The 144,179-nt window shown below is 37.3% G+C and overlaps 2 protein-coding genes across 6 annotated transcripts; one reads left to right on the top strand and one right to left on the bottom strand.

The window, feature by feature from the left end:
• Nucleotides 1-14,591: 14,591 nt before the first annotated feature.
• On the bottom strand, nucleotides 14,592-21,586 carry LOC132105557 (interferon-related developmental regulator 1-like). 2 transcript variants are annotated; one of them, XM_059510758.1, is made up of 12 exons: nucleotides 21,368-21,586; nucleotides 19,897-20,001; nucleotides 17,825-17,903; nucleotides 17,581-17,705; nucleotides 17,315-17,472; nucleotides 17,162-17,212; nucleotides 16,451-16,629; nucleotides 16,204-16,312; nucleotides 15,546-15,680; nucleotides 15,321-15,449; nucleotides 15,147-15,242; nucleotides 14,592-15,021 (listed from the first exon to the last, which is right to left on the bottom strand). In XM_059510758.1, the coding sequence occupies exons 1-12, from the start codon at nucleotides 21,396-21,398 to the stop codon at nucleotides 14,935-14,937; spliced, it is 1,284 nt and encodes a 427-aa protein (XP_059366741.1). In that variant the 5' UTR covers nucleotides 21,399-21,586; the 3' UTR covers nucleotides 14,592-14,934. The 2 variants fall into 2 exon arrangements, with proteins under 2 accessions (XP_059366741.1, XP_059366742.1); XM_059510759.1 differs by lacking the exon at nucleotides 21,368-21,586 and adding an exon at nucleotides 21,139-21,299.
• A 15,254-nt stretch (nucleotides 21,587-36,840) lies between these two features.
• LOC132105556 (dedicator of cytokinesis protein 4-like) lies at nucleotides 36,841-135,025 on the top strand. Of its 4 annotated transcripts, XM_059510752.1 has the most exons (53): nucleotides 36,841-37,006; nucleotides 64,986-65,069; nucleotides 67,824-67,864; nucleotides 68,066-68,121; nucleotides 69,256-69,352; nucleotides 69,602-69,750; nucleotides 70,782-70,866; nucleotides 73,622-73,773; nucleotides 77,031-77,112; nucleotides 77,195-77,255; nucleotides 77,358-77,490; nucleotides 78,634-78,722; nucleotides 88,080-88,205; nucleotides 93,174-93,298; nucleotides 93,549-93,711; nucleotides 94,873-94,979; nucleotides 98,537-98,690; nucleotides 98,842-98,939; nucleotides 99,048-99,131; nucleotides 99,219-99,319; nucleotides 101,085-101,166; nucleotides 101,458-101,628; nucleotides 102,819-103,011; nucleotides 103,090-103,217; nucleotides 104,325-104,459; nucleotides 105,528-105,626; nucleotides 105,716-105,810; nucleotides 105,892-105,967; nucleotides 106,060-106,160; nucleotides 107,265-107,323; nucleotides 107,403-107,551; nucleotides 107,647-107,732; nucleotides 108,682-108,708; nucleotides 108,838-108,933; nucleotides 109,936-109,996; nucleotides 110,289-110,382; nucleotides 110,462-110,610; nucleotides 111,541-111,627; nucleotides 111,955-112,059; nucleotides 112,163-112,304; nucleotides 113,471-113,637; nucleotides 115,110-115,196; nucleotides 115,993-116,169; nucleotides 118,923-119,006; nucleotides 124,651-124,770; nucleotides 124,853-124,977; nucleotides 125,455-125,575; nucleotides 125,957-126,038; nucleotides 129,282-129,388; nucleotides 130,412-130,484; nucleotides 130,997-131,092; nucleotides 132,244-132,305; nucleotides 134,562-135,025. In XM_059510752.1, exons 1-53 carry the CDS (start codon nucleotides 36,970-36,972, stop codon nucleotides 134,982-134,984), a joined length of 5,883 nt encoding a protein of 1,960 aa, XP_059366735.1. In that variant the 5' UTR covers nucleotides 36,841-36,969; the 3' UTR covers nucleotides 134,985-135,025. The 4 variants fall into 4 exon arrangements, with proteins under 4 accessions (XP_059366735.1, XP_059366738.1, XP_059366739.1 ...); XM_059510755.1 differs by lacking the exon at nucleotides 108,682-108,708; XM_059510756.1 differs by lacking the exon at nucleotides 130,997-131,092.
• Nucleotides 135,026-144,179: the final 9,154 nt, after the last annotated feature.

Raw genomic sequence — 144,179 nt, 5'->3', positions numbered from 1 at the left:
GCCACTGTAAGTTCCGGTCCTTGCCATTGGCCCTCAAAAGATTTAGTAAGACACAGTCACCTAGACCTTCAAGGCAAGCATCGCAATAATTACAGCACGGCTAGCAAGTGTATGAGATGCTGTCTTGTGTAAGTTTCATTATGGTTGGAGGCAATCCCATATAGTTACTTTCTGTCTGACCTGGTAATGATATTTATGCCCTGCTTGAAATTGCTTTTCATTTCTCCTTTGGTGGGACTGGAAAATGAGCCGTCCGACTGGGATCCTGGGTTTATGCAGGGCTGAGAAAAGGCCAGGAGCCGTGGTCATTGAGCATGCAGGGCTGATATTATAGAATTGATTTATATGTTCAGAAACGTTGCACTCCTCCTAATAGAGGCTCATGACAGCATGATGGACGGCTCTCTGAATAGACTGCATTGGTGCATTTCGCCCTGTTAAAAGCACAAAATTTATAGTAGCTCTGTCGTGATAAATAAAACACACGCACAAAATCTGCATCCAAGGCTTTTCACTCTAATCAACAGCGTTGTAGCACTGCCAGATATGTCACAGCACCGTGAAGCCCTCTCTTCATTTATTGGAGGAATAATGAACACTTTCATGCTTTCCATCCCACGATGTGATGGTTTATTTGCGGCTGTTAACAGATAAAAGTACTTCATTGCACAGAAGAGATCCTGACTGCTCTTTGCAGTAAGAGCAATATGACATTTGAATATGAGTGGATATGAGAGGATTTAATATCTGTTATTTCGACTGTTTCACATTTGATTCAATTGCTTTCTCCAAACCCAAGTTCAGTTCCACCCTCTTCTCCTGCTGGTCTCTATTCACTTCATCATTTTGGTTAGAATTACTACTAGTTTACCACTGAAATTAGCATGATAATCGACTAAAGAATAGGACTGGTATTAATAGACATTTCCTGATTCAATTTGATTATGATTAAATTCTGTTCTATTCTGGATATAGTTTATTTACAATGTCCATTTTATTTACATGAAAGCTATTGCTGATAATTATATAGGAATCTTCTTAATTGGTACAATGCGATTTTTTTAATTTGTAAAATATATTATAACTGTGTGAAATGACTATAAAATTATAATCACCATGAATGAGTAAATAAAACTGAATTAAAGTTAGAAGTAAATTTCTTTGTGTTTTTTTTTTTTCCAGATACATTTGTGATGATTCATTAAAGCGACAGGATTTATGAGAATCGTTTGTTTGTGAATCCTACAGCACTGGTTGTGCTGAATGGTTTTGATTCACCAAAAGGACCTGGTTCATAAGAGTCATTTTTTAGTGGATCATAATACTCTGGGTGCGCTGTATGGTTTTGATTCACTAAAAATAAATAAAGAGTTGTTTGTTTTTTAATCAAACAAGGCTGGTTGCAGATTCACTAAAACGAACCAGTTCATAGGAGTCATTTGTTTGTGAATCATTCAAATCTAAAAAGAACGGTTCTTAAGAATTGTTTGTTAATTGGACTACAGTCAATGCTGTATGTTATTGCTTGTAGAAAGATGTATTTTCTTGCCATTAGTTCTCAGTAAATGACAATTTCATCTCATCTGATTCAAATCAGACTGCACACTTTGGGAAAATGTGTGCACCCCATTGTTTTTTTTTTACATTAATGATGACATGTTCAATGACATATATCAATGGGTTGCAGTAGATGATGCTCGATACTTTCACACAACATGTACACTACCCACTCTATCTCCTTCTTATGGATGTGGGTGGCCAGCTTTATTTATTTCCAAATGAGGATAATCGTCACATTTGTGAACTGAAGTTTGCTATCTTCACAGTTGTAATCCATGATTCCAAGTGTGTGATCCAATCAGCTGTAGCGATTCGCTGCAGCCCCATTCATGAGATTGGAGGAGTCCTTAGCATATCAGAGACTGATTGACCCTTGTGAGTTCTCTGCAAAGTCATCTAAAACTCATTTACCTGCTAAATGACACAGATCTGCTCTAATCACATAAAGTTATGGAGAGGGCTTTTTTGTGATTTTTCAAGTGCCAGGATTTGATTCAGCCATCAAGGACTAATGTGTCTTGAGCCCCGACTCTGCATTTATAAAGCAGAACGCCAGAGCTGTGGAAGCACATGTAAGGACTTCGCAGAAAAACCGAAATGGCTTTAATTAAAAAAGACTAGAACGTACCAGCTGTTCGCGTTGTGTGCCGCTAAATCTAATGAGCTTTTTCCACTGCTGCCAGGCAACTTGACTGGGATGCCCTCATACTGGAAGCTCCTTCCACAGCTCCTATTCAGTTCCACATATAATTTTTGCATATCAAATTGTGTTAAAGAAAATAGGAGGCTTATGCTGCTTAATATTTCGGTGACATGACATTGGAAGGTGTTGTGCCCTATACATGCGTAAATCAGATCCCAGTCCCGTAGGGCCTGGTTCATTTTCTTTCCATGTAGGACTAAGTTTATAAGATGTAGCAGGCAGTCTGTGAGTAGCATTTAAATAAATTGATAGTTTGGAGAGTTAAAATACTTGATTTGGCTATTTGTTAGTAAAATGGTTACCTTGAGCAAAGACACTAATGCATTAAATGAAGTTTAATGTGTTGAATGACAGAAATACAGCCAATAAACAAATGAGACAATAAATATGCCAGACCACCTCATTTTTTTATTTGTATCTATTTATTTATTTTATTTTACTTCTGGATGGATAGATATAATGGATGGATATAATATCTCTGTTTTATAGATTTAGCCATATTATAAATAAATGTTATTTAATTAAAAATGTAAATACTTTATAACTGATTTACTATATATATATTATTTAAATATTATTTTTGCTAAGAGTGTAACATTGTTACGAAGAATTGGTATTTGTCATAAATGTGACTTTATATCTCACAATTGTTTATTTCTCACAATTGCACCTCTTTAAATGTAAAATGCACAATATGACATTATGGCCTTTTTTTCTTTGTTACACAATAACATTTTTATTTTTGGATCCAAGGCTTGCATAAACTCTTGGTGCTATGATGAGTCTGGACATTTACGCATTTAGCAGACGGTTTTATTGCTGGTTTAAAGCTATACTTGCAAAAGAGGTGCAAAAGCAATTTTTTTTTTAAACCAACAGTATTTTTAAAAAACAATGCAAGGTTTAGAATCAGAATGAGCTTTATTGCCAGGTATGTTTACACATACGAGGAATTTGTTTTCGTGACAGAAGCTCCGCAGTACAACAGAATGACAGCGACAGAACATAAAACACATAATAAAAGAATATAAAAATACAAAAAATACAAATAAGTAGATAAGGAATGACAATATACAAATTTACAATTGTAGGCAGGTATATTACAAAAATGCAGTTATGTATGTACATGTATATTATGTGCAAAATGTAAGTGTATACTAAGTATGTGTGTTAGTTAAATTAAGTGTATTAATTAAAGTTTCTCATTAAATTATGAGAAACTTAGATAAAGAAGCAAGCTACAAAGATGTCGATGTTTACTACCTAGACATTTTATGCAACTAAATGTAAGCTACAATAATGAAATGGCTAATGCAGTCCATTTCCTGTTAGACTGAGTTTTTGGTGTATTGCACACTCAGTTATGACCATGAAGCATAGGAGACGGGCATCTCTGGAGCACCAGCGCTCTTGACCTTCACTGCGGTTTTACAGCAGCATCCAAATGGCTCCATTGGGTGTCATTTCTAATAGCCACCCTCTCCCCCTTCTTCAGCCCACTCTCGTCCCGATACCACAGCTCAATGGACTCATTGAGTCAATTACACCGAGCACAGCCGCAGTTGGAGTGCTTTGTGATACCGCTAAGTGAGTGCGGCTCTGTGGCCTGAAACATTTCCTGGGACGGCCAATCGTCTGTTCCTGCTCTCATTGGAACCACTCAGCCAGCCCATTATAACCGCTCCGTATAAAACAGCATTGAGGTGTGTGACGGTCCTATGGAGCAGATGCTGGCCCAGTGATGTTCTGGCTGAGAGCCAGAGCCCTGTGAGATACCGCAAAACTAGTTAAGATGACTTCATCAATTTGCTGAGCGACCTTTAACCAAGATTGTTATCTCGTGTACTCCATGCCTGGATCTGTTGCACTGAAATTATTCATTAGCTGATCGAGCGAGAGCTTCAAGGCTAAGTGTGTGTGTGTTGACGGGCCCTGTGTGCACATGGGGTCACCCGGGAACACGCAATCACGTCGCAAACATGGAGAACTGCAAGCAAAGGCAATCGATGGGTTTCACTCACTTCAGTGGATGAGAATGAAACTCAATTTTAATACGCTGACTGCTGTTTTTTATTAGATGAGATGGTATTGATGATGAAATGAACAGCTTTCTGCATCAATATACATATGGAATATTGGTAATGGTTTTAAAGAGCCGAATGTCAGACATTTGTCCTTTTGTATGCATAAATTGTATTTTTTTTAATGTATTTATTTATTAAATTAATAAATTAATATTATTATTATTATTATTAAAACGTCTTTATTTTGATAGAATTTTTTCCAGTTTATTTTAATTTTATTATATATATATATATATATATATATATATATTTTATTCTATTTTTTGTTGCTACTTGTTTGTCCAAAACATTTTAGTCACTGATTAAAAATACTTATATTTGCCTGAAGCCTTCAGAGTTTCGCATATAAACAGTCCAGAAAGATTCACGAGAGAGCCTCAGACGTGGGTCATGAACATGTTTTTACCCCTTAACAATGTGAAACTCCATTAAGAACGTCGTCACTCAGCCGGGTTCGAGTTTTTGTGTGCGCCTCAAGAAGATGAATGATCAGCTCTGTATTCAGTTTGCTGATTCAATCCACCCACTCCACCTCTTAAAACCATTTGCTTCTTTTATTTTCCCTTCCCCTGCGACAACCATTGTCTCGTTCATTGATTCCAAGTCTGAATCTCTCTGATTTCAAAGTCATGACCTGTGCGTTTACATGTGGCTTCAGCCTGTGTGTGGAGCATTTAAAGAGCAGCAAGCTTTTAAGAAATGCCACTATTGAGTACTTTTTCGTAGAGGATCTGGAGCATTACAATATTAAACCCTCCTGCGGAGCCGGTGCACACAGGAAATGACCTGGATTTAGTAATACATTAACCCCTTAAAGCCCTCATAATGGTCCATCCACTCATATCATCCTCATTCTGTGAGTTATATCCACAGCATTATCCAGCTTTAAATGGCTTCTCAGGACTTTCGATTTGCCTACTTGTCCATTTCCCCCAGCGTATTGTGTTTCAGATCACAGTATTTATTGGGGCTGTAGATAACGTTCCCAGGGTGATAGCAAACAGTAATGTCCCCCTGTGATTTGAATCATCCCCTCCAACATCTTTGTCATCCTGCGAGGTGGCGGATGAGTTACACCCTTGAACCGTCCTGCCGTCCGTGCTCATTTCATCTCTAAATTGCTTCCCAAAAGTCCTGCCATGCAATAACATTAAATCACCGGGTGAGAAAAAAATTATTTTGCAGTTTTTAAAGGGCAAGAGAGCTCAGCCAGTGAATTAAGGTGCGTGGGGTCGTCCCGAACCAAAAGGCCAATCAGAAGACATCAATAATGGGACATCTGAAGACTGGTTTGAGACCTAGAGGTCAAAGCTTAATAGATAAAGGAGCCCAGTGCAATGGAATGAAGTAACTAGAATATCAAGTATTGCTGTGAATAGCATACTGACATACTGCTGTAATAAAATATCTGCTTGTTTAATGCATAAGGATCAAATACAATAAGAGCTGCACGGAAACGGTTTACCTTATAGGAATTTTAAAAGAATTCTTAGGAATATTTTTCATAAAGCACTATTTGAAAAGCACTATGTGTATTGGTGCATTTATTTACCAGCTTCAACCTTGACCAAAGAAGCAAATAATAATGTAAATATAAGCTGTGTTACAAAACCTAGTGAGCTGTCTATGTAGAAAATGAGGGCGCTAGGTTTTGTAACACAGCCGTTGTGATAAATGCTATTCAACAGGTTAAAAATGGAAATATACAAACATTTTCAGGCCAGATTTGGTTAGCAGTGATGTTAACCATGAATTTGTATCGCATCCATTTAATTTAGGAATATTCTGGTGCTCATTTATCAGTTGTGTAGATATAACATCTGGATGCTGTGATGGTATTTGGCAATGCAGAAGATGTTTCTCTTCAGCCTGATTTCCATAATGAGATTATGCATTGTGAGTCACAAGATATTGTCAATGGGGTATGATGTTCTGCTCAGGATGGATGGCAGATAAATTAGATGCAAAATGTCGCTGAATTATTCTCAGCCGTCTGTATCCTGTTCATCTGTGTTAGGTTAAAAGTCAGGGCATATTGGAATATTGCCGCCTTAATACAGAATACAATATTAGGTTATTTATTTATTCATTTGTAATCTATATTATATTAATAACTTTGTGCTTTTATTTATTTATTTGGAAAATGTGTGCTTTTTGCACCACATTACAGCAGACTACTATATTGTAGGCCTTTTTGTATTTATTTATTTATTTTTATTATTATATTATATTATACTGAAATATTGTGTTTTTGTGCTACCTTAATGCGGAATACCATATTGTAGGCCTTTATAGTTATGTATTTATTTATTTTATTTGGGGGTCTTACAAACCATATTGCAGGCTGTTATATTTTTGTGCATTTCTATTTACATAATTATTTATTTTGCATTAGTCATTTGTCCAGAATGGGATCTGAGTTGGACCAATGGAGAATGTTTCTGCCTGATCATGAAAGAGCTCAAATTAGACTCCCTGATGCTATTCCCTGAAGCTATTAGATGATAATGAGCTTCTCGTCACTCAGCAGCAAGAAAGGTCTTTTAATGAAGTAATATCATCAAAATGCTGCTATCACACTCACAAATGCATGCATGCACATGGATGCATGTATAAGGTGTAGTCTGTGACACAAATATTCATGTAACTTGCATGCAAACTAAGAAATGAGAAGGAAAAAGGGTAGATTAGCATTAGATTGGATATTCTGCATAGGTGGGGCAGATTTGATATGCATGGTCTGGCAGGATTCAACTGAAATGTGATTACCATTTTTATGTTTTTGATACCAGCCTTCTGCATTATCTATTAGATTTTCATTTGTTGCTTGTCCATCAAGTGTAAAGAAACGCAGGTTTGCCTGACACGGCCGTTGTCTTGTGCAGCTGTAACTGCTGGTCGTTGCACTGGTTTTTATTACTAATATCACAGTTCACAATTGGCATGGCATTTCCACTGATGGAATAATCAAGTTAAAAAAAGGTTGTTTGTGGAATGATACATGGAAAGGAATTGAGATGGGAGAAGGAAAGAGCAAGATACAGACATCCCGAGAGAAGAAAACATGCAATAGCTGCAGTGAAACATACAGAGGTCTGCCAAGGACACACTTAACACCTGCAGCCCTTCAAAGCAACCCTCACGTTTCAACAACATTTCTTGTGCTGGTATTTGGTAATGCAATATATCATGTTAATGAATATGCACGATATTGTTGGGGCTGATGGGGCTAAACTGCAGAAAATGTCCTTACCCTGGAAACCCCTTAAATAAACCAACTGGACTACTTTCTGAAACATATTTAAATCATTTTGAATAGCCATTTAGATTTGTGTATTTGCTATGATGTTCATCACAGTGCCAAATACTTAAGTATTAAGACTTAATAGGTTATTTTAATCTGGACTACAACGTGCCATAGATATAGTTTGAAAATGTTTAGAATTTTTATTGTTAATTCACTTTACATTAGGGCTTCATTTTTAACATTAGTTAATTCATTGGTTAACATAAACTGCCAATGACAAATTCTTTTTTAAACTAGATTTTAATACCGTGATAATATCGTTTACCATGATAAAAGCATGAGCAATTAATCGCAAAAGGAAAATTTGATACCGGCATTTCCCTAATATATATATATATATATATATATATATATATATATATATATATATATATAATAATGCCCTCATATTTTGAATTTCAGGAGCAGTTTTGTCTCTTTTCACTTTCAACCGTGCTTCACGAGCACAAAAGCAACGTTCCAAGCCTGAGCTGAACTCAGCGGGTCAATAAATAACGTGTTTACTACAGCTGTAAAAGGCTGACGACGGGATACTTTTGAAGCCTCAGTGCATAATAAAACGGACAAGAGATGCATGAAATCATGACTGGCAGTAATTGCAGCTTTGTTTAAGCAATTGTGTTTTAGTTTTTTTCCCGAGAGGTGTTGTAAAGAGGTTATCAGTGATATTTGAATACTTTAAAGGGTGACGGAGTAGAAAATTGTGCAGTGATAATGTTAATCCAAGAATGCTGGTATCTTTGACCTTCCATCATCCCTAAAGCCTCCAAAGTTCTCTCAACCTTGGCTCATACCGATCTTAAAATCACTCTCCGTCTCTGAGTTTTATACCTCTGCAAAACACAGCGTGCATTTTAATGCGGCTTCCATCTAGTCACCGAGACGAAGCCACTTTGGCCTTGACAGTCTCTTTGGAAATGAAAGGCAACCTTCAAAGAAATCAATTAACGTGAAGCGTGGAATTGATTTTTATGGATTTTTGTAAGAGTTGTTGACTAAGATGCTCTCAGGTCAGGTTGCTTGCTGAGTTAATGTGACTAGTTTGGAATCCTCAGTCATTTGAGGCAACCAATCAGCTTGTGTTCTCCTTCAGAGCCCTGGCAACAACCCCCAGAGCACGGGCAAGTGTGCTTTAATCATCCTACTGAGCAGCCAATAGTGGGCACACACACAGGATCACAGGCATTCATATAAACACACACACACACACACACACACATCTCTCAGAAGCCAGCTGGGCGTCTGTGTTGAAGTTCCTGTCCTCTCGCCTTTCTCCCATAATTCCCTGTTCTATTTACTCATGATTGCTCTTATTTAACTGACCACGGATGAACTGAAATCCACTCCCACAGCCCCATAACCTACATTTAATTCAGCTAAACAGCATTTTATCTCTTTTAATTGGACGATCTGAATGATTTTCAGTCCTCTACATATTGTTGCTTGTCTTCCCACACAGATTTCCAGGCTTTACGACACTGCAGACTGATGTAAAAATCTGCTGACAGGGAAAAAATTAGATTAAAAATGAAAAAGACTCTTATACTGTATATTTTACCTGAGATGTTTATGAAAGGTATGTAAGGCACTTTTTGGATAAGTACTGTGGTAATACTATGGTAGACATATACAGTGCTGTTCAAAGATTTGACTCTTATGTTCACCAAGGCTACATTTATTTGATCAATAATACAGTAAAAATAGTAATATTGTGAAATATTAATCCAATTTAAAATCACTGTTTTCTATGTATGTATATATATATATATATATATATATACAATTTTGTCAGGATCCTTTGATAAATATAAGGTTCAAAAGAACAGCATTTATTTGGAATTGTACTTAGTATTATTAATTTCTTTACTCTCACTTTTGATCAGCTTAATGCATCCTTGTTGAACAAAAATATTAATTTCTTAAAACAAAAAAAAGATCCTCAAGTTATCATCATCATAAAAATGTAAATAAAATAAATATATATAAAATAATACGGAAAAAAATAAAAGAACATAGTACAACTTCCAGATAATACCATAATATGTTTTTGTACTTGTTTTTGTACTTTTTGTAATAATAATAATACCATGTTTCAAGAAAAGCATGGTACTACCGTACAGGTCTAAAAAGAAAAAAAAAATACAGTACTAACAAGGAACTTTTGGGTAGTTGATTATAAGGGATATAAATACTATATTTCAATACAGTATTAATTTGATTCTATTTCAAAATACTATGGTATTATTTTAATACCATCACTCCACCACAGTATTTTTAAACAGCTAATAAATAAGAATAGGTTACAAAATGTATAGTACATTATTTGGCATTTCTGATTCACATATATTTTAAAAAGACATGTCTTATGCATCGTTTCCTTTACATTACATACAATTGTCTAATAATAGTTGGATATGATTCTATATTTATCTTTTATAAGCATGAAATAATCTCTTTCACAGTATGTATGAGATATATGCCACAACACGTTCAAAACTATTACTGGCACAGAAGGCAGATCTATAATATCTTGTAATTTCATTGTAACACTTTTGATATCCATCTTTTGTTATCATCAGCGCTCTTGTATAACCTCGTGTGGGCGGGTCTGTGTGAATGGAGCTTTAGCAGCGATCTAATATAGTGATCTGCGCTTGAATAGAGGAGCTAAAGTGGCAAACCTGCTGTGCACGCCGTTCCACTGCCAAGGTTCTGGCTCGCGCTGCTCGTGAACAGGTGCCTTCCCATGAACCCCAGCATTACCCTGCTTGGCACGGCCCAGTAAACAGTTGTCAGACCCTGTGGGCGTCCGAATGTGTCACCGGCCTCCATCACGAGATCGTGTGGCACCGGCTTCCACCGTGACAGTGGGTTTTTGGCCACAGTGAACATAGCGTGTATGTGTTTTTGATGGAGGCTGGCCGCCGACCATAGGAGTGTTTAAAAAGGACTGTTCTGTGTTTATGCGTCACATGTTGGAGGAGTCACCTAACATCTGTGCCTGGCTGAAAAAAACAGCACATGCTGACACGACCACTTTCCAGTTCCAAAAATACATTTAATACACAATTTATCATGATCGTGATATGAAGGCGGCACGTTCTAGCCCTGCATGAGCCTAACGCGGTGAATTTTCCTATTATTATATTATTGCTGATTTAAACCATCACAGAGGGAAAATTACTTGTTGATATAGGTGTTGTGAGCCACTTAATTAGACAACTGCAGTTAAAAATTTTTTTGGAGAGCTCCTATTTTAGTGATATCACTGAGTTAATGGGAATATTTCAAATATAATTAATATGTGTGAATAAAAAAAAAAAAATAAATAAAAAGCTCCTTTAAGTATTAGGTGATCTATCGAGACATAAAGACGTAATTGACACGTCTTAATGGAAATAAGCTGCTGTGTGAAAGTGTTTGTAGGATAATTAATGATGTAACCTCATTAAGATGATGAGTTTAGGGACTTACATTCTCAACAGTGATCAGCTGCCATCTGCTGGACGATTCAGCTACTGCAGGTAACTGTTGAATAAAATGTAGTACACGTTGAACTGTTTTCATGTTTAAAACGCACCACAAACGGTTGGATAATTATTATACGGTTTTTATACGTTTTTTAATTATACTTAAATAAGCCGAAAACAAAGCTAAAAGTATTTAGATAAATCTATCTATCTATCTATCTATCTATCTATCTATCTATCTATCTATCTATCTATCTATCTATCTATCTATCTATCTATCTATCTATCTATCTATCTATCTATCTATCTATCTATCACACACAAAACAACAAAATAGCTAGCCTACACAGTGTTATGATAGGTTCTCCTGTGCTAATTAATGAACTCAAAGTTTCACTGATGTTCTAGCATAAATTGAAATAGAGGTATCAAACATACCTGAAAACACCTGCTGCTCTTGTACAATTTAATATATTTAAAGACTTTAACCAGCTCTTACTGATTGTTAATAATATAAAAACCATTGAAAGATTCTGCTGGATGTATGTACCGTATGTAGTCTGTAATTCTTCAAAACGATTCTTTTAAATTAGTCAATCAAAATGATTCATGTGAGTTGCGGTTTGAATTGGTTCACAAATGATTCCCTCGCGGATTCCCCCGAGTCATTTTTCGATTATGACTGATTCGAATCGAACTAGGAATATGTTTTAGGTTCGCGAGCTTTACATCATCTACAACAGCAGAGCTTTGTTTGAACAAATTAATGATGCATTCAAAAATGTTTTACTATATATTTATTTTTACAAATTTAGTATATGTGGGCAATATGTATAGTAATTAATGCATGTATTTTTTAATTAATTATTCATTATATAAATACATATTATTTTTTACATTCATATTATTTAATATAAATATTGATATAATATGTGGCAATATTAATTAAAAATTAATAATTATTTTTATACTATAACGCTATTATTTATTTTATTAATGTAATGTATAATATTAATTTATAATATTATATTATTGTTTTATATTATAATATTAATTCATAATTTTATAAGAATTTATACGTTCACCTTCAAATATTTTACAAGAAATATTTTTGGTTATAATATATGGCCTGTGAATCTTGTTTTGGGAGTCAAAGATATAAAAAATGTATTTTGATGTCTTCATGGGTATTTTGCTGGTTTGAAGTCAGACATCTAACCTTGGCACGTCGTTGTAAAGATCATTCTCAGTTCAACAGATTCCCACACTGACCCAGAATTCAAACCTCCTGTTGGCTGCTACTTTCTGAGTTTTGAGGCCAAAGGAAGCTAATTATACCACAATGGATGTCGCACATAAACATGAGGACATCAAATATGTGGGTCACAGTAGCTCCCTGAACCTTATTTATTCCAAATCTGGGGGGGGGGGGGGAATCCAAGGAACAAACTTGAATTGAGTGTTTTATAGTATTATGGAGATCAGAGAAGGAAAGTCCAAAGTCTGTGAAGATGCTGTTTCATGTGCAGTGCAGCTCCGTGACAAAATAACTAATCTACAAATGAATTTTTCATGCCGCTTGGTCTGAACCATCAGGATGGTGGCAAGAGGAAGCAGACCGGAGAGGAGGAGTTCTGTCAGGAAACATCAGGTCTGATATATGAAACGTTACAGAGCTCTGCTCCACCAGCTGCTGTATGCTTACTGAACGAGATGCACAGCTTTTTGCTGACATGGGTTATGCTGACATGCATGCCATGACCCTGCTTAACCGAGGTGGATATGATGAAAATTACCAATCCAGCCATGATTAGATGTATCATAATTGTAATATTCTACTGAATAGTTTTCACAATGACATTCGTTAAAGTACAAAATGTGTATATATGTATATGATATAAAGCATATTTACTCAAATGTGCATTCAGTCATGTGACTTGAACTTTTTTGTGAGTGTGAAAAATAAAACACATTGTACAGTACAGAATAGCATACTGTTTTTACTATTAGCATACTACTTTTACTATTTGTTGTATGCAATGTTTATTTAGCAAAATATGTGAATTTTCAACCACGCAACTTCTTACAAAATGTGCAGTGGCTTTATGCAGTGCATGTGCAAATTAAATACAGTATCCCATAATGCACTGTGCTCGCACTCACTTCCATTTTCAGAAAAGTACACAAAATTGGATTAAAAATGCAGAGCAACTTTTTTTTTTTAAATGCCACTCACTTAAACTATTTTGACGGTTTAAACTGTTGTGTCATTGTGTCAAGAAATTTATTTCACGTAAAAAAAAAATAGCATAGTAGTTCTATATAGGCAATAGTGCACAGTATGCAGCAGTGTTAATTTAGTAGACTATAAATAAAGTTTCTTCCATAGTGCTTCTTATTCCGGGACATATCATGACAAGTAGTTTGACCAATAACGTCCAGGCATTGTAAAAATTGACCAATCGTGGCGTGCGAGAAGGCGGAATCTACATGAACGGTCAAATCAATGCATAAAATATAAAGGCTGAGAGATCGTCGATTAGAAAACAAAGCCAAATCCGGGACATAAGGCAAATTAAATACTACGTCTATTCAATATGAAATGATGCGTAAATAAGGAGCAGGCATAAAAATAAAAAGCAAGTCAGCAAGCCAGACAAAACTCGTGCCATTTAACTTAAAATATGAACTGAAATTAAATAACCTAGTTTTATGTTTAATTTCATCAATAATATCGACGTATAATATCATATATAATTATATAAGCATATACATCTCAAATATAAAAAAAAAATATGGAAGGTATTTTCTGCCAATTTTAAATTATTATAAAAATGAAAACCAGATTAAATAAAAACTCTAAACTTAAACTACTAAAAAATTTTAAATACAATAAAAATAACATGCAATTAAGAATATTAACAAAATAGTTTTACTATATGAATGAAACCATATAGTACTGCTTTGACTGTAAAATAGCTTGTTTGTAGTTTCCTTATATTTTAACAAAATTGTTCCCATAATGTGAACATTAGGCCACTTTATGTCACATATTCATGTGCCTTCTAATGGAAGTTATTACAGCGATAAACAGAAAGATAGAGCATTACCCATAATGCAATGAAACAGTAAGGCATGTTTGGAATAGCATATGATCTATAAGAGTCACTTATTTATCATAACCATGGGAGTGAGTGTTTGTGAGATACACTGTGTCCTCATGACCATGTCTACATGTTATATGGTGCAGTTACAAAACATCAAATAGCCATTTCAGCTTCAGTGAATCGGTGTCCATGGCAACTGTGAATGAAGCAAACAAGCCAACAGATTCCATGAGGTGCAGAGGAGGTTCAGGACGTCAACTTTGGCCATTTCTTTGAGGGGGTTCATGGCCTCTCATCTTATTAAAATAGGTCATCCATAATTATGACAGAAACTGAAGAAAACAGACCAGGACTTTAGAATAGGGGACATCAACTTCATCTAAATGTATTAATCTTTTTGTATTATTTTGTAAATGTACAGCCTTGTCACTACAGTACAGCCCATTCAACTGACATTAACTTACAGAAAATACTTCTAAATACGGTGCAATACATTACAGGACCTACAACAACACAAACAACAGAAAACATGATCTGATGTTAGCGAACCCAACACCACTTACATATAAACAAATTAGACCCTAATAGAAATAAGTGAATTTATAGACAGGAAATATTATCATTTTACATAGATGTATAAAGAGACCACGTTAGGAATGCAAAGAATGCAAGATTAAAGAAATGTGCTTTTAAAACAAACTTTTTAAAACTCCCCAACATCCACCCTTTTGTCCCGAAACTTGTTCCTGGCCTTGGTTCGAGCTTTAAACGCAGCTGCATTGCAGAGGTGCTGAAAGAACAAAAGGATATAATTACACAATCGAAAACCTATAATTTCAGAAATATCATGCAGCAAAAACAACAACAACAACAAAAAAACAACAGCTACAGGTGAAAAACCAACAGCTTTCCTACCCTCTCCAGTCTGGAGCTCTTCATGGCTTTCAGAGCAGCAGAATCAATCAACATCGGTGGTCCCAGTTCAAAGACGTCCCTGATGAACTCGTTCGCCTGTGGTAAAAAAAAAAAAAAAATTTAACATTTCAAAAACCCATTTTTGGATTTATTCACAATATCCGAGAGCTTTACCTGGAGATGGTAGTTCATCCCAGAGCCAACAAACTCTCTGAAGGCGTCATAAGTCCTCTTCCTCACCCAGCTGTCAATGACCATTCGCTCTGTGCTGAAGCGGATTGTCTCACTCTGAAAATCCCCTTCCTGTTCCAGACACAGAAGAGAGGTCAGAGTCTGAGCGTCTGAGCTGCAGCACCCAGGAGTCTGTCAACGATGACAACTGTTCACTTCCTATCTCACCTCTACGGCCTTGAGGACATCTCTGAAGACAGACCTTTGCTTCCTCTTATCGGTCTTTGCTCTGTGTTTGTTGCAGTCAGTGGCTAAAGCGTTTAGCTGCTCACACAACGGTTCCCAGCCATCATAATCAAACTCCTGTGAAGGTACAGGTCACGTTATATTAGAAACAAAGTTTCAAAATAAAAACGGTGACACAAAAAACCTTGTTTTTCGCTAATTCACCATTACAACAATTTTATTTAAAGTTAGATGCATTAAATTAATTTTATTATGAATACATATTAAACAATTAATATTAATTTAAATAGACGTTTTACATTTTTTGATTTTTAAACAATTTATAATATTTTGTAATTCAATACATTTTATAATATTTTCAATACATTAATGGAACAATTTAAAATTAAAATGTCATAAATATTATTAAATATTTACAAATTTTATTAAATACAATAATGAAATTTTACTTATTTGATAATTTCAAATAAATTGACTTAAAATACTCAATTTTAATTTTTATTAAATGCAATATATTTATTAAATAAAAAATAAGTTATTTAAATTTACATTTTTATTCATTAAATTATTTAATCAATTATATTTCCATATGAATAAAAAGTTGTATATAATTTGACCATCATAAATACACATGACTTACAGGGTCAACATCTCTGATGAGCTCAAACAGGAGGGCGATGGTCTCGCCGGCAGCAATCCTCATGTTGACATAGTCATTCTCCAGCAGACGTGGAAGTTTAGAGAGATGTCTGAAAACAGTCAAATTAGCTCAGAATAAACCTGAAAAAAAATTGTATAACAGATAGTAGGTCCCAACATCTCCTTCAGGATTGGTTTGCGAGTTCCATCAAGGATCTAACGTCTAAAAACCGTTTCCTTACACTTACTTTTGCGCAATGGCTCTGATGTGGCTGCCAGTGCAGATGGTAAGCAGCAGGGCCCAGGACAGAAGAGCGTTTGTGTGGAGCTGTGTGGTTTGAGGATTCAAAGAAGGTCTGCTTCCATCTTCTCGGACGTACGAATGAGTGAAGAGGCTCTCAAAAGACTCCATAGTGGCATACACATCCTGGAGATGACAAAAACATCAATCCTGAAAGCCTTCGAGGCGTCAACGTGTCTAAGTAGAAGGAAAAACTGCTCAACACATGTTTACGGTTCACTTGGGAACCACTTTGCCTTTATCATTAAACCACTCTTGAACCAGATGAGCCAGATTTCCAAATGAATCAGTCAATCAGATTTGAGAACCAGTTCAGTGGAAAGTACTGGCCCAAAATACTGAACAGTTCAGGAGTGACGTGGTTCTCAGATGACCTAGTTTAGCTCGCCGATTCATTGATCTGTATTCATGCTGATGATTTCCATGATGGTTGGTTGGTGTTTTAATGCCATGCCAGATTCCAGGCATTTTCATGGCAAGGAACAAGTTTGAAAGCTATAAAACAGCAAATCTTTATGGTCCACAGTAAAGAATTTTACAGCAGATGGGTTTGTAATTACATTAAAAGTGTCATTTAATTTCTCTCTTTGGATTGTTAGTAAAATATCCCTTTAAGACAAGTACAAGACCATACTAAAGCATTCATTGCCACACTTACCATGATATCATCTTCTGCTACAAGAGTGCAAAGGCCTAGACTTGTTGCACACTAGAAAGAGTCAAGATCAACAGATTGTTACGATCTCAGATCTGCTGGATTGTGAATTCATTTTAATTCTTTAAGGCGCCGTAGAGGAGCACGACTGCTTACAGCTTGTCTGGCTTGAATGTTAGCTGCTCCATCGTTGAGGATGGTCTTAAATACGGGTTTAAGGGTCTTAAAAACCTCTTCGCTCTCAATCCCAGACCCCAGCTGGATGCACAGGAGACAAGCCAGCGAGGCTGCAGCACACTGCTCCACTCCTTTACCTGGTTTGCAAATGCAAACAACCAACTTAACTTCCTGCACTGAAGCCATGGCAACATCTAGAGAAAAGAGTTTATTTCCAACTATTTGAAATCACAAATGAAGCCAACCTTTCTTCAAGCAGCGCTCAATGCTGTCTGTGATGGTCATCCTTCTCTCGGAAATGAATTCGTAGAGGATTTTGGTTGCCATGGCAGTCTTTAGTCCATCAAGGGCACCTTGTCTGGTCTTGGCACTAGAAAGGGAACATAATTACTCCGTTCAGACTGCTGCAGGCTTGAGGTTTTAGCAGAAATGGATTATTCGGAACAAATCAAGCACAGTTGACGTCAGAAATCCGAAATGAACACAAACCTCTTATCCACTGTGCTGTCGATGTACACCTTCAGTTTGTACTGGAAGTCCTCTTGAGCCATTTCTTCAGCTTCACCAGCTGTCAAACAGGATGAGAGCTAGTCAAATGTTGCTTTCTTCTTGGTTTAAGCTCTACACAAGAGCTTATCCATGCTTTTGGGTTGCATTGTCTTGTAATATACAAATGTGACCATAAATACCCACTAGAGCCCGACCGATATATCGGCCGGCCGATATTATCGGCCGATATAAGCTATTTGCATTTAAATCGGCATCGGCATTTATAACGGCCGATGAAACATGAGAAACAGAGTCTCATGCTTCACTCATGTTATGAGTGTTGCATAGTGTGCCCACCAGAGGGAGCTCTGCAGCTCCAGAGTTAACAACAGCACCAGAAGTCCACTACAGAAGAAAGCAATCAACTGTTTTGACGGTGAGTCTGTCGTTCGTCATGTGAAATGATTGTAGATTTAGTTCATACCCTGTATATAAAAACTGTGTGGTAGTTCTAGCTAACGGTCCTATCATTATTACTTCTAAATATTCTGTAACATCACTTACAGCCGCTAATGCATTGCTATATTAGATTAGCCACAAAGCTAATACCATGTTTATCAGTGGAAGAGCGCGAACGTTAATAGGAGGTCAAACTATAACGTTAGCGTTTAACTTATTCTTATTCTATTGCGGTGTGTTTCCCACATAATGACCGCGTAATTGGGCCTTTCACACAGGACGCAGTATGCACGGCGCTTGCCGCTGGGTTCAGCGTTGCCCTTCAGATACAACGCGATTTGCGCTGCGCTATGGCATAGGCGGAGTTTTAAAAACGTTTAGCGGGAGCTCTTTCATAGTCTGTTCCTCCTCCTTTCGGTCAGCAGCAAACATGTATCTGTCCCGTTTTAAGAAGCGAGCGATAGCGCTAGTCCTGCTGATGAGAATTAAGAGAGAAGCAAGGAAGAAGCGGCTACCCTCAGGTCCAGAGAACAATTTGGTGAATTCAGGCTGGTTACGTTACTCTAACGCTAATAGCTTCCTTTTTAGCAGGCCCCTTAAATGCTTGCTATTAACTTGTTTGAAGGTGGTTCTTCTCAAAATTGACAGCGGTGTGTTCATGACACTAACGTTAACCATTCAACTTCGAATTGATTCCGTAATCTTCCGGTAATAGTAGGCAAGACGATGTTTTGATTCAGACTGCACAAAGAGAAGAGGAGAAGATATATGGGTCTGTTGTGAATGTGTCTGTGAGAGCAAATATAGTGTAGTTACAGTAACTACAGTAGGTGCGTCAGAAATGATTAAACCAGAGGGGACATGTAAATAAATGTGAGCTGAACAAGCGCTTTTTTTTTTTTTTTTTTTTTTTACATCTTGTTTCAAAGCAGCTTTACAGACATAACAGGAAAATGTTGAAATAATATTGTTAAATATAAGTAGGTAATACCTATTGCTTGACAAATAAAAATATATATATATATATTTCTCATTTTTGCATATGTAGGAGATCCCAGTTTATTATTATTATAATTCTAATGATGACATGAGTAATGATACATGGTGATATTATTAATACACATGCTTATTCTTTCTCTGTCTCTCTTTCTGCCTACAGATGGCTGAAAAAGGTGAATGCTGTAGCAGCAAAGTGTGGGACTACTTCTGCAAATACTTTAACTTTAGTATTAGAATTTATTTACAGTAAACACACAGACTGTTAAAACCAGCTTCAACTGGAAGAAAGTAAAAGTGTTAAATGTTTAAAACCAGACTGTTTTTTGATCATTAAAAATATATACTTTTGATGTGCAATTGTTTAGTCATTGAGACTGTAATCTAAGGCTTTTTTTTTTAACATAGTCCATTCTGGAAAATGGTTTATACAGCCCACATACATAGAACATGCAGATATTTTGCTATTGAATGTTGTGTAAATGCAGTTTATAGGAAATGGGTCTAATATCCAGATTATTTTTAAAATCAAAATATCGGCTTATAAATCGACTCTTTTCGAGTTAATATCGGCATCGGCCCCCAAAAATCCATATCGGTCGGGCTCTAATACCCACCTTCCTCTGCTGCACTGGTTCCTTCACTGAGGCTGCTGCAGTGACTGAGGGTCTCAATAGATGCATCTTCATCACTGAACGGCTGGACATTCCCCTGTTGTCCCCCTGCAGAAACAAACTATAAATCATTCTTTATTTACCCTTTGGGGTTATTATAAATGTCTTTATGGTCACGTCTGATCAATTCAATGAATCCTTGCTGAAACTTAAAAAAAAAAAACACTTCCTGACTCAATTTTAATAGTAGTGTACCTTCAATGACCTTACATAGAACAAAGAAGTGATTTCACTTTATTAACCCTTAAACGGTGACCAACCCTGTAATGAGACTTAGAGAACTGCATTTCACAACTAATTTCAGACGGTCATAAAACATGGGTTTGCATAACTTTGACCTTATAGGATCATTATGTATGTATGAGTGCATGCATTAGATTCAGCAATGCGTTATCAGCCCAAACAACTGCAAATGGTACAAAGTGTCTCCTACTGTTTGGGAAGGTCAGAGGACGAAGTGACTTCTATACAACCTATGCAAACAAAACAACCACTGCGTGGGATTTCTCAGACAAAAGTAAATACATCTAGATATAGAACAGTACAGCAGAGATGCAGATAAACCAACATGTGGGACGTGTGAAGGACTACAGCAGGCTGCCAGTACACGCAGTCTCTTCTCAGAGGCCTGTGCAAATCCAGCGAGCAGATGGGCCGAGAACATTTAATAACAGACTACATATTATACGGATTTATACACGTCTACAGCAGAAAAAAAATTGGACTTCGTGTTCCTGGTTCGTTCTTCGTATGATGGATTTGGTCGCAAACAGGCCTGTGTGTTACAAAAGCAGGCTAGTGTGAGCGCGTGGCCTGAAGTAACCTTAAACACATATTGACAGCTGAAAGTTTACAAAATATTATAGCAGCTTCCTTCTATGAGACATCTCATATAAAGTCGATCGTATATAATATACAATATAATATACAATAATTCATTTATTAATTTATTATGATTTTAAGTCATCATATTTTGACCTAAATGATCCAACTTGATTGTTTGGTTATTAATTACACTATACTAACTTGCAATCTCTGCAATTTTACCAGTTTGTTCTACATGTTAATCTTTCGTCATTTGATCATTTTAATTAATCTTACCAACGGTTTATAATGGACCATGATATTTAAAACTAAATAACATTACCTTAAAAACAAACGCCACATTTAGAAACGCCAACGTACATTTTCTACTTTCCATGGTTTACACCGTGTATTGTTCTTTTGTTTGTCAAAAGAAAGACACTCCTGGCTGTCAACCAAAGCGGGTCACGTAGTAATGGGAATTGTAGTTCTCTTCTTCCAATTTCATAAATGCGGTCGGCGTGTAAAGAACTACAGGTCACAGAATCCAAATCGCGCATCAGGCCGCAAAAAAACAACCGGTCATTTCTAGACACTCCATCCTACTTACCTCTGCCGCTCCTTTTCTTGGTCCGTGGCATTTTGCTTAAATTAGTAGTGCCGCCCCTAAAATCAACCAATACACGACCAGTTTTTACTATATTGTCTTTTAAGTTCAGTATATTCCAGTGGCACAGTGAAATGGAATGTATTAAAAGCGATTCCGGTGTTAGATTTTGAGCGCGTGCGATACATTTTCCCTCTCAGACAAGGGCTGCGTCAAAACGAAGCGATTTTATACGACCGATGATGACGTGTTTAAAAAGGCGTTACCTCACGGGGACCTAGATACAGTAGGACCAATCACGTTCAACGATGGGCAGACGTCATCTCATATGACAGACTTCCGCCAAGTTTGTATTGGTATTTATGGTCACGTCCTCATGCGGGTTCCACGAGTACACATTTACACACATATTACAGTGTACACACACACACGCACACATATATAATCATGTGTTTCTTCAACTTAAACTTAAAATGTCTACGAGGATAACACTGAAACTGGAACTTGAAACTTCATAATTGCTTTGTAATAATTAAAAAATGTCGTTAATTTATTAGTTGTTACCTTTCACACATGAATGAAACATCCTCTTTAATGCATATGTATAGACTATTGTTAGTTTTTAATAGACAAATCAGAAATAAACCATTGATTTGATTGTGGTGATTAACTTATCCTAAATTTACACTGCAAAGGTTGGCACAGAAGCAATTCTGAATTGGCATTTAGGTGTCTTTACACAGACTGTTTAATGCTGTTCAAAGATGGTATAAATGCATTTACACAGCATCTACATTGATGCTAGTGGCTGAGGTGGGTCAGAACAGGCGTATTAATTAAGTCTGGCTTTTAAGAAGCATTTTGTGTTTACACTAGATTTTGAGCAGGCCTTAACTCAGCTGTGTAAAAACACCTTTAGAGTGTGTTTAAAAGTTAATTTTCTATGTGCACAGGACCAAAAATGCACATAGTTGAAGAAACACCTTTGTATAACATTTCTGTAGTGCATGTGGTCAAAGTCTATGGCATAAAAATCATGAAGAAAATGAATGCTGCTGGATGAAAGAAGTGCAACTTCTTTAACCACGTGCAACACATGATATAAGTGCAGCACTGTGCTGTTTTGTTGCACATGGGGTTATCGGTGGACTCGGGGCAATGCTGACACTTTGACCAGCTGGCTGCACATGTGTTCTGCACGTGCCTATAAGCCCCTTGTTAACATAATTCAGAGGGGAATTGCACCAGTGGTGCAAAACATTTGAAATATATTTAAATAAGAAATGAGTTTAATATCAGTAAAGCATTACTGTTATCAAAGCAAGTGTTTTTGTTTGCATGCCCAAACAAAGGCTGCCACCTTGATACACTTTGATGCATGCACTACTAAATAAAAAAATCTGCCTAAATCTGAGCAGGACCAAATAAATGATACCACTAGAGGGAGCTCTTACAAAATACTTGCCTCGTTATAAAATATAAAAAACCTGCCAAGTTCAGAGTAAACTGACATTGTTGCATAATGCATGAAGGGATTCTTTTGATGATTCAAGATCAGTCAAATCAAATTTAGGTTGAAGCACTTCGTGGAATGTATCCCACGGCATTGCATTTTATCCCTCTATTGTTTCCCAAATTAATTCAGTGCCATGTTGGTAACAACATAATACATCATATGGGTTTTCTGTGTTTTCTGTTTTTCCATCTGATCTGTGGATTATTTAAAAAAGCGGCCAAAGGAGAATATCGCTGTTGCTTTGGCTGACCTTTAGAATTCCTGGGAACAAGATTTCATATTTCATGCTGTTCTCAACAGGTTGTGCAATATGATGTGGATATAACATCAAGAAAGCCTTTTCTGGGCATCTGTTCACCTGAATGAGTCTTGTATAAGTTTACGTGGGTGAATTAGTTTTGCCTGAGTGAACGCTTCCTTTTTGTGCTTGTTGTGGCATTTCTCCAATAGAGAGCAATGCCAGCTCAGTGCTATATGAAAGCACTGAAAAAAGACTGGTTATGAATGGGCGCTGGGTTTAAATATATATAGGCTATTCATCCCATACAGTATGTAAAGTCTGTTGAATAATTGATTAGACACCCTGAGGGGCTTCACAGGGGGTCACTGCCTAACCCACTACTGCTAGAAATCAAAAGATGGCCCAGAAATTCAACAAGCAGTTGGTTTATTTGATGTTTTGTAGTGCTTTTTTAACTTCATTAAAATAATTTTGTAGTCAGGTGTCCTTGAAGGCATCTCAGCGGGTTGACTGTCTGCGGTAATATACTATGCAAATACTCTTAGTTCATACTATATTTAAACAGAAAAGAGGTTCTTAATGGGTTTTCCTTTTAAAAGCAACAGTTATTACATATATTATACTACAAATTAGTTATATTCTCTTTAATACATTTATTTTCTTTTGCTTTGAATTGCTAAATGTATTTAAGATTTCACATTCACAGATGATATTGGCAATGTCCAGAGCTTCCCTAAATACACGATGAGCATGAGGTGGAAGGAAATAACAGATTGCATGAGCTGTGAGCCAATTCAGTGGTGAGTAAATGTCTCACAGATCCGCACAGGTCAGGGGTTGAAAATGAGCTGAAAACCCATGTATTTGACTTTCATGCTGTTAGACCTTAATCAAATAAATGTTATGATCTTATATCAAAGTGTTCAAAGACTTTAACACTTTACTGGATGCTTGTGCTGTTTCATAAAAGTCATGATTTAAACAATCTGTTTATGTTTATTAAAAATAACCCCCCTAAAAGCAAGTTTGTTGTTTTATCTGAAACATTGTGAGGGCTATGTGACTATTTTACATTATTTTAAACAAAATATTTCTATATTGGGCTGTCGTTAAAGGAATTGTTCATCCAAAATTTTAATTTGCTGAACTTTTATTCAGGCTATCCCAGATGTAGATGAGTTTCTTTATGGAAACAGATTTCCCATAAATGTAGCATTCCATCACTTGCTTCACCAGGGGATCCTCTGCAGTGAATGGGTGCCGTCAGAATGAGAGTCCAAACATCCACAAGTAATACACACTACTTCCGTCTATCAATTAATGTCTTGTGAAGTGAAAAGCTGCATGTTTCTAAGAAACAAATCTATCATTAAGATGTTTTTTTATGTTCAAACCATTGCTTCCAGCTGAAATATGAGTCTCCTATCCATAATATTGCTTTCTCCAGTGACATATATTCTTGTCTGAATTAGGAGAGAAATATCCACAGATCAAGCACAGTTCAAAAAAAAACTGTCTGTGGATTTTGATATGAGAGGGGTGGAGTTTTTTATGGAGCCATGCATATCTTGGCCAGAAGCAACAGTTTAAAGTTGAAAAGTTGAAAAACCTTCATGATGGATTTTTTTCTTACAAGCACATCTTTTCATTTGCTGATATATTAACTGATGGGCTGATGTGGTGTGGGTTACTTGTGGATTATTGTGATGTTTTTATCAGCTCTTTGGACTCTCATTCTGAAGGCACCCATTTACTTGCAAATGATATGATGCTAAATTTTTCCAAATATGTTCTGATGAAGAAACAAACTCATCTTCATCGTGGAGAAGTACATTTTCAGCAAATGTTCATTTTTAGATGAACTATTCCTTTAATATCATCCCTAATGCTTTTCCACTTTTCATTCATCTGATTTTAAATATGTGTTCTCCCCAGCAAAAGTCAAACCCAAAACAGTGTGCTGACAACCTGATTATGCCTATTAAAAATACATCAAACAAGTCATTACATGTCAGATACGCTGGAGTAATGTACCCTGATTTTTGGCAAATGCTGAAAGTGTGTGATATTTCGATTTTAAATCTGCTGTTTCTCCTCTTTTGCTTTATATTTCATGACTAGGTGGCCATTATAACAAAATAATAAAGACAGGTCTCTATTATGGTGTTGTCTGCATGTGAGGCGATAGAACTGATATTGTCATTTTCTGTTTTTGTTTTGTTGATGAGAACACAAAGTGTTGTCTTGGCAGAAGGTGAGTCTTGGCAGTGTCTTCGTGACCATTTTCCAGGTTTCCACCCCACACGCTGTTTTATCTGGGCATTGATTCAGACACTTAAGACTTTGGGACGGACAACTGAATGAATTTCATTTCTTCCACCACTTCCCTTCCCTCATATCCCCCCTCCTTCTTTTAGCCTTGAAATAGGTTGGAAAATGTTGCCAAGTTTGTTCTCTAAATGTATTACAACTCCTCAGGAAGAGTTTATCCAGCTGGAAGGGTCATAAATGTCAAATTGTATATCAGCAAAGCAGGAAGCAGGTTTACTTTATCATATTTACTTAATAAATTATGCCTTCTCAGTTTCCTGATAAAGTACTTTAAGTTTGACTAAGCAAATATGCTGCTCTCGGTGCCAACACTAAACCAGATTGACCAAGACGATGTGATCTGATCTCCCTAAACTGCTGAAAGAATGTGTTATGGAGTCGCCAGGGTGCTATCCAGTTATTATTTTTATATTTTCTGTTGTCATTTAAATTTTTTATGATAATTTTAGTAATTTCGTATATATATATTAGTGTTTTGTTTTTATTTTGTCTATAATTGTTTGTTATGTTTTTATTTTGTCTAAAACCATTTTTGTTAAATTCAGTTTAAATTATTATAGCACATCAAAGTAAACTAACTGAAAAAAGTAAAATTTTAAAGTTTTCATTTTATATTATTTTATTTCAAGTAACAATTTACTATTATTATTATTATTATGATTATTATTATTTAGTCTATGTGACGAGTGGGGTGGGGCCGAGAGCTGTGGGAACAGGAGCGAGGCCGGTGGAGTGATTAAACATGAGCGACACCTGCTCGACCCACCGGTCTCAAGTCCCACGGAGGAGATGGAGGGATATAAAACTGGAGCGACGACAGTGACGGACGAGAGAGGACCAGGCCTGGGTTTTAGTTTGTGTTTTGATTTTTATTTGTGCGCGTCAGTCGTCTGTGAGGGGCTGGTGCGCTGTTTTGTCTTTATTTTAATCATTAAAATATCATTTGATTGTCCGCTGGTTCCCACCTCCTTCTTCCCGATGATTATGAAGGTTTAATTCGTTACAGTCTAGTAATTGCCTACCTCCATGTCTGTAATTTTCTGATCCCCAATAAATAAATATTATTAGTATAATAATGATAACAACAAAAATGGGACTGAAATCTCAGTATAAAAAAAGATCATAATAATGTTTTATAATCCCAATGATACAATATTATCTTTTATGTTATTGTTTTTATTTATTATTTTACTGTTTTTGTCACTTCTTTTGTTGTTCATACAATATTGTATGAATAGTAATCATGATTTTCATGCCAAATACTTTAAAATAAACCTTGAATATAATTTGCATTTAGCAGACACCACTAAAGAGATCATTCATTGCTGAAAACTGTTAGTTTGGTGTATATAAACTGATATACATCATTTTAATAAATAGATATCTTGCCCTTGAATGCTTAAAATGATACATGTGTCCCATGTGACTTCACCATGCTATTATGAATCTGCTCATTCAGTCAGTTAAGTACAGCCTTGGCCGTCAGCGCAGTGGGCCTGGCTCTTTGCTGAAGGCCAAGGTTACTTTGCTCTTACTGCTTTGGATTGCGTGACTACAGCCTTCTGACGCTTTTTTTTCGTCACTGCCCCTGAAATGTCTTTCTGCTGACCCACAGAACCGCAGTGTGTGTGAGAGAGAGAGAGATGGAAAGGCAGGCTGATTGATCTTGCAGAATAACCACAAATCTCAACCACCATACGATCATGTTCCCGAAACAACATGATGAAAATAAGATCATAAAAACACATGTGGCTGTAAAAACAGTGATCCGCATACCCGGTATGGACATTTTCAGTAACATGTGTCTATGTCAAATCTCTATGTTTCTTTCCATTTCATTGAATAACCCATAATTTTAATACCTATGACAAGACGGCAATATCAGTGCCACCCTGTAGACCACAAGATCTCTGCATTCATTCAGAGCCGATCTGTGTCATCCCCATTGACTTGATGCCCCCCAGACTGACAGCACAGAGCCGCCCACCACAATGTGCATTCATTTTTAAAGCGCTCGCCAAAACCTCCTTAAATAATATATTCTGATATAGACACAGGCTGCATTCTTTCATTCTGACTCTCCATGTACAGCAACAACATGTCTGTAGAAATATCAAGGCAAATACAGCCTTAAGGAAACATCTATCTATCTATCTATCTATCTATCTATCTATCTATCTATCTATCTATCTATCTATCTATCTATCTATCTATCTATCTATCTATCTATCTATCTATCTATCTATCTATCTATCTATCTATCTGTCTGTCTGTCTGTCTGTCTGTCTGTCTGTCTGTCTGTCTGTCTGTCTGACTGTCTGTCTGTGTGTGTGTGTGTGTGTGTGTGTGTGTGTGTGTGTGTGTGTGTGTATGTATATAATAGATTAAAGCATTTTAATTCAGGTAATTTAGCTATTAGAAATGCCTCTGGAGACCCTTGCATTCATTCCTGCTGTTTTTGAAAACAGTAATGTATGTAAGTGAACCCTTATAAGGCAGCGTAAACATGCTGAAGATGCCTATAGATGGGTGGCTGACTAGGTTTTGAAACTATAAACACCCTAAAGGAATGCTCAGCTATGGCTGTTTTATGTTCAAAACATTTAAAAAAAAAAAAGATTATTCTTCCTCTTAGTCAGCCTGAAAGAAATCAATGCATCTGCGTTTACAGCATTTCTATTTGGGGCCAGGGATATCCATCATGATAATCTAAAAATTCATGAGAAGCTGTGAGTTGGACGGATATGCTGCTTCTTGTTATAGTTTCTGTTCTGCTTCTCCCAGGCTGTTATGATGTCTGGCGTCAACAGCAGCAAAGAAACTCGAACTGCTAATTGATTCAGTTACTCTACAGCAGTAATAGAATAAAGCATTTTAATTCAGGTGTTTCAATTCAATTATGTGTTCTGTGTGGAAGCTCTTGGGGGAATGTTGGTTTTTCTCTGTGTTGCCTGGCAACCGGATTTTACATTGAATGTATGGGGGAAACTTACCAAGGATGACGTGAGAAATGTTAGAAAATCCCTCTAGCTCTTTCTTTAGCTCCTAAAAGTGATGTGAATATGGATCACACAGGAAGAAGGAATGAACTGAGTAATGCAGAGTCATCTTGCCAATAAAAATGTAATGTGTATGATGAAAATAATGATGTGAAAATTAAGTCGTAAAGCAGTTGTGGCATTTTCTGAGGAATTTTACGTTTAGGATCGTGGGTGGTTTTACTTAGAGAACTGAGACGTTTGACCCAGTTGATGGTATCACTTGTCTGCTCTCTTTCTCTGGCATTAAAATTTAATATTTGAGAAAAAACACACACACACACAAAAAATCTAGTTAATAAATACAAAATACAATAATAACAGTAATAATGATAATAATAAATAAAATACACTATTATTACACTATCATAGTATAATTATTTATTTATTTTTAACAAGTTTTCATTTTTGGTTTAAGTTTTAGTGATTTTGTTATGTGCTCTTGTCATGTTTTTATTATTATAATTATTATTATTACCTTTTTTAGTTTTAATAATTTTAGTACTTCAGATTCAACTTATTTTTAGTACGTTGCCAAAACATTTTACATTTTTAAGTTTTAAAGTAATTTTTTATTTCAGCTTTATTTTAATTACTAGGATATTTTTTCTGTAGCTTAGTTTTTGTTAACTATAACCACATTGGTTTATCCACCTTATTTTGCAATAAGAAATCTATATCCATTGAATATACAAGACTTCTGAGTCATTAACTGCTATATGTAGGGCTAGAATAACAACAAAGTGCAGTAAACTATTTGCGTTATAAACCAGCATGTTTGTAATTACGATAACAAATCAAAATAATATGAAAACATAATACTAGTTAAATACTGCAGTTTACCAGATTAAGGTGGATTTCTTTCAGCTACTCTTTCTGCAGGTTACATCTTTACACCAGGTGGCGACAAGTGACTTATGAGTGAGTCATTCATTCAAACGATTCGTTCAAAACCATTGATTTATTCAGAAAGGAGTCATTGAATCGTTCACTCATTTTGGAACAATTATTATGACAATCCATTTGGAACAATGACATTCTTGTTCGCATGGAATTGTGAATTATGTTGTTCATATAATTGTATTGGTTTTATAGATGTTTTTTTGAGAAAAAAAGAGTTTTTGTGAAGAATAACTCCTCTCATATCTATCCCCGTGTGCATTCAGAAGCAGAGATCATTAACTGTGGGCAATATTTAGATGAGTTTGGCTTTGAAACACACAGCTCACTGTGAGTCTATACGTTTCTGTGTGCAGTAGAGCTGCTCATGCATAAGGGACTTTTGGAAAAAAAACATAAAAAAAAAAACAAAACCTTATTAATTTTGAGATAGCAAAAAAGACAATACTTTTTGCATTTTGATTTTCAAACAGCATTCAGGATTTTGCAGCTCTTGGCAGTCCAATGAATCCCTTACAGAACATGGAATTGGATAAAAGACTTTAAGCTTCATGTAAAGATGTGTGTAAAAAATTATCTAAATCGTAAACATACTATAGGAATTGCTATTGCAAGAAATATTCAGAATATGATCAAATTCAGATTCATAATTGAATATTTTTGCACGCAGTCATTATTAAATTATTAATTAATTCAGTTAATTATTTGCAAAAAATAATGTAAAAAATCCTTCTAAAACATAACAAGACCCTATTAGCGCAGCTCAAGAATATTAATTAGGGATTTAATGTACTTTTCTAAAAGTGGATGCATAGTTAATATAACATAACATTATACAGTTTAACAAAATTGATTTGGCTCGGATCTGCTCATATGTGCATTTCCTATAGGTGTATTGTATTCATTTCCCTTCTACTATCATAATAAAACACTGTTGCATCCATTTATACAAAATCCTGTGTACCACATGCACAGGATTCCGGACGTCCTCTTGAAATACAGCTGTTTTTTATTTATGTGTATGAAAAGCGAGCTGAAAATAGAACAAGAACCCCATTGAGCGTGTGATCCTCCGGAGCACCTGTGCCAATCCCGGCTTCAGGACTTATAGATGTGGATCTGCTGTAGGCATCCTGCGTCTGTGAGGCTTCCTCCTCAAAGCTTAAAGGGCCTATTTACTTTTCACACAGGCACAATGCTTATGGAGTTTCTTTCCTCTTTGCAGCTGTGTGTGTGTGTGTGTGTGTGTGTGTGTGTGTGTGTGTGTGTGTGTGTGTGTGTGTGTGTGTGTGTGTGTGTGTAAAAGGACAATCCAATGACCTTCAGCCAATCATAACAAACAGTGTGACGGACCCACTTTATATTAAGTGGCCTTAACTACTATATACTTACATTTTAATTAATAATTTAGTACAATGTACTTATTGTGTACATACATGTTTTTACATTGTACTTATATTTAAAAAAACGACATGTAATCTGTATTTAATTTCTGTAATTACATTTATAATTACACTGTTGACCCATACTTTACACCTTAACCCACACTTAAACTTACCCATACCTCCAACCCTCTCCCTAACCTTACCCCTATCCCACCTCAATAGCAGCAAAAGTGTTTTACAATACAATATGAACACAATAAGTACATTGTACTTATTCTTTTATGTAAGTACATAGTAGTTAAGGCCACCTAATATAAAGTGGGACCAGTGTGACAATCTAAAGCATATACGTTAGTTTGTCCTTTCACAAAAAAAGAAGAAGAAGAAAAAGGATTTGTAGGATTGTGCATTTTTAGTTTACAATGGAAATGACTTGAAGTGCTTTAGTTTCAGATAAAACCACAAAAACAAGGAAATGAAAGTGTAAAAAGTCTTTAACCTTGAAATGCAGTAATAGATGAAAGTGACGTGACATTCAGCCAAGTATGGTGACCCATACTCAGAATTCGTGCTCTGCATTTAACCCATCCGAAGTGCACACACACAGAGCAGTGAACACACACACAGATGAGCACACGACCGGAGCAGTGGGCAGTCATTTATGCTGCGGCGCCCGGGGAGCAGTTGGGGGTTCGATGCCTTGCTCAAGGGCACCTAAGTCGTGGTATTGAGGGTGGAGAGAGCACTGTACATGCACTCCCCCCACCCACAATTCCTGCCGGCCCGAGACTCGAACTCACAACCTTTCGATTGCGAGTCCTGACTCTCTAACCATTAGGCCACGACTACCCTATATGTATGCATGTATTCATTTGTATTCGTGTGTGTGTGTGTGTGTGTGTGTGTGTGTGTGTGTGTGTGTGTGTGTGTGTGTGTGTGTGTGTGTGTGTGTGTGTGTGTGTGTGTGTGTGTGTGTGTGTGTGTGTGTGTGTGTGTGTGTGTGTGTGTGTGTGTATGCATGCATTTATTTATTAATCCATCCATCCGTCCATTTATTCCATTCATGGTCTTATATATATTTCTTTTTATTTCTGTTTGTGTTTGTGTTTATTTATTTATTACATTGATATATTGAAAACAAAGTCATTACGGTGACTCACTCACTTTCTTTCTTTCATTGATCCATCCATTTTTTGACTGATTACTGTGACTGTATATTCATTTATTGTCAATATATTAGTGTGTTAAATATGTTTTGGCCCACATTGAATTTCAAAAAACATTCTTCAAAATATCTTCTTTTGCATTCGCCATAAGGGACTAAATGATGACAGAATTTTCATTTTTGTGTGAATCATCCCTTTAAGAATAAAAAAAAACACACTTCACCTTGTCTGACTCAAAAGCCGGTTTGACATGAAGCCACTTACATCATCAGTCATCAACACAGACACTCTATTAAAACCGATGAAGGGTGCAAAAATAGACACGTCAGCTGCTGGGAGCCGCAAGGATCCTGAAGGTTATGTCACTGGAGCTGTGATGTCACACGAGTGCTGGTCTGAATGTGCCAGTCAACAGGCCCGGACACATCTCCATCAAGGTGCAACAGAAAAAAAAAATAAGAGTGTCATTTCTATTTATATCAGGGAGGGAAGCAATTTTCCACTCTGAAGAGCAGATGGAGCAACATTTTTATACACCATGAGGAAAACAAATGAAGCCAGTCGCGATTATTTACGGTCTCTTTGGCGGGCTATGTGAGCCAGAAGCTGTCTGTACCTTTGTTAGTGCGAGTTTGTGAGGTCATGAGGCATGTCGGCGTAAACCTCTCACTCACCAATGTCATTTTTATCATTCTTGTTTATGAGCTGAGAAACCGTCACCACACACCTTACCATCGGTATAAAAATAAAGCACCTTTTTGGACATGACTGACAGTCAGTATTTTTGGAGAACACCTTTTCTTCCAAGTCAGCCGAGTTCATTGTCATCAATTACTCAAAGCATCACTGCATCTCACATGCAGTTTATTTTTTTATTTATTTCACTGACATGTTGATGATAAAGTAATTAATGGTGAATTTATTAAAAAATATAAAATATTGATTTAATTTAAATATTTAAATAATATTTCCTTAATTATTAGTTAATTTATTTGTTTGCCTTTATTTATTTACCTACTGATTTACTTGCATGCAAATAATACTTGTAAATTATTTATTTACACTAAAATAACGGCAATAAATCGTATATCTGCATTTCTTGAACAATGAGCTAATGACACTGAGGTCATTACTGATCTCTCCCACCAAAGCAAACATTAGCAACCAACCGCAGATGCCTATGTCTGTGTTATGGCCCTAGTCCGGTGTGATGAGTGCCTGTATTTGCTGCCGTCTGTGGTCTGTGTTTTTACAAACGTAAGGCTGTTTTTGAGTTATAATGGCAGCCTGTGACTGGTTTGCAGTGACGAAGCTCCTGCTTGATAATTGACTGTAATGATCCGTTCAGGAAGGCTGGTTCTGCAGGTGTGATTAGAGATGAGGCTGTGGGTGGGCTGTTTTTTCTTCTGCGAGTATGTGCTGTGGTTTTATAGAAGCTGCCAGTGGTTCTTATAAGAGTTCATAATCACCAATAAGTGAAATAGCAGCAAGACATATTTTTATTTGAAAATAAATATTTTTAGAAATGAAATCAAAGTTTTTGATACTCGGAGGAAAACTCTTTGTTCCCTTTACTGAAAGAAGAACAGATATGACTTCACATGAGCTTCAGCCGCAGCTCAGATGTGCTAAGGGTTGCTGGCATGTTCGCCACATGTTTGCATGGACGCATGAAAGGAGGAAGAACAAAGATAGCTGCTCCTCTCATCCTCCTTCCACGTCCTCATCTCTGCATGTGTTGTGTCTCTGAGAGTCTGGAGATACGGGGATCAGATTCTTCCAGGCTACAGATTTTTCAGCTTAAAAGAACCACACATACTATTTTCCATCCAGTTAAAATCTTGTTCATTTATTTATTTGTTTGTTTGTTTGTTTGTTTAACACTGTTAGTGACTCTATTTAAAATATTTTTGTTTAGTCTTTCATTTTTATTTTATTTTTTTTATTTACTCAAAAAAAAAAAACTAATGTCATTTAGTCATTATTGGTGACTTTATTTAAAATTTTTTTTTTTTTATTTACACTGAAATAAAGAAAACTATTATTATTTTTTATTTTATTTTATTTTTGTAATTGTATTTATTTATTTATACTTGTTTGTTTGTTTGTTTTAGTCATTCTTTCTTTCTTTCGGTTTTTATTATTTTATATAGTTTTTTTTTATTAGCACACTGAAATAATTGTAATTAAGTCATTACTGGTAACTTTTTCAAATAAACTAATATTAACCATTTTTTATTATTTTTTATTTCTTAGTTTATTTTATTTGTTTTTTTTTTTATTAATTTGTTTTATTTACACACCAAAATAATGGCAATTAAGTCATTCTGGTGACTTTATTATTATTATTTTTTTTTTAATATTATTAATTTGTTTAGTCTTTATTTATTTATTAAAACTGAAGTAATAGCAATTCAGTCATTACTAGTGATTTTCTCTCTCTCTTCTTTCATGTATTTATTTATTTAATAAACTAAAAGAATGTCACTGAGGATGCTGTCTCCCACCATAGAAAATATTAGTAATCAACTCTTCAGTAATCATTGCCTTAGAAATCAATCAATGACATCAGAAAAATGCAGCAATATGCTGTGTTTTACAGTTTTTCATAAGCAAATTAATCATCTAGTAAAGCTATGTTGAGCAACCCATGGAAACTGTGTTTTAAGCTGTGTCTTAACCATCCGGCTGGAGTGCAGGACACTTGAAATATTGCAGAGCGAAAGAGAAAGAGAGAGTATAGGTCAGGACAGGACAGGAGCAGACTGTAAAGCTCCAGCATGTGTTTAGTATGCATGGCTGATTGAACCCTGTTTCTTGGATTCAGTCTCTCGCACGGTGGTCTCTCCTGTGACAAAGACACACAGTCTCTGCTTTCAGACCAATGGAAACATACTTTATCATTGTCCACGAATCTAATACATGCATGCCAGAGTCCAGGTCCAGGTTTGACTGTGTATTTGAGGAATCAGAAACTAGGCTACACAATAATTATTATGTCTCAGTTGTTCTGTGGGGCACATTTATCATTTATTTAACACAGTTCCTGTCCTTGAATTTGATTGGCTGAGCTGATTGTCTGTGTTTTCACTGCTTCTCTTTGCAGGCTACATTGCTATGCCACTAGGTGGCGAAAAGTGACCATCTCATAATGAGTGATGCATTGAATCATGCAATCAACTGATCTGTTAAAAAAGTCATTCATTCAGGAGTGTAACAACTCAGGTTTTTTATAAATGAGTTATTGAATGATTCACTCAACTGATCCTTAAAACATTTTTAAAAAATAATAAAAAAAATCTTTATAAATGAGTATTTTGCTGGATCATTTACTCAACCGATTCATTCAAAAACACTGATTCATTCAGGAATTAAACAAGGGAGCTTTTTATTTTATAAACGTCATTGAGTCATTCACTCAACTGATTTATTCAAAACACTTCATAAGTGATTTGGTCAATCGTTCACTCCACCATGGTCTTCGGGGGAAAAAATAAAGAAAAATAGTGTAAGAATATATAAATAAATCATAAAAAAAATGAGATACTAAATAAACTATTAAAATAAGATATAAAATGAAGGAGTAAATCATTATTAGAATAAGTAATACATTTAACAATGCAGTATTATAGTGAGTATAAAAACTATTTTTAACATATTTATCCAGGGTCCATGGTCTGCACTTTACTATGGTACACCCATACTTGTCTTTTAAGGAGAATATGAGTAAATAGACTTTCAGCTTAATCTGTTTTGCAATTAAACACTTCACACAAATCATTTTCCTCACTCTCATCCTATTTTTCCTCTTTTGTGTCGCATATCAATGGTTTACCCAGGGCTTTCTCGTGTTTTCATTCTGCCTATTCTATTATATATAGAATTATGTTAGTACACATGCGACTTGGGCATTAAACAGTGTGTTTGTTTAGCATTGTACCATTTTCTTTCTTCACAGTGAGTTAGATTTAACCAGAGGAGGTATTTCCACCTTGACAGTGAATGAACACACAAACACTGTCACTGACTGTCCATCGATGAGCTTTAATCCTTCTTTTTTACCATAATAGCTGTTAGGTGATGAGACTGTGTGTGCTCTGCTGTTATTGAAGTAGGACATGAGTCTTTTTCCAAGCAAGACTGAATTTCACTCTCGAAATTAATGTTCCCTAAAAGACTGACTCATATCTAGATGTATGCATAGATTCTTCATAACAGAAATAGAGGCAGGATGCAATATTGAATTAGATTATTAGATTGGAAATTCAGATCAAATCTACACCAGACTCATTTACGAGAACCCTTTGATTCTTGCCTTTTTTATCTCATGCACAATACACTGTATGAGTAAAGGGCTGTGATTGAATTCATTATTGCAGATATATATTATTGTGCTTAATGTCTTAGCTGTGCATTAGTTGTGCTTGAATGCGTAGTATGAATATTTGGTAAAGATGTTTGAAAACACAGATCTTTTTTTATTTTATTTTATTTTACAATTGGTAGAGGTTACACATTCAAACTTTAAATAAATTAATGAATAAATGCTGCATGTTATATATTTATTTTATTTTTAGTAATTTGGCCCTCCATATAAAATAGCATGTTATAAAAAATAGATGAACAAATAAATACATTTTCCAAAAAAACAAACAAACAACAACAACAACAGTAAAATTAAATAAATTATAAAAAAAATCTATAAAAATCTTCAATAAAAATCTTAATTTTACACTTTATTATTATTATTATTATTTTTCTGGTCACTAATCACTATCGTTGTTCTGTTTCGCGCACGCCACGAAACTACATTTCCCATCATGCAACTCAGCAGCTGCACCGTGGTCGCGCACTGGTTATCAAACGCGCGCCACCGTGTCTTGTCTCATGCAGCAGCGCAGTTCGCTCGAGCGCTCTGAACAATGACTGTGCGAGAGGATGATGTGAATCTGGACAAATGAGTGATTTAACATCAATACTGCACACCGCGCTGTTTTGTACGCTTTTCTCACAACAAACACTCTGAATATGTGGATTCCTACGGAACACGAGAAATACGGAGTCGGTAAGTTTGCTGTTTATTTCTTGACGCGACTCTGTTACTATTGAATCAGCGTTGTAACGTTACCACACACCGCTACCGCTTTCACAGACTGATTGCTTTTTTGTTGTTTCTATAATCAAACCTGCTTGGTTTGTTTAAACCTGTTTGGAAAAGAAACAAGTGTTTCGTGACTTTGTTTGAGTGACTGAGATGTTATTGTTATACACACGGTGTGTTGACTGAGTGGAAATGTTTATATTTGATCATATTCACATACTGTATAACTTGGTGCATTTCCTCCACTGGCTTTCACCCATTACTGGTCTTTTTGAGACCCCAGTGTTGTTTTGCCAAGAGTGCAATACAACTGTGAGAATCAATGCTAGGAAGTCATATAGTCGCTGCAAAATAAATGAAGAGCGGAGAATGTGTTTTGTGAGCTGTGTTGTAATTCATCCTAGAGCATATGTGAAATAAATTGTGTTATGTGTAGAATGCCAGCATGATCTGAGTTTCATGAACGTTTTATCTTGCATATTTGAGTTGAAATTGAAATTAATGCATGCTCTTATACTGGATTGGTGACATTTGGTTAGATTAGGTCAAGTGAGGTTTTGCACCATTGTCAAATCGAGATTTATGTCATCTGGTTGATGATATAATTATACAGTGAACAGTTCAAATGGATGCATGTTCCTGTCTTCAATCCGTTGATTTGTGAAAACTAGATTATATATTTATATTATTCTAAATAATAATAATAAAAATGTTATCGGCTACACACACACACACACACACACACACACACAAACACAGTTATTATATGAAGTGTTTGAATTATGTAAAACTGATATGCAAAAAAAATAATTAGTTATGCTATACATCTAATAAATTTTTCCTCAGTAATATTGTAATACAAAATGCTTTATAAATATTTTATTACTCATTTGGTTTGTTGTCAAAATGGATGCACATTTATTTTCATTGTTTTATTTAGTTATATTTGCATTTATTTCATTTTATTTAAAATGTTTAATTTGATTATTTTGGCATATATCTTAAATGGTTGAACTTAAATTGGTATGCATATGGAATCTAGTTTCTGCATTGTATCAGTAGACTGAAGATTTACTGATATTGTTAAAATATTTATAGTAGTATTTTTCATACCGATTATCTGTCTCTAATTTGCAATTGTGAAGGTTACAAAGTTTTCTGAACTCCAGAGAAGCGTTAAAATGATTTGACAGAGACCGACCTACCTGGTCATTTCATACTATTTGATTTTCTTGATAATGTTGATTTGATTTCTTTTGTGATATGTTGGTTTGGTGGTTGGTTATCAAGTGTAGGTAGTCACAAGGCTGTGAACTCAGCGTTTCCTTTTGGTTGTTTGCCAGCTGGATGAGGGAATTCATCAGTGTGATAAATGTATTCAGAGCTCAGAGATTGTAACCAACGAGAACCAAATCTGTGGGAGAAAGAATGCTTGTTAAAGTGAAACTAAATGCTTTGTCTTCAGGGATCTTGTCTTGAGTTTAGGTGATTTCTCTGAGGATTTTGTCATCTTGTCATCTTTTGTCTGTTACTTTAAAATGGGACTCACACCCCAACAGGGATTTTAGGTTTTATATCCAGTGGCTTCGTATTTTTAGCGTTTGATCTTTTTCCAGAAACAAAATCCATGTTGTAGTGTTTAATTGGAAGCTGGCGAGTGGTGCTCGTATGTAAAGTAGTGAAAAAATGACTCTCAGCCACAGATGAAATATGAATGAACCCCCTGCACAGTCCCTGCAATAAGACGCCAATTAGCCCTCAATTGGATTAATTACAGCTAATTAAATCAAGGCAACATCTGAAAATCCAGTTCATATAAGAGTCTCAATGGCTCTCCTTTAAAGTTTTTCACCTGCTAACAGGAACTAAGAAGAGATCATCTTTTTTGCCCTAATATTTTTTTTTTGACAGCCGTGGCATTTGAGGAAACGGACACAGACGCTGAATGGGTGGAAATACCCACATTTTTGTCGGAACCTTTTTTTTTGTGCATTTCATCCTTAGCTGTCTTCATTTCGCAAGACAAATGTGATTAACTGCGAACCTGAAATAGATCGAGGGGTGGAATATGACTAACTTTTGAAACTATTTAAGCTCCTCTGGATATTTTCTATGAATCAGTCTGCCTTGTTCTAACAATTTTTAGAAATGCAAAGAAAAAAAACCCTCTGCCCACTCATTTGAGTAAAAAAAACACACCCCATTGCTGAAGCTGATAGTGTTTCGTGTCAGGCATGACAATGAACATCATATTCGACTAAAATCTAATTTAAACGAAAAATCATATCAACTGGGTTTTCACAGCAAGAGCATGTCTGGATCATAATTCACCCCAAAATCTTAATAAGAAAGAAGGCTAAAAGTTAAAGAAATTTAAGATTTTGCATCATGAAAATTCTGCATATTTTTTAATAAAATTTTCTTGTAGTCATGTTTGTTTGTTTATTTGAGTAAATATTATATACAAGGGCACATTTAAATGCATAAATTCTTATTTGCTACAGTTAAATTGCATTATATTTGTGAATAATAATAATAATAATAATAATAATATCTACATTCCCCCTCCTTAAATTCTCATTACAGTAATGTGTCGTAACTGTAAAGCAAAAAACATTATTTCAACTATCTATACATTATGAATTATTTGGCAGTTTGATTTGTATTAGTGTGCTTTTTTTCCTAAATTTTGTGTGGAAATGTTCTAAAAATAAGCTAAATTTTCTTTATGCAGTGTTTTAAATCACTTGATTTAAATAATAATAAATATCCACTTTTCCCTTTTAAAATTCTCACTTCGGTTTTTTTTCAAATAAAACCCAATAAAAAGTGAACACAGCCCATCATGAATGATTTGGAACAGAGCCACCAGAGGGGTGCTGTCTGAAGTGCTCTTGAATGCTCAGTGAACCCAGAAGAGCTTTGACTGGGATGTTCTGGTGTGTGTTTTCATGAAGGTGTGTGCTGGGCCCGGGGCTAGCTGTTGTGCTGTACTTGTTTCCTGTAGTATTCGATCCCCCTGGGACAGTGGAGCGGGCGAGGGGGGTTAATGCTGTGTGGAAGTGACCACCCTGTGCGATGCCCTGTGGGATTAGCAGGTTGTTGTGGAAGTGCAGCTGGCCATTCCTTCATTATAGAAAATATTCTGGAAAGACCGGAGCCGAGGGATATGAGGGGGTGGGGCCTCTTCATTCACAGGCCACGCCCCCAGAAGAGCTGACACAGTGATTTAGAAGGACCCACTGGGAGGCCAGATAATATCCCGTTTCTGTCATGATTCAGGCTCCAGAGGAGGAAATAACAAACATATAATATAACATACTAACGCATGTATAACACACAGATATTAAAGCGCACATGTTTATGTATTGGAACACTTTTGCTCCAATTTGTGTCCTTCCAACGTTCTGGCATTTTTCATGTAGGTTTTTCTGAATATCTACAGAGCAGAAAATCATAGACTGGTCTTTTTTTATTGTGGCCACTAAGCAATGTCCTAAAAATTAATCAGAACTCCCTGACAACTAATTAGCTTCAAAGCCTCTTATAAACTGGTCTTGATATCATATACTGTATCAGAAACCCAGTTGTTTAAGGGATCAATTGCAAATGAAGATATTAAGGATATGTATGCAATTTTTTGTAATTATTTTACTATATTATACAAAGTACTATATATTTATATAGTTTATTGCTTATTTGGTATAATCTAAAAAAAACATTTTTTTTAGTTTTAATCTGTGCATCCCTATTAAATCTGATTGCATGTGTATCTATTTTTATTTCGGCCAAATTCTAAATGCCGTCTACTGTATAAACCAGAAGCTATTGAGATGTCATCAAAACACCTCGTATGTCTTTTCACACCTCTTATGACTGCAGTTGTGGAAATAATCAGGCAGGCAAATCAGAACAGTCTCTCTTGCAAAGACCAGATCCTTTCTGAAAACCACAATCCCCCCCCCTTTGAAACTGAAGCCTGGTTCTTTGCACAAATCCTGTTATTGATCCTAAACTAGGCACACTCCTCCCGACCTCATAATCTTTCTGACCTTTGACCTTCCCTTCCCTTCAGGGTGTACACAAACGGGGAGATTATTAATATGCAATCGGTGGCTGGAATGTGGATGTAATTAAGTGTGCCGCTGAATGCCTCATTAATGCAGGGGAAGGGCTTCTGTGTGAATAGGGATCATGCGTGAGGGAGAAGTGGATGTGAAGAGAAGGACGTTCGTTATCTGTGCTCTTGGCAGGAAGGAAGGCTGTTGGTGTCTGGCTCAGACGCCGCTACAGATACGGCTTTCACAGACATCTGTTAAAGGACTAGTTCACCCAAAAATGAAAATACAGATGTCATTTACTCACCCTCATGTCTTTCTTTTGTAATGTGAAACACAAAAATTGAAACAACTGAAAGTCGTTTTTCAGTTGACTTAATTAGCTTATTTTTATTTATATTAATTATTTATTATATTTATGCTTATTATTTATTCATTATTTATAGTTAGTCTTTATAATTTAAGTTGTTATTCACTAAATATCTGCCCATGGTTCGTCTGAGTAATTTCCTTTCAATGAATCAGTTGATTTACAAAACCAATTCATTTGAATCGGGTGATTTGAGATCACAAAATCTGAATGATTTGTCAACTCATTGACTACATTATCTCTTTTAAAGGAGTTTTTTTTCAGTAAAGTCTTTTAAATCACGTCTATGATTAATTTAGGCATGTATTCATTTTGGAGAATTACTTTGTCCTATGTACTTTCACTATATTGATAGAATTTGTAAGTTGAGATGAACAGTTCCTTTTTAAATCATATTTCTGCCAATTGCTCCACCATTTGTCATTGTTGGATAAATCTCCCCAAATTCACATTATCCTTACATCCAGAAGTCGACATGCTGGGCCGCTTGAACTGTTTTCCTTCTGTCGTCTGCACTGTGTCTGAGAGTGTGTTTGAGGATGACAAATCCAGCTGTATACCCTGAGCTCCCTTTAAACCCACAGTGGCGGCATCCTAACAAGCCAAACATATGTTTAGACACGGGATGCCGAGCTTTTGCCAGTTCTTCCGTGTTCCTCATACCCACAGAGTTGTTCCTCATCAAGCCGTTTTCATCACGGCTGATGCCTGGAGTTTCCTGTATCCCACTGCTTGTTCTTCCTCTGTAAAGATGCTTCTGTGATCTCTGCTCACCCTGACCCTGATGATAAAACTGTTATGAGAGACTATGTGCTGTAAACATGGCACACAGAGGTGCTGGGGTGTTATTATGTTGTAATTTCGGTGTAGCCCAAATTATACGTATCATGTTTTTGCCATGGGTGTGTATGCAGACGATGTGTAATAATGTATTCACTACTTTCAAACTGTTTGATGTTAATGTGATAGTTCACCCAAAAGTGAACATTTCAATTGGAGCAATCATTTGTTGTCCTGCGAGAAGCAAAAGTAGAAAAATAATCTTTTCATACAGTGCAAGTTCATGACGATTTGCAAATTTAGTAGTGGTCGACTGATATATTGCCAATGGCAATATTTGGCATTTTATCATTACTGGCATTGGCTGATAAGTTTGTTCTGATTAGCTGATGTGTAGGACTTTTATTTTAAAAGTGTGCAAAAAATGATACATTTGCATTATTTACTCACCGTCATGTTGAAAGTGCAAGTAAATAACAAATTGACAATGTCTGACAAACTCTAAAAAGGTCAAAAATGCACCATAAAAGCATCATAAAAATGGTCTGTATGACTTGTGCACTAGTCTTCTGAAGTCATATAATAGATTTTGTGAGCAATAGACTGAAATTAAAGATGTTTTTCACTGTCAATGTTCAATGTTTCCTACATTTTTCATCCAAGATCCTTTGTCAGTGATGCTGGTGAAACATTTGATTACATTTTTTTGGCTTCTCAAACTATTGTATGACTTCAGAAGCCTTGGTAGATGTCATATTTTATGCTACTTTTATTGTGCCTTTTTGCCCTTTTAAAGATGTCCAGTGTGGTCACTATAAACTGTAAGCTGAGTTTTACTGAAAGAATAGCAACCTGAAAAGACAAATCTCCATTTTGGGTGAACTATCACTTTAACAGACAATCAGTTTTTCCTTCTAGTCCAGTTGGAACAGATTGGACAAGTTTTTTTATATCTTTCGTTCCAGACACTTGCACACATGTACGTGTCTCGACAGATTTTCTCCGCTCTGTCCGTGGGGAAAATGAACTGAAAGTGGACCTGAGAGGCCATTAGCTGTTATCTAAGCTGTCAGGGATGGGATACAGTGTTCGTATCCTCGCCTGACTGCTGCTGTCAAGGCAACCACACCAAATTCACTGCTTTAACATATCTCGCTAAGACTAGCTGCCACACTTTCTCATGCACTTGATGTTGTGTGATATCTAGATCACTTTACCCCTAGTAAGGCCAGGATTGGGGCAGTGCTTCCTCTCAGGGATGCTGTGTGATTCCTGTTTTCACCTATACTTAATGCATTTCTTCTTACAAGTTGACAGCAGGGTTGTTAAAATGTCTTCTACGTGTCGTGTGAACCTGTATTGACCTCATTGATTCGAGATTTAGTCACCTGAGCATTGCGTTACAGAGAAGACGATACACAGAACCCTTCTAGAATAAACGCACTTCAGGTTCTAAAGTTTACATTTATCTAGTGGTTTGGAAAGAAGTATATATCTTAAACTTCATGTCTCTTGTATTCATGTGTTGTTTTAAAGGTGATTTATGAAACCGATGGTTTTGACTGAATTTTGATGAGATGTTATTTGTATAAATGTTTATATTATATACATTTTAGAAAAATGTATGCATTTATGTAGCCTATTTTTTTATGTATTTTCTTTATTTAGTGTAGTTATTTAGTATAGTACAGTTTTTATTTATATAGTATTACAATCTAAATGTTGTGATATTTCTCATTCCAAAGTGTTTAAATACTTGTAAGTGACTTGTAAGTAAAAAATATTAAAATAAATTTATGTATCAAAAATCATAAATGTAAATAATAAATAGTATTGTATTATTACTATAATATACAATAGAAATAAGCAATAAACCATGAGAGGATATGATTTTTTTACTATGGTCCATGGGTTTTAGAGAAAAATGCCACATGAACAAGTGGTACAACTGTAACACGTGGCTTATTGCTGTACTATGCAACCTCTTTTTATGATGATTGATAGATTGTGCTTAATCGCTGACAGAAAAGCGTGCCATTTCTCTAAACTCGCATTTCCTTATGGGATTCATTAATTTCTAAATGATTTGCTCTTTTGAAGCCCTTTGCTTATATTCAAAGAGATTCGGTTGGATTTGAATTAATCCTGTAAATCACTTTCATTCCCTTCTCATCATTTGAAGTCAGTTCGTCCGGAGAGGCGAGTTCTCCTTTTTCTTTCTCATCATTGATTGAATGGGGTCTGTTTAGCATTCAGGAGGCAGCATCCGACACAGTTTAAGAGCATTCAGGGATTTCCTCCTTTGCTACAAGCCCTTTGTTTTACATTTCAGGCACTTTCTTTTGCTCTTTAAATGTGTTTATTTCACAAACGAGATCTTTCTTGTTAAATATGAAGATAAAATGTTATCAAAAAAAAATGTTTTTATGACACAGATTTGTCACATTCTGATGCTGGATTGCCCCAGAGGCGAGCATAAGAATCTGTGTTGGGCCCGTCCTTTTGGCCACTACGGAAAGCAGCCTGGATCAGCTGGAGACCCAGATATTTGGGGCAGATCCTCGCCTCCTGGAAGTCCTCCACCTGGCATCCTTATTTGACTTTCCTCAGGGTGTAAATTAAGCCTTAAATGAAGTACCACTCAGCGACGACGACTGTAATGTATCTCCTTTGTGTGGCCAAGTGGCTGTATGGGTTGGTTCGGCCCGCTGGGAGTCGAGTGATATGGTGAGTAAATGCAGACGGCTCTTTTATAATGACGGCCTGATGGTGGGTCTTCTGCTGTCTCACGCTTTCATGACGGACGTACAGGAGAGATGACAAACAGAATTGATCAAAACGGTCATAGTCTACTTATAGAAAAGTCAATAACGCAAATGTCACTCTGTTTTTAGAGTTGAAGTGGATTTAAAGGGACAGTTCAACCAAAAATTAAACTTCTGTCATTATTTACTCACCCTCAAATTGGTCCGAACTTGTATGAGTTTCTATATTCCGTTGAACACAAAAGAAGTTATTTTGGAGAATGCTGGTATCCAAACAGTTGCCGGTAGCCATTCACTTTCATAGTATGTGAAAATAATTACAGTGGAAGTCAATGGCAACCAGCCGCTGTTTGGTTAGCAGCATTTTTCATAAGGGTTTAGAACAACATGAATGAAGTGTAAAATAAAGTAAATCGTTATAGCATATTACATTTCATAATATGTTTTTAACCCATCTTTAAACCTATACAGTTCAAGATCTAGCTTCAAAAAAACTTGATTAGTACTTTAATAAGGGTTTATTAAAGACAAATGGGCATTTTAGCAAGAGAGGTGACAGTATGCAATTAGTCTAAAATAAGAAAGAACCTCTTTCATATCAGCGGCTTATTTTCTTTGTTGTGCCCTGATGGTCTGAGTTTTGTGGTTGCTAGCGCAGAGGTGGGTTAGCATAATGAGCAAAGATGCTATAAATACTGACTTGTAAATGGGGCACGCTACATGTCACATACATTTGACGTCCTCTAGCAGTTGACGTTAAACCACAATGCATTTTGCTTTCTGTGGAACAATACTTAGCACTGTTAAAATTAGACCGCCACAAGGGACCACCACAGTGCCTCAGTCTTGATGCAATCTTATAGTCATAGTCAGTTTTTTTTCCATATTCACAGCCATATTCACAATTTTATAGTAATGTGCATGTCAGTGAGATGAGTGAATGTGTGGAGGCCAATGTGTTTATTATGACTGGCGGTTTTAAAAATGAAATTTATATCAAATCTATCTGTCTGTCTATATATCTGCTGTGTGGTTTATATATAAAGTTATAATAAAATATAATACTTATAACTAGATATCTGCTGGTATTCGGTAATGCAATATATCACGGTAGTGAATATGCATGATATTGTTATCGTGGACACTTCAAAATACTATGAATAATTTTTTATTCCAAATTATTCTAGTTTTTTGAATGCATTTAAAGAATACTTTTCTCATCAGCTGGTTAAAATGCACAACAATGCTGTACAACGGCACAATTTTTTTTTTTTTAAATTAAACATTCATTAATCTTAGATAATTTCAATATTTAATAACACAAATTGATTGAAATAATATTTAATTCTAAATCAAAAGTTGCAACTGTGTTATTTAATGAACCAAAGCTAGCATGAACTAAGTTGTGTTTTTTAACAAAGATTAATAACTTGGGTAGCAAATGTAGCTATTGCTCATTGTTAATGTTAATGCATTAACTGAGATATTATTGTAAAGTGTTAACTATTCGTCTTTATAATTCTTTTGCACTTTAACTGGTGTGAATGTTTTTACTTCATACATTTTTTGTGTATTGCTTTATTGTATTTGAATAATCAGTTATTTTTGTTATAAGAAAAAAGGTATTGAACTTGTTATACTTTATTATGACAACCTTTTTTTTTTTGCAACTAAATTCCAATATCGTGAAAATACTGTGTACCGTGATAAAAGCTTTAGCAATTAATCGCAACATGGAAATGTGATACCATTATATGCCTACTTATAACGTGTATTTATATTTTATTATTTTATTAGTTTTTTATTTTTATTTTTATACATTACATTAAATATTATGCCTGTATAACAATTAATATATATATATATATAATTATATTATTATATAATTATATATATTCATATTCATTTTGCAATACCAAATGACAAAACAGAAGTAGTATAGTATAATATTTTTGTTATTTGATAAGTTATATATATTTTTATAATATTTATTTTTATGAATTGTATTAAACAAACTTTTTTTATAGACAAATATTGAAAAATACATTTACAAATAGGGATAATATTTGTTTCACAACTTTCCATGCTTTTATGCTTTAGGCACCTGTGAATTTGAATCTAGGCTGTATTGTAGTCATCTTCAAAATGAACCTTGAAGTGAAACTTAACTTCAAAGTTCACAGGTTCATAATCGTCTTTGAACCTCACCATTATGCTTCATAATCGCTCTGAACCCTCAAAGGGAAAGCTGTGGTTGTGACGGCCCCTACCAGGCATTTACCTGTGAGAATCCAACCGTATTTCAGAGGAGACACTAACCACAGCCTCCCATCTGGATGTGAGTGTTTGGTTTCAGCCTCATTCCTCATTGGACGAGAGGTTCATTTGGCATTCGAGTCCACTGCCCTAAAGGAAATCTGGGACAGTTGGGCATTTGGCCCAACACCTCAAACCAACCCCAGCTGTTATTTATGCAAGTGTGTTTACTCCATTGTTTTAATTCCCATGATGCATCGGGTTAGGAAAAGGTCAAATGCTTGCACAGATGAGGCTTTGCTGTTGTGTTTGTGCTGGGAAGGAGGAAAACAGGCCACACACCGCTCCCCATATTCTTCCATCTTTTCTATAAAACTGCCAGCTTTTACACCCTTCACACCTCGCCTGTCGAGCTCCACGCTGTTTTTTATCATCTTTATTTAATTACAGACATGTTTATAGGGTGTAAATGGCTGCTGTTGACCCGGGCTTAAACAGTTTTTTTCAGCCTTCATTTACTCCACTCGATCAATTCAGTTGATACAGAGGATAGGATGAACAAATTAGACAAGCTAGTTGCATTCAAAGGCACCTTATGCAGAAACACTGTTTAGTCAACCTAATTATGTTGACTTGAAAAATATTTATGTTGCTTCTTATTATAGGAACATTGATTAATTTGAGAATAGTTTTAAAACATGTTAGCAATGTGCTAATTCATGATAGCTAAATGTTAAACATGGTATTGTGCTAAAATTTGTTAGAAGCATGCTAGCATAATGTTAAAGCATGTTAACTCATGGTGGCAACGTTAAAACATGTAGGCCTTTTTATAATTAATTCAATTAATTCATAATAACATTTTAAAACATGTAAGAAACATGCTAGCAATATGTTGATGGTCGCAACATGTTAAACATGATAGAAACATATTAGCAACATGCTTATTCAAGTTAGCACAATGTTAAAACATGTTGCCAACATATTTAAATACATTAGCAACATATTAAAGCATAACATTTGTTAAATGTTATTAATGTTCCGGCAACATGTAAATGCATGCTAGCAACATGCTATATAGACATGCTAATTCATGCTAGTAACGTGTTAAATCATTCTAGTAATGTGTTAGAAATTTTAGCTTATGTTTTTCTAACATGTTTGAAATACATGTTACACTTTTAGATTACAAAACTATTTCAAAAATTCAGACAAGGCTTTCTCAAGCCAACATAAGTGTTTGTCCCAACAAACTTTACGATCTAGTTGGAATCTGTTATCGTGCATTTTAGAAACCACTGGGGCTAGTTGTCTTTTTCTAGTATTCCGTAATCTATTTGAAAATATGCAGCCAATATGTGCAAAAATCTTCATCATACTTGGGCCGCACGTCGTTCTTCAACCTTGTGCAGTAATCCTGCATGTGCCGCCTGGCAAAACAACCAGGCATTCGAATCTCTCAGCTTGAGTGGAATTTGAAACCACGTGCATCATTCAGAGGTCAGCTTTAACATGTGCAGATTTCCGTAGCTTGTTTTTATCTGCTTGCACTGTAGACTCTTTTTCCTGACATTTTTCGGGAAAGGTTTGAAAATAAACACTGTTGGTTTCATGTATGCGTAATCCAGAATTGGATAGATTTGTATTTAGTGAACTGTTGGCTGTGATGTTATTCCTGCATCCCAGAGAGCCCAGGAATATTAGGACGGCATAGGAGGCACTTATTGATTCGCTTAAGCTAAAGCAGATGTTCTAGCCGCTCTGGCGTGCCAGTGGCTTAGGACTCGGTGTGGGATGAAAAATTCTCCACAAAAGGGAAAAAATGAGTGAGAGAAGTCCATTAGACGGGCTTTTTACGCCACTTCACTTTACAGCTCAACTTGGAAAAGAGTATGATGTTTTGGCCATAAATCCACCTCAGAAAGCCATGCTGGATGACTGCGGTGTTCCTCTCGGAATTTGTCTGAAACTTAAACCCAGTGTTACATATTTAGCCCAGAATATATAAAAAAATATGCAGAACGAGTTAGCAGACTGTCAAGTGTGATATGGTTTTCTGTGCGTTTCACACTCTTTTGTGCCTAGTTGAAAATACGCATAGCTAATATTAAATAAAATGAAATAATAATAATAATTATATAATTGTGCAAAGTTATGGTTAACTTAATATAAATGATAATGTTTTATTGATAAAAATAATAATATTGTATTGTAATACAAAAATAATAATAATAATAATAATAATAATAATAATAATGTAGTATTAGTAAATCAAAGCATTATTATTATTATTATTATTATTATTATTAACAACAACAACAACAATAACAATCATAACAATTTAGTAATTTATTGTTCTTATTGTGCAATTGTAATATGTAATAATAATAATAATAATAATAATGTAATAATAATAATAATAATAATAATAATAATATGAACTAAAGTCTTAATAATAATAAAAACAATATTCATGTATTGTTATCCATGCTATTATATTTATTGTATTATATTATAATTGATAAATTTATTACATTTATTAAAAAGTCTAATCGATCTCATTTGTTTGTTATGCTACTCATTTAAAAAGTATTTATCCAAACAATCATTAATTAAAATCATTAAGTTATTTTACAAAAAGCCAATTACTTTGAAAAGTTCACTGTTTGTTAAATAAAATGTCTGTGAATCACATTATCAGTCTATTTCGGTTTGTGCTACAGATACGACATTAATGATGAAACCATGTAGCTTCTTGTGCTATTATTAACCATCTGATTTCTTCAGAAAATGTAAAATGGGTTTATTGTAATGAAGCTTGCCGTTTATCTGCATGTATGTTATTCTGTATTTTTGCTTCTTGTTGAGAATGACTGTTACTCTGATCGATGTTGCTCCTAAGAAACGTTCTCCAGACACTTGCGCTTCTTCTCGACAGAATGAGCGTGTAATGCCAAAACAAACAAATGCTGATGGGGTGTTCAGTAGCGGATGGATCTCATTGTGATAACAGGACTAGCTGATGCGTGACTGATGATGCTTCATGTTTCCCTCTCGCACACGCTTCTCCTCGCTCTTACTCATGGATGGGTAAACAGCAGCACGCGGCTGTCTGATCATCACTCTGGAACGGCCTGGAGTTAAAATATACAGATAACACAATGTACAGCTGCCGGCGAACCACAAAACACTCACACTGCCTTCCTTCCTCTCTCACAGGAGTTTATGTGTCACTGACCACACTTGTCTTTGTCACAATAGAAAAATCACTAAGTCTACGTCCTTCGGCATGGGGTTTTGTAACTTTGATACTAGCAATTGCTAAGACAAATATACATTTTACGATTGATTGAGGTATTAAACCTTAGCTTGTTTTCAATATGAGTGTCAGGTGTCATTAAAAATGAAGGATTCTGTTTTTAAACATTGTTCAAGTTCAATAACTGATATGCAGAACTGAAATGGTTCATAAAAATGGTAGTAATGATGCTAATAATAAAATTAAATGAACACCTGCAATTTTTTATTTTATTCTATTTATAGTATATTTAATTTACAACAACAATAATAATAATTTATTATGATTATTATTTACATGCTGCATTTATTTTAGGGATGGGACGGTATGAAAATTTAACATCACGATTATAGTGACTAAAATTATCACGATTATCAATATTATCACGGTTTTGTTGAAACGAGATGAAAGTGTTCAAAAATAGTTGATACTCACACTGAAAACATTTCAGCAAGTTTTATATTTAATAATCAACAAACAACTAATAAAACAAGCAACTCTATGCACTTAATTTAAAGAAAGATTAAATTCTGTGGCATTTCCTTCCTTACAATGAAAAGTGTAGAAGCATAGAAAAGCATAGAAAAGTCACTGACTTTCGCCATTCCTTCTCGAAAAAAAACAAAAAAAAACATTGTGCGCTGCGCTTGCGTCAGACTGTTGCTGGCTGGACATGATTTAATAGTGAGTTATTAAAACCGCGATAATCAAACACGGTTTTAATGATAATTCATTTTTAAACGATATTACTAACCTTCAGCACATTTTATCACGGTTATCAATAAAACCGGTTATCGTCCCATCCCTAATTTATTTAAATGTCTTTTGAAGTTTTTTTGAACTTTTCTGAATAATTAAGCTTTCCATTGATGTATGGTTTGTTAGAATGGTACAATATTTGTCCGAGATACAACGGTTTGAAAATCTGAAAAAAAAAAACTTAATATTGAGAAAATCGCCTTTAAAGTTGTCCAAATGAAGTTCTTAGCAATGCATATTACTAATCAAAAAGTGATTTTTGATATATTTACGATAGGAAATTAACAAAAAATCTTCACGAACGAGATAATTTTTGGCATAAAAGAAAAATGTATCATTTTGACCCGTATTCACTTAGTATTGTTGGCTATTGCTACAAATATACCTCTGTGACTGGTTTTGTGGTCCAGAGTCACATTTGTTTTGGGCTGTCTAATCGTTACCTTTAGAAAATATATTAAAAGTTTTCAGGAAGCACTTGACACTAACCCTTTCAGGAATCAAATTTAGACATTTTATTAATTAAATAAAATACTTTAATTTATTTTAGTTTAGATTTTTTAATTATATATATATATATATATATATATATATATATATATATATATATAATATATATTTTTATATATAATTTAATTACATTTTAATTTGATTACTTATTTATTAATAAGTAAGTAATTCATAATTTGTTTTATTGAGACCAGGAATCTTGTGGCTTATTGTGCTATTACTTTATTTTCTTCATACAATGTAAAAATCTGCATGCAAGTCCGTCGCTCTGTTAGTTTTTCAGTGCGGTTCATGTTGACGTTGTCCTGACCCATAACTGGGTCAGCTGTCCGGACAGTAATTGGCAGTGTTGCAGTCCAAACACATGCTGCCCTTCAGCTCCACAATGCCACACTGACTCTGCGGTCCGTTGCTGGACATATGGACGGCCGAGCGCATCACATGACTGATGGGTTCACCTGTTACAGCCGTGCTCCACACCAGCAGCCTCCGGTCTGACCTGCGCTTAATGATAACTAGTGCATTTGATTTGGCCTGACCTTGTTGTCTTGTCTTCTTTTGCTGTCCGACAGCATAGATGGTTGTTTCGAAAAATAATCGCAGATTCAGTCTTATTGCACTGATGATACACGCTCCAGTGGGTCTCGAGGCCTCTGCTGTGAAGACCACCATCTGGACCACAGAGAGAGACAGACACGTCCACATGCTGTTCAGCGCTGTCTTACTCTTCTTGGTCTCTTGCCTTTGGTGTCTCGCTGCTCTGTGAAGCGAGCTGTGTGTGTTTGTGTGCTCAGGTGTGTGTGTGTGTGTTAGTGAAGTAAATCTGCTCATATCGTACTCATCAGTGAGAGTCATCTTTCGGTCCTTCATTTAGCTATTGTGACATGGTACTCTACTGCTGAATGGACTGAGTTTGATTGATTAATTATGTTTTGTACGCCACTCAACCTTAATACTTATTTATGTATTTTGGTAATCGGATTCAGGTCACAATCTCATAGTACATTAAAAACCAGACATAAATACACGCAGGATGCATTACTTTAAAAGCCTTTAAAGTCTGCTGCAGGAAGCCAGTACACACTAGAAAAATTACATGACTCAATATGAATTTCTGAAAACCTGAAAGATATTTCTGTTTTGCAAATTTTCTATGGTCTGAAACCATTTTCATGAGTCACAAATGCTTTCAGAACTCAAAATGTAATTTAATTTAATTCGACTTAAGTTTATATGTAATTTGTTTCATTTTACCTTTCCTTGTCTTATTAAATGTCATTATATTTCTTATTTTATTATATTTTAGGTTTTCAGTATTAGATTTTTCCATTATTTAGTTTTGATTTTTCTATTATTTTCTCTTCTAGAATATTATAGTATTTTTTTTGTTATTTTATTGATATTTTTTGACTATATATCAATGTCATCAGACAACTGAAACTGCATTCAGAGATCACTTAGAGACAGATTTTGGTGGTCTTTCATGAAAGTTTTATTGTAGGAAATGATATGAATGCACACATAAAAGAAAATATTGATTCAAGGACCTAAAGTGTTCATGCAATATAGTGAGGATAAAAAGCAATTTGATTATACAGCTCTGATGTTTTGTCACTTCTTCATTGATTTAGTTCCATACTGTTTTATCAGCAAAAAGTGTGTATGTCATTTTCTCATGATGGACATTAATTAGTTCTTCCGCTCTGTGGCCGGAAAGTGTGTCGTTGATGGAGATGTTTGTAATAGTAGCGGTGAGCAGATGTGATGATGAAGATGGTGATGATAATGACCGTGTGACAGTGATGAGATATGGATTCCTTCCTCTGGTTAGTGTGTGTGTGTGTGTGTGTGTGAGAGACTGATGCGGTCTGTGTTCTCTTTCACATCTCTGCTTGGGTGCAGCCGTCGCTCATGGATGAGTGTGTGTTAAACAAGGTCACCACAGCGGTGGAAATGTTGCCGGTCATGGTAAAACATTGACTATGCAAGAAAGACTGGTTTGACCAATACCAAAGGCCACATAAAAGGCCAGTGTATAAAAGCAGTACATGACACACAGCTTGATTGATTTAAACCTTTACTTTCAACCTTCCCTTGGTAAACAAGCCTCAAAAGCTGTTGTCTGCTGCAGAATGCCAGTAAACATTAGAAAGGTCATGTGACCGTCAGTACTGACCGTATGAGAATGATGGCATGGTCCTGGTCCTGAGGCGAGGGTCTCGGCTAGATTAAAGGGTGTGATGCTAAACTTGCCTTCTGGTCACAAATGTTTTTCAGAACTATTTTATTTTATTAATATTGATAAATATTCATTAACCACTTCAGCTGTTATTTAGATTTTTTTAGAATTAGGCATATGCAATATTGGACCCACCGGTGGGTCCCCAGAGTTGATGTGGTTAAAACAACAACAACAATAATTCTATATTTTTAAATTGATACCATTTCATTCTAATTAAATACATTTTTATCAATATAAAAAAAGTTTGTTTATGTAATAAATATTGATACTAGTGCTGGAACTGAAATATCTGTTGTTTGACATTTATATTTAGGTTTATAAGTCAACATGCAGTAATTTCTGAGAGTAGGGACTGTGAAGCGACAGCAGCGTGTAATTGTCTGAATATAAAGAAATGACAGTAAGAGGACACTGACTTTGATCACAGTGCATGCGACGCGTGTTCCTGCAAAGCATTACTGTGATTTTATTCGTCTTTATTATCTTTATTGTTTTAATTATTCACTATGTAGCCTACAGTGATTAACAAATTTATTAAAAAAAATTTATGTAAGGCACTGCTGCTCTCAACTCAAGTCCCTTTCACACTGCGATTCCGGAAAATAAAATCTAAAACGACAATAACGACAGCAATTATTTTTTATAGTATTATTATTTTATTATTTTTTCTTTTTAAACCATTTTTGCTGTCAGGTAAAAACAGACTAATTTGAATTTGTACAGATAAAAAAAAGTATCCATAATTAATAAATAACAATGATAACTTAAATACATTTAATAATAATAATAATAACAAATGATTTATTTGTTTGTTTGTTTTCTGCATGTAATAAGACCCATTTAATTCACTGATGAAAAGGATGAAAGGATTGATGAAAAGAAGTATTGATTATTATTTGTTGATTGACACTTTAGGAAAAGTTTGAGGATTTACTGTACATGCTTATCTGTTGTACCGTTCTCAATGTAGCAGCTCTCCCAATCTGAAATCTGTGAAGATATAGAGGAAGGGGTTAAACAAGTTTAATACTCTCTGCTCCTCAGGATCTGGTGTTGGAAATGGTGATATGGCTGCAAAATCTGTAATAAACTTGTATTTCAGATCTGAGGACCTCAGAGTTTCATACGGCCGGATCTCTCTTATGAGAAAGAGGCCAAGTATCAGGAGGATTTTGAGGAATATAGAAAAATAGAGAAGAGAAACCGTTTGGTCCCCCTAAATGAAGGAACCATGCGAAGAAACAATGCATGAGTGGTTGGTAATTTGAGCTCTCTGTCAGAGCACAAAATCATGAAAAAAAACACACACATAACAATGGCAGAGGAGTCTAGAAGAGCTATAGTGAATATAGATGTGAATCAAAGAAACTCCAATGTGAAATCGGGATGAATTATCCAGCAGTGCTGTTCCAGCGCTTAGCATTTAAAAGCTTGAATCTAACATTACTGCATTACTGGATCGCATCGCAATCCCTCCACACACACACACACACACACACACACACACACACACACACGGGGAGCAGATGAATGAGGCACTGAATGAGGTGAAGTGGGCAGTTTAAGAAGTCTGACCTATATTCTGATTTAATCAGAGTCATGTATGATTTACTCTGGCCTGTGTAGACACCGCTTGCTCCTGCTCCTTCATTTACATCACACTTACACTCAAAAACACATGTTTAACAGCCCCTGCAAGGGCTTTTGTCTCTCTTTTAGATTTATTTGATTTTTATTTGTATACATTTTATTATATACATTTTTACTTCATTTTTTTATTGAACTTTTTTTTTTGCTTTTTCTTTTTTCTGACTTTGTAATGAAATTTTCATTAAATTTAACTGTTATTTATTTTACTTTTATTATTCTTTCATTTCATTCTTTCATTTCTTTTTATTTTATGCTTTTAATATGTAGAATTTTATTTTGTATTTTTAGTATTTTATTTTATTTTACTCTTTTAATAAGTTTTATTATATACATTTTTATTTGGCATTTATTGACTAATTTTGTCCTCTTCAAGATGCAATTCACATTCATATTGATTTGATGCCTAAATTGTTGTGTCATGCCTGTATTGGACGGCCCTCGATGGTCAACACAGACAATACACCGCTCATCTCAAGAAAGAGGAGAGTCTGTGATTATTCTCTTTGTGGGACACCAATGATATTTCTCTGACCTTTAGATATCTGAAACACAGATAACAGGCAATTCACAGCAAGCGGCCTGTCGCCAGTAGCTACATTTATTTCTGATAAACTGCCAGAGCAAACCAGCTCTTACAGGGCAGCAAATGTCAAAGGCAGTATGTGAAGGCAGTGTGTGAGCTCTTTTGAGTGGTGGTGCAGCCCACAATGCTGCCCAAATAAACCAAACACCTGCTGGAGGACTGAGAAGTGTGAATGTCTCACGAGGGATGTGACTCAGATTATTGTTAATGCCAAGATAATTATATAAGGCTCAGATACACGCTGCCTTAAAACGTGTCTCTTTTCGCTCAATCTGTGTCTTGTGCACTCACAACTCTCTCTGTGCTCATGCGCAAGATATTAAATCTTTTCGCACCTTTCCATTCATAACCTTTTCTCTTCTCTATTACTATTAATTAATAATATTGATAGTTCATCGTCTAGCTGACTACGTCTTGTATTATTATTATTATTTTTTATTTTTTCTAAAATCCTGTCAAACGTGCACAAACTACTAGCTACTACTAAATATTGTAGAAACATAATTTTCTGTAAAGTTGCTTTGTAACGATTTGTATTGTAAAAAGCGCTATACAAATAAACTTGAATTGAATTGAATTCTCATCTTTTACCGCGTGCAGTGTGAACGTTCTGATCCGTTAACATGGGCACAACAAAAAAAGGCTATGCATCACAGACAGAGTGTGTGAACCTGGAGTTAGGCATATGCCCAGTCTGTTCTGTTCTCGTGCTCCACTTAGGCGCGCTGGATTCTGATTGTTTTGTATGGCGTACTGCGGGAGGTCGTGCTATAAAATCGTGCTATAAAGCAATTTAGAAATCGTGCGCACTCAAACCGTGATTTTATTAGGATTTCAATTAATCGCACAGCCCTAGTGTGTATCTGCATCTGTTGTCTGGATGCTGTGAAGCAGTACCTGAGTTTCTGGCAGACCCGAAAACTGTGCTGATTTTGATTGTTCTTAAAATATTAAATTATTTTTATTTTATTTTACTTTTATATGTTGTAATTTAATTTTTTAAATATTTTTATTATATTTTTTTTAATTATTTGATTCTTTTTTTATTTTTAGCTAGTTTTCTGTGATTATTAGATTTTTAAAATATTTATCATTTTTTTCATTTCAGTTATTATTTTATTCTGCTATTTATTTATTTACTTATTTTACTTTTATTGTTTCTGTTTTCATTTTCATTTTATTATTTTTATTCCATTAGCCCCAAATGATCTATTTATTGATTGCATTTGAATTTCCATCAGGAACGTGGACCTGATCCCTGAGAAAAAAAGCTTTATTCCAGTAAAATCCCCTTATATCTGTCTACTCTACCCCATCTGACAACCTTCTCATTGCTGTGTATCAGATATCGACATTTTAATTTCCGCCTCTTGTTGTTCTCAATTAGCCTCATGCCTTGAGATCTGCAGTGGAGCGAGGGGTTAAATGTGTATCGTCCTGGCTGAGGAATGTCTAAACGAGCTCATTAATTAACATCCCTGCTCTCTGTCAGCACAAACCCTTCATTCACATTACCATTAACAGCGTCTTCCTCTTCAGCAGCTGCGGTAATGAATGATTTCCACAGTGACCGCTCCTTTGGCACAAGCGTGTCATGAGTCGTGCCAGAGAACCCCGATCTCCTGTTATGAAGCACAGATGCATCACTGGTCTGTCGGACTGGCCATAGACTCAGATTCTTACATCACAGCATGTGTATTACTGCGCGGTTGAGATGGCTGTGGTGAGATTCTCTGCATTGCTCAGAAAGGAAAAGGATTTTAAATGTGTGCATGTGGAATAGCTATTTACTCCCGTATCATCAGTAATTTTCTGTGGTTTACAGGCCTGTTGGGTGGTGTTCAGATTTCTGGATTGCAATTGCACATCGTTGGTCTCTGAAGTCTTGGAGTGTATCGAATTTAATTGCCTGCTAGCATCACAGGCGATTACATGCCCTGAATCCTGTTTTGTACAGCAAAAAAAAAAAACAGTTTTACTTGTACTAAATGCTTTAGGACACCCTCGTCTAATTGTTTTGCAACTTCCTGATCCACCCAATAAACAAAATATTCCAAGTTTCTGCATTATTTATTGGGCATGCGCTGCAGGATGCTCCATGTGTAGACCTAAATATTGTGTTAATAATTCAGTTTCGTTTTGGCAACACGGTCATGGACAACACAGAATCCGGCGTACATTTGCATATTAATGTGGCGATGAATAATTAATGAATCTGGAGTTGATTAGCTGTCAGGTTCCTGGCCGGATCACAAATCAGTATGGGGTGAGCTGGATTTAAGTGAGGTTAAAAGCACATTAGGGGATCCTTTTGAACCAATTTTCAGGTAACTGTGTAAATGTGTCATTTTTTGCAGGATCATTAATAGCATTAATAAAATATGATGATTATGTTGTTTGGATGTGGTTCTTATGGCAGGAGCTAAATATCATGTGATATATTTTTATACAGTTGCATGCAATATACTATGATTTATACTGTATGGTACTATGGTAAATATATTGTGTGTGTGTGTGTGTGTGTATATATATAAGTATAAAATGGAGATTTTGACTCTTTAAGAGGTATTTCGCTTCTATTCAGGCAGAAATTATTTGCTAGTTATTGTATCAATAGAAAATAATTTAACAATTATGATGTTTTATTATATATGCAATTTGATGATGATAATAATTATATTAATAATAATAATATGTACAATTAATGAAATTTAAATTTTAAGACAATTACATTGAAAGTATGTGTATTGTTTGGTTTATGCAATTTATTATTATTATTACAATTCAGTGATGCAATGGATAATATTTTATAATACATGTGATTTGATAATAATAATAAAAATAAAACATATTATTAGTATTTAAAATTAATTACTTCTAATTAAGTACAGTTACTTGAATTTATAATTAATAATAATTACATTGAAATATTTGTATAATTAGGCTCATACAAATGATTATAATAATAATGATAATAATTATATGTACTATGCAATACAATAATTTAATTGATACATTTCTTATTCTTACTTTATAATTTAATTTCAACAGTTTTAATGTATATTTTTTGGCATTATATTGGCCACCACACTGTCTAGGTGCTAGCATTGCTGTTGAAAACTAGTTAATGATTACGTTGAGCATTTAATGTGTTTTTGTTCAGGAGCCAACCATTGATTGTTCCCTGCTCCACGCAGGAAATCTTTAGCGCTCTGCTTCTGTTTCCTGGACGGCTCAGGCACAAACCTGGAAGCACTGAGGCGGATACACATGTCACTTGGCCAGAACTTGAGCGGCGAGGGTAAAACCATCATCCTGAGCTCTGTCTAGAGCTGTAAGGGGCTTAGACTACCCAACTGTAGCATCACACTCTCTCAAACCCAAACCAGATCGGCGGTTAATCCACACAAACAGAGTCTTGTGTTGAGTTGTGTTCTCTATTTCCATGTCTGAGCCAAAGGGATGAGGCTCGCTGTCTCAGGTCTGTGTCAGCCCAGCGGGATTATGGGAAGCTAGAGCGTGACGCCCTGCTGAGGTTTGGACTGTGTGTTTGTTTCTTTGCCACTTTCTCACAATGCACATACCATCAGAGTTGCTTTGGCTTTGCTGTCTACTTATTCAACTTTTTAGGCATCATCTCCATCAACAGGATGCAAAATTATGCAACATTACAAGATAGCTTTTAAGGACAAAACAAAGCATTTTATGAGTCTTTTTTTGATAAAACAGTCCTAAACTTATTATAAATTACAAACATTATTATAATATATAATAACACATTTATTTAATTTGATTTGATTTGCACCTATGGTCTCAAGATCATTTTGTTTCATTCTGTAGTAGTCTGTCCAAAGAATCTGTTGCTATTTTCATAAAAATAAGTACCAATGAAAATAATAATAACAATAATTCTATGAATATGAATAATGAAATGTGTGTGTGTGTGTGTGTGTATATATATATATATATATATATATATATATATATATATATATTTTGTAAAAAAAAAATTTTTTTTTCAAGATTTTAGTATAATCATCTAAGTATTAAATGAGGATTTTGTAAATTTTGTCTAGTTTTTGTATCTACTATAATATAATTAATAGCAATAATACAATTATAATACAATTATAAAAGCATTTTGAGGAATATATTAGCATTACAATACTATTAGAATATAGAATTTAGTGCTGAAATGTATATTATAATGTACAGTACAGACCAAAAGTTTGGAAACATTACTATTTTTAATGTTTTTGAAAGAAGTTTCTTCTGCTCATCAAGCCTGCATTTATTTGATCAAAAATACAGAAAAAACAGTAATATTGTGATATATTATTACAACTTAAAATAATAGTTTTCTATTTGAATATACTTTAAACAAATAATTTATTCCTGTGATGCAAAGCTGAATTTTCAGCATCATTACTCCAGCCTTCAGTGTCACATGTTACATCCAGTCTATCACATGATCATTTAGAAATCATTCTAATATTCTGATTGATTATGAGTGTTGAAACAGTTCTGCTGTCTAATATATTTGATGAATAAAAGGTTAAAAAGAACTGCATTTATAAAAAAAAATTCTAATAATATATATTCTAATAATATATTTTCTTTACTATCACTTTTTATCAATTTAACACATCCTTGCTGAATAAAAGTATAGATTTTATTAAAAAAAAAGAAAAAAAAATTACTGACCCCAAATTACTGACCAGTAGTGTATATTGTTATTACAAAATATTTATATTTTAAAAACATAGCTTCTTTTTTTTTTTTTACTTTTTATTCATCAAAGTATCGTAAAAAAGTATCACATGTTCTGAAAAAATATTAAGCAGCAGAACTGTTTCTAACTTTGATAATGAATCATCATATTAGAATGATTTCTAAAGGATCATGTGATAATGATCCTAAAAATTCAGCTTTGCATCACAGAAATAAATGATAATTTAAAGTATAATACATTTAAAAACAATTATTTTAAATTGTAATAATATATCACAATATTACATTTTTTCTGTATTTTTGATCAAATAAATGCAGGCTTGATGAGGAGAAGAAACTTCTCAAACTTTTGGTCTGTACTGTATGTAATTTGATAATAATAATACAATGTATTATAATTATTATTATTATTATAAAAATACAATTCTTTTATTAATTAAAATCAAATTTACAATTTAAGGCAATTACATTAAAATATTTGTTTACTTTGGTTTATGCATATTATTATCATTTGTATATGCCAAGCTATGTAACTATTTCAGTTGCATTTTTACTTTTTAATACTTTTAAATAAAAATGCATTCTTTTATTTTAGTCACAATATCGTTTTGTTTTCATTCTGCTGTAGGCTAAAGTAGCTGTAAACACTCCCAAAATGTAGCTGACTGTGTAGATTTTGAAGCAGCTTGCAACATTTTTAACAAATCTTAGAGTATTCAGGATCTTCGGTTAACCGTGGATGAACATTATGTACCAAACCAAATAAAGAGAGATGGAGCGTCAAGGTCTGTTTCATCTTCAGTGTGGGTTAGCTTCCAGTTCCTCATGATTAGTACCATGCAAACATAGTCAGAGATGATTTGTTCTGTTAGTTACAGATGGTTTAGAGATGATTACAGATGATTCTTCAGACTCTACGCGCCAGAGTCCCAAACACAGATTAGGGCTAGTGCTAAAAAGGGTTTTCACTGCAGAATTACTGATGAGATTGTGATTTAGTTCAGATTCAGGGTTAATCTGTGTCTGGGAAGCAGACGCTCTACTATAAATATGGAATTAGTCATAAATGTTGGAAAATATTACAGTTGTTCATATTTTTGAAATCTTTTACTGTTGTTGTGTTAATTACTACAGTGTGTCAGCAACATACGGGGTTGCTTTCTGATATATGGCACAGTTGTCACTTTTGGACTAATAAGTAATCAATCACCTGTTCTGGTTAAAATTCACTGCATAAATGTTTATCATCTAATGCATTGACATTCAGACATTTAAGTGTGTTTACATACATCATTGGTTCACTATGGTTGAGCTTTTGAAAGCATATTTGTGTGTGTTGCCATTGAATTTTTATATTGGTCGTTCACCTTTTAAAGAGGTAAGGATGTCTTTCTCCCTCTCTTTCTTGCTGTTTATCTTTGCTCAGGTAATTAAAAAGCAGAGAAAGTATTTTTCGGTCACTGAACACTTTTGATCCTCTCTGGCGACGCTGCGGCTCAGTTAACAGCTGCCGTACACTTACCGGGGAAGGATTTGAGCTCTGTCAAGGACTGAATAATTTAATGTGCTGCTGAAGAAAACCTGTATAATTAATTCATCGGACCTACTTTGTTATTTTGGCTTCCGATTTTTAAAGTCAAATCGCACAGATAGGATGCAGCTGCATGTGAAACTCAGGGACGTGCAATTTGAACTGTGAGGCTTTTTGGATGAACAGAAATGTTGTTCGATGGGATCGTAATGGGTGTCTCGATGAGATGCACTGAACTCAAGAATAGCTCGAAGTTGTCGAAATATTGTGTTCGATTCAGGTTTTAGTAGCTCAGTTCACTATATTTACAATTGCATGATGAAACATTAATGTGAGCTACAATTTTACATTTTCTGAGGATTGCTTCCTGCAAAATGTAATTCCATAATTCACACGACTTCATCAGTGGTTGCCTAGTCATTGGGATGCAGTTGCTAGGGAAGTCCGGATGGTTGCTAGGATGGGAATCATAAGGAATTCTGTTTCTGATTGCACTTTTACTTGTATTTTTTAAATTGTATTATTTATTTATTTATTTTTTTGGGTGGGGTTAGGGTAATTTGATTAAAAAGAACTGGGTTGCTAAACCAACTGCTAAGACTCTCATTCCTTTGGTAGTTAGATTACACTGAATATGTTGAATGTGTTACATTTGTTACAATGATCCAGCTCGCTGAAGAGAACCAAGTTATTTAATGGGGAATCACTTGGACTGCACTGATTGGAATTCATGTTTTGATTCAGTGATTAGAACTGACTCATAGAGTCTTTCTTTTTGGAATTTGTATGTTATTGATTCACTAAAAAGCTATTCAATCAACTCATCAGACTCGTTCATTTAGCAGGTAGATAACACCGGTAATGTTGACTTAGTATGTTTTTGATTTTCCTATCAATTATTTGGGAATTGATTGGACAATACTGATTGCACTTTGTTTTTAATTTCAACAAAAAGAATCGAGTCATCATTTGGGAATCGATTGGAAAATACTGTGGCACTTAGAATCCTAAGAATCGTTTGTTTGGGAATATGCCACAGATTCTGGGTGCTCTGTGCATATATGAGGACTCTATCATCATTATAATCTTATAACACACACACACACACACACACACACACACACACACACACACACACACACACACACACACACACACACACACACACACACACACACACAGAAGTTCTCAATTAGGTCAGAGCCTCAGTGTGGCTATCCCAGATTGCCCTGTGCCTCATAAAAGCATGAAATCCACTGCAGAAATCATTTCTGCTTCGTGATCTCAGGCAGGTGAGAGAACCTGATTTAACACACCTATCCCATAATCCCCTCTGAGTGCAGTGAGAACAGTGATGACATCATTATAATAGATATGAGAGCTTTCATGGCGTTTGTTTTTGTGAGGAATGCTGATCACACAAGACATGTTCTCTTTCTCTCTCTCTGCACCCTCTCTTTTTTTTTAGTTTTCTAATATGCTCATAGTCTTGTTACTTCTTCTTTTCCCTTTCACATGTCTGTCACCATAATTTGGTCTCCTTATTTTTAATTTCTTCTATATTCCTTGACTTTTTATTTTGGCTCAGGCAGCCTTGACTTCAAAGTCTCTTAGCATACGTGTTCATCACAGCGAGTCTCCTCAGGTGAGCCTCTTGGTCGAACGCTTAGGCAAGAGAGGCACATCACTTTTATTAAACCTTCTCACGGCGTTGAATTTCAGAGCAATCTGGCAACCCTGCCCTTATGAGCTTAAGCAGAGGTCACACTAGGCTTTGAGCATCTGAAAGTACTTCAGATACCACAATAGTGCAAACCAGGCAGCTGTTTGAATTCAGTCAAAAGGTCAATCTGTGACGTTTGCATCTACTGTGGGTCAAATGTCTTCTCACTATAAAATTTTAGCATCACATGTATGAATGAAAGGGAATGGTATATTTTTTTCTGTTTGCTTGATTAAATGCATCATATATTGACCTGAAATGTCATTTTGTTGTAAACACCAGTGTTATTTTAGAATTTGAGTTACTGTTAGCACTTTATAACAAGGTTTCACTTGATAAAATTAGTTAACATGAGTTAACAATGAATAAAACCTCTACAGCATTTATAATCTTAGTTAATGTTAATATCAGCATTTATTAATACATTTTTAATATCAAAAGTTGTAATTGTTAACAGTAATGCACTATGAACAAAAATTAATATTTTTATTAAATAAGTTAATGAATAACAATAGAAACATTTTGAATTTCTAAATAACATTAATAAAGGTTAATAAATGCTGTAAAAATATATTGTTCATTATTAGTACGTTAGTTAATGCAGTAACTAATGTACACTAATGAGACCTTGTAGTAAATATTTTTTTATTATTATTATTGGTTTAGTTTTTATTTTTTGTTTTGCAGTGCTGGCCAGTTTTCGAGGAATGGTGCAGCATGGCTTGCCTCTGGAGATCGGTGACACGGTGCAGATCCTGGAGAAATGTGAAGGTACATAATCACTGATGTCAGCCCTCTTTTACGTTTATTTCAATAGTATAAACCCTATTTTTGTGTTTGCACCAGTTTGGACCAGCTTCAGTTTCAAAAATGGTTAAGACGTACAATGCTGGTCTGTTACTCACACAAGCTGATTGTTGTGGGTAGACCAATTTGACAAGGATGAAAGTGCTGAAACTTGTAATCAGTGATAGTTTTAACTGTTAGTTTAAGCTCACAAGCTGATTTAAACCATCTAAGCTGGTATGGGTGTTTTTTTATGTCAGCAGCGTTGCTTGAGGATAATGTTGCCAGTTTGGTCTTGGAGGTGGCCTACTGAAAAACCCAGCAGCTGGTCACCAGCATATGTCGTTTTGGATGTGGTGTGAATTTTTGTTCCCACCAGGCTTCTTAACCAGCAGGACTTCCTTTTTCATTCAGCTTTACCAGGAAGTCCATGCAGGTTGAGCAAATTCATTCATTCATTCACAAAGGGCTGCATCAATTCTTTTGATATGCAACTAATCTAATGATTATTAGAACTATTCGTCAACTATTCAGGCAAATTTTACGTACAGGGTTAACATTAAATGTATTTAAAACATATGTTAATTGAAATAAAGCTGAAATGAAGGATAAATATTAGACTGAAAAATGTTAACTAAATGAAAATTAGGAACGTTTTCTCGACAACGAACTCTGTAGAAGCACTAAAACTTAGAAATAAAATGACTGATGAAATAAAATGATAACTCTATATCTCAAAAACAATGGACTGAAAACTAAAAATGTATTAATCCTGAGTAGACAAAAGCACAAACCAAAATTGAAATTACTACAATTATGAAAAATGTAACTTAAATTTAAGTGAAAGCTGAAAATATTAAAAATAAAAGCAATTTCAATGTCAATATAAATGTAAATTATTTATAATATATAAAGAATATAGATATTAATATTAATCTATAATATATAAATAATACTAAATTAACACTGCAGTGAAACATCTTTACTGACCTTAAATGAATTATAGTAAAAAAATGTATATATACACACACACACACACACACACACACACACACACACACACACACACATATTGTATCAATTTAATGCATCCTTGCTAAATTAAAGTATTAATTCCTTTAATTTCTTTCTAAATGATAATAATAATAATAATTCATTCATTCTAACCCCAAACTTAACTGGTCCTATATATGTTACAAAGGCTTTCTATTTCAGATAAATGTTATTAATCAAAGTTCAAATGTTTATCAAATGTTTACTTAACAATAAATCTGCATATTTGAATGATTCATAAAGGACAGAAAACCTTTATTTAAAAAAAAAACACACACAATATATCAGTTTTTGCTGTATTTTGGATCAAATAAATGCAGCCTTGGCGAGCAGAAGAGACTTCTTTGAATTATTATTTTTTTTAAATCATACAGATCTGAAACTTCTGAATGGTGGTGTGTATATATGTGAGAGGGTTTGTGGATTAGCATGAAACCAACTATAACCAGTCAGAACTGAACCTCATTCTGATCTAAGAGGGTCTTTTCATCGGGGTAGGTTTGATTTGAGAAACTGCTGACACAGAGACACCTGCACCACCGCTCATTCTTTAAGTAAGGGGGAGGATTTGAAACCGGTCTTTTTTTGTGACCCGCACTCAACTCCTTCATTTCCTGTTTCCACCCTTTGAAGACACACTCCTTTGTTCTCTTGGTGCATGCGCTTCCTGTTTTTTGAGTAAGAGAGCCGGTTTCGGGTTGGAGAACACTAGAAATGTTGTGAAGGAGAACACAAATCTTAACAGTAGATATGAAACTACATAATCATTAGTTCCTGACTGACTGCAGGTGATAATCGTCATGTTTCTGTATTCAGCTGCTGTTATTACACCATTTACCGTCCAGAGGCCCCCTGTTTTTCACACCTTCAAAGTCTGCTTCTCGGCTTTTTGCCAGGAAGTGCAGATTGTGGGTTGGTTCGCAGTGGGCAGAAGGTTTTATCAGTGCTGGAGATGTTCACATCTGTTGAGTCAAAGTGCAGAGTCAAAGTGATCCTGAGGTTGAAAGTATCTTGTTGGTAAAAGCATTGCTTAGTCTCAGTGGTGGGTCGAACGAGACCAAGTTTGGTTAGTTGGCCAATGTGTTAGGATAGAGTTGGTGTCAGTTGAGTAAATATCAAAATAAGCCACCATGTTACTACAGTAAGGTGTTTAACAAGCATTTGCATTTATTAAAACTTGGTGAAACAAATGCTGCAGTCACCATTTTATTACTCTAGATGCTATATTTAGTGCTGCGTGGTTGGATGTTTGAGATATTAAATATCTTTTAGTAGAAAGAAGCATTTTTAATATTCATTCACATGACACATGTCTTGAGTTCTGTCAGATTTATCGTACTTTTATCGTAAAATTCTTTCATTTACTCACCCTAAAGTTGACTGTAGCCATTGACTTCCATAAGTATGTTTTTTCATACTGTGAAAGTCAACTGTTTGGTTACCAACATTGTTTTTGTGTTCAACATAGAAAAGAAACTCAAACAGGTTTGTAACAAATTAAGGTTGAGTAAATGATGACAGAATTTTCGTTTTTGGGTGAACTGTCCCTTTAAGGACATTTCAGGCATTACTTGCTGTGTTTTGTTCGATAACATCCTATGAAAAGTACCTTTTATGATGAGGCTCAGTCAGGAAACATTTGGCTGATATTAAAGATGAAAGTGACAGAAATGGTTTGTGTTTCAGGTTGGTACAGAGGATTTGTCCTCAAGAACCCGAATGCCAAGGTAAGTCTTTTATCAGTCATGTCTGTGTCGGATGCTATTTTCAGTTTCTGAAATATCACAGCTACACCGTCAGCCGAAACGCATGGATCAAAGACAATATCATGCTTTATTTCTGCCTGTTTGCTCCCTTGATTCTTAGTAGGCGTATTCATTTTTTATTTTGGTTTGTTTATCTGTTTGTCTATCTATCTTTCTTATTAGGGCATTTTCCCATGCAGCTACATCCATCTGAAGAATGCTTATATCAAGAATAAAGGGTGAGTTAAAGGAAAGAAGATCAAACACGAAGAAATTTAGTATTTAGCTTGGTCCTTGTGCTGTTTTAGTATTTACTGGAGTAAATCTCCCCCCATGGAGACATTGAACTGGAGTTTCGGTGAATTCAGTAATATTTGTGTAATCACAGATATCTGGCATGTATTTGTAAAGTGCAAACATGCACATTTTACACATCTGTTTAATATTGTTACTGCAGTACAGCCTATAGTTTAAGAAAATGAAAAATACTCCATACACCATTAACAGTCTAATTTGATTCAGATTTTTCAATAAGAACAATTAAAAAGTTTTGTAAAATATATTTAGCTTTTCCCTATCACACACAGTATTAAGTAAAGATCATGTTCCATGGAGATATTTAGTAGATTTCCTACCATAAATATATTAAAACTTAATTTTTAATTATTAAAGATTACAAAAATTACCTTGTGGTCCAGGGTCACACAGACACACACAAACCCACATATGATTAATATTAAACATGAACCACAAAAGTTATGCTAATGCTAATTTTTAATTTTATTAATCAAAAACTGGGTAAATGCAGTAAAAACATGGTAATAATAAAACTTTTGCAAAAAAAAAAAAATATATATATATATACTTTTTTTTTTGGCATTAACTCATTAAAAGTTGCTGATCAGATACAATATGGTTAAACTTAAAAACATTTTTAGTTCTGACTTTTTACAAAGCAACCAAATGACCCCAAATGAGAAGATCATATACAGATATTGAATGCATTATGAGGTTAAAAACATAACTAAAATTGTGGCAAAACATTACATTCGACTTAATAAAAACACCCAGCCTTAATTCATACATACTGTAACTGGCCACATAATTGTTTTAGCTGCTTCCTTACAATAGAATTGGATTTTCTGAAACTATATTATGACATTTCGTTGGTGCACAGACATCAGTTGTGAGACTCCGGTGCCTGAACATAATGCTAAATGAATGTATCGACGGTGAACAGAAGGAAAGTGTCAGCGCTCCACTGTACATCTGCTTTCTCCTTTGATTAACGAACAGTGCAGCATCTGTGGCACAAGCAGATGAGGTGTATCTCATATCTGTTGTGCTGTGTGCCGCCCACATTTGACTCACAGGCAGTTCGAGATGGTGGTGCCGAGCGAAGACTCTGTCATTACAGAGATGACGTCCACACTGAGGGACTGGGGAGCCATGTGGAAGCAGCTCTTTGTGGTAAAACTGTTAAGGCAAACATAGCAGTCCGCCCACAGCCAGACGCTGGCTTCGTGAACTCTGGGTGCACAGATGCTGTCAGGCGGAATGTATTAATGTATTTTATTTAAGCTGTTGTTGTGGGTGGGGGAATGTTATTTAATTATTTTTACACCAGGTCATTATATTTGTGTGTTACAACAATATAAACCCCTTATCAAAACTGTGTATTTCACATTTATCTTTCCAATCTTTTGTTTATCCCCATAGAAAAATGAAGGAGATCTGTTTCACAGACTGTGGCATGTGATGAATGAGATTTTGGACCTAAGGCGGCAGGTTTTGGTGGGTCACCTGACCCATGACCGCATGAGGGACGTCAAACAGCACATCACGGCACGTCTGGACTGGGGCAACGAGTGAGTACGGTATCACCTGTGTGATGTGTTAAAGCATCAAGGTTAATCACAAAACACCTGTCATAAACATGGTCAGGTCAGAAACACAAGTGAACCATTAAGAGAGAGATAGATATATATATATTGCTTTTGCATTTATTTTTGTGACAGTTAAACGTATTTGCATTCAGAATCATTTTACCGTAATTCAACAAAACTTGTAAATGTTGTTACTGTAACAAAAATGTAACTAAATACAGCAAACGGAGCAATTTATATATATATATATATATATATATATATATATATATTTGTTATGACTTAAAATTGTCTTCATTATTGTATATTTAAATGTCTTTTATTCTTGTGATGCAAAACGAAATTTTTGTCTTCAGTGTCATCTGATTCTTCAGAAATCATTCTAATATGGTTCTCAAGACACATTTCTTGTTATTACCAATGATGAAAACAGTTGTGCTAATATTTTTTGTTAAAATATCCTTTTTTTGAATGAATACAAAATATGATAAAAAGTTTAAAAGAGCAGGTTTTCTGTAATAAGAATAATTTGTGTAAACAAATTTATTTCTATATATTATATATTTTTTGTAAAAAAGAAATTGCTATTTTTTTGTTGTACTGTATATATTTTATGCTTGTTTAAATAGAAGTAAATTAATTAATTCCAATGATTATAATCTAATGGTAATTTCCACTGAGAATATTGCAAATTACATAAATACTCACTCATGTAAAATATGGACATATGGGCCTAAATGTTTTTAATTTTTTATGTGAAATATAAATTCTTATTTAATCATTGTAATTTTGGGGGGCTTAGTAGGATCTTGGTCTTTTGTTTGGTTTATAATTCTGCAGTGTTTCGTTCAGTATCCCTGTCCACATCAAAAACTCAAAATCCAGCTTCACGCAACAGTTTATTAAAAACCAGAAACTTACAGATTGGTTTTGATTGTGTGTATGTAACGTTTTCACTTGTTGGACATGTTGGACACTGACTAATGATACTGTGTTATTTCCACCTTTCACAGGCAGCTGGGTTTGGACCTGGTACCCAGGAGGGAGTTCAGCATGGTGGACCCGGATGAAATCAGCATCACCGAGCTCTACCGTCTGGTACGTCTGTTTTCCTGCCTGCACACAACAACCGCACTCCTCAGTCTATCAAAGATTTCTTTTTATCCCCGATTTAGCCACTTAATCGCATTCTGTTAAATGCAAGAGGCCTGCGATGAAAGCCTCACGCGCTCCCATCAGCTCGAGTAACAGGTCCCATGGGGAAAATGACAGTAATTCTGAACCGCACAGACAAGATACGCCGCAGAAAATTACAGCCGTCATGGATGTGAAAGTCTGGTCGCCGGTTGGAGGGGTTGTTGACAGCGGGGAATCTCTACTGTGATATAATTGAGTTATGAGGAGCATTACCTCAGCTAAACGTGACCGGAGGTGTCCCAGTACTGTGTAATATAATGTAATAACCCTCTGCTGGCGGCCAGACTCCATTACTGCACCCTGTCTCTGTGGTTTATGTGCCGCTTTTTGCCATCAGCTGCATATGCGATGAGACGCGAAGTGAATGTTTGCAACCTGCTTATTGCTAACGGCCCAAAAAATCATTTGAGCTCAAAAGTTATGACAGCTTTATCTTGTTTAAACTTAGAACTGGCGTTTATGATGAATGACTGTCGAAGCTAAAAAAGAAAGTTCTTGGCAGTTGTTATTGATTTATTTGGGTTATTTTGTGCTATGATGGTCTAGTTTAGCTGGGGTTGAATAGCAGGCGTTTGGTGTGTGTTTAGACTGAGCTCATTACCGGTGACACATACCCAGAGAGCTGTGATGAATAGTGTGGGAGTGAATCAGGTCACACAGTCACACCACACACACTTTAATTAGTGCTGAGGATTCAGACAGCAACACAGAAGACTGTGTGTGTGTGAAATAAACTGTAAGAATGAGAGTGGGAGAACATGGCAATAACTATAAATGCACAGTAAATCAGACTATCTATCTATTTTTTTATTTATCAGATTTAATCCATTTTAGAACCAGATAGGATGAATGATTTCTTGTTGGTTTGATTTGGCTTGGTTGATTATTCATGATAATTATTACCCCCACACACACATTATCAGAGCACAGGTGGTCTTTGATTGGAGTTCTTGATGTGAAAGTAAGCGGTTTAGAGTCCAGAGCCTTCCTTGATCTGACCCGGCCTGCCAAACAAGGAATAAAGTCTTTATTGAAATTCCAGTGCTTAATCTTTTTATTCTATTCATTCCCATTAAAACTATGTTATTTGAGCTTCTGTTAACGTCATTTCTCACAAAGGAGGAAGTACTGCTCTCTTTGATTGATTTACCTTTTCTTCTTTTCTTCTTTTATTAACACCTTACAGTAAGTTGTGGATGCACTTAAAGTATTTACCCTTTTTTATGCATGTAAATGTAAACATTTGTTTTAAACTCATTATATATTTTTTATATTTTATATTAATATTAATTATTGTATAGTTTTGTATTATCGTTATAGTTAAAGTATTATCTTTTTTTCATTATTATGCATTCTATAAAGTATAATTCTATCACAGTACTATTATTATTATTGCTTTATTTCATAACTGTAAAAGTTATGAATACAAATATTTTATTACGTAAAGCAGAATATTTTTTTTATTTTATTTTGGATGCAATTAAATTATTTACCTTTTTACATACCATAATAATTTTACACGACGTTAGCATCTCATTAAACGCATTACCTTAAAATACACTATTATTTATAATTTATTACAATGATTATTCCATTATTATGTTCATGCATTTATATTATTTTGGATGCAATTTTATTATTTACCCTTTTACATACCCTAATTATTTTACAAGTGTTAGCATTTTATTAAATGCATTATTTTTAATGTTATTTATTATTATTGTTATTTATTATTTATTACATTATAATGTTTATGCATTTAAAACCTATTAACATAGCTTTTTATATAAATTTCATTGTAAATTCCTCCTTTTCTGTTTTGCTGGGGGTTGTGGGTAATATTAGCCCCCCCACCACCCCAAAAAAGCCACAATCGCAACAACACTGACGTACCGTTTTTAACATATCTGTGGACTCATTAATGCTAATGACTGTCTATTTACTTGAGTAATTGCTTGCAAAACTTCGAATGCTAATTATCTGCGAAATACTTAAAGGCCACATGCCATTTTTATTGTTTAATTGGTTGCTATCATAATAACTTTATCATAATAAATATGATAATAAATGAAAGTGTTCATTAGTGTTTGTCTCTGTAATCTTCATGAATACACACAGATAGAGCATATGCACTGCCTGTTGGCCTTTTTATATTTCACGTCACGCCTGTTTACACCTCAGTGTCCTAACACAGAGATGTGTGATCAGAATGTGGATCGGTTCAACGAATCTAAACATCCAATAGATGATGCTCCCATGTGAGAAGTGTGTTTGTTACACAACAACGGTGTGAATGTGCACTTAAAATAAGCATGTGTGCAGTGATGTGCATCTGAATGTGTGTGCGTGTGCATTTGACATTGCACTCTGTGGTGTCATTCCAAAGAAAGGAGCATATTAACTGAAACAAATTAGATTTGGCTGGCTGTAAAAGAGTCGTGCTGTGAACATGGAAACGCTGGAATTCAATGGAAAATTCAGTGCATTTCTGAAGATGTTATGCACAGCTTTTCCTGCTTTTCTTGGTGTTAGAAAAGAGAAACACAGTGCAAAGTTAGATCTTTACATGCATAGTGTTACTGGGTCATTTTTATGTCTTGCTTTGTTGAAAATGGATGCATCACTTGCAATGATCTGTATGTGTTTGGATTGATAGATGGAGAATCGGCACAGAAAGAAGGAAACTCCGACTCCTGTCAGCACACATCACCTGTTTGTCCATCTGAAGAGTCTGATGAGCTCAAACCTGGGTGAAGAGCTGGAGGTCTTCTTCTTCATCTATGATAGTCGAGAGAACAAACCGCTCAGGTGAGCGTCTAACCAATCATTTATATATGCTTATAAATGCATTAAAATGTCGATTTACATTCTGTCGATTTACATTGTTCAAATGTTTGGGGTCAGTATGTTTTTTTTTTTAATGTTTTTGAAAGACGACTCTTATTCTCACCAAGGCTGCATTAATTTGATCAAAAATACAATTATTTTTAACAGTTTAAATAACTGTTATACATTTGAATATATTTATTTTTAAATGTAATTTATTTCTGTGATGCAAAGCAGAAATTTCAGCATCAATGCATGATTTGATGCTCAAGAAACGTTTCTTTCAATTGACAACACTGAAGGATTCTTTAATGAATAGAAAGTTAAAAGAACAGCATTTTCAATGGAAGTCTGTTTCCGCCACAGAATAAAAATTAAAAAGGTAATTGAGACTTTTGCCCACTTCTGACTTTTTCTTACAAAAGTTATTTTTTTCTTGCAATTCTGAGTTTGTATTTAACCATTTTGGGAAAAAAAATTGAATTGCAAAATTTCTTGGAGTTATGAGTTTATGTCTTGCAATTTAGATTTTTTCTTCCCGCCGTGGAAAAAAAGATAAAAAGGTAATTGCGACTTTTTATCCCACAATTCTGACTTTTTTCCTGCAGTTGTGAGTTCATATCTCACAGTTTGGACTTTTCAGCATTTCTGCATTTATATCTAACTTCTTCTGAATTCTATAAACTTTATAAAAACTATCTGAACTGTGGGATAAAAACTTGCAGTTACAGTTTATTTATTTATTTTTAATCCCGTGGCCTAAACAAGCTTTCATAGCGATATTATAATGAAAAGTCTATTTGTGTCCAGGATGTGCTCATCAATCATAACCTCATTACGCGTCCTTCCTCCTGTGTTTGTTCTGGCCGCTACCAGACAGATGAAAAACAAATAAACAGTTTTCATCAGGGAAACACACCTGCAGTGGAGGCTGTGAGAGTGTGTGTGTGTGTGTACCTGTTTGTCTCATCTAATGGTTAATTACAGACTGTAACCGTCTCCGCAGCTGCTCGCTGGCGTTTGTCACATTGTCTTAGTGTTTTCCCTTTGTCCCTCTGTTCATTGATCGAGTTTTTCCCCCTCAGTCCCTGTCGTAGTCTGGAAGGAGAATATTAATGTGGCTCTGATCCATCACCAATCTTCCTACCTGCTTAGTTGGCTGGTTTCCAGTTAATTATTCATCTTTTTGTTTCTATATGGAATGGAAGCTCCCGTTTTTTCAGCCTCTGCCAGACTCGCCTGCGGCTTCGAATCTGCTCAATGTCCATCCTGACAGCTCCTGTGGATTTAATCCCACTGCTGCCCAGATTCCCCAGAATCACTAGGGCTGCATCCCGATTTGAATATTTTACACTATATGCATTTAATGTGCAGTTACAGACAATACTGCACATTACTGACAATAGTACATACTTCTGAGTATGGAATGAACATCTACATTTATGCATTTAACATTAATATTTGAAAATACCATGTTATTGCATACTAGTATTACTTTTGTTTATTTATTTGTTTATTTTTATTTCTAATCACCTGTAACTTTTTAATATTAAAATCATATTATTATATGAAATTATTATTATGCTAATGTATTGTGTACAGTTTTATTACTATTTATAATAATAATAATTCCTAATATAAGTACATTTGTATCATATAATATTAATTTTATTTACTATTCAATTTTTTCTCTGGCTGGAGTGATTCAGTATCAGTCCTGGTGTTAGGCAGCTCATGTTACCAGTTTCGTCCAGCAGCGCACGGACAGCGAGAGCTGTTACCATGGATGCTGTTTGTATTCATTTTTCTTTAGACAGTCGGAGTGCTGCAACTAAAAGCCCCTTGTGTCAGTGTGTGAAGTGTGTGTGTGAAAGCGTCTATGTGTGTTTCACTTCATTTCTGCCACAGGATGTGTACAAAGTGCTGATTGACAGCCTTCTGGGTAACAGCTCCCACTCTGTTCCCACGGGAGAGTTTTGTGGCACGGTTAAAATATCCACTCAGACATACAGGGATCACTTTTCCGGCCGTGTCGATTTATCCAGATTTATCCGGAGGGAGACGGGGGCTCGTATAGAGTCCCATTTGAACTTGTTGTGTTACAATCACTGGCATCAAGGGAGGAAATATCAAATTCTGGGATGAGAGGGAAAGAAAGCCGCCCGTCTGTGTGTTATGGAAATGTTGGCGTGATGTCTGCCGATAGCAGTATCCCAGTGTCCACAGACGCCTCTTCAGAAAGCCATCGCAGCCCTGCAGCTGCGTGTCAAAGGCCAAAACAGTCTTTGTGCTCCTGCCTCTGGTGATGGGACGCCGGGATCGCAACAATACACAGTTAATTACATGGTGTTTGTGTGAAGGGCCGGTTTAATACAAGTCCGTGCATGAATGTGTGTGTATTACTGAGCCGATTGAACTCACAAGTTTTGTTCGATTTCTGTTGCCAGCTATTGTTCCTGCTCGTCTTTTTATCATGGAGCTGTGAAAGTCAAGTAACTGGATTATGAGTTAGGAGGGCAAAGGACACGAGTGTCTGTCACATTATTCTCTTTAATTTACAGTTCATTTCATTAATTGTTTTGTTTTAGTGTTTTGTTTGTTTTTTATGTGTGTGTGTGTGTGTTTTATTTGATGATTTGATTTGATTGTGATTTTTGATTGTGAATTCATTTATGATTATACCGTAATATTATCCAATATACACATTATGACCATGCTACATGTACAATAGAATGGTATTACTATGATTATTATCCCAAATTTATATGTCCAAAAACCTGGTAATAACAAAGTATATTACCAAAAAAACATATACATACTGTTGTACTTGTCCAGAAACATGATAATAGTGCATATAAATAAACAAACAAACAAAGTATTACTCCAGTGCAAAAAACTTAATTGTGTTAATGTTCTAAAGTATTTTATTTTATTTTATTTTATTTTATTTTATTTTATCACTTGTTTGATTTAATGGCATGCTTTACTTAACAAATTCTTAGTTTCTTGACCGTTATGATAAACCGTTTTATGTATGAGATTTTGCTCGGTAAATATTTTATTAGACAAAGTGAATTTAACAGCATTGAGTTTGCTGTGCCAAAAATGATATATGCAGTATTTTGTTCTCACAGACTTTAAAAATGCTTTTGCTTGAGAGCTCTGTGTTTTTAAACAGCAGAATAAACTCATTGTATAAACTGAAAGCATTTCTCTTGTTCTCTCTCTTTGTTTTACAGTGAAAGGTTCTTTGTTAAACTCAATAAAAACGGTCTGCCCAAGATCCCCGAGAAGACTGAAAGACAATGCACACTTTTTGTGGTGAGTGTTGAGATGAAATCAGTGGCAGAGTAATCATGCAGAGTAATCTGTGCTGATTCACTGTCCCTGATGTTTTATTCAGGATCTGGGCAGCGGCGACCTGAGGAAAGACGTGTATATTGTGGTACACATCATTAGGATTGGTAAAAGCCCATATTTGTCCACTGAATAATTACTGATGCCAAAGAGCCTGCAGGCATGTGATGAGCACTGATTGTTGTGTGTGTGTGTGTGTGTGTGTGTAGGGAGGATGGGTGCAGGAGAGAAGAAGAACACAAGTAATGTGCAGTACAGACGTCCGTTCGGCTGTGCTGTGGTCAGCATCGCTGATCTTCTCACTGCTGACTCCAAAGATGACCACCTGCTGAAGGTCTATGCGTGAGTGACCCCCCCACAAACACACACACACACACAACAAACCGCAGAACACCTCAGGACTGTGAAATCAACCAAGTCGGACTTCTGACTTCCTGGCATCAGACTAACTATTTCCCCTGATTGGTCCGAATGGATGGTGTTCATGTTCAGTAATCTTGTTTAAAAAAAGTGGGATGTCCCGAAAAAAAATTACATTTGCCATGAAAATAATTTTAGATTATGAAAATGCAAGATACACCTAAATATTTAAAGATGTGAAAAATAAAAATAATGTACTCAACAAATCATAAATTTTATTTGAAATTTCATTTCAAACAGTCAGCCAGTGATTTTATTCAAAAAGCCTAAGGATTTGTTTAGGAAATTAGTAACATGAAAACTTTGGATATAGAAAATTGTATGTGCAGTTTTCTTTATACATAAAATTTATCTCCTTTTAAATATGGCTACATTTTTTTTTTCTTTTGTAAAAAGTTTAAACCAGTTTGTGCCATGAAAACAGTATTTGATAAAAAAAACATGGAACGAAACACATAAATAAATAAATAAATAAATTTATTTATAATCTAATAATATAAATAAAATTTATAATTTATTTATTTATTTATAATTATAAAAATTTGAAAATATAAATATTAAAATTCCTAATCTTTTTTTAAAAATTTATTTTTTATCTTGAGTAGATACTCTTTACATATAAAATTTGTCATTTTAAATAATTTTTAAAACCAGATTTAATTGCCATGAAAATAGTCTTAGATGAGTTTTGTTTAATTTAAATTGGTTTTGTCCTTAAAGTCTTTAAAGTCTTTGTCCTTATTGTCATAGCTTATATTTTCTATTCCACAATCAAATTTGAGTATGTTTTCTGAATTATTGCTGATTTTTCTATGCAATAATAAAGTATAATGTTGTGATCTAAAGAGTTGGTACCAGAAAATCTGTCTCACCCATCTGTAATAGTGTGGCCTTCTTTGTACTGGACGGCAGACAGATGTGTTTGGCTCTAGATCTCTGGTTCACTCACACATTATCAGCTGGCTCGTGGCCAGTCCTTCAAGATGTTAATATGATTGCTGTTCTTTATATCTGTGTGTCTCTGTGATTGAATCCAGTGCTCTGATTGTCCTTGTTTTTCTACAGCTGCAACACAGAGAGCGACTGGAGTCAAATCCACGACAACATCATTAAGAAAGTCAACTCCAGATACAACCTCTCAGGATCCAACACGGGTGGGTCAGAAATTACCATTAATATAAGTCTGCCCACGTTTACATATCAGCATTTATTTTAATGTCCAGTTACTTGGTTACATGAAAAGAGGTCATTTGCATATATTCTTAAAGATACAGTAACAGCCTTTTTTTGTTGGGGGCTGGAAAATGGTCATGAAAACGTACTCGGTTACTAAACGTAACCTCGGTTCTCTCTAGAAGAGCGAACGAGTACTGCGTCTTAGCTAAGACGCTACGGGAAAAGTCTCTTTTCACGAAATACTGAAGCAAAAAATTATCCTTAATTTTGTATTTTTGTAAAGCGCATTTGCAGCAGTACACAGCCATAGGCGAGACGGCTCGTTCGCTCATTGGCTTGTTCTGCGGCAACTGCACAGCCTATCGAGCGCGGGCTGATGCAACATCAGACCAATAAGGGCGCTTCGCGCCCTTCTTGCCACTTCCCGCCGAAACGGGTGTGGCCCAACCTATAAAAGGAGCTCGAAAAGGCTGACTCACCTGATTTATTTCATCGCCGAAGCGAACCAGAGTGAATCGTGCGCACGGCAGAGAACGCAGTACTCGTTCGCTCTTCTAGAGAGAACCGAGGTTACGTTTAGTAACCGAGTACGTTCTCTTACGAGAGCTCTCTCGTACTGCGTCTTAGCTAAGACGCTACGGGAACCCAATGTAAAACGCCGTGCGCGCAGGGATCACACACCAATAAACCTGAAGCAACGCCCAGGATTTACAGTGCACAGTCACCTGAGGGACTCACAGAGAGTCCAGGACAGAAAAGGGAAAAAGCCCTCCGTCCCATATCTAGCAGCATCCGTAGATGCGGCAAAATGACATCACACAGCCGAGGCAAGGCCTGACCAATGTGGCAATGTGGGTCTTACGCAATACTGCCCATATAACAGTCGGCAGCGCATAGCGCTCGTGAACTCAGAATTCCCCTCAGGGCCCTGATTCGCCTATACCGACAGCAGCCTTGCTTGCAAGGCGGGAACCTCCAGGTTATAGAACCTGATAAATGTAGACGGCGAGGCCCAACCTGCCGCCATACATATATCCTGCAAGGAGATCCCAGTAGACCACGTCCACGACGAGGCGATGCCTCTTGTGGAGTGTGCTCTGACGCCCAACGGGCACTGAAGGCCCCTGGAAGCGTAAGCTAACGCTATGGCGTCAACTATCCATCTGGATAGAGTCTGTCTCGAAACAGCCATTCCCTTGGAACGCCCACCGAACGAGACAAATAGCTGCTCCGTCTGCCGAAAGGCAGCAGAGCGAGACACATAAGCTCTTAAAACCCTGACAGGGCAAAGAAGACTCGAGTCTCCATCCTCCCCTGACACCGGCAGGGCAGACAGGGCAATAACCTGAGCCCGAAACGGTGTGTTGAGGGATTTCGGCACATAACCGTGCCTAGGTTTGAGTATGACTCTTGAGTCATTGGGCCCAAACTCCAAGCACGACTGGCTCACCGAGAGCGCGTGCAAATCACCCACACACTTCACAGAAGCGAGAGCCAACAAGAATACTGTCTTGAACGACAGATGCTGAAGGCTAATCGATTGGATAGGCTTGAAAGGGGGACCTTTCAAGGCCTCCAAAACCGCCGCGAGGTCCCACATAGGGACTGACTATAGGGTCTGAGGAACCGGATGACTAAATCATTCCTTCCTATTGACTGACCGGACGCCGTTTCAGAAAACGCCGCGATGGCAGCCACATAAACTTTGAGCGTGGATGGGGCTCTGCCCTTATCCAACAGCTCCTGAAGGAAGGAGAGGACCTCCGTCACCTCACAACTAAGGGGTGAATAACCTCGAGCTGTGCACCAGCTGGAGAACACCGACCACTTCGAGGCATACAGACGTCGTGTCGACGGAGCTCTAGCCTGAGTGATGGTATTTAGCACTCTCACTGCGAGATCAGCGGGTAACCATTGAGTGCCCATACATAGAGGGACCACAACTCCGGTTGAGGGTGCCAAATCGAGCCCCTGGCCTGCGAGAGGAGGTCTCTCCTCAATGGTACCGGCCACGGGGCGACATCTGCTAACTGCATCAAATCTGGGAACCATGGTTGGTTCTTCCAAAGAGGTGCTACAAGCAGTATTGAACATCTCGTTTCTCTCACCCGTTCTATCACCTGCGGAAGGAGGGAGACGGGAGGGAACGCATAAAGCGGGCAGCACGGCCATCTCCGTGACAGCGCGCTTTCGTTCTTGGAAAAGAACGCGGGGCAGTGAGCGTCTTCGTGGGACGCAAAGAGGTCCACCTCCGCCATGCCAAATCTCTGCCACAACAGCCGGACTGTTTGCGGGTGTAGAGACCATTCGCCCGTAGGAACATTGCCTCTGGACAGCCTGTCTGGACCCAGATTCTGCAGTCCAGGCACATGCACTGCTCTCAGCGAGCACACGTTGCGCTGAGCCCAAATCAGGAGGCGTTCCGTCAGCCTGCACAGGTTTCGGGACCCGAGACCGACCTGGCGATTTATGTAGGACACCACGGACATGTTGTCCGAACGGACTATGACGTGGTGATCCTTGATATGGGGACAAAAGCGCGTCAGCGCGTTCTCCACTGCCAGCATTTCCAGGCAGTTGATATGATGGAGCTTTTCCCATTCTGACCATAGGCCAAAGGACGGTCTGCCTTCGAGCAGCGCTCCCCATCCCGAAGTGGAGGCGTCCGTCGACACCATTTTCACACTCGGGGAAGTCCCCAGGCTTACACCTGATCGGTACCAGCCGTTCGCTGTCCAAGGTGCTAGAGCCGCAACACAGCTCTGATCGACCTTGAAATGCAGCCGGCCAGACGCCCACGCTCTGCGCGGCACCCGAGCCTTCAGCCAGAACTGCAGGGGGCGCATGCGGAGCAGGCCCAGCCGCAGAACCGGAGATGCTGAGGCCATGAAACCCAGCATCTTTTGACAGTGTTTGAGCGCCACAGTCGCGCCACAGCGGAAAGAACTCGCTGCACGCTGAATGCCCATCGCGCGCTGTGGTGACAGCCGCGCCGTCATGGAACACGAGTTCAGAACTATACCCAGAAACAGGATCGTCTGACTGGGGTTCAGCGAACTCTTCACCCAATTGACACTGAGGCCGAGCTTCTCGAGGTGATCGAGTAAAACGGCTCTGTGGTCCATGAGCTCCGCTCATGATCGGGCCAGAACCAGCCAGTCGTCCAAATAATTCAGCACTCGTGTGCCTCTGAGTCTAAGAGGAGCGAGCGCTGCATCCATGCACCTCGTAAACGTACGAGGAGCTACGGACAAGCCGAATGGCAGGACTGCAAACTGGTATGCCTGGCCCTCGAAGGCGAATCTCAAATATCGCCTGTGGTTTGACGCTATCTGTATTTGAAAATACGCGTCCTTCAGATCTATTGACATGAACCAGTCCCCTCTGCGAATCTGCGCGAGGAGCTTCCTGGTCGTGAGCATTTTGAAACTGCGTTTCATCAATGCCTGTTCAGCTGTCTTAGATCCAGTATGGGCCGGAGACCCCCGTCTCTCTTGGGCATCAGAAAGTATCTGCTGTACAGCCCTCCCTCGCTTTGAGACACAGGCTCTACAGCCCCTTTGCTCAACAGTTTTGATATTTCGGCCCGAAGTATGTGTGCTACTTCTGTTTTGACCGTAGTTTCGACGCGCGCTGAAAAGCACGGTGGGCGTCGAGAAAACTGTAGCGTGTAGCCTCTCTTTATAATGCCTAGCACCCAATCCGAAACCCCTGGAAGCACTGACCATGCATTTGCATGAATGGCTAAGGGCTGGATGCGAAACGCGCTCTGTTGACTGGGCAACGGCGGCGCTCGAGTGTGCTGCGCATCTGAGGCGGGGAGCGCGCTGATCACAGCGGGCAGATCGCTCTTCCTCGACCCCGTTCCGGCACTTAACCGACTGGAGGGAGGCTGAGCGGGTCCCGTGGGGCTCGATATATCTGCGAGTAACCGTGGGCTGCATGTGTGCACTTTTACCACTTTAAACTCGCTGTCTGCCTGTGCAGAATGTACATGCACGGGCCTCGTTTTTACAGAAGCCCCGCGCCGTATGTGACATAGTGTATGTGGGCACTGGGAAGTGGGCACGTTTACTATGCGGCGCGCTCGACCGATCTGTGTCGATCTTATGTGCGCTAGCCCTGTGTGCAGGGCTGTGCTTATATGTGGAGATGGGCACTGGGTAGTGGGCATCGTCACTGCATTTATAGCACCATCGGCCGTGGCCGGACGAGCATGCGCGGGTTTCGTTTTTACAGAAACCACATGACGCGTGTGACATAGTAATTGTGGGCACTGAGGGGTGGGCACGTTTACTATGCAGTGTGCGCGACCGACTTGAGTCGACATTATGGGCGCAGGCCCTGTGTGCAGGGCTGTGCTTACATGTGGAGATGGGCACTGAGGAGTGGGCATCGTCACTACATTTATAGCACCATCGGCCGTGGCCGGACGAACGTGCACGGGTTTCGTTTTTACAGAAACCACATGACGCGTGTGACATAGTGATTGTGGGCACTGAGGAGTGGGCACGTCTACTATGTAGTGCGCGTGATCGACTTGAGTCGCTTTTATAGGCGCGAGCCCTGTGTGAAGGGCTGTGCTTATATGCGGAGATGGGCACTGAGCAGTGGGCATCGTCACTACATTTATAGCACCATCGGCCGTGGCCGGACGAACGTGCACGGGTTTCGTTTTTACAGAAACCACATGACGCGTGTGACATAGTGATTGTGGGCACTGAGGAGTGGGCACGTCTACTATGTAGTGCGCGTGATCGACTTGAGTCGCTTTTATATGCGCGAGCCCTGTGTGAAGGGCTGTGCTTATATGCGGAGATGGGCACTGAGCAGTGGGCATCGTCACTACATTTATAGCACCATCGGCCGTGGCCGGGACACCAGAAATTACACCTTTTTCGGGAAATATCTGGGTAGCCGTGATAACGGTTTTCGTGTGCAGGCAAGCGGGCAACCGTACAGGCTTGCGCATTGCAAACAACGCTGAAATAGTCACAATCTCTGGAAACTGAAACAGCGGCGCGCTTAGGTGAGAGCCCGGCCGCAGCGGAACTCGTACACCGGCGCTTCGATGAAGCAGCCATCGTGTGTAGTGCCGACGCAGCGTCATGCAGCATGCGTAGATGGCTTTCCCAGGATGGCTTCGGGGCTCCCGGCCTCACCGTAATCCTCTGCCGCGGTCCCCGCGGCGCGGGGCGACGGCCAGTAGAGCGAGAACGGGGGTCTCGAGCTGCGTTGCTGAAGCTGTTGTGATAACGGCTTTTGTGTGCAGGCAAGCGGGCAACTGTGCAGGCTTGCGCATTGCAGAAAACGCTGAGACAGTCACAATTCCTGGAACTGAAACAGCGGCGCGCTTGAGTGAGAGCTCGGCCACAGCGGAACTCGTACACCTGCGCTTCGATGAAGCAGCCATCGTTAGTAGCGCCGACGCAGCGTCACACAGGAGGCTTTAGATGGCAACACCGCTTTTGCCGCCGTCCAGCAGAGGGCGGACAAAGGTGCGTCGCTATCGCCTGTTCCACCGGCGGAAGTGAGTGGTAGTTCCTGTTTTTAGCATCATCAGTGTGGAGAATGCTAGTGAGACAGACGAACGAGTTCGTGCTGAATATGGAGCGTTCCAAGCCTTCGCCACCTCTTCGTGAAGCTCAGGAAGAAATGAGGCGGGCTTTGAGAAGTACGCTCATCCGAAAGGGAAATACCATCCAGCCGGGAACGAGAGGGGGGGGCGCTGGTGCAAACCACTCGCGGCCGAGACTCATCGCGGCCAACACGATCATTCGCCCCGGCTCCTTCTCGATGTCAGCTCGTCTGCTGGGCTTCTGAGCAGAAGGCGCGAGATCCTCGGAGCTCGCCCAGCCCTCACTGCCCGAAGCTAGCAGAGAGCGCGTGTCCTCTTCCCCCGACGCGGCCCTGAGATCGACTTCCTCGGACGACGCGCCGGCAAACAGCGGGCGCTGCCCACCGGGAAGCGATGCAGGGGGGGCCGGTGAAGCAGGGCGAACCGGCGAGCTCGGTTGAGCTGAAGACGGTTCCGGAATCCGCTGGAAGCGATGCTTTTACGGCGCCTCAGCGCAGCGGAGAATGCAGGCTCAGAGAAAAAGGCCAGGCGAGTCCTCAGAGTCACCATGGCAACAGCTCGCAGTGGGGGCATCCGCCGTCAGCGAGCGAGCGCTGCATGATCTTCACCCAGGCAGGAGACACAGATGACGTACCGGTCTCCCTCGCTGAGTGGGGCTCTGACGAGCCGCAGGAAGGCATCTTAAAAAAGACGCGAGCTCTTTTACGAGTGTGTGTCGCAGGGCGAACACACACACACACATAAAGAACAGCTTGTATATAACAGGATTGAAAGGATATAGGCGCCGGATAGCGCAGCAGGAACGGCAATGGAAGGCGGCGATGCCAGCAGCTTCAGAATGGCTCGTCCTGCTGATGTGCTTTCTCAGACGGCGCTTGCTTCCTCCGTGATCCAGCGATGCGTGAGCTTCGCTGAAGAGATGAAAAATCAGGTGAGTCAGCCTTTTCGAGCTCCTTTTATAGGTTGGGCCACACCCGTTTCGGCGGGAAGTGGCAAGAAGGGCGCGAAGCGCCCTTATTGGTCTGATGTTGCATCAGCCCGCGCTCGATAGGCTGTGCAGTTGCCGCAGAACAAGCCAATGAGCGAACGAGCCGTCTCGCCTATGGCTGTGTACTGCTGCAAATGCGCTTTACAAAAATACAAAATTAAGGATAATTTTTTGCTTCAGTATTTCGTGAAAAGAGACTTTTCCCGTAGCGTCTTAGCTAAGACGCAGTACGAGAGAGCTCTCGTAAGAGAACCCCAATTAATACTGTGTTATGTGCATGAAACGTTAATAAACATTACAAGTGGACTGTAATTGTAAACTTTGTATTGTATAATGTTATAAAGTGTATTTTCCCCTTAAATTAAATGCCCCCATTTTCATCATAATGCTTGTGTATGCGGTTCGCCAGCAGTGGTGTCTGGCGGTGTTATAAAGATGCTCAGCTCTCCCAGAAACCTCATTTGCATGATGACTCGAAGTTAATAATTTTAGATCTGAAGAAGCATGAAAAGACCCTCAGGGTGGCTTATCCAAACAGCTACACAAGGTAATACATTTTATTCCGGCAGAAAAAAATAAAAAGAGATGCACATGAAGAAGCATAAGCATCCAGATGGTAGATTTGCAGCTTTTTTGCGTTTTCTGCATTTTCTGAGAAGAGCTTGTAATTGTACGCGGCACCTCCACATCCGTTGTGGAATAATCACGTCGCAAAAACAGGGAATACATTAATTATGACTGACTCACGGTCATTTATTCAGCAAACAGTGAGCAGTAATGCACACAAAAGATGCATTTTGATACATTTCAGATTTAATCCAAATGAACAAAGATATGATTTCTGCTGATGTATGAAATTATTCAATGCAGGTTTGTTAAACGCCTGCTCATGCGGTTGAAATGAGATCACATCCTTACTATGATAGTCACTCATCAGCTGTGACATTTCTATTAGATTAATCTCTACCACATCAGTTACGCTGAGCAGAACAAAGAAACCGCTTTATCAGGACCTTTTTAAACATTATGATAATGATTATGATAATGGCCTGAAAATAAATTATCTGTACTTAGACTGTAATTATAGAACTATGTTACATTAGAGAGCACTGAATATGTATAGTACTTGTAAAAAAAAATACAAATTTTTTAAATTTATAGCCAATTAAATTGAATTGAATTTAATTTAATGATTTAATTAATTGAACTAATTGATTAATTTTTATTTAATGTGATTATATTTTAATTTAAAACGTTGTCTTAATTTAATTTCATTTAATTTTCAAGTAACATTTTTATTTCAAATCTTAACTTAATTGTTAAATTTTAAATTTTAATTTAATTTTAAATTTATAATTTATTTTGCTTTATTTATTGCTAATTGTATTTTATTAACATTTTTAACAAAAATGTTGCCTTGATTGGAGACAATACTAAAGGGCTTCACAGTTTAATTTAAATTAATTCATTTCATTTAAAATATTATTTTAATCTTATTATTAAAAAAAATAAATAAATATATATATTTTATTATATTATTTAATATAGATATATATTTTTTTTAATTAAAAATTGATTTGATTTTATACTTTGATATCCATAAATGCATCTTACTATACAGTGACTTAAATATCTTATGCATTGTGCATTTGGATAGAACATCTTATTAATCATTGTCTTCTAATTGCTGAGAAGTAAACACACACTAGTAACATAACATTTCCATTTGGGTAGGTTTAGATTGACTCAGTTCCCATGTGCACACTCTGAATCTGTCTGTGTGATTAATGACGACGTTGTGCGAGCTCAGTAGTTGAATAATTTTCCAATAATACTTCTCTGACCCTGTGCCATCAAACAGCGATTATAGAGCATAAAGCCATTTTCCATTGAGTATGTGCCAGATGAGGTTTATGATCAACCTCGGCGCTGTTTAAGAACATCATTAAGGAATGAGCACAGACCCTGATGCATGTTTTAGAATCACTTTACTGTCATGTACCGATGGCCTTTTCATCCTAAGACGCCCAGTTTTCCAATGTTCAGCAAAACTCAGACCTGACTGCTCAGACGACAAGGAAAACAGGTTAAATATGGCCGGAAATAGTTTTTATTCATATTTTGAAAAAGTTTTTTCCCCCACTTTTAAATGTTTCATTTCAATAATTTAATAATGATTATTATTAAAATAAATAATCTTTTAATGTTCATTTTAAATTCAAGTAACTAAAATATTTTGAATAGTTTTAGTGGTTGTTTTTATCCATGCGGACGCTTCTTGGCATCTTGATCATCTCATTCATTTTCATGTGGTTTATAAAAAGTGGTTTATTCATGTGGGCAGTTCTGGGCTGATAATGTGTTTTTTGGTACATCACATCACTTCCACATCATTACATGTGAATATTCATTACTGATGTCACAAAACAAGCGCAGTTTATCCAAATGCAAACCACTCAGATATTAACCAGAAACACTGCCAAAACTCTTCTGGACAGAATACAACCAGGCAAAATTGACATTTATCACAACCTCTCAAAACAAGTGAGTCTAGTCTGGGAGGATTATTATATTCAGAGCTCTCCAGTGAATACCTGTGAATATTCATCATGTGCAGATGCAAAGTTTTCTCAGTGCCGGTCTTTTGGGTAAAGGTCCATTCATTAAGTGACTGATTCAAGAAATCTGTGAATAATCATATGTAATTAGCTCATATTATGCTGTGTTTGTTTCCAAATGAATGAGTTTGGATGTGTGTGTTCAATCCAGGTCTGGCGGTGGCACTTCAGTTGCTGCATGGAGACATCGAGCAGCTGCGGAGAGAATACATGGTGCTCTTCACCAGAGGAGTGTCCATTACCAAAAAACTAGGCTTCTCTGATGTCATCATGCCAGGTGAAAAAACCTACTTTGTTTTTGCTTGTATGCTTATATACTACACAACCATTCAAATGTCTGGGGTTGAGAAGTTTTAAATGTTTTTAAAATAAATCTCCTATATGCTCACCAAGGCTGCATTGATTTGATACAGTAAAACCAATAATAATGTGAAATATTATTACAATTTTAAATACTTGTTTTCTGTTTGAATGTATTTGAAGATGTAGTTTATTTCTGTGATCAAAGCTGAATTTTCAGCATCATTACTCCAGCCTTCTGAGTCAAGTGATCCTTCAGAAATCATTCTGATATGCTGATTTAGTGTTAAAGTATAATTTATTATTATCATCAATGATGAAAACAGTTGTGCTGCTTCATATTTTTGGAAATCCTGATATATTTTTAGGATTTAAAAAGGGCGTGTAGAGAAAAGAAATCTCTGATAGCCGAGGCACTCCTTAATTAAAATGTCTTTAATGAAAAAATGACATGTCCTAAATGGACAACTTTAAAATGCCCACGCGTAGCGGCATGAGGCCTTCTTCAGGGCATAGTGAAGCAGATAAAAAACTGATCTTATAATGATAAAGACACACAGGTAGAAGCAAACACACAGGTGCTGACAATCAATGTTGAAGGTCTGCAGGTAATTGCTAGGACACGCCTCTCACACGGTTCTCTGCACTAAAGCTATTAGTCACAATAATAAACAGAAACACAGGCAACAGATAACATGCATACCTCTCACCTGGTTCTCAACACAGAAGCTATTGGTCACAATACTAAACAAAGAAGCAGCAGCATGCATATACATTCATGCAATATATTACTAGGGCACGCCTCCCACCTGATTCTCAGTACTAAAGCTGTTGGTCACAATGTAAGAAAAAACACAAGCAACAGGTAGCATGCATATATTCATGTATACACATTCATGCATACAAATGCATACACATATACATATACAATACATATGAAAAGTGAGTAATCACAGGAAAGAACAATGTTCCAAAATCACAGAAAAGGTCTATAATCTATCTCCTCATTTAATCCTGGATAGTGCATTGCTTTAAAACTCCATATCCAAAAGGTTTCACGCTGCAATAACTGTTTTAAAATATCACCTCCACGTATTGATTTTTTAATAATTTCAATTCCCTGAGTTCTCAAAGATGAAGGGTCACTATGGTGTATTTCTTTATAATGTTTGGCCATAGGGTAATCTTCGTTATTGACTCGAATTGCGTATTTGTGTTCATAGAACCGCTCTTTTAGTTTTCTTTTAGTTCTGCCCACATAGAAACACCCACATGGGCATTGTAGGCGGTAGACCACATATTCAGAGTTGCAGTTAATAAAACCATTAGTCTTAAATTCTCTCTGCGTTCTCAGATCACAAAAAGTCTTACTTTGAATGACACCCTCACAATGACTGCAAGATCCACACCTATAGGTTCCCCACAACCCTTTTTCTAGCCATGTTTTTTGTCTAGGACCTGGAAGGTAACTTCTTACAAGTTTGTCCCTTATGGATGGTGCCTTCTTGAACACAGTCATCGGCGGCTCTGGAAAAACGTCTTTCAGAATAGAATCACTTTGAATTAACCCCCAATTGGACTTAATTATTTGTTTCATTTCAGAGGCACTACTACTATATTGGGTAACAAAGACAGGTCTAGAGTTGTTTTTAGCCATGTCTTTCCTCCGCTTTTTTTTCTTTAGTAGATCAGAGCGTGTTGTGGATCGTGCTTTTATTTTTGCTTTTTCTATTGTCATTGGTGAGTAGCCCCTAGCCCTGAACCTTAATGTCATATCTTGAGCCTGCATTTCGAAATCAGAGTCATTATTGCAGATGCGTCTAAGACGCTGAAATTGTCCAAAAGGAATGTTATCTTTCAGGCTCCTTAGATGGAAGCTATCAGCCCTCAATAAAGTGTTTCTATCTGTGCTTTTCCTATACATTGTTGTGTGCAAAAGATTATTGTCATCTATGGAGATAGTCAAGTCCAAAAAATTAATAGATGTTTTTGAATGTTCAATTGATAATTTTATGTTAGGGTTAGTTGTATTGACATACTCATGAAACTGCAAAAGTTCTTCCTCATTCCCAGACCAAACAAAGAGGATATCATCAATAAAGCGTCCCCAAAATATTATCTTGTCACAGAATTTGTTACTAGATCGATTATATATGTATTGCTCTTCCCAGTGACCTAAAAGTAAATTAGCGTAATTAGGAGCAAAACATGCACCCATCGCTGTGCCCTTGAGCTGTCTAAAGAAATCATCTTGGAAGAGGAATACATTATTGTGTAAAATCCATTCTGTGAGAGAAAGTAAAAAATGGTTGGGTGGTGATGTCTCCGACCTATGTAACAAAAAATGTTGTAAGGCTGATAGGCCTTCCTGGTGGTCAATATTGGTATATAGGGAGGCTACATCTAGAGTCACCAAATAACAATTTTTGACATTTGTGATATTCATAAGTTTACATAGCACATCAGTAGTGTCTTCAATGAAAGAGGGGAGATCCCGCACTAGAGGTTTTATAAAAAAGTCCACTAATTGGGAGCAGGGCTCAGTCAAAGATCCATTGCCTGAAATAATGGGTCTACCCTCAGGTTGTTCTAAATTCTTATGGATCTTAGGCAACATGTAGAAACATGGCATTTGGGGATTCTCATTCATTAGAAAAGCAAATTCATTGTCTGAGATCCATTTTTGGTCTCTACCCAAGGATAAAATGTCCCTCAGTTCGTTTTTCATTTTTACAATTGGATTTCTCTGCAATTGTTCATAATAAATATTATTTCCTAATTGTCTTTGAGCTTCAGTAATATATGACCATTTATCCATTACTACAACCGCACCCCCTTTAGGATAATATTTTTAGGATTCTTTTATAAATACAAAAGCTTAATAGAAAAGCATTTATTTGAAATAAAAATATTGTGTAAGATATTATACAAGTCACTTTTGATCAATTCAATGCATCCTTGCTGAATAAAAGTATTATCATTATTTTTTAGATAAAATGTTACTGACTTTTGAATGGTAGTGTAACTTTAAGAAAGAAAATGACATATTAAGCTGAGATTACATTCTCTGTAATATGACTTATATATTTGACCATCAGCATACAGTCTGGTCCACTAAATAAATTAATAAATGAGTAGTGTTTGGGCAAACTATCAATATTAAACAAAGTTTAACACCAGAAAATGCATTAAAAAAACTGAATTTGTATCTTCACCAAATAAAATGATTTAAAATAATTGATAACAAATCACCTCCTCCATAAATCTCTAATTCTCTCCAAACTAACAAAATTATGGGAAAATATGTGTATAAGTTGTGATTTAAATGTATTATATTCGGTAATATCCAAGCATGCTCAAGAAAATGAGTAGGATATTTATATAGAGTTTTTTTTTTTTAAGTGTTTATTTTGATGCTATATTTTAGCCTCACTCTACTTTGATCTTCTTTGTCATCAGTATACCTTGACTCCCATAGAATCCACAAAACCAACCAGACTCTAACTTGCAAGTGCGAGAAGCTCTCACCATTTTTGTGTGCGGCATTCATCGGGCAGTCTGTGTGCATCTGAACTATTTTCTCCTTCCGTCTTTCCATTACTGACCCAGATGTTTTGGTTGCACAAGCAGCCTGTCTGCTGCCTCCTGGATGAATGTGCTGTCGCTGGCAGTAACCCTGCCTTATGGCTGCTCGATTTATTATTAGTTCTTTGCTGTAGGCTGATCTTCTCTTCTTTCTCAGTGTGTTCACATATAGCCCAGTTTCCATCTTCCAGGAAACTCACTTAGGTTTTTTTCTGATTGTTGCTACAGTAACTTATTTGGCCATTAGTTGGCATGACTACTGGTTAGAATTTGGGTCTTGAAATAGGACTGCACACACTAAAATGCATTACACACACGTACAGGAACCAACACTTCCTCTGCTCGGTGAAGGGGACGAGTTCTTTGTCCCCTTCGTTTGCATGCTTTAAAAACTTGACCCGCAGCTCACAGTGCATTTTAAAACCATGCTGCATGGGACAAAGCATGCAACTGTGCATGCATCTACATATATTTTTAGTGTCAGAAAATAGACCTGTGCATGTTTCCTCGATATGAAAGTTCATTACTTACTTTTTGCTGTAACATTTGCATTTGCATCAGTGTGAAAATGTGCATGCCGAGCTGTTGAGGTTAGGGTGGACCATGAAAAATGGCAAGGTGTGAGCATGTAAATACACTTCCTGTGTGATAGATAATGTGTGCATTTGTTAGTGGCCTTATCCATGTGTCACAGTATGCACCTGCTGAGGACCTCTGGGAGAGATGAACTTTGTGTTTGTGCTCCTCTGTCATAATTGTGATAAAACTTTCCATGTTTTATCATCAGCTCATGGAGCTACACCTGAAGTGTATAGTATTAAATTTCAAATCACGCAGCTTGTTGAGGAGAGATGTGTTTTTGCATTTCTTTTCAGTTGATTTGAAGTGCCTTTTCATTCCAGAATCAATTCGACTCCCAGAAATATGAGAAAAAGCTTGAGTTTTATTGGTCTGTGGGTTTTTCTGCTAAACAAACAGCATAAAAATCAATGTACATAGTAAAAAGTCGTTTGATATTTTTCACCGCTTGTGTGAAGGCATTCATTGGGCCTTATGGTTTCATTTTAACATTGAAAATCCATGCTGGTCACTGATCAAAGCATTTAACCCGTAGTTACTCTAGAGTAGAAGCTAAGTAGTTAAACTGGGCAAAATGTGTGTTTGTGTCAGTGTGTCTGTGTGTTTGACTTTTTATAAAAAATGTATAGTAAAAGATAAATAAAACATATATATTTATATACTTTTTCATATTACTGACAAGTCAATCTCTGCTTTCAAATTTTGTTGTTTTAAATTTTGATTTAACAAATTTTTTCTTAAATTAAAAAATAAATAAATAACTTTCGTTGTTCTCTTGAAGGTGAGATGAGAAATGATCTCTACATAACGCTGGAGAAGGGCGAGTTCGAGAAGGGAGGGAAGAGCGTGGCGAGGAACGTAGAGGTCACCGTCTACGCGCTGGACGCCGATGGACAGATCCTCAAGGTATGTCTCCTGTTCCCCTTTGCTTTCTTACGAGTACAGACAATCTAAGATACCAGAACTAAAAGCGCAATGCTAAGGTAATATGAAACGGCATTAAAGATCACTTCCTCGGTGTCAAGCTCATCTAAATCTGTCATGCAGAGTTTTCACAGTCATGTCTGACAAACAGCCATCGAGGTGGATCGGTGAGAGGTTTGTGGTTTTCCGTATCCTCGCACACTCAGTCTGTGTCGACTTTGTCTCTCTGCAGGGGTTTGTGGCTGTGGGCTCCGGCGAGCCGGGCGGAGATGAGTATCATACCTTCGTGCTTTATCACAACAACAGCCCGCGGTGGGCGGAGCTAATCAAGCTGCCCATCCCAGTCGACATGTTCCGGGGCTCTCATGTCCGCTTCGAGTTCCGCCACTGTTCCAGTAAGTCCGACGCAACTGATGAGAAAACCATTGGTCTTTTTTGTTCCTCGCTTTAGGATGCATTTCATATTCACTTAAGACTGAGGCAAGACAGTATTTCCCACACTTAATAGATGCAGAGCTGGAGAGAGGAAGTTAAATTGGCTGAATTACAAATGAGTGTTGGAGAGTGGAGGAGATGTAGCAGTGAGCCGTGTGAGTCATAGCATCACTAATGGGCACTTAATATAGGCAAGTGAAGTCCAGAAGTGGAGATCACCAAGGGGTATTTTGGGGCTTTTTTTATGCAAATGATTTCCAGTTAAGCATGTGTGCTTAATTCAGTGCTGTATTTGACTTCCTTTACACCAAAGCACCTCGAATCATCTGAAGGACACCATTCATTGATCTGTTGTCCACTACTATGAATTTTTGTGCTTGTCCAAATTGGTTTATGCTAGTTTTGCTGCTGAAGTAGGGTTGAGAATCAAGGTTTTTATTCAGAATAATGATGTTGGAGCCAAATGATTGGTTGATGCGGCTTTGGTTTTGTGCAAATGAAATGAAACAATGATGTCTGGCCATGTGCGGCCTATTTCTTATATTATTCAGTAGCTGACTTTTGAATGTGTGAGACATTGGTTTTTGTGTTTTTTTCCTGTCTTATGCACTAAGACACTTATGCCTCTGTAAGTGGCATGACTCAAAGAGAAAAAGAAATCCAAAAGTTTGGCTTTAAGCAAGATAGCAAAGACAGTTATGTAACAAATAAATGTAAAAGTAATAAACCATTATTTAAAAAGTGTAAACACGATTTTAAATGGGTAAATTCCATGAATATTTATTCAAATATTGTACATTATCCACTTTTTCTTCCTCAGAATTACAACAAGACTAGATAATGTAGTCATTAAGGTTTATGAATTGTTAATTTAAACATTACATTTTGATGACTGGTTTTCCATGAATGTATTGCTCATCAACATCAGCATCCAAAACACAAAACATTTTTCTGTATGGCTGTGACTATTTTTCCTGACATTGTCAAGAAGTGTCAGACATGTAGTGGCCTAAAGCTCCAGATCAAATGTCAATGTTTAGTTCCAGCATAAAAACTGTATTTTCTTGTTAAGGAGTTTTAAATGGATTTGGCTTGTAAAATACAGTGTTTTTGTTCTCCAGCAAAAGACAAGGGGGAAAAGAAGCTGTTCGGCTTCTCATTCGTTCCTCTGATGCAGGAAGATGGGCGGACTCTGCCCGACGGCACCCATGAGCTCATCGTTCACAAGGTACAGCTGTCAAAATGTCTCGTTGGCTTTTCTGCAACAAATGCAATTTAAGAGCTACTGTATGTCAGATGACAAATTGTCCTGGCTGACACTTATTTCATTCTGCATGCTCCTTTTCTGCCTGAAAAAAGCCCTGAATTCAAAAAGTGGCTTCTCATTAAAAAGTGTAAGAGTTAAATAGCCGCATCGGAAAACACATCCCTGCGGCACACCCAATTTAACAGCACGCTTGCTCTGGTAATTGCAGACCGTGGAAGTGTTTGTGGATTTAACAGGCTCGAAAGAGTTCACAAACATACATGCACAGACACCGAGAACTGCTGTTATTTGTGTCATGTTGTACTGTCAACCCTCACACTCCATCAGTTCATTAAAGAATCTTTTGCTGATGATTTAAAAATGACCCATTTTTGCAGTTTAGTCATGTCCATGTAGACTTTTATTTGTAAAATTGCAATTAAAGACCAGTCTTAACGTATGTCCCATTTAGATCTAACCATGTACAGCCTATAAAATGACTTTTATTTGTGTATATGAAGGAATGTGTGTAGCCTCAGGAAGGCTTAGCCCATAAACAGGCCCAGTATGATGCTGTGAGCTTCTCGTGGCCTATTTACGCTTGCTGAAATAGGCTGGTTTGCTCCAACGTTTACAGTCTCGACGTAACACTAGAGATCACTGACTCCTGTAATAATGCACTGAGCTGTGTCACTGGTCATGTACGACAGCAGTTCTGCTGACCTTTTACAGTACGTGTAGCGGTTTGAGCAAGATACATGATAAAAAAAGAAATAAGTCAGCTGTTTGCATTTCTGCTAGAGGCAACAGAACTGCTGACAGAATGTGGAGCGATTGCATGATGCTATTTAAAGCAATAGTTCAGCCAAAAATAAAACTAATCTGTCATCATTGTACTTACCTTCGTTACAATCCCATATGACTTTGTGCTTTCTGTTGAACACGAAGTTCTGCAAAATGTTAAAGCTTTCCTTGAAATAAATAAATGAATAAATAATTTATATATATATATATATATATATATATATATATATAGAAATTCCCCTAGGGAAAGCGTATACCTACATACAGTATATGTCTATATATGATTTAATCTACATTAAGTACATTTAGTATCCCTATTATGAAAAAAAAAGAAATAGCAAAATTCATAAATACATTAGTTTAAAATAATTATAAATCTAAACATTAAATAATAATATTTAAATAAATAAATTATAATTCTGATTTTACTATTTAGCTGTGGGCATTCTTTTAAAATATTAAATTTACTACATAATATAATCTAAACATAATAATAATAATATAAAACATGACTGGGTTAGGGTACGCTCAACAATATGATATTGATATGATATCTTTTTGATTTATATTCATAAGTAAATAAAAAACCTACACATATTTATACATATATAAACATATCAACGTATATATTTATATATATACATTATGTAGCATATTGTTGGTGTTACCTTAACTTGTTTTAAAATGTATGTAATTATATTTTAAATATTAATAAAACAAGTCATATTTTATATATATATATATATATATAATAAATAACACTTCTAAATAGCAAAGTAAGAATTTTCGTATACATTTCTGATAATTAATGTTTTTCAAATATCATTATTTTAAATTGATTTTTTTTATTATTTATAATTAAATTATATACCATATGCTACATACTGAACATATATGAATATATTGGTCTGTATGTTTATACATGTATAAATATGTGTAGGTTTATAATTTGTTTAATAAATATAAACAAAAAAAATCTTATATCAATATTTCTTTTTGCTATTGTTTTTGCAAGAATTCATATATATATATATATATATATATATATAATTCCGGAAAAGTTGGGACGTTTTTTTAAATTTTAATAAAATGAAAACTAAAAGACTTTCAAATCACATGAGCCAATATTTTATTCACAATAGAACATAGATAACATAGCAAATGTTTAAACTGAGAGTTTACAATTTTATGCACAAAATGAGCTCATTTCAATTTTGATTTCTGCTACAGGTCTCAAAATAGTTGGGACGGGGCATGTTTACCATGGTGTAGCATCTCCTTTTCTTTTCAAAACAGTTTGAAGACGTCTGGGCATTGACGCTATGAGTTGCTGGAGTTTTGCTGTTGGAATTTGGTCCCATTCTTGCCTTATATAGATTTCCAGCTGCTGAAGAGTTCGTGGTCGTCTTTGACGTATTTTTCGTTTAATGATGCGCCAAATGTTCTCTATAGGTGAAAGATCTGGACTGCAGGCAGGCCAGGTTAGCACCCGGACTCTTCTACGACGAAGCCATGCTGTTGTTATAGCTGCAGTATGTGGTTTTGCATTGTCCTGCTGAAATAAACAAGGCCTTCCCTGAAATAGACGTTGTTTGGAGGGAAGCATATGTTGCTCTAAAACCTTTATATACCTTTTAGCATTCACAGAGCCTTCCAAAACATGCAAGCTGCCCATACCGTATGCACTTATGCACCCCCATACCATCAGAGATGCTGACTTTTGAACTTAACGCTGATAACATGCTGGAAGGTCTCCCTCCTCTTTAGCCCGGAGGACACGGCCTCCGTGATTTCCAACAAGAATGTCAAATTTGGACTCGTCTGACCATAAAACACTATTACACTTTGAAATAGTCCATTTTAAATGAGCCTTGGCCCACAGGACACGACGGCGCTTCTGGACCATGTTCACATATGGCTTCCTTTTTGCATGATAGAGCTTTAGTTGGCATCTGCTGATGGCACGGCGGATTGTGTTTACCGACAGTGGTTTCTGAAAGTATTCCTGGGCCCATTTAGTAATGTCATTGACACAATAATGCCGATGAGTGATGCAGTGTCGTCTGAGAGCCCGAAGACCACGGGCATCCAATAAAGGTCTCCAGCCTTGTCCCTTACGCACAGAGATTTCTCCAGTTTCTCTGAATCTTTTGATGATGTTATGCACTGTAGATGATGAGATTTGCAAAGCCTTTGCAATTTGACGTTGAGGAACATTGTTTTTAAAGTTTTCCACAATTTCCACAGCCTCTGCCCATCTTTACTTCTGAGAGACTCTGCTTCTCTAAGACAAAGCTTTTATAGCTAATCATGTTACAGACCTGATATCAATTAACTTAATTAATCACTAGATGTTCTCCCAGCTGAATCTTTTCAAAACTGCTTGCTTTTTTAACCATTTGTTGCCCCCGTGCCAACTTTTTTGAGACCTGTAGCAGGCATTACATTTTAAATGAGCTAATTAAGTGGATAAAAGTGTGAAATTTCTCAGTTTAAACATTTGCTACGTTATCTATGTTCTATTGTGAATAAAATATTGGCTCATGTGATTTGAAATTCCTTTAGTTTTCATTTTATTAAAATTTAAAAAACGTCCCAACTTTTCCGGAATTCGGGTTGTGTATATATAAATGTGTATATATAATTTAATTTTTTTTTTTTTTTTTTGGTTGTGTTATGATGTGTTAATTATTAAATAGGAAAAATAGGGATCTTTTTTCATGCATGTTTCCCAGTGTGAGGAGAACGCTAACCTGCAAGACTGTGCTCGCTACCTCAAACTGCCCTTCGCGAAATCAAATCTGCCCGGCAACAACCAAACTATGAAAGGCACTAAGGAATCCCTGTGGATCACATCATTCCTCTGTTCTACCAAACTCACTCAGAACGGTAATGTGTGTGTCTCTTTGTACAGGATATGATAGGACAAAATGTCCCTAGCTGGCAGTTTTCTTGGCATGATGCATCACATAACATGGGAACATTTGGGTGTCTGGCATGAAGATTCATACACTGATTGCTTATTGGCTGTTTCCTGTAGGTGACATGCTGGACTTATTGAAGTGGAGAGCCCATCCAGAGAAAATCAACGACAGCCTGTCTAAACTCAAAGAGATCGATGGCTCAGAAATAGTAAAGGTCAGCTGCCCTTCACAGCCTTGCTGTTGGTTAATGAACCTGTCAATCACAGTGATCTTTCCCCTAATTGGTGCATGTTTACTAATAAAGTCAAATATCTCAAATCAGTTTTTACAAGATACACTGGACACGCTTTTTGGCATTTTGGACGAGAGTTCACAAAGATATGCACTCAAGGTGTTTGATAGTCTGGTAAGCACAGACCCAATTTTTTTTTGCACAATAGCGATTAATGAAATTGCATGTTGCTTACTGTGTGTGTGCATTTTCGTCATTCAGGTGCATGTTATAAACTTGCTCCAGGACAGCAAGTTTCAGCATTTTAAACCAGTCATGGACACCTACATTGAAAGCCACTTTGCAGGAGCCCTGTCATACAGGTACGTTAAAAATCAGAAGTGTTTAACTCTCAGCATGCCTGGAATTGGTCCATTGATTTGAAGTGGAAACATAGAGGTGTAAATGTGTACTTGTGAAGTATGCTTTGTGCTGTCTTTCATTTAAGTAAATGCCACTTGGGTTGATGTTTTGTTATATAATGACTGATATTTGATGCATTGAATGTGGCTTAAGTGCCAAAATACTTTGTTGGGTCACTGTATAGTTAGTTTTTGTCCTTGACGTTTGATCGCAGCTCTCTCAAAGCACTGATTCCTCACTCGAATAGCTCTTCATTTTGCATGTTCATTCATCTGGTCAGAGATCAGCCCACATTACAGCCTACACAGTTGTCGAATGTGCATGTTATGCAACCAATTACGTTAAATACTGGACAGAATCAAACGGAAGATTACTTGAAAAATGAGAAAGCCTGTACAGTTTATTTGCAGAAATTTATTTTATCATATAGTTTAGAATCAAATCTAATAGACACGGATTGAAAACCACAACAGTCCAGTTTATGGGGTGTTTAGACACATCTTTTAATTTCTAGTTATTCTAGCTCACTGGTGCAAATATAATGCGTCATGCTTTTTCATTTAAAGTCTCTTCCGTTCTGACTTTCAGTTCTCCTTTTGTTGTGATTTTTAGTCTCTTAAAAACCATCTAACCGCATGCTTGCAGAGCACTGGAAGATAAGCTCAAGAACTTTCCTCTCGTACTTCACTCGCTCCGATGCGATGAACTTCTCACTACAGTGCTATGAAATCACACATTTTGCAATGCTTCTTTTTATGTGTTGCAATACATGAGCTTTTTCGATACACTGTGATTAAGATATCTCTTTTTTCCTGCAGTATGACTGCTTCACTTAAAATTGCATTTTAGATCTATTTTTTTTAATCTATTGATTATTTGAAATTCAGAATAAAGACGTGCTCGATTAGAATGTTAATGTTTTGGGAAGAAGACACAAAAAACTTGATCGTTAATTGGTAGACACATGGCTTAGTGGTTACATTGGGCTTTGCTTTTCCTACGGACAATGCAAGTTTGAATACAGATTGCAAAATTTGCATGCTACATTGCACCCTATATCTGTTTACTGTCACTTTCTCCTTTCCGTTAAAATGTCTCAGTTTAAATATGTAACCATGGTTCCTTGAGAAGGGAACGACACACTGCGTCCACTAGAGGTCACTATGGGGAACGCTTTCAGCGGTGTCTGAATCTAAACACGACAATAACATTGGCAGGATCACAGTATAAAAGGGCACTGGGAGAACACTTCATCCGCTTCATCGTCTGAAGCTTGTGTCCAAAGCATAGCAAGGGAACCGGAGGATGCAGTGTCTCATTCCCTTCTCCGGGAACCATGTTTGCATGTATAACCTGAGACGTTCCCTTCCGAGGGAACCCAGACTGTGTCCCCTAGGGCAGAGCTCAAAGGCTTGGAATCTGAAAACTGCTCCCTGGGCACCGCAGCATAAGTGGCTGCCTACTGCTCCGGCCGGGTGTGTGTTCACGGTGTGTGTGTGTGCACTCTGGACGAGTTAAAAGCAGAGCACGCATTCTGAGTATGGGTCACCATACTTGGCTGTATGTCACGTCACTACTAAATTAAAAAATGTTTTTTAATGCAGTAAATGCAGTTCAGACACGTCAGATTGATTTCAATTATGAATCTTCTTATAAATACTTTCAATTCTGCCAATCAAACATAATGTGGATGTTCAGTTTACTGTGTGTTTGTGTCTCTGGCAGGGATCTGATCAAGGTGCTGAAGTGGTACGTGGATCGTATTATTGAAGCGGATCGTCAAGAACACATCCAGCAGGTGCTGAAGGTGAGACGCTACACAATATTCTCGCTCTCTCAGATCATTTTTGCACACTCTGCCCTTCACATTAACATTTAGAGTCTGTCATTACTGCCCTCCATCTTCTGATTTTCTACAGCCACGAATAAAATTTTATTTAGATTTGTAATGTACTGAATATTCAATTTCTTAGGAATGGTTCGCTGCGGGCCATTGTGACTTCCACATCGCATTAGTTCACACAGCCCATGCATTCTTAATTAGGCCGCGTTCATGTTGCTTTCTGTGCTCAGATCTGCTATTCTGTTGGTTTCCTAGGCGACGGAGTATATTTTTAAGTATATAATCCAGTCGCGACGGCTGTTTGCGCTGGCCACGGGCGGACAGAACGAGGAGGAGTTTCGCTGCTGTATGCACGAGCTTTTCATGTCCCTCCGCTTCTTCCTCTCGCAGGAGAACAAGGGCTCACGGCCCATCACACAGACACAGGTGAGACACACAGATCTGTTTATGTTGGAAAACTCCTTATATTGTGTAGTTGACACATAGAATGAGCATCTCTTGTGGGTGAAAAGGGTTTGAGTTTAGCATGCAACATTCCTCTCTTTTCTTCCTGGGCTGTGATGTTAATAATATTATTATTATTACTTTTTAAAGTTTATTATATAAACTTATATAAAAAGTATGTAAATTTAAGATGAATTTACCTTTATTCTGATTATTATTCTGCATTATTCTGATTTTCTGAAACCATGGGACGTCTGCCGAGGTGAATCTGACTCTATTAAGCATTTATTTGCCAGAGAAATGCCCTTAATTTTGACAGACATTTTGCCCTTGAGAGATGGATCATTCATGTTTTATGGAGAGAATGACGTACAAGGGCAGTTCTCAGTGCACTCCCTTAAATTCAGGCAAAGCGTTTGAAGTCTCCCGCAAATTCTCTGAGTTGAATGCGAGAGCGTCTTCTATTCTCCGTCGCTCGGGTGCCCATCGTGTTCTACAAAGAGACTCAGAGTGCCCATGTGCCCCATTGGAAAGAGAAAGACGAATACTTCCAAAGAAAGAATTGCTTTGGGTTTAATAAGAGAGGGAAACATTGTAAATGAACATGAAGGATAAGGATGAAAAGAAAGAAGTAAGATGAACAAAAGTGAGATGATGATGGCGCAACAAGATTACAAGAAGCTCTAGGGAAGACTTGAGATAATAGGGAAGTGAGAAAAACAAAGAATCACATTTTAGTTTGATTCAACCCTTGGGAAAAATCACTACTTATCAAATATCACAAACAGACTTTTTAATATATATATATTTTTTACTTTTATTAAAAAAAGGAAAAAATATATATTTTTTGGTATTCTAATTGTATTTTACAATTGTATTTTATATAATTGTATTAACATTTCTGACATTATTTAAGAGTTTTTTTGACAGATGTAAAAAAAAATATATATTTATTTTATTAATTTTTTCTTTGTTTGTATTCTGCACATTGTCACCATTGTTTAATTTCATAAAAACAATTCTCGCTGGTGGTTTTTATGTAGTTTCATTATGTAGTGTGCAATTAAATTGCCGTTTCATTTATTTATTTTGCTTATTTTGTTTATTTCTCCATGTAATCAGTGTGAACGAGATTGTTTCTTGACTTGATTGTTTGTCTCCTGACTCCACAGGCATTGTTTCTGCAGTCGTTCCCGGCTGTGTATGGGGAGTTGTTGAAGCTCTTTACGGTCAGGGAAGTGGCCACGTTTGTACGGGAGACCTTGGGCAGCCTCCCCACCGTGTCCCAAGCTGACTGCCCCCTGGAGGCCGTCAAACTGCACTGCATTGCCCAAACCGTAGAGAGCCAGCTCTACACAAACCCTGGTAAACACATGCTCACTGAAGATGAGGATGGAGATGGTTAGAGGCAATCTGCTCAGTGGTTGTGTGTGTTTTTATAAGACTCCAGATGTATCCTGCTCCCAGTGGTGCTGCGTTTGCTCCAGGCTCACATGCAGGAGCAGCGAGATCTCGTCATGTGTGCTCAAATACTCACCTGCATGCTGTCTCTCCTCAAGAAAGACGACACGGTACGATAACCCTCACACAACTACGATAACAAGCAGACTTAGTCTAAGCAAACAGAGTCAATCCTAAAAGAGATCGCTAAACTCCAACTTACATGTTTGCTGCCATTTTCTGCTCATCAGCACCTTTTCTGTTACATAGAGAGAGTGTGTGGTTGCCAGGTTGGGAGCATTAAGTAAATCACTGGCCAGAAAATATATCATTTTAAATGAAAATCTCTGATTTTGGGGGATCTTAACTGACATCTGGCAACCGCAGTCATGAGAGCTTGTTGACGATGCAAAATAATGCAAATTCCAAATTAAAATGAAATTTTTTCAGGACAAATACCTAGCAGGCAAATATTATGGAAGACCATATCCGCCAGTGAATAAAAATATTTATATGTATATTTGTATGTTTTAATATGCTGAAAGCCTTTTATCCTCATTAAGTCATATATTTAAAGGCAGTTAAAGGAGAGGGTTATAGCACACTCGTAGCATAATAAAAGTTCAAAAAACATTGCACTCCTAATGCACTGCTTTTATTCAAATCCTTTGCCTTCAACACAACATTTCAAGTCCATCAGACTTTAAATCTCCTGCTTTCAGCAATCTTTCTTTTATGCATAATCCATAGGTCATCATTTGTTAAGAAAGTTTTGTGCTGTAAAAGAGTATTTAGTTTATTTATTTGTCAAATATCTGCCATTCCCAAGAGTATGAAACACTTTTGTCAAAACGTGGCCGTAAATCTGCATAATTATGCAAGGTTCCCTAAAGACCTACTTATCAGTCATGCAATCAAGAAGCTTTGTTGAATTAGTGTTTCTGCACATCCCCTATCCGTGTTGACTTCTGCTTTGAAGAAGACCACAGGAAACTTGTTTTGAAAATGCTGAGGCTGCTCTAAATGTAGACATCCTCTCTGACCTTGAAGTTAAATGGCGGGTCTCACGAACAGAGAAGGACCGATGTGCATCAGAGGCAACTGAAATGACAGCTGAACCTTTCATGGCTGTCTCACCCTTTTTACCATTAGCACCCTGTCAAACAGTGTGCATAACAACCTCTAACCTCTTGCAAGGTTAAACATATATGTGTGTCTCTCTGTGTGTGTGTGTGCAGGAGCCAGCTGTGTCCCAAGAGGTGGATCTGATCGTGGAGAGTGTTTTGGGTGTCTTACTGCGGACCATATTGGAAATCGCTAACCGGCCACAACCAGCAGGGCCTACGCTACGGCCTCAAGTTCAAGATGTCACGGTAAGAAAACCAATTAAGAAAGCAGGCTTTATAGAGAATTGGCGAGAGTGAATTTAAAAAAGTAAAACATGCGAGAACGCATCAGATACAGGCCCTGAGGGCAGGTAATTACAGCAGGTGAATTCTGCCAGCGTTCCTGCTAGATGTGATGCTTTCCCTAGCGCCTGAAGGTTTTGTGAATGCAAACCTCGTCAGACCTCATTTCAACTCCAATTTATTCATCCGTAGTCAACACAGACTGGGATTTATCAAGGGTTTTATGGGGCGGTTCAGTATGGGAATGAAATCATATGTGATGTCTTTTTTTTCTTTTTCTTTTTTCTTGTGGAGGCAGGTGTTTTGCGAATGAGTTTACAGTGGCAATGTATAGCTAGACCTATATGAAATCTGCTGACTTTGTGATGTTTTTGTGGGAAAATATATGCTGAATATTACAAATATTTTGAAGAAAAAAATGTGTGTGTGTGTATACACATTATATATTTATTGTTTATTTGTATCTACACTAATGTTCAAAACTTGTCAGTAAATATTATTATTCATTTATTTATTTGTATTCTATATATTTTTTGTTTTTGTTGAAGAGATTGAAGCTTTTATTTAGCATGGAAACATTAAATTGATCAAATGTGAAATAAAGATATTTTAAAATGTAAAAAAAAAAAAAACTTTTGAAAAATATTGTGAAGCAATATAGTAATGGTAATAATAATATTACTATTTTTGATTTAAATATTAACATGGCATGTTTAGATGAAAGGGCTCAAATTAGTCCAAATTATTACATTTTTACCCATTATTTATGCATTTATTCAAAGCATTTTCAAAATGCTATTAAATATTAATTTAATGTATTAAATATGATGTCTTGAAGTTATACAGAGCATGTTTAGTAGAAAGTGTTCAAGTCAGTCAAAATTATTTAAGTTTTATCCATTATTTGTGCATTTTATTTCTAGACTTTTTCACAATCACATCACACAGTGGATTTGATTCTGTTGCGGAAATACGTCAAGGTTTTTTTTTTTCTTTCTCAAGAGTATCGTATGTTGAATGTGTGTGTTTCAGGGTGAGTTTGTGTCGTGTCTCTTGGCTCTGTTGAGGCATATGAAGGACAGACACTACCAGCAGCTCCTGCAGAGCTTCACTAGTAAAGACGTGCTGCGGGTGAGACCCACTTTATCTTACTGACATCAGTTCATTACACACACTGAGAAACATGTCAAACATCCTGTCTTCCTCTCTGTCTCTCTCAGGACTTTCTCCTGCATACCTTCACTGTGTTTCGCATCCTGATAAGACCAGAGATGTTCCCCAAAGACTGGGCGGTCATGCGGCTCGTCACTAACAAGTTAGAGACTTTATTCCGCTGCAGTTTTACGTGATGTGGTTTTCAGAGTATGAATTGTGATCTGAAATGTTTGATTTACAGCATCATCATTACCACAGTGCTCTACCTGTCAGATGCTTTAAGGAAAAACTTCCTCAATGACAAGTTTGACTATAAGGTTTGTTCTCAGTCCTATTCGTGTTGTGAAACATGAGTCGATCTGTTTGTTTTCTCTGTGGCACTGTCTCTAAACTCTCTGTTTCCATGAAGGTGTGGGATTCCTACTTCTGCCTGTCTGTTATATTCATCAACCAGCCCTGCCTTCAGCTCGAGACCTTCTCTGCATCAAAGAGGAAGAAAATACTGGAAAAGTGAGTCCTGCAAGCCCTCCGAATTCAAACTTTCTTACTGTATAATAATAAGCCAAAAGCAGTATATGTCAGAGTTGGTAAATCTGAAATTACAAGACTATTGTAGTTCAGAATGATTAATGTAGTGTAATGTAATATTTTTTATACACTATAATTGTTTATATATATATATAATTTTTTATTTGATTTTTTCAGTGTAGTTTTCAGTTTTTATGTGTATTTTTTTATTTATTTATTTTATTTATATAAACTGAGGGTCCAGACGTCTGTAATAATTAATTTTTTTAATATTTTGCATATATATAAAATGTTGCATATATGTAAAAATTGTACTCACCAAGGCTGCATTTATATATATATATATATATATATATATATATATAGTAAAACAATTATATTTTGAAATATTATTACAATTTAAAAAACAATTTTCAATACAATACAAAACAAAATATTCCTGTGATTCAAAGCTAGTATCAGTGTTGTTTTAGTTTTTCTGTGTATTTATTTGTTCATTTATTAATCATTTATATGTACACTCATGATCAAAAGTTCTGAATAATTAAGATTTTTTATATTTTGGAAAGAAGTCATTTGCTCAGCAAGTCTGCATTTTTTTAACAACAAAATGTATTCACAACAATAATATTGTGAAATATTATTACAGTTTAAAATGACTGTTTTCGATTAGAATATATTTTAAAATATAATTTATTCCTGTGATGCAAAACATGCTGTGATTCAGCTTTATTACTCAGGTCTTCAGTGTCACACAATCCTTCAGAAATCATTCTCATGTGTTTATTTGCTGCCCAAGAAACATTTCTGATTATAATCAGTTGAAAATATTTGAAGCATCCAGTTCAGTGTCTGAAAACTGCTTTCTGTTTTTTGTGGAAATGGGATTCTTTGATGAATAGAATATTGAAAAGAAAAAAAGCATTTTTTCAACATTGATAAGAAGAAAAAGAATTATTTCTATCTCGGATATGTTGAGTGTTCACATTCTTCAGGACATCAGTCCACAAATGTCTCCATCATATTTTGAACAACTGGCATAAGAAGAAGTATTTTAACCGTATTTTGCATTTTTTTTGTGTTCAGGTACGGAGACATGCGTGTCATGATGGGATGTGAGATCTTTAGCATGTGGCAGAATTTAGGTAAGACCAATATCAAAAAGCATCTTTCATCTCTGATCTTATTTCCACGAGAGATGAACATTTCCATCTTGTCGTGCAGGAGAGCACAAGCTGAACTTCATCCCAGAGATGATCGGCCCGTTCCTGGAGGTGACGCTGGTGCCTCAGCCGGACCTGAGGAACGTGATGATCCCCATCTTTCACGACATGATGGACTGGGAGCAGCGCCGGAGCGGCAACTTCAAACAGGTCACACAGCGCCCCCTTCTGCTCACTAATGGGACGTGCAGTTATCCGACTACTGCATAATGCCATATTTGTCATATTTTCATTATTTTTAATAGGTGGAGGCGAAACTCATCGACAAGCTGGACAGCCTGATGTCAGAGGGCAAAGGAGACGAAACATACCGAGAGCTATTCAACAGCATGTGAGTGAGAGACATACACAAACACATTCAGCGAGTCTTTAGTGGGCTGACTTTGGTTTAGAGAGCGGTGGTATGATTGGCATAAAGCAATGAGACGGTAAGTGGTGGCAGGTCAGATCTCACACGTCTGTGATTGTGTGACTGTGGCTGTGTCTGTCAGTGCTGTGAAATAAAATCTGAATTTCAATTTCTGCAGATTTCTAACATTTTTTTAAAGGTCACATTTAAATGTGGATTAAGGTAGAAGTAGTAAAAAGGACACCCAAGTTTGGTGCTTTAAAAAACAAACAAAAAAACAATAATGCAATCTTCCAGTCTATAATAAATGCATGAAAGATGTATCGTATGTTTTTGTTCATGAAGGGTCACTTTTATGCATACCCTGATATTTAGTATAAAATTATACAAAGAAAACTAAAAATCATGTTTTTTCATAGCTCTTAAATCTGTATGTGGCTTTATATTTCTCTGTATATTCTCTATACAATTCTCTATATGTTTTTTTTTTTTTTTTTACTTCTTGAAGCTGTCAAAGTTAAAAACATAACACGTCAGTAGGCCTCTTATGGCTTATAACTTACCACTTTTACAGTACGTTTAACGATTACATGCATAGTATTAATAATAAAAAATTTTCCTGTAAGTATTCAGTAGTCTCAGCTGTAGTCTGTTTACAGTTTCCAAGCTACATAGCAGGTCTATATACAGTATAAACACATAAAATAATTTATTCAAGTGAATATTAATGATATTTTAGATATTGCGAGTAAATATATGTGTGTGTGTGTGTGTGTATGTGTGTGTATATATATACAGCAAGATATATAAATCTCTCTTCATTTCTCTGCCTTCTTTTATTGTACTAACCGGACTAACTGAGTTTGAGTGGCTGTTGTTGACATTTAATCTATTAATATGAATTTGTTTTGTTTATGCTGCTCTGGACTAGAATTCCTCTGTTCGGTCCGTATCCTAGGTAAGATGATCACTGATCACTGTCCTGCTGGACAGCTGTGTGTGTGTGAGTGTGTGTGCAGGGCAGGATGGGTCACATGACGGACAGCTGTATGACTCCTCCTCTGCTGTGCTTGTTTTGTCTTGTCAGTCTGTTGAAGAAGATCGAGAGAGAGACGTGGAGAGAGAGCGGGATATCCCTCATAGCCACGGTCACACGGCTGATGGAGCGACTGCTGGATTACAGGTGAAATATACACAGCTGGACAGATATGCACACAATACAAACACAAGATACAAAATCCATCATTTATCGGTTTTGTAATTGAAAAACTTCTGTTCAAAGGTTTGCATTCAGTGCTTTGTTTTTTTTTAAGACAATAATACTTTTATTCATCATGGATAGATTAAACTGAACAAAAGTGAAGCTAAAAAAAATAATAATAAGAAGAAATATTCCTTTGAGCAACAATTCAGCATATTAAAATTTTTATTGAAGGATCATGTGACACTGAAGACTGGAGTAATGGTGCTGAAAATTAAGCTTTGATCAATGGAATAAATTTCATTTTCAAATAGAAAACTTATTTTAAATTGTAAAAATATGTAACAATATTGCTGTCTCTACTGTATTTTTTTTATTTAAATGCAGCCATGTTGAGCAGAAGTCTTATTCCTAAATATAAAAAATCTTAATTATAGCAAATTTTTGACCCTCAGTGTGTGTGTGTATGTGTGTGTTTGTGTGTGTGTGTATATATTAACTAAAATTATCAATTATAATATGTAAAAAAAAAAAAAAAAAAAAGTAATCAGAAATTAAACAGAAAATAATACAAATAAATACCACATTAAAAATATTAGACTATAATGGATCATAAAAAAATGCAATTTTGCTAAAATAAAAGACATCTTTCAAAAACATAACAAAAATTGCCGACCCTAATCCTTTGAACGTTGCTGGGCATTGAAATGCTTATCATTGCTTTAAATATATTTACTTACCAATGCCACATATTGTAGTATTTTTGCATTTAAAATTAGTAACACAAATACTGTTATGACGCTACTTATTATTTCATCTCACTTTTTATTGATGGAAAAAAATTTACATACACATTTAAAAATATCAGTTTCAGTTTACTTTGACTTAATCTAAAATTTAAATGTATTAAGTACATAAAAATGTCATTGTTCTTAATTTCTGCTTTTTGGCTCATGGTGACAAAATGACACTTGTGTTTTACAGAGACTGTATGAAGTTGGGGGAAGTGGATGGAAAAAAGATCGGCTGTACAGTCAGTCTGCTGGTATGTTAAAGTATAATCTTTACTGGCATTATTTGTATAGATTAAATCATTGTGAAAGGTGTCATTCTGGTGCTTAGTTTGAGACTAGAGTGTTAAGACAGGAAGTGATTTAGACGCTTTAATTCATGGTGGAAGCACCGCTGAGGGCTGTATTATGAAGAAATTTCATATGGATTGGTTTATCCATATGAATTCATTCAGAGGGAACCAGAGTGACGGTGAAAATCAGTCCTGAAAAGCACTTGAAGCACTTCATATCCACACTCCACCTCTCTTTGTCTCTTTTCTACAGAACTTCTACAAAACAGAGCTGAATAAAGAGGAAATGTACATCCGCTACATTCACAAGCTGTATGACCTGCATCTGAAAGCGCAGAATTACACAGGTACTCAAGCATGACGTGAAGTAGTTTGAAGATGGATAGTTTGAACAGATATATTTTGATGAGGTGTTTATGTGTGCAGAGGCCTCATATACACTTCTGCTTTACGACGAGCTTCTGGAATGGTCTGAGAGACCCTTGCGGGAGTTTCTGAGTTACCCGATGCAGAGCGAGTGGCAGAGGAAGGAGTATCTGCACCTCACCATCATCCAGAACTTTGACCGCGGAAAGGTCTGTGTTTTCTGCCGTCCTCCCTGTCTTTGTGTTACGTTTCTTTCCTGTCTCATCACGTGGCTCCTCTCAGACTGCTATTTAATTATCAGTGTGTGATTGTATTTCAAGTAGCTGTCCTTCAGAACTAAATAGCATTTACATAATCAGTAAACTCAAACCCCTGATCACTTGATGAGAATAAAAATCAGTGCATTTGTTGTCTGCTCTCATCATGGCTGAAGCAATCTGTTGTGCTGCTGGATTTAGGAAGGAATAGGACTGAACCGCTTCCTCATAATAAACAATATGTATAAGAACAGTATGTGGATATTTGACAGATGTCATGGACTTTTTAAAGATGTTATGCAATATTGCAGTTGAAAGCAAAAGTGCATACAAAAAACATCACATCATGACATTTATTTTTATCACAGTACAAACTAAACATGTAGTTACAAAATATACTACATTTTTATTTAGAATCATTTATATTTTTAATTTCAGTCATTAAAACAAAATATGTAGCAGTTTTCTTCAATGTCAAGATTGCCAAATAAAATAAGTAATATATGTAAAAATTAATTTAATTTAATTTATTATTTCCAAGATTTTAGATCGTAAAAAGCAGTTTATATTTTGCTAATTATTTATATTAATGTATATTTTTATATATATATTTAATATATACGTTTTAAATGTTGAGATTGCTGAGATAATATAATCTGAATTTTATACAATGTATTTTTTATTTAATTATATTCATTTCTTTTATTTTTGACCAGATATTGAATTAAAATCAGCCCAAATTTCATCATACCATCTTGCAAATCATCCAAATCTTGCATATTTGACTGTGTCCTTAGTTCTCAGTATTGATGGTGTTCTAGTGGCTCCTAGTGGTGAGTTATGAAACTGCATGTGAATGTAAAAACCTCTCTACCCCTTCAGTGTTGGGAGAACGGCATCATCCTGTGCAGAGAGTTAGCAGACCAATACGAATCTTACTACGACTACAGAAACCTTAGCAAAATGAGGGTGAGTTAAAACACAGTTGTTTGCATGGAGCTGGTTATTAACAGTAACACATGGAAAACAGAGTCTCATTAACATAAGCTTACCTACTTTTACAGTACATATCAACTCCTAATTGGCTACTTGGCTGCATTGTTGATCATTTCACATGCAAAAAATGTTGGTCAATCAAATAAGAGGTCATGTACGTAACTGTCAAATTGTCAAGAGAGAATGTAAAAATGGTCATCTACAACTTTATTATTTTAGTGCAAAAAACTTTTAGTTAATTAAATGCAACAGATGTGTACATCATGGTCCCTATAACTGATATATGACTGCAAATGACAGATGATGGAAGCTTCGTATTATGATAAAATAATGGACCAACAGCGTCTAGAGCCAGAGTTCTTCCGAGTGGGCTTCTACGGCAAGAAGTTCCCTTTCTTTCTACGGGTATGTGTCATCCTGACATCCTGCAGCATATCAGATGGCACTGTCAGTATCTCTGAAGTCCACTTGGTGTCAGTATTAACCAGAATGTGTGTGTGTTGTACAGAATAAGGAGTTTGTGTGCCGTGGTCATGACTACGAGCGTCTGGAGGCGTTTCAGCAGCGCATGCTCAATGAGTTCCCTCATGCCATCGCAATGCAACACGTCAACCAGCCTGACCAGACCATCTACCAGGCTGAAGCCCAATGTATCCTCCAGACAGCTCTTCTCTTTTCCAAACACAAACACACTTGGACACCAGAGAATCTTATACTTGCACTTTTTATTTTTTTTTTTGAAGAGCTGTTCTCTTGCATTGTGTAGTTATTGTCCTAACCCCTTTTAAACTCATGTCAGTTTGCTCTATCTAACTGATTTACAAATTTTACAATTAGTAGCAAATATGCATGTGTCACCTTAACTATTTCTCATACCATGAGTTACAAATTTGAACTAACCCCTATTAGTATAAAGTCTTCTTGCTAATTTAAGCATTTATATCAAAATTCTGGGGTTTGAGTTTCATTTGTTGGATGTAAATGTGACACCCTACCTTATGTAATTTAGTTTCCATGAAGATGAATTTTGTAATAATTCTCAATATCACGTTGCTGATAACAGTTTTATCATTTTAAAACATAAAAACTTGGCGTAATGTCTCAGGAGCCACTTTTTTATGCACAAAACAGGTTTTCTGTATGCTTTACACAGTGTCAGTGCGCGATGTGTGAAGCCTTGTGAGATGTGTGAAGGCCTTGCTACAACAAGATTTTTCAGAACAAGCACAAGGCCAAAGCTGCCCGCTTTAAATACACACCCATGTGGGTGAAAATCATTCCTCTCCGTCTAAGAACGCCTATCAGGCGTGGAGACTGGGGGTCGCAGGAGAGCATTTGTTCAATTGATGAGACATGTACCTGGAGGCCAGGCGCTCGGTGAATATGTGACGTCCTCTTCAGCACAATTAGAGCAGACAGGGCCGGTCAAACTACATGAGCACAGCGTTTTGTTATCCAAGCCGGCGATTAATCATTGGCCTTCCTGGATGTCTGCCCTGCTGGATTCATATTTATGTGCTGATGAGACCTCACGTCTGTGAGGCACAAGATGTTGGTTATTTAAACATCTGCAGAGGATGATTTCCAAATGAGTGAAGTAGGAGAAACCAAAGCAAAATTTGTTATTAACCCACTTTTGTAAAGTAATATAATATAATATAACATAATATAATATAATGAAATATTTACATTTAAATACAATTATTAATTTAATATTAATAAAGTAAACATTATTTTCAGTTGTTCAAGTAGTTATTCAAATGCGTTTATGCTCGGGCAACACACATTGCATGTTCCTTGACGAACCTTCATGCAGATCTTCAGATCTATGCTGTCACACCAATCCCAGACAGCCAGGACGTCCTGCAGCGCGACGGAGTCCATGACAACATCAAGAGCTTCTATAAGGTTAACCACATCTGGAGGTTTCGCTACGACCGCCCATTTCACAAGGGCACCAAAGACAAAGAAAACGAATTTAAGGTGAGCTAGTGGCCAGAGAGTTCTGTCATCATTTATTTACTTTTATATCATTCCAAACCTGTATGACTGTTTTTCTGCTGCGAAACAAAAAAGGAGATCTTTTGAAGAATGTGCTGGCTGCTGTTTTCCCTCAAGTTTCTGTTATGGATACTAGAGCTTCTAAGCTTCGAAATAAGATACAAAACCACCATAAAAGTACCATGATATTTGTTTGTATGACTATATTCCAATCCCTCTGAAATGATATGATAGTTTGTGTTATAAAGAGACCTTTGGTTTCCTGTTAACTGCAGCATATGTATTGTTGAATGAGTACTGAAATGAATCCGAATACTCCAGTTTTCATTCAGTGAGACCTGTTTTGTTTACTGGATCAATGATCAGCAGTTGCTTTATTCCAATATAAATACAGCTTTCTAAGGATGAAAATATTGAATGATTTCGTCAGCCAATCTGTCATATTGCCTGTTTAGGATTAATAATTTAGTGCACGAATCTTATGAATTGCCTTTATCGTCCATTTTGAAGCTTTAAGACTTCTGACCATGTTCATTCTAAATGTATGGATCAAAACTGACCACTAAATTCTTCTAGACAGTAGAAAAAAGTAATGAAGGTGAGTAAATAATGTGTGAGTTTTTTATTACGGGATTTTTTTATTCCATCTTCTTCTGCATTCTCTTGATGTCATTTTTTTCCTCATCTCCTGTGTTTCACTTTTCCTCTTCTATCTTGTGTACTCATTCCTTCACGTCCAGTGTCTGCCGGCCAGGATGTGTGTGTGTGTGTAGAGCTCAGGTGTTCTCTCACATGCTGCATTATTCAAAGCCTTGGTCCAGAGAGGCTAATTAAAGTTTTAGGGGCTGTGAGATGCGCTCCTTCCAAATATCATTTCCCTTCCCCTCTCACTCAATATATCCAGCATAGACAATCACAGCCTCGGCATGGATTCGATCCACCGCGGGGGTTAGATTTCCTCCGACCTCCGGTGGTTACCATGTTTGAAATAAACTGTTTAGCCTGCCAGATATTATATTTTCAGAGACACCGGGGGTACTCGCCACCCCGGTCCACTTACCGCCCAGTAATAATGTCTGAAAATCTCATTTAGAGGTAAACTTCGGCTGAGACGCTATCCAGATGATACGATTATATTGGACTGAGGTGGTTTTGAATATCACAATCAAGCATCTGAAGTTCTTACTTAAATTCCCAGGCTGTGCTGGATGGGAAATGAATTTATGAATGTGAAATTTAATATGTGGAGCAGCGTGGCTTGATAAGCGGACTGTGTTGCTGAGAATGAGCTGTTTAAAGTGTAGATTAAATGATATGTATTATACAAACTGGAGGAGGAAAGTCACTCGTTCATTGAATATGCTGTAAGCTCTTTGCTTTATGGAATATCTTGGACTTTCTCTGACGGTTTGATCTCTGATGTATGTCAATGAGCATTTGCATTTGAATTTCAGAGCCTGTGGGTAGAAAGAACAACATTAACGCTTGTTCAGAGTCTCCCAGGCATCTCACGTTGGTTTGAAGTGGAGAGGAAAGAGCTGGTAAGTAGATCTCCCGTGAAACTTTTCCTTTGGTATGATTGGTTTGTGAATGCTTAGACAATGCATTGTGAGTGCTTGGTTTTTTTAATGTTAGAAACTAATGCTTAATGGGACTGATAGAGTTATCTTTCAAAGTAGAGCTTGTAGTAGAGAGACTGAAAATGTTTGATATTTTTATTAATATGCACACTTTTTAACTTAATTGGTAATAGATGGCACCATTTGGTGGGCCACTAAACAGAAACGTCATGTGTAGCAAAATAATCTTATTCACACCAAGGACTGTTATTAAGTTTATTTATTTATTGATTGATTGACTGATTAAAAAGCAGTCTCTCATTCTCACCAATGCAGCAATTATTTGCTAAAAATGCAATAAACACAGTAATTTTCGTAATTTTGTCAAATTTAATTTATTACGAATTTTCAGCAGCCATTACTCCAATCTTCAGTTGTGTTACTTAATATTTTTGTAGAAAGCCTGATGAGCCTTTTTTCTTTGAAATATATATGAAATATAAATATCTTGACTTTTTTAACTAATTCATTGCATCCTTGCTGAAAATATAAATTATATTTAATATTATAACATTAAACTTTTGATTGACAGGGATTGACTATTTGAAAAATAGTTTTTGGATTAAAATAAAGTAAGTCAATAAGAATCATAACAAAAGCTAGAAGGTATGTTTCAGGCCTACAGACTAAATTCAATGCTCTTCTAAAGTTCTCCAAATATTGAATGAAAGCTTTTTTTCAACCAGTGTTTCCATAGTGTTTTTTTTTTTGGCCCCAGGTGGAGGTGAGTCCTCTGGAGAACGCTATCGAGGTCATCGAGAACAAGAACCTGCAACTGCGGACGTTGATCACGCAGTGTCAAACCGGACAGATGCAGAACATCAACCCCCTGACCATGTGTCTCAACGGAGTCATCGACGCGGCTGTCAACGGAGGGCTCGCTCGCTATCAGGAGGTTGTATATTATATACATTCCAAGTCCTCACTGATTCAAGACCACGTCATGGTTAAAAATGTATACATGCTCTCTCAAGGTTGTCTGCAAGAGAACACAGAGCCTTCAGATGGCCGAAGGGAATTCTGGGATACTTTCAGAGTTCTAATGCGCAGTTAGCCTGTCAGAAAGAGAATATGTCGGCCGTACCTTCCCTGTGGTACTCTGCTGATAAACTACAGAAACGGTAGCATTGAAAGAAAAATCTTTCCCCTTGTGAAACCCTGGGAAAATCTATAGTATCTCAAAGAAGTCATATTCTGAGTGAATACAACAGATCTTTCCAGATCGAATGAGCGCTTGTTGCATAGCAACCTCGCTTTAGTGTCACTGCAGTATCTACCTTGATAGACATGGAGAGCCGCTTTAAAGAGGAGAGTCGACCGTATACAGGCGAGTTTGTGTTTGTACGTGTTCCAGAATGTACATTTGCACTAAATTTGCTTCGTGTAGGCTGTGGCTGAGGGTCTAGGATGAGCAGCAGTTAATATATTTGGAGCGCAAGCATGACAGCATTGCCAATTAGTTGTTTATTGAGTGTTCCAGCTGTTGGCATTAATATTTACTCGCATTTCTGCACTTTAAGGTCAGCCCTCAAGGAAATTCCACTCTGAAATTCTTCTCATTTGCAAGCCCCTAGCTTTTAATTGGCTCGGCCTAAAGATTTTCAGACTTTCCTGATATTCAAGTCTTATCCAGAAGTTCAGAGAGAATATCATTTAGTAAGGCAGAGGTATGTTTATCCCATTTCTTACATCCTTGTGAAAATGATTAAAAAATATACTGTTATTGTATATAAAAGTTATTGTCCCAGAGTTCATCACATTCAAATAGCGTTCGACTGCTTGCGATCTGCAGGCATAGCAGGTAGCTGCAATTAAATCTAGTAGCTCCAGAAATCTGAGAGATATTTGTGGAAGTCAGTGGTATTTTTATTCCTTTAAATGCTCAAAAACCTTTCTCAAAAGATATTGTAAATCAAATGGTTGAGTATGGTGCTACAAGGTCATCGTTTTTTTTTTCCAGGCATGAAATAAAACTTTGGATAAAAGTATCAGCAAAATCATAGAGGTAATGACAAAACGAATAAGGCTTCGAAACCAAACTGATTTATCTATATCATAACATAACATATATCATAACTAGAATGAGTTTGAGAAATTATGACAAATTGTGAAAGACAGAATGTCCAGATGCCATTTTTTGCACATGAAAACGAAATGTAGAAGTCGAAATTGTCATGAAAATATGAAATAGTGCTTATCCGAGGGGAACATCGAAGCATTTTCAAACTGATTTCATGTTATTACATTCTAAACATGGGTACAAAAATCTGCTGGTGGTCTGTGTTGATTCTTAAATTGGGTAAAACCTTCTTTTAGAATTTTCACCTTCTTTTGATAGAATTTTTTGTTTCCTGTACATAAACTAATTTGTACCGTGTACGAAAAAAGCATATAGTAGTACATGTTATAGTCGAGACAATGTTACTTGCTAAATTAAATACCTTTTCTCATTGTACCAAAGCCCAAATAAATTCTGGAAATATTATTTTTGCAAATATTCAATTTAATTATAATGATTTATTTTATTCAAATTATTAAATTAAAAAAGCAAAACAATATTCTATATAAGAGAAACCTTTTTTTATGTATATATACTTTATTTAAAATGTTTTTGTAAAATGCTCTATATAATATACATCTATCCAAAGCAGGGAACATACTAAAAGTGACACTGGCAAGGAAAAAGCACTTAAAATATATAAATAGACACTGTTCTGGAACATATATACGAAATGGATGAACGAATGAATATTATTATTATATTTATTATTATAAAAAGCTTTCATTTAAGTTTAGGGACCAATTATCACTATTAATTAGTTAATAACATGCATATTACTAGAATATTAGCTGTGTGTTAGTACTTATAAAGCACATATTTTGTATGACCTATCTAAACTTAACTACCCTAACTTTTAATAAGCGGCAAATTAAGAGTTTATTTAAGCCAAAGTTATAGTTAATACAGTAGTGAGCTAACAGTGAGAATTGGAAAATAAAGTGTGACCATATATATATATATATATATATATATATATATATATATATATATATATATATATATATATATATATTATTATTATTATTATTGTTTATTTAAAAAATATTACATAACATGTCATAATCAAGATAAGGTTGCCAAAATCAATGACTTCCAGCCAGTCACTAAAACTCACTGTGATTGTGAGTGGCTTTAGTGATCTGCAGGTGTAGCGTGCAGCTGCAATTTAAATGGCCATCCGCTGGTAGCATTCGGCTTGTGTTCAGGACAAATGTCATATTTGAGGCAATGGAAAAATCTGCATGCTGGTATCTTTGAAGTCTGAGAGTTTTGCCTCCTGAAGCTTCTGCTCTCCCACTGTTTCTTTGGAGATACCAGTCCTCCGTGCTTGGAACGGATCGGACACAGATACACCGTCTGATCTGAAAACATGCATGCTTTTAAGCTCACATTCTTGCACTTTATTTGGTTTTAGCACTTCATGTCCCTTAAAACAGAATGTCAATCATGGCTAAACTATGCATGATATTGTTTGCTGAAGATGTCAAGGTAAAATCCAACTCGCACCACAAAACATGTGGAGGCTGGCGAGGCACAATGCATTGTGGTTAAGGAGTGTAATTTTGTTTGTCTTTTATTTCTCGCAGGCGTTCTTCGTGAAGGACTACATCATGAATCACCCTGAAGACGGAGACAAAATCGGCCGTCTCCGAGAGCTCATGTTTGAGCAGGTTTGTCTCAAGAAACCAGATCTAATCTACACCAAATTGTACATTCATTTATGTTTCGCGCTCATCATTCACGTCTGTCTGCGTTAGGGATTTAGCTGTTATGATCTCCACTAGCTGGGTTTCTGTTGGTCTCACTTCTTCCCTTCATGCCCGTGCTGCTTAGTAACCAGGAACTCTCCAGAGCCGAGCACATGAGGCTGTTGTCTAGACAGTAACCATGGATATAAGCCAGTTACAAGCATGAAAGTCAACTTTTAAAGACTGAAGGGGGAGAAAATATTTTGCTGATCATTTAATTATGAAGTGAGCTGTTTAAAAGACAACATGAAATAAAAATGTATCCTGTTTGCTGCTTTAATAAATGTCTTTAATCTTTTTACTCTTGATTTGTTACATCTTTGTTTACATAAAATTCATGCTAAATAACTGCGAGCAGAAAATGTTCATTATCGACTTTTTTGATAATTGCAACTTTATTTCTGACATTACAGATGCATTTCTCGCTATTGCGACTTATTCACTATTTGGACTACAGTACACTGCAGCTTAGACTTTATTTCTTGCGTTATTTTAAAGAACAAAAAAAAGTGGGTTGACCAAATGTTTTACTCAGTTATATAAAGTGTACTGTAATGATAAAAGTTCGTATGGCAGAGAAGGAAGGAGACCAGAGTCGGCGTACTGAGGCTCGTGGGAACTTTATTATACTGATCAAAAGAACGGAAAACAAAGTCGCGCCACATGCGCATAAATCATAACATTGATACTTTCAGGCTCTCGCTTTCTGTCGGTCGCTTCCTCCCACGAGTCCTCAGGTGTCTCTTTTGTCTCTGGTTCCCAGCTGGCTTAAATACTGCTTCCCCACGCCAATCACTGCAATGAGAAGCAGGTGTCACTTGTCTCTCACTTAACTCACTTACCACCGCTGATCTCCTCACTCTCTCTCCCGTCGCAGACCTCGCTAAACCACACCTCCCCTGCCACATACCCCCACCGCCCGACTCAGGCCGGGGAGCCATCCGGCCTGCAGCCCCCCAACCCCCCCCCCCATTCCTGGAGAGGAAGTCGGCCACAGCCATCTGCGCCCCCGGCCTGTGAATCACCTTGAACTTAAATGGCTGTAAAGCTAGATACCAACGGGTGATTCGCGCGTTGGTATCCTTCATGCGGTGGAGCCACTGGAGGGGCGCGTGGTCCGAGCAGAGGGTGAACTCCCGGCCCAGGAGGTAGTAACGAAGGGTGAGGACCGCCCACCTGATGGCCAAACACTCCTTTTCTATGGTGCTGTACTTAGCCTCTCTCTTAGAGAGCTTCCGGCTAATGTACAGCACCGGGCGATCCCCCCCCCCCCACCTCCTGGGACAGGACCGCGCCCAGCCCCCTGTCCGACGCGTCAGTCTGCAACAAAAAGGGGAGAGAAAAGTTAGGAGAGTGCAGGAGCGGTCCACCACACAGGGCAGCCTTAACTCGGGTAAAGGCCTGTTGGCACCGCTCCGTCCATTGGACCGTATCTGGTACCTCCTTTTTAGTGAGGTCAGTCAGGGGGCTAGTGAGGTCCGAATAACCAGGAATAAATCTCCTATAATATCCCGCCAGCCCCAGGAACTGCCTCACTTCCTTTTTGGTCTTGGGTCTGGGGCAAGTCGCAATTGCTGCCGTCTTGTCAATATGGGGACGCACTTGCCCGTGACCCAAGTGGAAGCCCAGATACCTTACCTCCACCCGCCCAACCGCGCACTTCTTCGGGTTGGCCGTTAGCCCCGCCCGTCTCAGCGGGGGCCCCGAACAAGCCGAACGGAAGTGTCACAAATTGGTGTAAACCAAACGGCGTGGTGAAGGCTGTTTTTTCTCTAGACATGGGAGATAAGGGGATCTGCCAATATCCTTTTGTCAAGTCCAATGTCGAATAAAAGCGAGCCGTACCTAACCGATCGAGCAACTCGTCAATCCGTGGCATTGGATAAGCATCAAATTTTGACACTGCGTTCACCCTGCGATAGTCCACACAAAATCGCACCGAGCCGTCCGTTTTAGGGACCAAAACAATCGGGCTCGCCCAATCACTGTGGGACTCCTCGATTACTCCTAACCCCAGCATCGCCTCTAATTCTGTCTGAACCACTTTTTTCTTGTGTTCAGGTAGTCTATATGGCCGGCTGCGAACCACCACGCCCGGCTCTGTCTCAATATGGTGCTGAATCAGATTAGTACGACCAGGCGAAAACACGTCTGCAAATTCGGACTGTAACTGTCCAATGTCAGTGAGCTGCGAGGGCGAGAGGTGATCCCCTCCCGGGGCCAGGGCGAGGGATTTTTCTTTAATGATCGCCTCTGGCCCGAGATCCTCCTCTCCGCTCACTGCCGTCGCTAGCAACACTGACTCCTCTTCGCTCCATTTTTTAAGGAGGTTGAGGTGGTAAATTTGCCTGGAGTCGCCTCTGTCTGTTCGTACTACTTCATAATTGAGATCGCCTATTCGCTGTGTGACCTCAAAGGGTCCTTGCCACTTTGATAATAATTTGGAGCTGGAGGTTGGCAGTAATACGAGCACTTTATCTCCCGGTGCAAATTCTCGGAGCTTAGTTCCCCTGTTATACAGCTGGCTTTGTCTGCCCTGGGCCTGAAGCAAATTCTCCATTGAGAGCCGCCCCAGTGTATGGAGTTTTGCTCTCAGGTCCATGACATACTGAATTTCATTTTTGCTATCCGAATGTCCGTCCTCCCAAGTTTCTTTCAGGACGTCCAGCACCCCGCGGGGCTGGCGTCCGTAAAGAAGCTCGAAGGGGGAAAACCCCGTGGAGGCTTGGGGGACCTCGCGCACAGCGAATAAGAGGGGCTCTAGCCATCTATCCCAATTTTTTGCGTCTTCTTGCGGTCCGTACCGCTTTAATGCCCAATAATTCGTATGATTCGCGTAACGTGCGTGACATAAACGCGGTGCCTTGGTCCGTGAGAATCTCTTTTGGGATTCCCACGCGGGAGATTAAACGAAACAGGGCGTCCGCCACACTCTTCGCCGAGATATTGCGGAGCGCCACTGCTTCGGGATATCGTGTTGCATAGTCCACTATGACTAACGCAAAACGATGTCCCCGTGCGGATCGTTCTAATGGCCCGATGAGGTCCATACCAATTCGTTCGAAGAGGACCTGCACTAGAGGTAGAGGGCGCAATGGCGCTTTTGGGGTGGCCGGTGGGTTCACCAACTGACATTCCCGACACGACGCGCACCATCTGCGGACGTTCTCGTGAATGCCCGGCCCAAAAAATCGGGTCATTAGACGATTTAGCGTGGCTGTCATACCTAAATGCCCCGCCATTGGATTGCAATGTGCCGCCTGGAAAAGCATTTCCCGACGGCTCTTAGGTACTAATAATTGGGCCGTATCTTCCTTTGTCTGAGCGTCATGGGTCACTCGATACAACCGGTCCTTAATAACGGCAAAATACGGATAAGAGAGCGCGCGGTCAGGATGGAGGATCTGCCCATCGATGAAACGGACCTGCTCGAATGCATGTTTAAGGGTCTCATCCTGGGACTGCTCCAGGGGAAAGTCATCGCGACTGGAAAGGTTTAGCCTCGCCAACTCGCTCGGTTCCCCTGAAGCTTCCCCACTGGGTCCGGGTACAGATTCTCCCACCTGAGCGCACGCCCCGCCAACCGGGCCTCTCTTTTTCCCAGAGGCATCCACTGTTAAACACCCCAATAATTGTTCAAAAGCTGGCCAATTGGTACCCAAGATTAGTGGATGCCGGAGGCGCGGACTAACGGCCACCTCCACATAATGCTTTTGTCCCCTAAATTTGATGCCTATGGTTTTTATGGGGTATTCCACTATATCCCCGTGCACACACCTCACCTTAACCACGCGGCCCATATCCAATGCCCCGGATTGTATCAGGCTTTGATGGATGGAGGTCTGGTTACAACCTGAATCCACCAAAGCCTGATAGGTACCCCCCTTAATACTCACGGGTATTTGGTACAACCCGGCTTGATCGGGGCCAGCCTGCGGGTCGTCCGGGATCCGGACCCACGTCCCCACCTCCATAACCGGGCACCGGTCCACGAAATGGCCCGGATCCCCGCAACGCCAGCAGGCCGGCCCAGGCCTCCCCGCCACCCTAGTGGTTGGAAGTGGGTCAGGTGATTGACGTGGGGAAGCAGCTGGTAGCTCAGCCAATCCCTCCCCGTGCGGCGGCCCCATTCCCCTGGCCGGACCCCGTGACATGGCGGCCGGCTCCGTCCCTGCTCTCCAACGGGGTGCGGCCCTCGGTGGCCCCGTGTACCGAGACCTGGGTAAAGGGACAGGCTTTGGAGAAAGAGGAGAGAGAGGGGGGGGGGGGGAGAGAGAGAGACAGATGGAAGGGGTTCGCCGACCCCGGAACACGCCGCCAGCTGATCCTCCGCCAGTTGGATGGCCAGATCCAGCGACGCCGGCCGGTGGCACTGGACCCACTGAGCAGTCCTCTTCGGGAGACGTGAGATGAACTGCTCCAGCACCACGGTGTTGATAATGGTCTCGGCGTCGCTTCCTCCGGCCAACAGCCATTTGCGGCAGGAGTCCCGGAGCTGCTGGGCTAAGACAAAGGGCCGGCCTGCTTCGGTCAGTTCTAGCGACCGGAAGCGTTGACGGTGCTGCTCGGGGCTGAGGCCGACCCTTTGGAGCACTGCTCTTTTTAAGTCTGCATATACCAGGAGGTTCTGGACGGGCAGTTGTTGAGCAGCCTTCTGGGCCTCCCCTGACAGCAGCGGAATTATCCGGACCGGCCAGCTGTCCTCCGGCCACCCACACGCCTCGGCCGTCCTCTCAAACAAATCGAGGAACGCTTCCGGATCATCTGTTGGCCCCATCTTCGTAAGAGGCATGTGGGCAGCAGGGCTGGAACTGGGGGAGGCCGACCTCGTCCGAACCTCCCGGTCCAGCATGCTCCGGAACAGCTCGCGGTCCTCCCGCTGGACCTGCATCATTGCCTGAAACCGATGTTCGTGGTCGGCTCGCAGCTCCAGCAGGGCTTGATGTTGTTCCTGATGCAGGCCCGCGAGCGATGTAATGAGCTCCGCAAACGGCGTTCCTGATGATCCTGACAGGGTTTGCATGGCGGCGGCGTTCTCCTTCCTTCCCGGGTTACGGCACCAGTGTAATGATAAAAGTTCGTATGGCAGAGAAGGAAGGAGACCAGAGTCGGCGTACTGAGGCTCGTGGGAACTTTATTATACTGATCAAAAGAACGGAAAACAAAGTCGCGCCACATGCGCATAAATCATAACATTGATACTTTCAGGCTCTCGCTTTCTGTCAGTCGCTTCCTCCCACGAGTCCTCAGGTCTCTCTTTTGTCTCTGGTTCCCAGCTGGCTTAAATACTGCTTCCCCACGCCAATCACTGCAATGAGAAGCAGGTGTCACTTGTCTCTCACTTAACTCACTTACCACCGCTGATCTCCTCACTCTCTCTCCCGTCGCAGACCTCGCTAAACCACACCTCCCCTGCCACATGTACTTTTCATGATTTATTCAAATCTCAGTGGACACAATCATGTCTCTCCCCTACATTATTTACCACTCAATATTCAGATTTTACTTAATTACTTTAGAAGTTAGAATTCACTGTCATGAACGTTACGCATCATTTGTCCTTCAGGCTCACATACTGGAGTTTGGTTTGACGGTGCATGAGAAGTTCGTTCCTCAGGACATGCGTCCTCTGCACAAGAAACTGGTGGATCAGTTTCATCTGATGAAATCCAGCCTCGGCATACAGGTGCATATCAGCAGTCAGATTCTTTTGATTTCCCAAGCCGTTCGTCGTGCACTCATCCTTCTCTCTTTCCCACACTCTGAAGGAGTTTCCAGCCTATGTGCGCGCCAGTCCGATCCACTTCACCAACGGAAGCCCTCGAGCCGGAAGAAACTCAGCACCTAACTTAATGAGTCCAGAGGGAGGAGCGCGTGTGGTGTCACGCCGCAGGTGAAGAGCTCTTTTCGGGTTTGAGTCTGCAATTTGTTTTTTTTTTCAGTGGCTAGTGCTTGTATATAGAGAACAGGATAGCTAATAGAAGATACAATGTTCATATATGTAATATAAGTAGGGTTGGGGAAAACAATAGCATGCTAATTTCTGCAATTTACTGTGTTAGGATGCAATACATTTATCTCACTTTCTGTGGATAGCATTATATGCTTGCATTCTTCCCACTGACTCCAAAATCACTTGATTTAATTAAAGGCGTGGTTGATTGCAATTTCACTTTTTTTTTTTTGTTAGAGATGTTTCTCTTCTGATGTTTTTCTGATGTCATTTTCTCTTGTATTAATCTTAAATGTCTCATATAGCTTTTTCTTAATTGTATGACTCACATTATTCACTCAATTCTCACCATGAACATGAAATAAAAAATAAATATGCCACTTGTTAAAGTCCCCATTTTTATTGAATGTTATTCAGTCCCCTCGGCTACCCAGCGATCAACCGCTACTCTTCATCCTCGCTGTCATCGCAGGCCTCCAATGAAGTGAGCAACATCACGGGCCAATCAGAGAGCTCAGATGAAGTCTTTAACATGCAGGTGAGTGCTTGGGCTGCCAATGGATAACTACATACATACACACACACACCAGCAGTCTCTGTTCTCTCGCTGTCTTTCATATTTCCTCCTAATCTCCCTCCTTCTCTCTTGTTCTTTTTCTCTACTAATTGCCCTCTTTCTGTTTTCATCTGTCTCTCTCACAACCCTGCTTAATCTTCCTGTCTCACTCGGTCTTTTCTCTCACTGTGAGAATCAGATTTGTAGGAGTGAATTATAGACTGGACAGACAGATCATTTAGCTTTTTTTCTTTTATCCCAGACCGAATGATTATTGTATAACCTTTCCATATTATAGACCGACAACAAAGAAGTCTGTGGACTCTCTCTTATGTTTCTCACATTTTTTTCTTGTCTTTCCAGCCAAGTCCGTCTACCTCAAGTCTCAGTTCCAATCACTCGGCCTCTCCCAACGTGACCAGCTCGGCTCCGTCCAGTGCCAGAGGTGAGAAGAGTCTGTCTGCTCTCAGAGCAGCCATTCCAAACCTTTGCTCCTTTGCAGCATGTCTAGATCAAGCTTTTATTTCGGTGTTCACACAGCAGAGCTGTGAGAGGTTTGATGCCGGCACAGTAACACAAGAACACGTTAAATATTACAGCAACCAATTTATTTATACCTAAAGGTCAGAGAGGGGTTAGTAAACCCAAATTAAAACTGAAGTTACAGAAACAGTTTTACAACAAAAATGAATAATTCTTATTTGTGACATTATAATGCAAAGTCATAGTTTCCCTTTTATTCCAGTAACTGTGACTTTTTTCCTGTTAGTTTTAACTTTATTTTTGGTATTTGAGTCTTAAAGGTGAACTATAATGTCCCTTTTTACAAGATGTAAAATATGTTACACGAGTCTTACACACGTTATGTGTTGTCGTGTGCTGGTTGCTTTTACACACTGCAGCCACACAACTGTGTTCAAACACTTTATAAAAAGTGCTTTTTTGCATAATAGGTTCACAATACAATATATCTTCATTTCTTATGAGTTAGACCAGTGGTTTTCAACCTGTGGGCCGGTGGTATTGCAGGTGGGCCGCCAATTACTATCAAAATAAATAATAATACTGTTAATACATGTAAAAATGTCTAAGTCATAACATAATATGTGGAACAGGGTCCACTATTCGAGCTCGCTGATTGGTTTAAGAATAAACCACCAATTTATATTTTTGCTGCATATGCTACCTGTAGAACAACAAATTCAAACATGCATAAATGGCTGTCAACATGTTCCCTCCTGACTGCTTGCTCCACTGACTGTCTACCTGCTGCTGAGCTGGATCTGGTTTTTCAGTTTTGCAGAGTGGTGCCAGCTCCAGATATTTTCTGTTCATTTCCAGTCCATTCTAGGGCTGTGCGATTAATAGAAATCGTCATAAAATCACGATTTGAACGTGCGCGATTTCAAAATTTTCTAAATTCAACACGATTTTTTCTGTGGCCCTGACCTCACGCAGTATGCTATCCGATGATCCAATCAGAATGCAATTGTACTGGTGCAATTGTACCAGTCTGTTCTGCGAAAACAGAACAGACTGGTCATATGCCTACGTAACTCCAGGTTCACACACTGTCTGTGATGCGCCATTTTTCCGAGCCCATGTTAACGGATCAGAGCGTTCACACTGCACGCGGTAAAAGGCTATAAATAAAAACGTGCGATTATAATTAATATCTAGCACATGAGCATAGAGAGAGTTGTGAGTGCACAGGACGCAGTTTAAGTGAGAGGAGACACGTTTTAAGAGCACACACTCTCCGCGCGAGAGCAGCGTGTATCTGAGCAAGCATGTCTGGTTTTGTGACAGAGCAAAGGGTGCGAACAGAGAGATTTGCGCTCGTGCATTATTTTAATGTGCTTTCGCGTTACATTAACGCGCTCTCTCTGCTCCTTCTGCACCGCTTACACATACTGTATACACACTGTGAACATGTAAGTATAACAAATCTATTTCAACACCTGAGGTACGGCTACAATTAATGAGCTCTATGAATAAAGCATAATGGCAAAAAAAAAAAAAGTCCTTGTACACAGATTTATTTATTTATCTTTTTTGTCATAAGTCTAGAAATTTTGTTATAGCTTTACTATAGTGATTATTTTGACTTATGTCTGTTTTAGAGACGTTACAACTTTTTGATAAACTCTAATTGGTTTTCTTTTGGAAATATGTTTCAAATTCATCCTGAATGCATTTATAATTGTAAAGCATATCTGTGTGTCAAAATTGTGATTAAAATCGAAATCGCAAAATTGATCAAAGAAATCGCGATATTTATTTATTTTTTTTGTCCATATCCCACAGCACTAGTTCATTCAATAAAGACAGTTAACAACCTAGCTTTTGAGTGCAATGTTATTAACCCAACAATAAAAAAAAAAAAGTGAAAGTGAAGTGACATTCAGCCAAGTATGGTGACCCATACTCAGAATTTGTGCTCTGCATTTAACCCATCCGAAATGCACACACACAGAGCAGTGAACACACACACTGTGAGCACACACCCGGAGCAGTGGGCAGCCATTTATGCTGCGGCGCCCGGGGAGCAGTTGGGGGTTCAATGCCTTGCTCAAGGGCACCTAAGTCGTGGTATTGAAGGTGGAGGGAGAACTGTACATGCACTCCCCCCACCCACAATTCCTGCCAGCCCGGGACTCGAACTCACAACCTTTCGATTGGGAATCCGACTCTCTAACCATTAGGCCACGACTTCCCCTAGCGGGGTCAGTAAATTTTTTTGCAGTGGGCCGTGCAAACATATATGTTTGGTTGTGTGGGTCGCGAGCTGAAAAAGGTTGGGAACCACGGACTTAGACTCTAGACATATGTATCACATTGAAAAAAAAAAAACTTCATTGTGAGAAATTATTACTGTTTTTTCTATTGCATCTTTATTATTGGTCAAAATTACAACTTTGACTCTTACTAACTTTAAGCTTCATTGAAATTACCTTTTTTTTTTTTACTCTGATTCAGAATCAGGCTACCGTAAGAAACAGATTTCCATGTTAAAAATAAAATGCTACAGCACAGCGAAGTTTATGGCCCATTTAATGCTGTGGGTTACAGAAAGCTGGCGTCCTGATATATAGCAGAACTCTCCTCTCTGTTTCTTCTCTCTCTCTTCCATGGCTTCTTATCTCCCTCCATCCAGCATGTGTTTACTTGCAGACACAGGTCATAAAAACAGGAATATGTATGGAGACATTTATGTAATCTTATAGTCTCCCCTTGGCAGCCCTCCATGCCTCCCATAGAGACCCCCATAAAGCAGCCGCAGACAGGAAGCGCCTCTGGAGAATAACAGACGGCATAAAATGCAGCTTGAAGTACTCTAGACTGATGATGACTATCACCGGGGCAAATAAGGGAGCCGTGGCCTCCTGTCCTGTATTGGAGGAGGAAGTTAGTGTTCTGAGCAGGTCCAGGCAGCTCCCCATGTCAGCTAGTCTGTCTCTCCCTGAGAAATAGCCGTCTGTCACCCCAGCAGAACAATTCTCGCCTTAGCGGGAGGGAAAGACGAGGACTAGCCTTTATTTCATGTGCTGGCTAGTTAGCAAAGAAATGAGCGCAAGATCTATGTCCTCTTTCTCTCTCTGTGTGTGTGTGTGTGTGTGTGTGTGGGCATTCGTGTCGGTGTGTTGCTGAAATCACACCCTTGCTTACACATCCTCACCCTTCACAGGTTCTCCACAGATGTCAGATAAACACAAGCATTCCCGAGAGAACTGCCTCTCGCCGCGAGAGAGACCCTGCAGTGCCACCTATCCAAACCCCCTGGATCCCACACAGGTATGAAGATGATTACAAAATCAATGTTTTTAATATTCACCAGTGTTCAGGTCACATACTGTAGGAGTGCTTTTGGAAGCTTTCTTGTGTACTGTTTTGGGTTTACCTCTCTTTCCCTTCATCTTTGTAAGATTTGCATTAACTGCATCTTTAAAAAATGACCATGTAAAATTGATTTTTTGTATGTGTGTCGAAATTATTAGTGAGGTAAAGTATCTATGCAACATCATCAGGTCAAATCAGGACTTCTTCACAATTTAATTAACAGCAATTAACAGAATTAAGACTATTTCCCAAATGTAAAACTTTCTCGCAATTGAGACTTTATTTCTCATGACTGAAACTTTTTTTCTCAAAATTAAAACTTTATTTTTTTTTTTTTTTACAATTGAATTTCCCTCTTTTTTACGATTTGCTGCTGATTCTGGGGAACGGGAATTCTGTTAATTCACAAATTAAATAATCTCAATCATGAGAAATAAACTTTTGATTACAAGAAAGCACTCATTACAAGAAACTTAGTTTTAGAAACAGTTATTACATTTAGGGGTCAATTACTTTTTTCACGTAGTGCCAGGCAGGTTTGGACTGTCATTATCATTTATAAATGAAATCATAATTTAAAAACAACATTTTGTATTTACTTGCATTATATTTGTGTAATATAAAAATTTGTTTGAGGATCTGAATCTTTTAAGTGTGACAAATACACACACAAAAAAAAGAAAACACGTAAAAAACCTCTTCACGGCACTGTATATTTAATATATAAACATAGCATATTTTTCTTAAATACATACATGCATGTGTTTTTTATTTATATATACATAATATATATACAAACATATAATGTAAACAAACACTTTTATTTTGGATGCTTTTAATCGCGATGAAGTACTAATATAAAGACACTCAAAACCGAGCAATGTAATGGATATGTCAATATTAAATCTATAGCCTCACTGAATGATGCCTCGACGGAAATCACAACCGCATTCGTGTGACAGTAACTCTCTTTCACAGAGGCCAGTTCCACACCCAGCGGGTGACGCCACCTTGCCTCGCAGTAACCCCAACATCTCCACCCCCGACAAAGGTGAGCATGTGCATGTGAGCGTATGAATCTTCAGTCTGCCGCCCTGCTGTGAGGAGGGTGGTCTGAAGTGACGGGGGTCTGGCGATCAGCGCGCTGGATCTGATGCTAGCCGACAGCTCGCTGCTCCTGAGTGTTGTGACAGCTGTGACTGAACCACCAAAGAGATTCACCAACAGACTCACGCTTACTCAGATTGACAGGAAGATGTTGAGGAGATTTCATCATCTTTATTTCATCTGTTCTTCTAAGTTATTTACATTTACTTGGGGGGGGGGGTGTCTAGATGGTTTTGAATATTGAATATTTTGGGGATATTTTTTTCCATATAAGACATTAAATGGAAAATATATGCTAACGTAAGTCTAGCGTTAGTCTTTCTTCGTTTGATATATTTCTTGTTTTTGAGGCAGGAAGTTGTAGCAGGACAGGCTAACCCTTGATTTGCTTTTGCCAATCTTATTTTGAGTTGATTTGACTGAATGTACCTGAAATGCATGTTTTGTGTGTGAAAGTGGTGAAGCCTGCACCAAGTAGCTGGAGTCTAGACACGCCGCTCTCTGATTTTAATGGAAAGTGTCCCCCTGTCCCTCCTAGACCACCGTACTCAGGTAAAGAAAGAAATCTGCTCCGACCGATCCTTTTGTTTCCCAAGGCTTTTAACTCTCAGATCTTCTGCTCTAAAGTCTCCTGGTTTCTCGTTCGTCTTAACTTCTTCGTCTCTCTGCATCATGAGGGCTGCCGGTTGAACACATCAGTGAGAATTTGAAGATACTCTCTCCATATATTAAATGAGAAAAGGCACATCATCTAACCAGCGGGATCCTTCCCACACACTCTTTTGTTTATAATCATTCTTGATGAGCTTTCTTGCAGCATTTATCTCTTTAAACTAAATGACGTGTTTTTAAACCTCAGTCTGCACCGTTGCTTCTTCATTACCTTCCAGATGTGGGTCTGTGTTGTCTTTTCTGCATTGCCTTACACACATACATACAACGAAAGTATTTATTTATTTTTTATATAATCTAAAACTAGTGTTTTTATCATATTTGTATTATTTTTTAATTAATTTCAATCGGAGTTCATAACTATAATTATTATGGAGTATATTTATAGCTAGTATATTTACTATATTTAAAATTATATATAGTCTACTATAAATATAATAGTTATAGGAACTCTTACTAGTATTATGTAATACTGTATTTGGTATTATTTTATACATTAATATAATAGTATTATGATGATGATGAACTATACAACAACTAGCTTAGTTGACATTTGTATTTTTTTTATTAAATTATTTGTTTGTATATAATAAATAATACAACCTCTTATTATAATTATAATTCTATAATGTTATTTATAATAATAACAGCAGTTATTATTATCATGGTTATTATGAAGTACCTTTTAGGAATATAAATAGTGCAACTACTTGATCAAAATATAAAGGGTCAGAGAGTGGATGGGAAATGGTCATGAAAAACTAAATTATTACTCTTTTTGACACTTCTCTAACATTATAAGTAGACCTCAGGAAACAAATTGCATTATAAAAAAGTATGATATGACCCTTTTAAGGGTCTACATCTATGGACTCTTCCATCTTCCTAGAAAAGAACTGGTTAAACTGTTTTGCATTAGCAGAGCAACCTTGGCAAAGCATTTCTCTGATTAATAGACAGCCGTGACCGTGTTTACTGTCCCAGGCTCCTGTATCAAATGAAGAAGATTGACTTTTTGTGTCCTTTGATAGGATCTCCTGCCAAGACTACACAATCACAGTCCCCCGTGATGACATCACGCTCGCCGCAGAAGGTATGACCTTTTCTTGTTGTCTGGGGTGTTTTGCGAATTGACCTTTGATGTATTTACTGGTGTGTGGATGTTTACTGTAGTGCCTGGGGACTCAGTCCAGGCCGTCTAAACTGGGTCAGACTCAAGTCAATCCAACTGGGCCCACGATTAGACAGATTCACGCTAGTCCTGAGCAGTTGGGTTGGCAGCCGTCCGGTGCAGATCCTCCAGAAATCACTAACCCATCTCAATGGTGGCACACATATATTGCTGCAACAAATATACATATGCACTACCATTCAAGATATTATTAAGATATTGGAAATTGATACTTTCATTTAGTAAAGATGCATTAAATTGATCGAAAGTGACAGGAAAATCATTTATAATGTTACAAAAGATTTCTAATCAAAAATTGTCTCTCCTACTATTTTTGAGTCCAACGCAGTCTTTATGTATGATACCAATGCAGTGAAGAAAAAATTACAGCTTTATTGAAAGCGCAGGTATCTGTATTGAAGAAACCACAGTATTTTTCTTTCAAAGGGCATAATAGTCAAAAAGGGTCACAGACCTTAAAAAAGGTTGGAGCTACTGCTATCGGTGTTGCAGTGAGTGTATTCGGGTTTTAAATAAAAGCACATTCTCCTCATTCAGCGTAACAGTCCTTAAAGCAGAACACCTCTGTAATGGCTTCTCAGAAACTCCTACTCAACACCGCCTCATTCAGTGTGTCTCATGAGGTTGGTAATTACATTTCTTTCCGTTTCCCTGAATTCTTGTTTGGTGCCACGTATTGGTCCGTCACCTGGTATTCAAAAACGCACTGTGTAAAACTCTAGAATCTATCCCATGTAGGAAAGGAAACTGTTCATATTTAAAGTGTCGATGACTGCATCGAAATCAAATCATTCCTCCTCCTGTAAATCATAAAATCTGTCATGCTACTAAGAACAAAGCAGAGAAGGATAGATTCGGATGGAAAGAGATCTCAGCAGGAATGCTGGTGAATTTCCTGAAGGAATTCCGGTTAGTGGGTTGGAAAGGGAAAGCATAACATGTGTGACCGACCACCTGTGTACGGTTGTTTGCCTCAGAAATAGTCTCATGCCTGAAGCTATACTGTGACATATCACACACGCATGATCCAAACACACACACACAAAAGTACTGACTACAGTCAGTCACAGATGAAAAAAACCAACATCGACCAGTGCAAATGTCCATTCTGGTCCAGGATATTTTACACTATCCAGTTTGTATTGGATAGTCTGAAATCTTCAAAACCAGATTGCATTTTATGTTTGAAATATGCAGTCAGATAACCGTGGAGACTAAAGCTAAATATTATGTTATGGTGGCTAACTAATAAATGGTCAGTATTCTAATTCTACATTATGTCATCTAAATAAATGAAGCAAAACACTAAAAATGTAATTTAGGCATCACATCATTATAATGTACAATATGAATAATGGATGTAGATTCTGAGAATGGCTAAAGATTACATATTGCTGTTGTTATTATTAGAAAATGAGCTTGCACAAATATCCAATATAATTCCAATATCCAAATTAATTCATACGTGTGTGTGTGTATATATATATATATATATATATATATATATATATATATATATATATATATATATATATATATATATATATATATATAATGTATGTGTATAATGTATATGTATGTGTATTTCAATACCAGAGTTTAAATGTTTTATATATATATATTTTGTGTGTGTGTGTGTGTGTGTGTGTGTATATATATATATATATATATATAACACACACACACACACACACACACAAAATATATATATATAAAACATTTAAACTCTGGTATTGAGATACACCATTCATGATTGTAGATTTCGTTTGTAGTTGCTGCACATAGTGGAATTATCCTAGCGGAAATGTTGTGTTTGAAGTTCTCTCAAGAGTGCAATCAGACTAAATATGCTTTATTCAGTGAAATGAAGTCCTAGAAACAGCTGCAGTCTTAGTTGCGGATTTAATTGGCTAGAAATTATTTCATAATGAAAAGAGACAGTATTGCCTCGAAATAATGGAGCCAAAATTGCAGAAAATTGTGCTTTGGCCTTCCAGTGTATAGATTAGCTCTGTGAAGCGGGATGTTGTTTCTGTTGCAGCTGATGGTTTCTTTATTAAGGCTTTCTGCTAGCAGAAAGAGGGAACTTTTTTTTTTTTTTTTGCTAACTACATTGTGGCCCAGAGCTTAATGATTTCTCTCATTGTGTATTCGCAGACCTCTGTGGCTCCGTTCACCCCCTCGCCCACAGAGTGCCAGTCGACAGGGTTGGTGTCGAATTCACCGGTGCTTTCTGGAAGTTACAGCAGCGGCATCTCGTCTCTCAGTCGCTGCAGCATCTCTGAGGCCTCCGGAACTGAGAACATGCCCACTGACCACGCCCTCCCAAACTCCGCCTCCAGTGGATCGGACGAGCTCATTCGACGGGAAAACAAAACCCCACCTCCCTATAGCATACATGAGCGGAACAACCCCCGCAGACAGGTCCCACTTCCACCGAGCCTGTCGATTCCTCCAAGCATCGACGCACCACCTGTTCCTCCCAAACCGCACCTGATTCGAAGGCAAAACACTGAGCCGCGCCGACCCGACCAGTTTCCCAGACCCCGGCCCATTCCCAGGAAAGTCTCACAGCTCTAACGCTGCGCCCTTCACTCCATCCCCACCATTTGCACTTTTAGAGTGAGAGAAGGGATACAGGGGTATGCACTTTTTAGGTCCGAAATTATAACTTTGCTTGTCAAATTAACCTAGCACCTTAATTAACTCTGAACAGAACTTAGTACCGGGGTATTTTCTCAGATTTTTCATAGATTTATCAATGCTAATGTGTATTTATAGTGGTTGATATAAGACATATTTGCCTTAAGAGTCTTTTTATCAATGAGAAATGCACGATTAAAAAATACTTAGTACTTTTTATTTAGACAAAAGGTGCTAAAAGTTCTCTTTATTAATGTTCACGATATGTTCAGGATTGCATTTAAATTTGTGTCTGAAGGCCTATTCACACCGAATGCGAGGAAAAATGTAGTGTTAAATAAAATATTAGCATATTAGTCCATAAAGTGTTTAAACTGACAATAAGATTATTTATTGCAGATTGATTTAAATTCACTTTCCTGCATTGGCATTATATGTATTTTTTTTGTGTGTGATTTCTTTGCACAAATTTCCATGTGCCTGTGGGTTTATATTTATGCACATTTATTATATATGCACATATGTTATTAGTGGACGTTCAAAAGAGACTGGGTTTATGTCTGCATTACAAAGGGTTCACAAACTAGAACTACTTACATATGTCATTTTCGTGTTCAAAAAGGGGCGTGTAAAGACGACAATATTCACATGTCCAATTCCAGGTGCAGATGTTAAAAGTGCCACCAACGTGCTAGACTGTGCATCAGCAGCAGTGGCTCGGTAAATAAAAAAGCATGTATGTCATTGTTCAGTCAGTTTTATTTGCAGTCCAATGGGTCACTTAAAAAAAAAAAAAAAAGAGGAAGTTTGCACTCGGTGTGAATAGGCCTTTACAAAGGTTGCTGCTTTTTTAAGACCAAGCTACCATAGTATCGATTATTATTACTAAAAATCCACATGCGAAGAGCTTTCATAGATTTGTAGAATCAAAAAAATTAAACAAATAATAATCACTGTATGCACTGCCACCTTTGCATTGACTAATGTGAAATTGTACCTTCAGCCCATTTATGTAATTTGAATGCATTGGGTGAGTATACGGTGTATGGGCTTTCGGAGTACTACGGCATTGATAGTTTCTTTTGGAGTTTGGGGTCTAAATGATTAGAAACCAGTTGTGGGCAAGTCTATAGAGGCATGGATAGTTCCTTTAGATCCTTTAGGAATCTGGGGTCTTAATGATTGGAACCCATGTAAGTGGTGGGAAAAATTCCCAGCAAGTTTCTGTAGAGAGCGCACATGCCCATGCGATATAAATGGAGATGGACTTTTGTGGAGTTTTGCCAAGTGTTGTGCCAAAGGAAAAGGTGGGCTGTAAGGAAAATGGATGTCTTGAACCCGAAGATGCTTTATTAGGATGCAAATGGAGACATCCACTGTAATAGACCTCACCGTACAACGGACCACTTTACAGCACTGCGTTACCGTACTGAAGACAGTGAGACAAAGTGATATAGCCTGGCAAAAGAGCTTCATATGAAAGGTACTTGATCTCCCCAGGGCATTACAGAGACTCAAGCTGCCATTGCGCAATAAGGGCTGCCATTCCTTTTCACACTTATAATCTAAACTCATGCGTTCCAGTCAAATCTGGATTGGCACTTCTGGACTTAACCTCATGTTTCATTTACCTGTACAAAATGCAGGTAGAGCGACCATCTGCAACCTGTTTGAATAATTATTTAACATGCACAAATACCAATACATGGTTGCAAAATGTTCAGGAATGTTTCTGCATGCACAATTTCATCTGTTGTTCAAATGTTGTCACGTTTACAATTCTGTAGGGCCCTACAAATGAAATCCAGGTGAATATACAGCGAAGAGACCAGCTATTGTTTCGTTTTAGTGGAAAATGTGATCGCAGTACAGCATCCTCATTAGTTTTCTATTTCTTATTAATTCTCAAATTAACTTGAGTATGATTATTTTCTCCTTTTCACGGTCACACTTTATGAGACTGGGATTTGTTGCGAATGCCAAATGATGACATTCACAAAAATCAGTACTGTAAATTAAATAAGATTGATGTAATTATGCCAAATGCAATATCTTGTCTATTGTACATAATGTGTTTTTAACAGAAGTGTAGCTATAACAAATTTACAGCTTTGAATGTTTGAACTGCAAATTAAGATGATAAATGTCAAATATTTATGTATTTTGTGAGCGTAGGGAAATGAGGTCGAGAAAGCACCTAACACATTCACATTCTAATGACTTCCTGTCTAATAAACATTTCCAGCAAGAACATTTTGATTCAACAGCTCATTGCGTTTTTTCTCAAAAGGTTAACGTACGCCTCTGATTTCCTCTATTTAGAGCAGGCTAACAGGCTGAATGTGTTGTGTATGTTCTTCAGGAGTCTCGAAATGTAAACGCAGTTAATATATGTATATATAAAGTGTGTGTATTTTACAGATTACGCTCCATGACAGCCCATTGGACCTCTAATAAGGATCATAACGGCGGAAAAGTAGGAAGCTCATTGTTATTCCTCCAGGTGCAGCGAGCCGGTTGCATTATTCATAGGTTTGTCTCTGTTCAGTAAGACTTGTATTTGCACACATAATGCAATCTTGCTGTGGTGGGACGTTTGAAGACTCTCTCGCTGTCATGGTAAGTTTGTTCCTAGTTTGAGATGCGAGGAACCAAGGATTTGTCCGAGGAAATGCAGAGTTTACTTGAAAGGTTAAATGGTAATTGTAATTGGGAAGTCTTCGGACCAGGGATATCTTAGTGTTTATGATGGGCTCAAGCGAGAGTAAATTTTCCTAGCCTTTGCTGTGTTCCGTGCTTTTATGTTTCCTTCAAGACTTCTGCGAACTGTTCCACCAAGTGTAGCTCATTTAGATGCTAAACACCCCAAGAATTGTAAATTTATGGGCACGGTCAAAAGCTCGGGAAGGAGAAATGCGGGTCTTAATGTTGCCTTACCTTGGTTGAGCTCTTCATAGCACAAGCTCGAGGTGTTTTTTCTGCTTCAGCAAACTCTAAAGAACACAGAGCTTCCATCTGGGACGAGGTTCATCGGCAGAGCCTGAGATTTCAAACAGCTTATGGATAATAGATTTCATGTTTCATCCTTCTGATTTCCTGTATCACTGCTCTTATGCTTTCGGCTGATTGGGATTTGCCCATTGGCTTTACCCACCTTCTGTCTCTCCATCAGTTTGTTGTTTTCTGTGTTATGACCTCGTAGAGGACTCTTGCAGATATCCTATGGGGATTTCCATAGAACATCAAACGAAGGATTGATGTAGGCAGCTGTATTTCACACACCTTTCCCAATGTGAGAACGTTTGATATGAACTGTCGTTTGAACTCTGAAGCTTCAACTGCTCGATGGGTGATGTTAGACACATCAGTGATCTAAAATGATTAAAAAGCATGGTGAACTGTATGCTAAATAACACAAAATCAAGTTTAAAGCACCCTATATCCAATATAAATGAAAGTTCTGATTAATCTCTTGAACGGCTAACATTATATTTTTGGTGCTCTTTTTCAAAACCTAGTGTTTGAACAATCTAGACAATGTTTGATGGCCTCAAATGTATGCTATCGACGAAACGTTTGTTCTAAAAGGGAAGCAGCAGCATTTTGGCCAAAATCAGTTATTTATATGTTATTTCAGTTAACATTTATTTAAATTATTGGAGATGTGATTCCAGTGTGTTTCTTCTGGTTTTAATTCAAGTATTGACAGATGTTGAAATAAAGTAATTTTTAAAACTAATTTAAGTTAACATTTATTTTATTTCAAGTATTTATTAATATATATATATATATATATATAAAAAAAAAAAATAAAAAAAAAAAAAAATATATATATATATATATATATATATATATATATATATATATATATATATATATATATATATATATATATAGAGAATTGTGGGTTATATCACAATGTAGTGATTTGAGGAGGATGAATTGACTGCCAATAGATTTGTTTCAAATCAGTCACTTAGATCAGTTTTCAGTTAGGATACTATCTACTGTATATATTTTCAGCTCAGTTTGTTTTGGACCATCTCCAACTGTCTTTATGTGATCTTAACAGGTGCATCCTGCTAGTTTGAGAGGCTCCTGCGAGAGAAAGGACACTGAGAAATCTGCTGACCAGGCCTTGACATTGAAGCACATGAGTGAACTGCCCATCAACAGGCTGAGTGGAAATGCCACGGTAATGTGGCCACTTGCAGTGAGGACATTAAACTGCAATTGATTGGGATTACAATAGAACGAGAGTAAATGAGGCACAGTGCATTCTGTATGCCAATACTCACCTAAGGGTAAATTAAAGAGGCCTTCCCTAATTATCCATTCATTCATCCCTACTTTCTTCAGTTTTGCATGTGTGTTCATTTATACAACTCTCCTCAGTTTGTCCTTAAGCTGCATTAAAACCGCAGATGCGTACTCTTCCCTCCAAGATCACCACTTCTTCATGGACTCTTATCTAGCAGTCTTCCTAAGTGTTGATTTGTACTTCACTGCTAGTGGTGAGTGGTTGTGGGTTGAGGATGCTAAAGGTTGAAGATATTCACCTTAGGTGGCTCATATGCAACCACAACAGCATATATGCACTTGTCAGCGACCTCTACTCTTAGCAGCATGTCCTCCACAGTCATGCTGGCATATGATTGTTATTTCAACAGCAGGATCCTCAGCACAGTCTTTTTTTCTTTTTCTTTTCTTCTTCCTGACTAGTAGTGCAGAGAGTCTGTTATCAGCAATCATACTCCGATTGCAAATGTGAGATGTAAACTTAAAATTGTGAGCAACACACATTTACCTTTTTTATTATTATTATAATACCATGATGGTGGGTGGGGGGGGGGGGCTGCTGCCAGATATAAACTCAAACTTCAGAGAAAGAAAAAAAATAGAATTGTAAGAATTCTGATAAAATTGCACAATGTAAACTTAAAATTACATGAAAAAGGTAGGAATTGTGAGATAAACTCAAATTCAGTTTTAATTGCAAGAAAAATACTTTTGTGATTTGTGAATGTCTTATTACTGTGATGATATAAAATATAATATGTTCTTTTTTAGGATTTAAGTATATTTCTGAGTAACATTCTTGTACTGCTTTTAACTCTGTTAACTCTGTCTGACTGTGGCTCTACCTGGGCATCATTGTTCTCTTCTTGAATTCTCTCGTTAATTAGAGGATAGTCTCTTCTATATTGAGTCAATACTGCCTCTGTTTTCCCCGCACTTGAATACAGGAGGTGTGGAAGCACTAAAGCTGACTTATAATTACACAGGCAGGCAGCGAGGAACCTCGAGCCCGTCTGTAGAAGATTTCTCTACTTAATTAAGCGCACATCAGCCTAAATCAATCCGTTCTGCACTTCCTCTATCCCGCTTTCGCTCCCCCGATGTGACCGTAAGATCGATACCGTATTCACACGAGGCGACTCCATCCATCCTCCCTGTCGTTTGTCTGACTGCCGAGGACAATGCCGCCTTGTTGCTTAATGTCATTTGTGTTGATATCAATTTGCCATTGGCAGCCCTCCTAGGGCACGAGAGAAAATGAGACAATCTCGCTGTGAAGAGTTTTCATTAGTGTGCACAATTCTAGAGCAAATCCTAAAAAATGACTTTTTATTTTAAACTTGATGTTTCTCAGTAAATTACCTAAATAGCAGCACTGTGAATTAATGAGGGCACAGCAATTTTTGTTTCGCCTCTCTGCTATGATTACAAAAGGAGTTCATTTTTTTTCCCTCTCAAACTTTTTAAAAAAAAATTTAGTGTGATGTCTTCTTGTTTTAGAACAGTGAATAAATCAATGGCGTTTGTTCCTTTTTTTATTGTGGAGTATAAATTCAGCCCCCTAGGACATATTTTCATTATTAATGTCAGTCATTCAGATCTCATAGGAGCCTATATAGAGCAACAGTCGGGTCCCGAAGGTAAAAAATGTCATCCATTTCCTCCACAGGAAAGCTGATTTTTAATGATAACTTACAAACCTTTAAAGACAGACCTGCTGTGAGTTCTGAGATTAAGATTGTTAATCGATTGTATATGCTTTTGTTGAACCCATCTGTTCTCATGAATTCATGTTTAATCATGTTTAATCAACCATCATAGTGGAATTTGTGATTAAAATATATTTCCTATGATGCTGCATAGACAATTCCACCAATCAGAGAGTGGCAGTAAGCAAAGTGGTCCAAATTAGATATTAAGCTCCGCCCACATCCTTGAAATGATGCAAATTACTGTACCTAATCATGTCCATCTCCCCACACTCAAAACACTTAAATATTTAAGTATATATGCATTTTCTGCAACAACAAAAAAAATTACAATTGATCGTTTCTATATACAGTCAACAACTTTAAATCGATAATGGTTTTTTTCTATCATTTTAAATTTGGTTATGTCTTTCACAATGGTTCATGTGGTATTTGATAGGATAAAATATATTTCTAATAATATATATATATATATATATATATATATATATATATTTATAATTAGTGTTCGTAATTTTGGGATTCACCCCGTAGGCTGGTTGGATTGGTTTATAGCTTTGATTTGGGAAATGGGAAAATTACATTGAAAAATGACTTCTTTAATATCTTAATAGTTCATTCTAGGAAGCACTGAAATTTAAATGGAAAGCAAATGAACACACTTTCTTAAAGTAAATTTTTTTGGCTTCGCAATTCATTATTTTCACTGAATGACGAAGTTAATTGAATACAAGCAGTCAGCTAGTAGTTCATAACTGTGACGAGTGGGGCGGGGCCGAGGGACATGGGAGCGAGGCCGGGGGAGTGATTGGAGATGAACTACACCTGTTCGTCCCACCGGTCTCGAGGCCCATGGAGGAGATGGAAGGATATAAAACTGGAGCGACGACAGTGAAGGACGAGAGAGGACCAGGCCTGGGCTTTTAGTTGTGTTTTGGTTTTTATTTTATGCGCACCAGTCGTCCGTGAGGGGCTGGTGCGCTGTTTTGTGTTTATTTTGTTATTAAAATGTTTTTGATTGTCCGCCGGTTCCCGCCTCCTTCTTCCGGATGAATATGAAGGTTTATATCGTTACAATAACCAAAGGTCTCTTTAATGGCAGCCTAGTGATAATGAATATCTAACTGTAAGTTTTGTGTTCTGGGTCACTCACCCTCTCCATCTGTTTTTATATGGGGAAGAAGCTTCCTCACGTCCTCCATCACAGAGCCCTGCCAGACACCAGCTGCCGAGACTCTTTCCCGCTGACCACCACCAGCTGTGCTCTTTGAAATATTTACTCCACGCTGCGTTAAAATGGATCATTTTTACTAGGAACTTATGCAGCGCTTCTTGCTAGCAGTGGTAGCGATGTTAGTTCATCTAAGTGTACTTTGATTCTTTCATTTCACCAAGAAGATTCACTCATTGAGAAACTATTTCTGGGGTTTGCATCAGAAAGGTTAGGCACGTGGTGCCCACTCAGAAATTATTTTTTACATTTCAATGTTTAATTTTGGTTGCAGTTAGGTTATATTGCAGAGCAACTTTAATTGAAGAAAAATAATTGTTCAGCGTTATTCCTCTCAAAACATAAACAGCTCACGTTAATAGCCTACTGTACGTAACACATTAATACGTCAATAGCCCACTAGCCTTAAATCAAAGTGAAACAATTTATTTTAGTTTTAATATAACTAATATGTGTATATGAATAAGACTTTCGAAAAATAAAGTGTATATTACTATTTGTGTAACATATTATAGAAGGCTATAATAATTGCAGTATCTATGGGTTAATTTACATGTGCGACAGCTGCCAAAAAACAGCGATTACTTACTTTGTCAATGGTGGAAAACGTTTGCAGGAGTTTGCTCAAAAACAACAAAATCATAACGGACTAGAGCAGTGCACGAACGAGTGACACTACTGTTTAAAGGTATAGCCTATTGGTAAAACAACTTTAATGATGTCCAGAAAAAAAAAAAAAAAAAAAGCAGTCATATTAATTTATTTTGTAATTAATTTATTTTGTTTTTCAGTTTGTACGTTGTGTTCCTATAAACTTTGCAAGGAGGTGTGCTAACAACATCATACAGTAACAAATGTATTTTAAAGTCAATGAATCAACATTTTACTAAGGCGTATTGCAGAAGTTCAAAATGTTAACAGTGTATGTTGAAATCTGTTATCACAAGCTATTCACAGAAATACAAAGTTTTTACAGTATAATTGTGCTATGCAGTGAGGGCTTTTTGGTCAATAATGAGTATTTTTGAGAGACTCACTCAACAAATTCATTAAAATATAGGGTCGTTCAAGCTTTCTTTGAAAAAAGGTTTTCCTTTATTACATTTTATGTTTTCAGACAACAGAAAACGTTTCTAAGCACATTTAAAAACAAAGCAGGTCTATCATCATCTCCTCTTTTCCCCTCTGCTTTAAAAAAACCCATCAGAACAAAAGACAGCTATAGCTTAATTCAGGTATTTGTTTCAGTAATACACCATTTTAATTGAATGTACTCATCATTCTTTTTTACATAATCATAAATATGATTATTCTTACATTCCTGTAATTCTTGAGTAAGAGTGACTCACATGATGAAGTGAATGTACAACATGCTTCTGTTGTTCAGTCGATCATCAGATGACCCATTCGCTCAGTTTGCACACACACTAATATTCCATCACTACTTGCCAGCTGTTTACTCTCATCGTTTTTTTTTTTTTTTTTTGGATGCATGCATTTTCTCAGACTGTGAGCCCTTTCTGACATGTGAAAATGCCTTTTAATATCTGCTATTTTTGAGTGTTTTCATGCTGTAGTTTAAAGCTGACCAGAGAGCTCTTCTGGCCTTGCCCGAGGCCTGTTTCATCACTGAGAGAGGATTGTTATAGCTTCAGTGGACTGGAGATCTTTCTCAGCGCTCTGTTGGCTTACATCAGGCCCAGGTTGAAGAAGAGGACAACTTCTCAGATGCTTTAGTGCAGTGCAGTGCAGTATCTGAGAAGTTGTCCTCTTCTTTAAACTGGGCCCGATGAAAGCCAACAGAGCTTTTCTTGGTAAACAACATTACCTTGATGTTTCTCAGGAAAAACATTTACAGCACGAACAGCTTGTCTGAATTTAAAAGCAGTTAAA

Source organism: Carassius carassius, chromosome 26, assembly GCF_963082965.1.
Source record: "Carassius carassius chromosome 26, fCarCar2.1, whole genome shotgun sequence".
In the NCBI taxonomy this organism is placed as follows: domain Eukaryota; kingdom Metazoa; phylum Chordata; class Actinopteri; order Cypriniformes; family Cyprinidae; genus Carassius; species Carassius carassius.
The sequence above is the reverse complement of the archived record's forward strand: the minus strand, read 5'-3'. Positions and strand labels throughout refer to the sequence as shown.

Coding starts and splice junctions, on each gene's coding strand:
- LOC132105557 (XM_059510758.1), bottom strand. CDS start 21,398: ATGCCACGGACCAAGAAAAGGAGCGGCAGAG. Junction 17,473..17,580: donor TGAGCGCTGCTTGAAGAAAG/GTTGGCTTCATT, acceptor TTTGCAAACCAG/GTAAAGGAGTGGAGCAGTGT. Junction 17,213..17,314: donor ACATTCAAGCCAGACAAGCT/GTAAGCAGTCGT, acceptor GACTCTTTCTAG/TGTGCAACAAGTCTAGGCCT.
- LOC132105556 (XM_059510752.1), top strand. CDS start 36,970: ATGTGGATTCCTACGGAACACGAGAAATACGGAGTCG. Junction 77,113..77,194: donor GACAATGCACACTTTTTGTG/GTGAGTGTTGAG, acceptor TGTTTTATTCAG/GATCTGGGCAGCGGCGACCT. Junction 78,723..88,079: donor CCTCTCAGGATCCAACACGG/GTGGGTCAGAAA, acceptor TGTTCAATCCAG/GTCTGGCGGTGGCACTTCAG.